General features: G+C 44.1%; 12 protein-coding genes and 1 pseudogene across 16 annotated transcripts in view; 1 reads left to right on the top strand and 12 right to left on the bottom strand.

Annotated features, from left to right (window-relative positions):
• Nucleotides 1-13,277, bottom strand: part of LOC116332591 (TBC1 domain family member 12-like) — a 21,310-nt gene extending 8,033 nt beyond the window's left edge. Inside the window, exons 1-3 of the mRNA XM_031755603.2 lie at nt 11,837-13,277; nt 3,745-3,880; nt 31-164 (exon numbers count right to left, since the gene is read on the bottom strand). Of these exons, the coding sequence (XP_031611463.2) occupies nt 31-164; nt 3,745-3,880; nt 11,837-12,957 (1,391 nt within the window). The 5' untranslated portion in view covers nt 12,958-13,277. The remainder of the gene's footprint in view (nt 1-30; nt 165-3,744; nt 3,881-11,836) is intronic.
• A 6,026-nt stretch (nt 13,278-19,303) lies between these two features.
• On the bottom strand, nt 19,304-20,346 carry LOC116332592 (CD48 antigen-like). Its single transcript, XM_039622026.1, has one exon. It carries the CDS (start codon nt 20,331-20,333, stop codon nt 19,548-19,550), a length of 786 nt encoding a protein of 261 aa, XP_039477960.1. The 5' UTR covers nt 20,334-20,346; the 3' UTR covers nt 19,304-19,547.
• Nucleotides 20,347-21,902: 1,556 nt separating this feature from the next.
• Nucleotides 21,903-23,186, bottom strand: LOC116332590 (annotated as a pseudogene).
• Nucleotides 23,187-31,735: 8,549 nt separating this feature from the next.
• Nucleotides 31,736-33,012, bottom strand: LOC120443358 (CD48 antigen-like). Its single transcript, XM_039621903.1, has one exon. It carries the CDS (start codon nt 32,974-32,976, stop codon nt 32,338-32,340), a length of 639 nt encoding a protein of 212 aa, XP_039477837.1. The 5' UTR covers nt 32,977-33,012; the 3' UTR covers nt 31,736-32,337.
• Nucleotides 33,013-35,055: 2,043 nt separating this feature from the next.
• Nucleotides 35,056-36,472, bottom strand: LOC116321525. The gene has a single exon (XM_031741390.2). The coding sequence runs from the start codon at nt 36,316-36,318 to the stop codon at nt 35,596-35,598; it is 723 nt and encodes a 240-aa protein (XP_031597250.2). The 5' UTR covers nt 36,319-36,472; the 3' UTR covers nt 35,056-35,595.
• A 3,314-nt stretch (nt 36,473-39,786) lies between these two features.
• Nucleotides 39,787-50,245, bottom strand: LOC120443432 (SLAM family member 9-like). Of its 3 annotated transcripts, none has more exons than XM_039622132.1 (2): nt 49,214-50,245; nt 39,787-40,609 (listed from the first exon to the last, which is right to left on the bottom strand). In XM_039622132.1, the coding sequence occupies exons 1-2, from the start codon at nt 49,922-49,924 to the stop codon at nt 40,529-40,531; spliced, it is 792 nt and encodes a 263-aa protein (XP_039478066.1). In that variant the 5' UTR covers nt 49,925-50,245; the 3' UTR covers nt 39,787-40,528. The 3 variants fall into 3 exon arrangements, with proteins under 3 accessions (XP_039478066.1, XP_039478067.1, XP_039478065.1); XM_039622133.1 differs by lacking the exon at nt 49,214-50,245 and adding an exon at nt 44,427-44,620 and having other exon boundaries at nt 39,787-41,005; XM_039622131.1 differs by lacking the exon at nt 39,787-40,609 and having other exon boundaries at nt 48,499-50,240.
• LOC116321520 lies at nt 44,816-45,959 on the bottom strand. The gene has a single exon (XM_039622134.1). The coding sequence runs from the start codon at nt 45,863-45,865 to the stop codon at nt 45,137-45,139; it is 729 nt and encodes a 242-aa protein (XP_039478068.1). The 5' UTR covers nt 45,866-45,959; the 3' UTR covers nt 44,816-45,136.
• Nucleotides 50,246-50,326: 81 nt separating the features above from the next.
• Nucleotides 50,327-67,606, bottom strand: slc22a15 (solute carrier family 22 member 15). Of its 3 annotated transcripts, XM_039622130.1 has the most exons (13): nt 67,453-67,606; nt 66,196-66,339; nt 65,974-66,106; nt 64,600-64,764; nt 64,371-64,500; nt 63,535-63,595; nt 62,716-62,882; nt 58,161-58,301; nt 57,109-57,194; nt 56,322-56,430; nt 55,833-55,905; nt 52,788-52,946; nt 50,327-52,607 (listed from the first exon to the last, which is right to left on the bottom strand). In XM_039622130.1, the coding sequence occupies exons 1-13, from the start codon at nt 67,552-67,554 to the stop codon at nt 52,563-52,565; spliced, it is 1,515 nt and encodes a 504-aa protein (XP_039478064.1). In that variant the 5' UTR covers nt 67,555-67,606; the 3' UTR covers nt 50,327-52,562. The 3 variants fall into 3 exon arrangements, 1 of the variants encoding a protein (XP_039478064.1); XR_005615425.1 differs by lacking the exon at nt 50,327-52,607 and having other exon boundaries at nt 52,808-52,946; nt 55,707-55,905; XR_005615426.1 differs by lacking the exons at nt 50,327-52,607; nt 52,788-52,946 and adding an exon at nt 52,953-55,562 and having other exon boundaries at nt 55,707-55,905.
• A 74-nt stretch (nt 67,607-67,680) lies between these two features.
• LOC116317439 (SLAM family member 9-like) lies at nt 67,681-70,014 on the bottom strand. The gene has a single exon (XM_031736211.2). It carries the CDS (start codon nt 69,826-69,828, stop codon nt 68,887-68,889), a length of 942 nt encoding a protein of 313 aa, XP_031592071.1. The 5' UTR covers nt 69,829-70,014; the 3' UTR covers nt 67,681-68,886.
• A 2,310-nt stretch (nt 70,015-72,324) lies between these two features.
• LOC116321524 lies at nt 72,325-74,098 on the bottom strand. The gene has a single exon (XM_031741389.2). It carries the CDS (start codon nt 73,429-73,431, stop codon nt 72,520-72,522), a length of 912 nt encoding a protein of 303 aa, XP_031597249.2. The 5' UTR covers nt 73,432-74,098; the 3' UTR covers nt 72,325-72,519.
• A 543-nt stretch (nt 74,099-74,641) lies between these two features.
• On the bottom strand, nt 74,642-88,357 carry kif11 (kinesin family member 11). The gene is made up of 27 exons (XM_039622041.1): nt 88,137-88,357; nt 87,882-87,992; nt 85,474-85,603; nt 85,130-85,227; nt 84,951-85,029; nt 81,940-82,125; nt 81,732-81,856; nt 81,555-81,645; nt 81,325-81,470; nt 81,093-81,189; nt 80,718-80,813; nt 80,322-80,410; nt 80,132-80,219; nt 79,707-79,780; nt 79,499-79,613; nt 79,211-79,282; nt 77,853-77,988; nt 77,415-77,587; nt 77,186-77,311; nt 76,933-77,091; nt 76,331-76,470; nt 76,080-76,240; nt 75,879-75,997; nt 75,508-75,730; nt 75,258-75,430; nt 75,047-75,157; nt 74,642-74,905 (listed from the first exon to the last, which is right to left on the bottom strand). Exons 2-27 carry the CDS (start codon nt 87,953-87,955, stop codon nt 74,795-74,797), a joined length of 3,192 nt encoding a protein of 1,063 aa, XP_039477975.1. The 5' UTR covers nt 87,956-87,992; nt 88,137-88,357; the 3' UTR covers nt 74,642-74,794.
• Nucleotides 88,358-99,243: 10,886 nt separating this feature from the next.
• On the top strand, nt 99,244-103,175 carry LOC116335522 (E3 SUMO-protein ligase EGR2-like). Its single transcript, XM_031759239.2, has 2 exons — nt 99,244-99,400; nt 99,511-103,175. Exons 1-2 carry the CDS (start codon nt 99,244-99,246, stop codon nt 100,545-100,547), a joined length of 1,194 nt encoding a protein of 397 aa, XP_031615099.2. The 3' UTR covers nt 100,548-103,175.
• A 1,052-nt stretch (nt 103,176-104,227) lies between these two features.
• LOC116335532 (2-aminoethanethiol dioxygenase-like) lies at nt 104,228-110,651 on the bottom strand. Its single transcript, XM_031759258.2, has 2 exons — nt 109,282-110,651; nt 104,228-107,869 (listed from the first exon to the last, which is right to left on the bottom strand). The coding sequence occupies exon 2, from the start codon at nt 107,710-107,712 to the stop codon at nt 106,954-106,956; it is 759 nt and encodes a 252-aa protein (XP_031615118.1). The 5' UTR covers nt 107,713-107,869; nt 109,282-110,651; the 3' UTR covers nt 104,228-106,953.
• Between the last annotated feature and the right edge of the window lie 8,510 nt (nt 110,652-119,161).

A 119,161-nucleotide genomic window follows, 5' to 3' on the forward strand; every position in this document is an offset into this window, starting at 1 on the left:
AGCCATCACAGCACAAAAGCCTGAACTTACGATGGGCGGTCCTCCAAGATGAGAGCCGTGGTGGAAAGAGGCTCAAACTCCAGGTTCCTTCTCTTCCCTGCAGGCTGGGCGCGCTGAGGACACGAGGGCACGCTGGAGTCCTTCATCGGCTCCTGCTGAGGAGACTAAAGAAAGAAACAGGTGATCATGTAGTACTGCATCACTCTCAGAGTAATTACACCTGAATATCAACTCAACAGGGTGTTTTTGGCAGTTACACAAATTCAGATCTGTCTCACATCATTTTTAGTTTCCACAGTCCTCACTGAGCTGTGGGTGTTTAGCTCTTCACCCAGAGAACATCATAAAAAGCCATTCCACCTTATACACAGATAAACATCTGTCCTCCAGCTCGGTTTCATTCTTCTCTGAGACCGAAAAACTGCGTTTGCAAAGGTCTGATCATTTCAAGTGTCAGTGTCAGAGGGACAGCTCAGGTGAGCTTTGGAGACAAAGGTAGAGAAGCTGAGAGGGTTTGCACATGTGCAGAAGAGGGAGAGTGGATTTACTGGACAAAGGATGATGGAGCCGCCAAGCAGGGGGAAAAGAGGAAGAGCTCAGAGAAGATGGATGTGGTGAAGCAGGACATGCAGAGGGTTGGTAACAGAGGAGGATGCTGGGATAGGGTGAGATGGAGGCAGATGGTGGAGAGATCTCTCCACTTCTTGGATGAGAGGTGAAAGAAACTTAAAGAAGTCCAGATGCATTTCTTTCCAAACGTCTCTCGAGTACAAACGTTAGAAAAAGCATCATTTCAAACCCTGAATTTAGTAAAAATGTTTGTAACAGATTATTTACAGCTTCAGAATAAACAGAGCGTTCATTCATCAGCTTAAGCACAGAGAATCACTGTGTGTGTGTGTGTGTGTGTGTGTGTGTGTGTGTGTGTGTGTGTGTGTGTCGAGCCCGTACAATAAACCGTTTATCCACAGGAGCAGGACAGCTGCGGGGTCAACAGAACAACACGTCTTTTATCAGCTGGTTTCAGGCGTGACTGCCGCCAGCAGAGGGAGACAGAGGTCGCCCTCTGAGGCTGCTCTGTCATCACATTCAACATGAAGTGAGAGTCATAAAAAATACACATCATGTGACCGTCCTGGTGATTTCCAAAGAGCCGAGATATAAAAACACGGAGCTGAGGAAACACTGACGTGGAACATACTGCTCGCCTTTCCCTTACATTACAGCAATGTGCATATTATGGTTTGTTAGACAGACTGTAGATAAAAGATGCATGTAGCCACAGTGACATCACCCACTGGTTTGTGCCTCCACATTTAAAAGCATCTATGTTAGCAAGCTGGCCACTGCCATGTTGTTTGGTAACAGCAGAAGTGATGTATTTGGATGAGGGCGTTTACGATAGCAGCTTTCTGGACTTTACAGAACTACAAATGAAGAACTTGTGTTTTCCATTCAGACAGATAAGATCCTTCGACCTCCGGAAAGGTGATTTCCTAATTCTGCGATACTGACGATCGGGAGATCAGACAGTCGGTCTGCTGCAGGTCGAGTGTCTGTGTCAGCACAGAAAAGCTCCACGTGATCATGGTGTTTATGTCTAAGGAGGGTTTTTATGAGCAGTAAAAATCCAGATGCTGCAGAGCAGAGAGGAGCTGCATCTACACACACGTGTGTTTACCAGCTTGATGCTAACGCTGTTAGCCTGCCTGTGTTTATGTACAACACGATGGCTGTAAAATGATTTAATGTGCTGGGCAACATCCACACGTACACAGCCTGAAGCTGCGGAGGCAGAAGATGATCACACACACACACACACACACACACACACACCACCAGCCTCCTCCTCTGGTTGAGTTTAATTACATACATTTTCACATCAGTTAGCCGGATAAAAAGCTACGTCACACTCGGCGGGATTTTCTTTGCTGCCACAGTGCCTTTGAGCATGACTGTGTGACCTCTGACCTTTGATTGGAGCCATAAAGGTATTTTGCCAACAGCTGCTGGCCTCTACCCTCGCTCTGCTCACATGACGGCAGCAGCAGTCAGATGATTCATCAGGAAAAGAGTTGGCCAGATGTGGCCTGGCTCAGGCTGGCTGACACGTCAGACACAAAGCTGCCGGAGGAGGAGGAGGAGGAGGAAGGCTGACTTCACTTAAACTGTTTCCTTTCAATAGTGCAGAAGGACAGCGTCTGCTCTGAAGCTGTTAACTGATGGTTTAAACAGGGTTTGGCTCCTTAAATAAGACTCCGGTAAATCCAGCCCGGTGCAGCTCTGCAGTTTCAGTCTTTGTTCCAGAAAGCAGGAGGACATTCACATCGCGACCGCCACCGTCTGCTGCGTGCTCCATAGCACAGATGTTGTTGGGACATCTTCCTGCTGCAGCAATATTTCAGACAATAGTGTGTTTGTCCAGCTCGGTGGAAACAGTCCTGGGTTTCAGGTTTGGCCGTTTCCTGTTTCAGTGTCACAATGGCTTCATGCACAAAGCCAGATCCCACAAAGAAACAGCTTTCCCACTTTGGTTTGGAAGAACGTGCATGAAAAAGCTTTGCAACCTGCAGTAAGCAAGCCGGAGCAAAAACCCCATCCAGCATCGTCTGGATGAACTGGACTTCACCGTAGCTGCATGGGAGGAAAAGCCCCAGCAGGTGTTCCAGTTAAAGATCTCTGAATGTGACTGCTGAGAGCTGCGTCAGAGCTTCTTCAATTTAAACAAAAAGTTCAACTCAAGTGCACAAATAAAGCAGAGAGTGCATGAGATGGGACTGCAGACGCAGTGTTCATGGCTCTATTTTCCAACAGCAAACAGACAGCAACCCCCAGGACTGCACCAGAGTGCAGTTCCTCTAACATCCACTAGGGGCCGGCTCCAGAAGTCCTCCAAAGAAACTGTACTGGTCTCTATAGGTAACTTCCCTTCAATAACAACTGTACCGAGGGTACGGTTATAACCCACCTGTTTAAACTGCATTACAGCTAAAAGTTTGCATTATTAGGGGGCGTGGCCTCTTTGACTGACAGGTGGGTATAGCTGTTAGCTGTCTGTTAGACTTCACCTCAGCTAATTCGCAGGTGAGTTGCAGCACTTTGCAGTCTGTTTACGTTTATAAATTGGATGTCAGTTATTTGCAGATGATTAGTTCTTACCTCACAGCGTGAAGCTTATTTCCCCTCTCTGTGCTGAAGGCAACATTTACATTAAGATATTCAGAATTCACTGACGAGGCTTCAAACTCTGACATGAACCTGAACACGGACGGTCTGCGGACTGCCCTGAGGAAATGACGTGCTCGTGATCCCACAACACAAACGGTTCAGAAAAATGTAGAATCTCAATAACTGATGAAGAAAAGGTGCCGACAGAAGGAAAGAGGACAACTGAGTTTGCAGGTGGACACAGCTGGATCTGCTTTAAAATAATCAGCGTTTTTGTGAAGACCTCGAGTGGACACGGAGGACACACAGCGAGTAACGCTGAAAGCAAACAGAGCCTTTATTGTGCCTGCGGAGCTCGTTTAACGCCTCGCCCTCAGTTTCTGAGTCCTAAGGCTTCTTCCTTCCACTGTTTATCTGATTTTCCAACATAGCAGCTCATGTTTCTGACAGATGATTCACCCAGGAGAGTTTCATGCCCTTATAAAGGACCGACTGTGACTGGGAGCAGATTAAACACCCTGGGCGGAGGAGGAGGAGGATGATGATGATATGATTGTGTGTGTTTAGAGAGCCAACCTGCTCCGCGGTCGGCGTGGAGGCGAGGTCTTTGCTCGTATCGCCTTCTCTGACTGCTGTCTTGCCAAACAGTCGCCACCCTGCTGAGCTGTGGGACGTCGCTTTGGGCTCTTTGGGTTTCCTAGAAAACAGGCTCCTGAAAGACGACAGAGAGCAGCTTAGCAAACATGTATCTGAGTCAACAGGAAGGAAATAAACTTCATCTCTCAAAATCATATGGAGGACTGCTAAAGCACAATGTGACAAATAAAACTTCTCTTCATTGTTAATTATACGATTATAATTATAATTAATTATATCATGCATTACTTGATGGATTTTAGTATACTTATAAAATGTTACAAATTTTTCTTATTATTATCGTCAACTTACGTATGAACTCATTTTAATTCACTTCCCCAATTTTATTTTTGACCTTTTATTTTTGTGTATTTTCTTTGCATATCTCTGCTTCATTTTGCAAATTCAAAGGGTGACAAGAGGAAAAGTGTTGCCTCGAGGACGACGACAGAGATGGTGTCTTCTAATCAGGAGGGAAAATAAATAAATGAATAAAATTAACTTTATATTTGATGCCGTTTGATTGACTTTACAGTTTTATTTATTAATTTTAATCATTTTAGGCATTTAGCTCATCTACCTTAAAAACTAATAAAATTAATCATCACTAATATTAAACACAAAAGTAGAATGTATTTAATATAAAATGTGGCATAAATTGCTTCTGTATTTATTTACATTTTTATTAATTGTTTCTTTATCTATTTTAGCTCCACACCAGACTGATGACCTGTTCAGGGTGTGCACTCCTTTGTGGGATAGGCTCCATAAATCATTCCGAAGGAATCCTGGTATCGAACGTAGATAAAAAGGAGACCTTTCATTTGCTCTAACTTGTCCTGAGCAGCACCTGCCCCACATGTTGATATGAGTCTTGAAAGTTGGCACAGTTTGAAATAATCACAAACCAGATCAAACATGCAGACTATCGATGCTGCTTCCTGCTCCGCTACAGCTGACAGATCCCATCATAGCGACGCTCCACGTTAGCCAGACTTTGGCTTTGGATTGTGACAGTTTAGTTTTAAACAGAGCATTAATATTTTTTCAGCAATGAAAACTTAATGTGCTGTAATTATGAAGTCACCCCCTACATATCTGAGGGGCTGTAACTCTGAAGATATTCATAGTATGAAGGTCAGATTCTGCATGGCGTCATTAAATGTACTAAAGTCAGTGTATAAAACTCTGCTCATCCTCACACAGGTTCCATGGTCAGTGTCCCTCTGACCTCCTTGAGTGTGCTGACCTGGCTGATAAAACGTCTTCCCCTTAAAGCGATTCCTGTAAGCGTTCCCTATCACTCAGACATTTCAACACACTGGCAGGTTCCCATTTCATTAGAAGTCCAGCCATCTGTGAAGAATGTAAACTCTGGTCAGAAAAGCTGCAGAGGACGATTTCAGTTCCTCAAAAAAACACGAAGAAAGACGCGCAGCAAAGACGTAATGCGGTAAATGTTGCAGTTGCAGCAGTTTTTTAAGATGATGCCAAAGGAAAAAAGACTTTTCAGAAAAAGCTGCCATATCGACAGTTTTCATTGGAAGAGTCTGCTGGTCAGCCGGGGGGAAGAGAACAAACACAGACACACATATGCATGGGAGCCTGCTCCGGAGAGACGGCAGAGCAAATATTATCCAACCTCGCGCTCTGCAGGTCAAGTTTGTTCACAGCTTCAAAGACCCACACGCTGCATCTGCTCTTTCCTCCACAGCTCAGTTTTGGCTGTGCACCACTGCAGCAGCTGAAAAGAATAAGCGGCGCCACGATCCCCGTGTCCCTCCACTTTAATTTACTTTGATTACAGAAAACTTGGCGCCAGTTTTTTAGTCATTTTGTGCTCTTTCTCCCTCAGCTGAGATAAATGCTATTGCTGAAGTGTCTGTGGCACGGCTCATTCAATATTTTCAGTCATTTAAAAGGTAATAAAAGGTAATTATAGACTGTATATAAAAGATGGATGTAAGCACTCCCAAATCTTTTTGCACTCAGATTCGTCGCCCCCTGCTGGCCATTAAAGTCAGGTTGATCATTTCTAAAGTCTGAGTATTTTCTGGCGTTAAGCTGCCAGCGTCTGACCCACATGAGCCCCCACCCAGGTTAATGATCCAAAGCATGCAAATCATCGACCTGCTAATGTCAGGAATAAATAAATATACTCCTGATTTACATGATGTACCCCTACAAACAAATGTCGGTGCCGTTTTTCCATCAGGCACGTAGAATATTAGGTTATGAGGTGCTCATTTCTGGAAATATCAGCTGTTACTTGAACTGCAAGACTGCATATTTGAACATGCCAGTTCAAAGTGTTTGATGTAAATTATTAAACCCATCAATGAAAGTCAGGAATGTTAGGAAATGAAAGAGCTTTAAGACAGAAATGAGAAAGAGCAAAACAATCTGCATGAACAAGCAGACGTCAGGACAAAGCTGAACATTTCATTTGGGGGTGAACTTCCTGCTTAAGTGTAATTAAAACTCTAGATTATTTTCTTCTCGGTGTAACCGACAATGTTTCAGCAGTTCTGCAAAATAAAATCCTTGTTTTTATTATTTTAATGCCAAAATGACAGATAAATACAGCTTTATAACTGATGGAAAAACTCCACTATCACACTGCTGTCAATGTTAAAACCAAACAAACTCGTAGACGCTGACAGACTTTGGTTAAAAACTGAACTGTGTGTTGATCTTCTTCCTCTCTTGTGGCTGTAGTTGTAACAAGTGAGAGAAACTCCAGAAATAGAAAAGGAGAAGTTGCTTTCTCACTAACAGAGAGCGGAGGCTCTTTATCTGAGCAATAATGTGACTCTGTTTGGTTTCATTACAGAAGAAAGAAGATCACAAACACAAAGAAAGTGAAGTGTTCATTCACAGCGTCCTGTCAGGATTCTCCAAACCACTGAGGAGTGCCCAGATTAATCATGCAGAAGAAGAAATGCAGCAGGTTAGACTGTCACTGCTCCTTCCTCAGAAGAACAGCTGACGCGTAGCTTTGCGTTGGTTACATCAAACTGTCCCTCAGATCAGAAGGAGCCTCGTTTAAAACACACTGTGGCTGCTGTGACGTTCAGCACAGCCTCTGTGGGTGTTTATGTGTGATAAGACCTAACCTCAGTGTTTCACACACAAACTTCACTGGTGGGAGCCATTCAAGTATCAATTTGTGTTTATTTTGACAGAAATAATCCCAGACTCTTGACTTCCTGTTCCACAGGCTGCTCTCCCGAGCTTGTCCTGACTGATGGGGGCTCTTTGGAGCTGTAGAAGAGAATTCAGTAAAATGTGGGGTAAACATTATTCTGAGACAAACCTAACCAAGCAGTTTTTATAGTGTAAACTTTGCTGTTTGTTGATCTGCTGCAAGCTGCAGCCTGAAGATGGCCTGGATGTGCTGTGAGTCTGTCACGGGGCTGAAGCACAGACGGGAGGTGCAGCTGTTTATCATCTATTATCTATTCCTGCAAAAGTGTATGAGGGTCTTTTTATGACTTTGTTTTTAAAAGGCACCGTGCTGCCATCACAAATGGAGCGTAATTCTGTGTGAAACACTGAGGCTGCACTACACACTGCATTAATAATTAACTGCAGAGGTGAGCACATCTAACGAAGACCTTAAATAATTCAAGGCTGGTTCGCTGTTATTCCAACAGCTGATTAGAAGCAGGACGTGAGCACAAAGCTGTGCATGTTCAGAGCTGCAGTTCCACTTGTTTTTTAATCTTGGGCTCTTTCATAGTTTAAATTAATCCTTCATTTGAGCCATCTTTCTTCTGATTGGCTGCCCCTCACAAACAGAAGGTTTGAGTTGCAAAAAACTACCTAAAACTGACCCAGACGCACGTGTACATATGCTTAACTTTAACATCCACCTATGAAAGAGGAGGTGGGTGACAGGAAATAAGGAACAGAACAGGTCCACTTTAAAGTAGCACTCCCGCCTGTATGTGACCCAGGCTGACCTGCCTGAGCTCAGAGGGCCACACAGCCAGAGTGGAGTTTTTCCAGCTGGGCTGTTTTCTCCTTGGCCTTCCTCCTCCGTCTGTCTGGATTTCCTCTGAGACGCCGTGACATTCAAGCCAGCTGCAGGGGCTTGCATCCAAAACCAGCCCAGACCCAGACGCAGATTTAACAAACACAAATTTTCCTGCACCTGCCAGTCAGGCACAATTTTACTACTTCATTAGTCAAACGGAGAAAAATCCAACCCTCAAGTTTCTGAATGTGACCAAACCTTAGGGAAACTCTCTGCTGCTGCATTTCTCTCTTTTTCACTTCCTTGTGTGGCTCAGAGGAGCGTTGGAGCTCTTCCAGTAACTATCAGCGTAATATAACATCTTTATTCTGCTGCTGGAGTCACTGTCCAAGTCACGAGGGATGAAATCATGCAGTCAGTTCAGGATGAAACAAAGCTGTCTTACTAGCTCACAATCCTCCTTTACGGCACAATAAAAACAGGAAACCGAACTTCACCTGCAGCCTTATCTGCTCAAACCAATTATACGTAACTGTAGAAGGCAAATATCTGCAGCGTATTAAATCATCTGAACTGAGTGGAGGCCTCGAGTCCCCAGAGATTCAATTCCACGGTTATCATTCTGATGTTTCAGCCTGCTCTCGTGGAAAAATGCGGAATAGTGATGGAAAATGATCCCATCTGTTCATGCATGCAAAATGTCCTGGTGTTTCTTTCCTAAAATCACAAACAATCCGAGTAGTTTTGGCACCAGAACTTCAACAAATACTGAATTAGTGCATCTTAGTGTTAAAGTCATATGAAGCAGAGGGTACAGATGATGTGTTCTGTGTGGGACTGTGGTCTCTGGTGTGAGGGGCAGAGTGGACGGCTGGTTTTAATGAGTCACACTGGTCGATGAACAACAACAAAAAGCCACGATGATTATTTTTGCCATTTACAGGCGACTTCAAGCAAATATGAACTCAACGTGGAGCAGCAATGGTCATGATTTCAGATCATAGACCTAAAGCACCAGCACTGAAGTGAGGTTAGCTGTTCCAACAGGAGAAACAAATGAAGCCAAAGAGAACGACGGCAGTCACAAAGTTCAGCAAAACAAACTAAAAGTGGGCTGTTAGATAAACCGAGCCATGTCCCGGAGCGCCCGGCGGGTTTCCACCACTGCCGAAGATCGTTTGACTAATGAGGTTATGCTGGATGAGCACATATCCGCCAGCAGATCAATCTCCAACCTTGAGACTTCAAGGTTGCTTTCTGTTTGGGTGCTCTGGGTTAATCATCAGTTACCGACAGACCGTCTCTTCCGTACTCTCAAACAGATACTGCACACACCTGCATCCACCTCATCCACACTTCCTGGCTCTGACTGAGCAGTAATCAATGAGCGCGGCACCAGACCGCACCGAGCATGATTAAAATCAGCAGGGCTCAGCATCGGGACCAAATTAGCGGGGTCTGGATGTCCTAACCACCTGCAGTGTTGTGGTTACAGCAGACAAACAAGAAAACTGACTCCAGACCAAATCTAATCAGTCGAATGACAAAAAACGGACCGCATTTCAGCCGAAGATACAAACTTAGACGTTCTCGGCTCTGAACAAACAGCCCTTCAGTTACCAGCCTGCAGGAGGCCGCTGCTTTATGTCCTCACCCAACCTGCTCTCCTCTGATTTCTGAGAAGGCCCTGTGTGCTTCCTGTTGGGAACTGCAGACAATCTGATAAATGTAATCGTTTCTTGTCTGAAGACCGACTCCAACAACTGAGGAATTCTGTCGAGTATTTGACACGAGTGCGAAACTCGTACCCCTACACGAGTGTGTACTTACAGCTGTTACTAAACAGGAAGAGATGCACTACAATAAAACAGACTGCATATAGCAGGAGTGGGTGATAAGGACCAGAACATACAGTGGGACTTTACAAACAGCTGACTGAAATAAAATGTTGGTGCATAATTAAAGGTGGATGCTGTGTTTTCAGTGCTTTACTCTGACGAGGATGTGAAGCCATCACATTCCACCAGACTCCGCTCACAAAAACAGGAATTTTACCTCCTAAAATGAGGGAGGCGGTCATCTAATTGCCTTTGGTTTTTTAACAACACATTAAAACAAACAAACTTTTGTTTCCTGTGAACTAAAATGACCACTTTTTTGTCAGGAGTCTGGTAGAGCTGAAAAGAACGACTCCTTTCCCAGCACGCCATTTCTGCAAATTAACTCTTTGTTGCTTTATTCAAAATGTTAACATTTAATCAACGTATACCTTCAAACTTTGAGTTATTACTTATCGTAGGACCAGTGCCGTCTCCCTTTGAGAGAAGACGGACAACACTTTACATCGAGCAACATCAAACCGCATTATCTGATTTTATATCTCATTTGAAATGTCGTGTTTAGTCCCGTCAGCTAACATTATCCAGTCCAACAACAGGAGGTTACTCGTATATTTGCTAAGGGGTCTGTGTGGCGTGTATGGGAAATGACGCCATCAATCCGTCATCTCAAAACAAGACAAAGCAGGAGGAGGGCGTTTCCCTCTGTTTCATTGGGAACATGGAGAGCGCCCACTTCCCTCGGCCTGGGGCACATGCAATCATTGAAGATCTATTCTTTCTTGGAACAACAAGAACCAAATTAAAACGACCAAAGAACGGCTATCTTGGTTTGAATAAATAAAAGACCGAAACAAAGCAATCAAATTCAGGATGCACTCAGTAGCAGACTCAAAATGGACCAACAGGTGGTGATAACACAGATTCACACAGGTTATGAACTACTGTTGCTTTTTAGCACCAACACTGTAGGAGTGAAACCTCAAAAGTCACTGAGTCACTGTCCTGTTTATGTGGCAAAGAGTGAGAGGGAGTTAGCTCTGTCCCTGCGTCAGGACGGCAACAAAATCATCACAAAGTCATCAACAATCTGAAAATAATCCCGTAACCCACAGCTCAAATATCTCCAGCTTTGCTCTTATGTGTTTGGAGGTTTTGTACATTAAGAGTTAAAGGTTAGTAATTCAGGCTCTCCTCCATTTATTTACCTTCTCTTTCGCTTCAGTATGACTCATTTCTTTGGTTACAAAGGAAAAACGTGTTCCTGTGTTGCTGCTCTGTTGCTTTAATTCTGCCCCAGAGGCTAAAAAGCTCCATCTAAAGAGCTCAGACTGTGTTTCACAGCCTTTTAGTTCAACCACCTGTGCATGTGGGGTTTATTCAAAGTCGATGTGACACGTCTAAAAATCAGCTTTTCAGGAACTGAGAGCATGTAATCTCATTCGTGCCTGATCGACGCAGTCACAGCATCTGGGCAGCTGCACGGAGGTTGAACGGCGTGATCAATCGCCTCTGATGGCTGAAACCGCTCCGGGAAAAGAGCAGAGGGAGCGGTGAAGCCCCGGGGAAAGAGGCAGCACCCAGTCGATGCTCGCTGATGCCTGCTGTGTCACTGAGATGTGATCGACGTGCAGGATTTTACAGTGTTACAGGCCCCAGACAGCAGCTCTGAGAGGTCGTCTGTTTAATACAATAAGTGAACTTTAATGTGGAAAGGTGGAGCGAGAAGAGGAGGTGGAGACTGCTGGATGCAAGGACGCATCTTCATCACTGAGCATTTAAATCTGTACATCATGAGCTTTATTTCCTAAAATCTGCATTTGGAAGCACAAATTAATAAAAGTGTGTTTTATATTTTTCAGCCGTCTTTATGTTTATTTCCATGAATCTTGAAGACGGATAAGTAAATAAAAGAAGGTATTTCCTATATGTAAAATGTATTTTAATAAAGCTAACTGAAGTCCAATCAGCTTTTAAATCTTTATTTTTTCTATTTTAATCTTTAAATTGTGCGCTTCTTTACTAAAATAACTCAGCCTGGATTGACTGAGAATTAAAACCTAGTATTACATCATTTTCAGTTGTCTTCATGTTGTTTACTTATATTTCAATACAGTAATAAGACTAAAACCTTAAACCATATGAGGAGGGAGGGGGTCCTTGGGAGATAGCACGTGCACTCTTTATTGCCCCGCAGACCACGTGATCATTTTACCTGGTGAAGAAATCTGCGATGCCGAACCTCTTCGGCATCTGCTTGGGGTCCGAGCTGTCCTGGGTCAGGTCCGGCAGCGTGTCCGGGGCGCTCTGCCGGCGACCCGCCTCCAAAACACCCCTCAGGTCTTCGTCGTACCCTTCAAAATAAAAGCCCCCATCCTCCTCATCCTCTGGGGACAGCGGGGTGGCGTCACAGCTGAGGGACACGGCTACGTTGGGATTAGTCCTCAGACTCTGCGGCCTGACGGGAGGTGAGCTGGGGTCGCTGAAACCCTCCTCCTCATCTTCATCCCTGGTGTTTCGCTCAGAGAGCGGGCTGCCACTGGATGAAGGACAGGGAGAGGGGGGTTTGGCACTTAATCCAGGGGACCCCACCCTCTTATCATGCCTAGACTCCGACTTCAACTGACATTCAGGGGTATTTTCAGGTGAGCAGCCCGAGTCCAGGTCCTGGTCACGTGTGTGGAAACCCCCGTTGGCCACTTTCACGTCTTCACAGTCGCAAACGGGAAGCTGCTGGGTGGGAAATAACCCTGCCTCCCCCTCACAGCTGTCAGCAGCCCCGTTGGGCATGTTTACCCCCGCGGTGCAGGCGCAGTTCCGCCGGTGCTCCCTCACCGCGCATGCCAGCTCATGGCCGGGCAAAGAAGTCCTGATACACCCGCCTCCTGTGGCCTCTCCCCCCGGGCTAACACAGTCTGAATCCCGGGCTTCTCCTTTGCTGTCCCCCCGCATCTTCTCCACTGTGAGCACAGCTGGACAGGAAGCAGCTGTGGTGCCCTCAAGGCCAAGCCCTCCTCCTCCTACTTCCAACTCGACCACCGGCAGCTCCTCCTCAGTGAACCCGTTCAGGCCGCTGTGGTCCCCGCAGACCCCGGAAACCGGGCCGGGGAACAGCCTCTCCAGCATTATCTCCCCTTTCAAGGAGGCGTCAGTGTTTACATCCCTGCCGAGGCCGGTGAAAGCCTTCCCAGCGTCGTGCACCGCGCTGACCCCGGCTAGCAGCGCGATGCTGCGGTCTCTGAGTGCACATTTCCCCGCTCCGCCACCTCTTTCTCCCTCTTCGTTCTCGTTCAAGTCGACTCCGAACGACCCTCCGTTCTCCCTCACCGTCTCCATGACTTCTCAGTCCGCCAAGCGAGTCTCTGCCGCGGGAGTAAATTCCTGCAACGAGTCCCCCTGCCCGGTGGGCCGAGCTCCGCAGCAGCAGGTTTGGTTGTTCTTGGAGGAAGGGGCTACCTGCATTTTCAGAGCCGGTTTAAGGCTACCTGACACACACCCAGCGCAACATTTCCGTCTCAGGTGTTTAATGCAGACAAAGGAACGCTTCACGGCCGCTTTCTTGCGTCGCCACCGGGCAGAAGATTAATTAAATCCCCCAACTGTTAGCTAGTCGCAGCAGCAGCGGCATCCCGGCCACAGTCCAGCGCCATCTTGAAAATTCCCCAGCAATGACGTCATTCATCACGACTGTGTTTTGATTCGCTGAAGAGGTTTACAGTGACACCCTGCGGTCAATCTGTGTAACTGCACCTCAAACCTCTGTTGACCCCATTAAAACACACAAAAACTCAAACAAACTCAGAGTTACGACAGTTAACTAATACTAATCTGAAAACTGCACTGGAAAAAAATCAGTTCAGTTTTATTTATATAGCACTAAATCACAACAACAACTGTCTCAAGACACAGTATGCTGTAAGGTAAGACATATTCATACAAAGACAACAGAGAAAACCTGTAATCACATGATCACCATTTTAAAAGCGCCTGGCAGAACTATGCTCTGTGTGTTTTTAACAATCTAGAAAAAAACTAACTGAAATTAAGTCTAAGGAGCTTGGAAAGAAAAGTATCTGGACTTCTTTATGTTGCTTGAAGACGTTTCACCTCTCATCCGAGAAGCTTCTTCAGACTAGAACTGAAGAAGCTTCTCACAGATAAGATGACAGAAAAAAGTAATCAAAAACATAAAAAGCCTGAAAAAGATCAGTGTTTGAAGACTGATATTTGATATTTGGCACATGATTAACACTGAAAAAAACTGCCTGTTTATTCTCTGTGGAAAACATTATTGATGGATTTGCTGTCTTTCTCACTAACTGGGTTCTTCATCCTGCAGGAAAAAGTTTCCACACGCTGTGTTTCCTCATCATCACTCTCCGTCATCCTTCTTCCACAAATACTCATCCCCAAAAACATAGCAGTTTAAAGTTCTTTAAGTCTGAGCTACACACCAGCGGCTGCACTGGCCTGCACTGGCACCACGGCCTGATAAAGCTGACTCTACACCTTGTTGTTGATCTCCACTGAATACATCAATGTGACAGCTGTAGTCATGTTCCTGATCTTCAGCAGTGGATCAGTGTTCAGGTGTGAATGGCCGCTAAATCTGCTAAAATACAAGGTCAGTGGCATCTTCCATCCACTCAGCCAGCAAAAATGCTGTACAGGAAAAAAGTACAGGAAACCAGAGAATGTGCTATCTTTGCCTTCAATCAGGAAACACTGGATGTAAAGACAGACTGGCCCAACCACTCTCCATAACTTCCTGCTCTTTCACTCTTACAGTAACCTGTTAACCTCCGACAGCTCATCAGTGAAACACTCACAGCTAGAACCATAAATGAGGGCTGTTGGTCAAAACCATGTTTGGGGATTCTGGGGGATTGTAAATCAGATGGTTCGTTTTCTTTTAGTGCTTTGGAGTGCTGTGCAAAAGTCTTGAGCCAAAGATAACACACTCCAGTGTGGAGAGTGGACAGCCGATCACCTTCTCTGCAGTTCTGATGACCCTCTGGAGTTTCTTCTTGTCAGCTGTTGTGCAACCAGCGAACCACACAGGGAGGGCGTGCACCAGCACACTCTCAGTAGTGGCACGGTAGAAGGACACTAGGAGGTCAGTCTGCAGCCTGTTCCATCTCAGAACCCTCAGGAAATGGAGGCGCTGCTGGGCTTTCTTCACTAAGGCTGATGTGTTTTTGGACCAAGATAGGTCCTCAGATATGTGGGTGCCGAGGAACTTAAAGGAGGACACCCTCTCCACATAGTCACCTTTTATGGAGAGGGGAGGGGGGTCAGTTCTTGTTCTGCAGAAGTCCATGACCACTTCCTTTGTTTTCTTGGTGTTTAGGGTGAGGTTATTGTAGTTACACCATTCTAACAGCTGCTGGATCTCATCTCTGTAGGAGGCGTCATCATCGTTGGTGATGAGATGATCTGGACCTTCGGCTGATCATCTGCTGTTCACTGAAGCCTCATCAGAAACGTCTCAGTGAAGGACGGCTGTCAACTGGACCAAAGATCAGAGGAACAGGTCTGACGGAGAGATGAATCCACATCTGACGTGTTTGGTTCAGATTATAGTCAGTGTGGCTGTTGTTGGAGATCCATCATATTTAGATCCACCATACAAAACCAGCAGCTTTCTGTTTCAGCAAACACACTGTCAGTGCAGTGAAAGCACACATGGATATAATAACACACCGCAGGACATCATCAGTCATGGATGGGCCTCCCCAGAGCCGACTGAAGCAGTGTGGGATCATCCTGACAGAGACCAGGACAAAGAAGAAGCCTGGAGAAGTCTTCCTGAGGATCCTCACAGAGCTGCTCACAACAAAGATTCACTTTCAAGCCTGTTAGTTGTACAAACTCATTTATTGCCTTGTGTGCTGCACGTCTGTGTTTGTACATTTCACTGAATCATTGAACCATTTTCAAATTTTATAATTTTGACTCAATCATAGTATTTTTTCTACTTTGTATCACAGTTATTTGGTACTTCTCTGTTTTGTTGTTCAGTTTTAATTCAAATAAATTCTGACAAATACAACAGACTGTAACTTGGAGGATGCAGAGCTGTAAATAAGCTGCAGTCTGCAGTCAGAGCAGCACCAGGTTTGCTTCCTTTCTGTTCTTCTTCGTCGTATGTATGTTTATATTTTTCAAACATTTCTGTTTTTTATCTGTTTGAAAATGTTTCTAAATTGTTTTTCATTGTTTTAAATACTGTGTTTTGCCAGTGAAGCTGTTTGAACCTGTATGTGTGATCTGAGGCCACACAGATAAAACTCTAAAGTGGAGCTGTTCTCTCTGTGGACACTGCTGCTGCAGGAGAGGACACTTTCGTATAACAGCAGACTCCTCGATGAAGCCAATCCAAGCTGTTACAACAGAAACCCAAGCTTATAAAAACAACCACAGCAAACAGACTTTATCTGATAATTATTTTGCTTTAAAAAGCAAAATATTCACTTTTATCTACACCAGGAAATTAAGGCGGTGGTTCAGCTTCAGCTGTGTGTGTTTCTGCATTTACAAAGAGTCTTTCGTTTTGTCCACAAACACACAGCCGCCCAACACGGAGCCTAAAAGTGTGACACAGTCACTCATGAAGACAATTCAACATGCAAAAGGAACTAACTGAATTTGTACACTTGAACTCGGGTTTTCACCTCTACATGGCAGTGATTTACCAGAAACAGTCAATGCGGTGGCCTCAGTGAGATATAAGAAGGTGCAGTGTTTGGACTGAGATGCAGAGCTGCTGTTTTTAGCACTGTTACCTTAGAGGAGGAAGGGTCGCCGTTCAGACTTCCTGCTGACCTTTCTGTGGAGCATGCAGGTTCTTCCACTGTTCAAACACACGCGTCAGGCTCACTGCAGAGTCTAGGTGTCCCTCAGTGTGTGTGTGTGTGTGTTAGCTCTGTGATGGACTGATGACAGATCGAGATGCTCCAGCCCACAGCTTGGGTGATGCTGATCAGTCACAGTGGGTCATGGCTGCAGGCTGAGCCGTGCAGAGGCTTCATTATAAAGCTTCTCTTTTCAGACCGAGAAGCAAAGTCCACCTTTAATGCTGTGAGTGACATGACAGCATCATGACTCTTTACCTTCTGGCTGGTATAACTTCTTCATGGTGGATTTGGGAAATAAACTGGCTTTTACATACTGTGGGCGGACAAATAAGTGGCTCCCACTGCTCAGTACCACATAATTAGCTTTAAAACCAGTGGACAGGCTTCAGTAATCAAGTGCATGTTTGCTCCTCTCAACACCTTTTCTGCTGCTATCAGCAGAACATCAGCAGTAACAGGACTTTGAGCCTTCCAGTCTGGACAAACTTCATCATCACTTTTTGTTTTCCAGCAGTGGAAACTTCTCTGAACTTGGTCTCATCTGCGACTTCAGCGCTTTCAGACCGTTTGCTGTCCTCTTCTTACACTGACTCACAGCGCCACCCTGTGGTATAAGATGATATTACACAGAAGTAAATAGTAAGTGGTTGGCTTTGCACAACATACCTCATTTTTTCTCTGTGCTTTCTACCTCACACACATACACAGTATGCAGCATCATAGCTGCTGTGTCTCCACCCTCTGCTGCTAGTATTCTCCTGTAAACTATTTCATTGTGTCTATTCTAATACGTCGTATTTTGGAGGGTCTTCAGTTGGTGTCTTTTTAAGCAGTAAAAGTGATGTGCTACTGAGTACATGTTCTTTTTTCCACATTTTATTGATCACTAAATGTAGTTTATAGTTGAACAATCTAACATTAGCCATCCAAGCTGAAATATAAAGAGTGCACACAGCTGTGCAGGGTGTAAGTGTTGTGTGATGACACGTGTCAGGAGCCTTTGTCTTCTATGTGCTGTAGGTCTGTGAAGTTCTGCAGTAAAGCTGCTTCGAGCCCACGTCCTGCTTATCGGGTCCTAATCCTGCCTGCCTCCCTCACACAGCTACAGCCGCTCTGGCTTTTGCTCTCCCAACATTTTCAAAATTAGAACAGAAACAAAAATAAAGTTAAATGTGCAGCCAGTCTTCCCTGGAATAATCTACGACAGAGCTGAAAGTCTTCGGGGTTACTTTAGGGTTCAGTTTTAAAGGTCTTGGTGAGTATGTTTGGCTTTAAATGGGTTTGAACTCTGAAATATGTTTTCGTTGGTACTGTGCATGGTGGCATTGCTACATCGGTCACTCTTAGCAAAAGAGGTGAATCAAACTTTGTACAACAGGTTTCATGCAGGTTGGTGCAGTTTAAACTGTTTCACAGATAAATGACGAGTTGATAATATAATATAATATAATATAATATAATATAATATAATATAATATAATATAATATAATATAATACATTTAAGTAACCCATCTGTTAAGAGGCATCAGATGCTTGTGCTGCAGCCTGCTGATTCTAAACTGAAGAACAGCAAGATGTTAAGATGCTCGAGATGTTTGCACAGTGCTGAACTTTTAGTTATTTTAATGTTTATAGCCTCAGTTTTGTGGACACAGCGTGTCTGATTGAACAGATTATTGTGCACATAACTGACAACATGAATGTGATCTCTCTTTCCTGAAACAGCAGAGCGAGTTAAAACGGTCGCTGTTAACATGCCCGTCTTTCTGTTTGCGTGAGCCGCTCAGCTGGTTACAGGATTTCCCAGAGAAGCTTCCCAATAACACAAACTTGTGTTTCTGCTGCTGAATCTGCTTTAAAAATGCAAAAAAGCTCACGGGCAGCTCGTCCCCCTGCAAGACACAACCAAAACAGAAAAGCTAAACTGGGAGGAACTGGGACGATGACGGACCCTCCTCATGAACACAGCAGGAACAAATTTTATCAAACAAGAAAACGGAAACTGGACGTAATACAGAAGAGACAAGACACTTTCAAAATAAAACAGGAAACGTGACAAACACTGAGAAGTCTAAACACAACAAACGATTATTTACAAGATACAAAACTCAAAAACAGGACCCAGAACCACAACAGCTTAGAACTGCAAACAAGCCACCAGGAAGCTCATCCCCTGCGTGTATCCATCACTACCCAGAGCTCATGACTACAGGTGAGGGTAGGAAACAGATCAACAGGTATCTTTTTCTCTTCAGTGCTTCCTGTGGTTTCCTTCAGTAAATGTGCAGTGAGCCTCATCATGAACACATCTGTGAAAGGGAAGTCCCAAAAACCTTTTTATAGTCACTCTGAACCAGCATGTTGTCATTTTCTCAGACGTGCCCGCACTCATAACTTCATCCATTGATGTCGGAGCCTTGACTGACCGCCATGCGATAACAGCCCCGCTTTAAAGACCCACATTAGGAAGTTTGAGCAGTGGTGGAGACAGAAGTCGCAGCTTTGTCACCTCGAACACCTCAGGATCGTCCTGAAGAAGTTCAAGAACTTAAGAAGAAAAATGGAGCTTAAAAATCTAATTTTGCACTTTTTTAAATAAATGTAGCAGGTCTCACTGAGCATGTGCAGAGTGAGCGTTATCATTCAATCGTGTTTCTGATTGGAGGAATAAGACTGGTTGCAAATGTTTCCAGGTGTTGCTTTAGTCAAATTTTTAAAAAACCATAATGTTGTTAGAGTTCATCACAAAGCATTTCTCTTTAATGATCTTTTTTTTTTAATCAAACTTGATTCTGTTTGAAGTAAAGACGCTGGAGGCAGGGACGATGAACAAACGCTCAGCTTTTAATACTTACTGGTTTAAAGAGGAGAAACAGACAAATCCAAATACTGTAAAAGGCACAAGAACAGAGAAAACTACAAACATGGCAGACCATGGCCATGACAGCCTGGTGATTATCATTGCTATAGAAAATAAGCAGAAGAGTTTTATGAGCAAATAAATGTGAACTTTCAGGACAGCTGACATGCTTTAGTCTTCACCAGGAAACCAAAGGTGATAGTCAACATTAAACTGCATCATTATGACCTTTTCTGTGTTTACAGACACAGACAGAGAGCAGTTTCTGGCACAAAAAGTAGACGACGGCAACAAAGAGCGCCACGATCGCCAGAGATCTCATCACAGCACCTAAAACTATCATCCAGTGTCCACAGTCTGCAGGTTTTATTTGGAAGAGTGGGTTAAAGAGAGGTTTGCTGTCTCTCTCACTCACTCGATTCTTCATCCTGCAGGAGAAAGTTGGGACACGCTGTGTTTCCTCATCACCGATGATCTCCATGTTTGTTCCTGACTGCTTCCACTCTCCATCTCCGATCCTCCAGAAATACTCGACAGGCCCAGCATTGCTGACGTCTCCGTCACAGCTCAGTGTGCAGCTCTTTGACGTTGAGTTACACAACAGCGGCCTCACACTCACCACAGGCTGGGGCACTGCTTCGACCGCCACGGTCTTATAAACCTGACTCTGGACCTGGTTGTTGATCTCCACTGAATACACTCCACTGTCCTCTGCAGTCATGTCTCTGATCTCCAACACTCCTGTGTCAGTGTTCAGAGTGGTTCGTCCTTTAAACCTGCTGTAATATGTCAGCTCAATCGAGTCTTTCACCCACTCAGCCAGCAGGTTCTTGTCGAATTTCCACACAATGCTGTTGATCGGTCCAGAGACCTGCTGAGGTCTGAGCTGAAGTGTGTCACCAACCTTGAAGTACTTCACAGCCTGATCCTGAGAGAAGCTGGTTACAGCTACGAGCAGCACAGCCAGGAGCCAGAAACCAGCTGACGTCTCCATGTTCACAGATCAGTGCAGAAGTGAGTCTCTGCAGCAGTCTTAAAGCTTCCTTTTCTGTAATCTTTGTGGTTTTCTTTTGAGGGAAGCATGATCATGAAAACAGTTGTGACAAGGAAGTCAGCCCAGTGCATAACACACATGAGGACATGAATATAATGTCTGTGATTATATGAAGAAGTAGGCTGAGTAAGCTGACTGCCCCGCTGTAAATGTTGGGTTCCTGTCTGGTGCCAATCCAGGATACACAAAGCAGATTAAGTTCTACTGGTTGTAAAAGTGGATAGAAAAGGTAATTTGGTGTTTGTTGCATGTTCCTTTACATCAGTATGTTTGTGGTGGGGTGTGACTTTTGGCTCTTTGGTACTACAGTGTTTTCAAACTCCAGGAAATCCCAATCCTGAGGACTGTTCAAACAAACACAGCAGGAGTTATTAGATCTGCTGTGTTAGCTGAGAGTACGCGTGGTTTGTTCTGTTTCAGCGTTTTAGGATCAGCGGTATGTTCAGAGAAGTGGCACAGAGCCGGCTCATCTGTCATAAGATTGACCACGGTGGTGCAGGTGGAGGTGGAGGGAGACGTGGTGGCTGGGCTCCTGGTTGTGACAGGAAGTGTTGGCTGAGGTGGTGTCGGTCACACAATGTTGGTCGAGTTGTGTTCAGATAACAACTTCCAGATTAGATCCAGAGATGTTTGGCACGAAGCAATGTTCACGGTTTCAGAATAAGCTGTCAGTAACCTTGAAGACCTGCTGGAGTTAACCAGGTATTTGAACAAAAGTCTAATAAAATATTTTGTTCCTGTCCTCGGAGCAGGCAGCAGGCCACATACACAGACAGATGCTGGAGGTCAGTCCAGAGACACTGAGAGGTTTGAGGACCACAGTGTCGCAAACCTTTAAGTACTTCTTTACAGTGTGAGAGAAGCCGGAAACCAGCCGATGTCTCCATGTTCACAGATCAGTGCAGAAGTCACAGCAGCTTCAGAGGTCCTGCACCCTTTTCCTGTTATGTAAGCCAGGACGAGAGGACGCTCCTCAATAAAAACCAGTTCATGAGCAAATCTGTTCCCAGGTCTAAAATGTACTTAAGAAACACATTATACGTCCAGCTGCATAGACACAGACAGCCACTAACACACAGTTTCTATTAACTCCATGCATGTCTGGAGTAACCAGAGAGAACCCAAGCAAACATGGGGAGAACATGCAAACTCCACATAGAAAGACCCCGGCCTGATGGAGGAATTGAACTCAGGACCTTCTAGCTGTGAGGCAACAGTGCTAACCACCTATAACTGTATAACCACTGGTTAATTACATTATCACATGGCTGCAGGGACCCCACAGCACAAGCATACTCCCAGTTTATTATATTGTGTTGTACATTGTTATATAAAGTGATTTTCTTATTAGTAAAAAAAAAAAAAAACTGCAAGAAGTCACAAGCAAAGTGAGAACAAACCACGGCGCATGTTTAAAGAAGGAAGGTTTATTCATGAAAATGAGTTATTATTAAAGCACCACATCAGCCCGATCTCACACAGAACTGTCATGATGTTAAACAGAAGCTGTCAGTTCAGCTCTGTGGGAAATCACAATGAAGCAGTTCATTATGTTGTAGATTCAAGCTGCGCTTCATATATTTGGCCACCAGATGTCACCAAAGAGCGCTGAGCTGAAAAACTTCGAGTAATGAACCGTTTTTCAATACAAGCTTCAATGCTTCAGAAAGGAAATAGTTGTAGATAAAAAAATTTTTGCCAGTGATGCTCTTTGAACCTGTATGTGTGATCTGAGCCCACACAGATACAACTCTAAAGTGGAGCTGTTCTCTCTGTGGACACTGCTGCTGCAGGAGAGGACACTGTGCATAACAGCAGACTCCTCGATGAACCAAACCAAGCTGTTACAACAGAAACCCAAGCTTATAAAAACAACCACAGCAAACAGACTGCACACACATGACAGACCAAACTGAGCTTTATCTGATAATTATTACAACAGAATTATTGAACGTCAGCTTTAAAAGGCAAAATATTATCAACACACTTTTATCTACACCAGGAAATTAAGGCGGTGGTTCAGCTTCAGCTGTGTGTGTTTCTGCATTTACAAAGAGTCTTTCGTTTTGTCCACAAACACACAGCCGCCCAACACGGAGCCAGAACTGCCAAGGATCTCATCACAGCACCTAAAAGTGTGACACAGAGTCCACAGTCTGGGGTTTTCTCCTGGTAGAGCGGATTATCGATGGGCTCGCTGTCGCTCTCACTCACCAGGTTCTTCATCCTGCAGGAGAAAGTTTTCACATGCCGTGTTTCTTCATTATTGAGGATCTCAATCTTCTTTCCTGACTGCTCCCACTCTCCATCATCCTTCTTCCAGAAGTACTCAACAGGCCCAGCTTTGTTAACGTCTCCCTCACACACCAGTTTACAGCTCTCTGAGGTTGAGTTACACAACAGCGTCACTTTCACCTCAGGCTGGGGCACTGCTTCGATCTCCACAATCTGATAAACCTGACTCTGGACCTGGTTGTTGATCTCCAGTGAATACACCCCATTGTCCGCTGCAGTCATGTTCCTGATCTCCAACACTCCTGTGTCAGTGTTCAGAGTGGTTCGGCCTTTAAACTTGCTGTAATATGTCAGAAGAATCGAGTCTTTCACCCACTCAGCCAGCAGGTTTTTATCGTATTTCCACACGATGCTGTGGATCTGTGCAGAGACCGGCTGAAGGCTGAGCTGAAGTGTGCCACCAGCCTTGAAGTACCTCTGTACAGTCTGGGCCTAAGAGAAGCTGGTTACAGCTAAGAGCAGCACAGCCAGGAGCCAGGAACCAGCTGACGTCTCCATGTTCACAGATCAGTGCAGAAGTGACACAAACTCTTCGAGGGGTGTTAGACTCTTTTCCTTTTCTCTACTCTTTGTGGTTTACTAAGTGAGTGCAGTGAGTGTCATAGCTGTGAAAAGGAAATCAGCCCAGTGCATAACACACATGAGAGTATGAATGTAGCCTCTGCTTTTTATGAAATATCAAACATTTCCTATTAAACATTAATCATTATGGCTAAAAAATTAGGTATTTATTTGGTTAGCTGCAGGTTTTCCAGTGTTTTAATCTTATAATTGAACACGCATGGATCATAAAGTATTCTCACCTCTTGTACTCCAGTCCTCATCCAGCACGTTTATTAGCTTTATAATTCAGTCTGGGCTGCAGCTCAGACTTCCTCCTTCTAAAGTCGACTACCAGCTCTTTTGTCTTGCTGGTATTGAGGTCTGAGCTGTCGACTGCACATCAATCCAACAGCCTCTGAGCTTTTAAGTCTGATGCAAAAAAAAAAGTAGAGGACCACCAGGGAAACTGGCAGCATCACTGAGGATCTCGTCACAGCAACTGAAACTGAAAGTGGACACTCTGGATTATTCTCCAGGTGTATTTCTCACGTTCTCAGCTCTTCATTCTGCAGGAGACATTTTTAACATGCTGTATTTTCTAAGAATTGAGGATCGCCACATCTCCTCCCACTCTCCATCTCCCGTGTTCCAGAAATCCCTGACGGGTCCAGCTTCAGTGTTTCCAGGACAGTTACATGCTGACAGCATGAGTATTGCCTCAGGCTGGGATGCTTCTTATGAACAGTCATTAAACTTGCTGTAATATTCCTCCATGTTCAGAAAAACCCTTTTCCTCTTTTCTGTACTCCTTCAGTTTCCTTCTGTCGTCGACTTTTGGTGATCCTGCAGGGCTCGAAAAATCGCTAGCCCGACGTCCCGGGGCTAGTGATTTTTCCAGTCGGGCAACCAAAATCTATCTCAGCCCTGCCCGTCGGGCTATCATAGGAAGGGAAAATATATGTCAATGCTTTTGCATTCTTTCGAAAATGTAGCTGAGTAATTATGTCATTGGCGTCGATGAGCCACTGTCATTATGTGACATATTGAAATTGCGTTTGAATTTGCGCTTGTTTTTTGCTTTGCGATCGCGCGAACGGTGTGTAGAGAGCGGCAGCACTGATTGGTGAGTGACGATTAATTGCGCACCAGTTCCTCTGACATCGTCTTATCACTCATTAGCTTACTATTCAAACGTGACAGGTGAAATCTCCCACAGCAAGCTTAAACATGTGAGAGGTTGATTGTGCAGAGAATCGCTGACCGTTATGTGTGCATGTGTAAAAGCAGCAGGATATATATTTTAGTTCTGCTGAGCCAAATAAGACAGGTCAGGGTGAAGAAGGGGCAGCCAAATAAAAGCCTACCACAAAACGGAAAAGTTATGACAAATCAGACTATGAGGGAAAAAGAAAGCTCAGCTTTTTTGGTTTCATGGACAAAAGAATTTATGTGGCTGGAATATGACGAGCTAAATAACATCATGTTCTGCCGGGTGTGTCGTGAGTTTCATTTCATTTGAGTCGCCAAGCGCCTTTGTAACTGGGACCAGTAATTTTAAGAAAGACCCCATCAGAACCCATGAGAAATGCATTATTGCGCAGTCTGCAGCATCTTTCCCAGAACAAACAGCAATTGCAAAAAACATACTAAAAATAAACCAAGCAGAAGCAGAAGTCCTGAAAAATCTTTCAAAAGCGTTACTATGTTGCAAAGAGTGAACTACCATTGTCAAAATGTAGCAGTCTTTGCAAACTTCAAAAAGCAAATGGCCTCGATCTTGGTTCCACTTACCTCTTACCCTTGACTTCAGTGGAAATTTCAGATTCAGGATCTGACACAGACTGATTCATGTTCTACACAGTTCTTACAAATTCACAGAAATTTCTGTTCAATTAGAACCAAGTATTTGAGTTGATGATTGTGATTTTTATACAGTTGTTGTGATTTGTATTTTAACAACTTTCTGATTAATTTTTGTTTCCGTTACAATATTATACTTTAATGTATAATATTGTAAAGGAAACAAAACATTAAAAAATTGCTCTCTTCTTTATTTGGGCTACTTAAATTTATTTTGGGCTACCAAAAACTGAAGAGTGCCTGCCCGAAGGGCTACCAGAGATTTTGAAATTTTGCGAGCCTTGTCCTGTGTGAGATGTAGCCGTTCTGATACCTCCATTCACCGTGGCATCACAATTTATATAAAATATGTTTTCTAATGTCAGCAGTCACCATTTTGTCAACTTGAATTTCCACTAAATTTCTCTGGATTTCAGATTCGATCTCGATGAGTTATAAGTTGCTTTTGTCTTAGACACACATTTTCAACCTGAACCTAAAGCTAGCTTCCTATTATTAAAGGCTCAAAGACATAAGAAGTAATTACCCCAGCAGACTAATTATTATTTGTTTTAGAGGATTAAAAAAAAATCCCAAAACTAAAAAACAAAAAAGAAGAAACAGAGATTAGAGGAAAATGTTCACTGAGGAATCACAGCAGGCCTGATCATCCATTAACTCAGGGACCTGTGATCCAGCTCTCTGACAGGTTTAACTTTTGGATCTGAGTAATAAAATCTGCTCCGTCTCTTCCTCCCCTGCTGTGATTGGACAGAACATGCTTGACTGAAGTGACAGATGAGCAGAGTCTCCTGATTGGTGCAGAGATTGGGCATACTCATCACTGCTCATTAAGCTTAATTCTGTGTATGGAGCTACAGACTTTGATTCTGTGGACGTAAACCTGGAATGAAACTATTGATGGGTGGCTTACCTTTAGAAAATAATCCATCTAACAGCAGGAGGAAAGGACACTGGAGGCAGGGACAGCGAGCAAAGGCGAGTTTTTAATACAGAATAAAAGAAAATCATGGAAATTACAGAATCCACAAGGCTGTTCAAAGAAAATATAAACAGGGACAGAGAGGAAAAAAACGACGAACAGAGGAGAAAGTCAGAGGTATAAAACCAAAAAACTGAGCAAGTGAAAATAACTGAGGGTGTGACCGACACAACAGGGGAAAACTTATAAAGCCAGGAAGTGAAAAACATCATCAAAGGTGCAGAAAAAACAAATTGTAGAAATGAGGAGGAAGTGAAACAGCAAAGATAAATGTAAACTGAGATGATAAGAAGTTTCTAAAAGAAGAAAAGAGAACCAAACAAAAACTACAAACATGGCCGACCATGATGATTATTAGTGTGTAAATAAACAGAAGAGCTTAACAAACTTCAGTAGAGCAGACAGGCTTTAAACGTGATCAGGAAATGAAAGGTCACACTCAACTTCAAAGTGTTTCATCACTACAGACAAAACGCCACCACGGTCGCCAGAGAGCAGGGCTGGACTGGGACAAAAAATCGGCCCGGCCCGAGATTGAAAATGTGACGTCATTGAGGGGTAAAACCGCAAAGGATTCTGGGAACTTGAGGCAAGAGGTACTAGCGCACGCAGGCTTTCAATTGAACTCAGTTACACAGCAATAAAAAGAAACACAAAAAATGGCAAGAAGCTGTTGTATTATTAACTGCAATAGCCGGTCGCATGACAGCCACGGGAAGCCGACGGGTAAAGAGATCGTTTTTGTTTTTTTTATCGGATTACGTCGTTGAAGAGAAATTTTTTAAGCCATGTTTTCGAAGTAAGAGCCGACGGATGGTCTGGATATACCAAATATAACGTCTCAGAACACTCCAGCTCACATATTAGTCTGCTCCAAGCATTCCCACAAAGGTCAGTGTTTTGTAGCAGTTAATAGTCATTTTTCTTAACATAATTGGTGATATAGGTTACAAGCAAGTCTGGCGCTGAACAGAAATTGTCGCACTATGCTCCTTTATTTATTGTGCATAAATAGTGAATTGTCCTGACACAATATTGCGTTTCGCTTCTGTTATTACCACGGTACATTGACAAAAACATATACTTTTATTCACAGGATAAAACAGTTGTTTTGTATCACTAATTGCCCAGTGCGATTACAACATACAATATTATTGTCACTGCTACATTTCTGTAACGCGCACCAGAGATTATTTCCACTACTAATTAATTACCGTTGAGCTCAAAGGTTATATTAATAAACGGTTAACGAATGTGTATTTATGAAGACGATTTGTGAGACTGGTAAACTTACCTTTGTTTGTACGATGGTCTTTCGTTCTACACGGTGCATTTCAAGGTCCTGTACCCATCCCTTGGTAAACTGTACCGGGGCTTGTTGCAGTGACCTGAAGGTACTAAACTTCATGAGTGTATGCACTCACTCCAAGAACCGTATAATTATAAATCTGAGCGTGGTGAAAGTTGGGCAGCACGCTAACGTCTTTTGTCCACTCTGTGTGCTCGTAAGGGTCTGACCCTCTCACTCCTTTGATTTTTTTCCTCCTATCTTTTCTTTGCCTTTTCGTCGAGTCTGTCTTTGTACGGTCCGGCATTGTTCTCCTTAGTTTTGTACATTCCTTTTTTGGTGAGGAAAGAAAAACCAAGAAGGTTTTGGAACCGGAGAATGAACATTTTGCGGTGCTGCAAATGCTTGCATTTGATGCGGTACTTGGATTGTTTTGCCACGAGTTCCCGGCATGCAATGCGCGAAAGTCACGTGATCTGTCAATCGCTATAGGAAAAACCTTAAATTAAGACCAAGAACACTAGAGGTAAGACATGATAATTAATTAATATTAAAATTAATAAATGACAGATTTAGTGATATTTTCATAAACACCTCCTTTCCTTTTTTTGTTCTCCATTTTCTTTAGTATGTCTATAAGATTGCTAAACAAGGGGGAGGGTGCATCCGGCCTCCTCGGCTGTAATTGGTCCAGCCCAGAGTCGATCATGACCAATTGGCCAATCCAACACCTTTCATTATATATACCCTTCCTGAAAAAAAAAAAAAAAATCCATCGGCCCATAAAAACAAAAAATCACCAGCGGCCCACCGGGCAAATGCCCAGTATGCCCGATGGCCAGTCCAGCTATACCAGAGAGCCAATCACAACGCCTAAAGTCACGGGAGCTTCACTCTCTGTATCATCACTGACCGTCGTCGGTGACGATGAAGATGGAAAGAAAGGTATTTGGAAGAGTGGGTTAGGGAGAGGTTTGCTGTCTCTCTCACTGAGTTCTGCATCCTGCAGGTGAAATTCGTAACATGCTGTGTTTCCTCATCACTGATGATCTCCATGTTCGTTCCTGACTGCTTCCACTCTCCATCTCCGATCTTCCAGAAATACTCGACAGGCCCAGCAGCGCTGACGTCTCCGTCACAGCTCAGTGTGCAGCTCTTTGAGGTTGAGTTACACACCAGCGGCCTCACACTCACCACAGGCTGAGGCACGTCTTCCATCGCCACTGTCTTATAAACCCGACTCTGGACCTGTTTCAAATATACATCAGTTGGTTTTGGAAGCAAGAAGAATGAGTTGAGCAAAGTTTGACTTATCTGACTGTTTTGTTTCGCTTAATGCGCCTAATGGTCTGAAAAATACGGTTTGCATTTATATATATATACATACACACAAAAATTCTCCTACTGACCCACGCTTTAAGGATTTAAAGTTGTTTGTAAGAGGAGAGCAAGAAGAGGTTTGGACCAGCCTTGAGGCCCTGCTGCAGGAACAGTGTAAAGATGCCACCACAAAGGAGCCACCAAAGAAAGACCCTCCTCCTCTCTTCATTGTCTTCAGACTCAGATGAGGAAGCTCTGTGTAACGGGGCCCTGAGTTTGTACAGAGCAGAATCCACCATCAGCGAGACAGACTGCCCACTGCAGTGGTGGTCCAGTCGAACAGGGACCACCCTCAGCTGTCTGTCCTGGCCTGTAAGTATTTGATTAGTCCTGCCACTTCTGTCCCATGTGAGAGACTGTTCTCACTTACAGGTCACATAGTAACAAAAAAGAGAGCTGCCCTGAAAATGTGAACAGGCTAGTTTGTCTAAGTGACTGTCTGAACGAGATGGACAGTAAATAAGCATGGAGGTATTGTGAGTCCAGTGGGTTTGTTATTCTTTGCACTAAAATGTTCGATGATCACACTGTGTCATACGGTGGCCCCGAGAGGCCAAACAGACTGCAACTTAAGAAAACACCAGCAATAAGAAAAATGCTGCAAAAGCACACAAAACACAACGGAAATAGGAAAAAACTGATTTCCAAAAGCACAGTGTTTCTGGGGAGACAACAACCCGACGGACCAGTTGCAGGAACTAAAAAGTGTTAAGAATTGTGCTGGGAGGAGTGGAGGATCTATCGGTTTTGTGAGGAAACAAAAGATGAGAGGTAAGTGTGTTAGCCTAATTATTAGCCTAAAAATCAATCCGTCATCGTATTATATGAATCATGATAAAAACACACCCACCATGTTTTGGGTTCCTGCAACTGGTCCGTCAGCTTATTGTCTCCCCGGAGACACTTCCCTTGTGTTTTTGAAAATCTGTTTTTTCTTATTTGTGTTTTCTCTAATGACACATCACACATGACCCAGCATTGTTCTAAGAATGCAAACTTTCCTATTGGAAGTTTCCACAGCTGCCAGAAAGGGACAGATTTCTGGCTGGTCTTAATGAGTGGTCGTTGCTCTCTCGTTTTCTCTGGAATTGCTGCACAGAGGATGTAACACCCATGATAAGCGCTGAGGTGTGTCCTTGTCAGGAATCAGCCATCCTCAGCTTCCAGGTTAGGAAAAGTTGAGCCAGAAGATATTCAAATGCATCTCCTCACAGCTGCTGATGAACTCTACCATAAACAATCTTTGTTAAAAACATTTGCAGGTGAATCACCACCATTTATCAGTGAGATCCATTTACTCAAAAATTACTGACAAGTGGACAACTAGGATATATAGTTTATAATTTCAACAATGTCCTGTACAAAATGGAACAGTATATGACAAATGTGTGGTGCTTGTGGAATTTTTAGTACTCATGCTGCCAAACTTTTGATGGCTAGGTGTGCAGTTCCTGCTTTAAATGCATTAACTTTTTAGATTGAGAAATCTAATTGATAAGAGGCCAGAAATGTTTGCACTGACTTATGACACTAAATCAACAGTGTCTTGGTGCATGCTCAATCATCCAGGTAAGGAAATCTTTAAAAGCTGATTCTGTTTATCTGGACGTACCTTTTTTAGTGGGAGAAACGTTTCACCACTCATCCAAAAAAGGTAAATCCAGATGAACAGAATCATCTTTTGGGGTTAAACAAACAGTGTCACTGCCCTCTGCTAAGACTGGAGATAATATAAGAAATGAGAGAACTGACAGCTGTTATTTTAATCAGCCTGTCTCAGTTGTTTTAACTCTAAGTATCACAAAGTAATGTGGTAACATCTGGACTGACGAGTTTACTGTCAGCATTGTAATCGCTAGTTTAAAGGCTGTAGGTTGCAGCCATTGCTCTAACACTGTATAAATGTAACAGGCCTCAGTGCTGGTTCTAACAGTCTGAGCTGCTTCCAGCTTTATTTGTGAAGAAAACACCTAGCTAGCTCGTACAGCTGCGATGTAACATTTTCATAAGCTAAGATGACCTTAAAGACCAGATACCTAATATAATACCTAATAGCATCTCGTCTGACCTGACATGGTCTGCCCACATTCAGGTCCAGTCCAAAAAGGCTAGGCAGCGCCTGTATCATCTCTGACAACTGAGGAAGTTTGCAGTCTCCAGTGATCCTCAAGACTTTCTATGCAGGCGCTGTGGAAAGCATCCTCACACAGAACATCTCATCCTGGTTTGGGAACAGCTGTGTTAAGGATAAAAAAAAGCTCTTCAGAGAGCAGCCCTGCAGCAGCGTGCTGCAGGGCTGCTCTCCCCTTGCTACAGGACATTTTCACGAGGAGATGCTGGTCCACAGCAGCTCAGATATTGAAGGACCCGTCCCATCCCAGCAATAAACTGTTCCAACTTCTGCAATCAGACACAAGGTTCCACACTATCGGAGCAAGAACTGAGAGGCTCAAGAGGAGCTTCTATCCTCAGACCATCCCTGTCCTAAGTCAGGACATGCCCCTCCCCCCAGCATCCATAAGTGACTGAGACAGGACTTATTCTTACCAGATTCTCATATCATGCCTGATTTTTCTGGCCTCACTACAGCACAAGACACTAACACCCACTCAGACAATGTACATTCTCTGATTTTCAACTTAAATTTCCAGATTGTTTTATTTTATTTTATTAATGTATATAAGCCACTCACTTACTGCACATAATGTCCTCCTTGTATGTTTTCACTTACTGTATTTAATGTTCTCTTTTTGCACCGTCGAGGAGCGTTGTGTTGTACTCGTATAACTGCGCATGTGACAAATAAAGAATCTTGAGTGTTAAATGTAGCTGACTAACATGAGGAAATCTCTCTTCTAACGTGTTTATGGTCAGTGATAAAACTTTAAATTGGAAATGCTCACACAAAGTTTTTCTGCAAATCTAAGTATTTTTATCCAGTAAAGTGGAAATTAAAGAAATCTGTGAAAATCAGAGTGGTACGGCTCATCAGGACATTAAGATTTTACTGAACAATCATTTTAAAAACATGAAATGGTCATGATTACAGATAAATAATTACTTTCTGAACACGATCTGTATAAGAGTCGCAGGAAGAAACGACACTGGAGGCAACAATAATTATTAAAATGTGAGTTTTAAATACAAAGTTCAAAGAAATAAAAAATCATGGAAAATATTGAACCCTGAAGGCACTTCACAGAAAATATAAATAAGGACAGAGATGAAAAAACAGTCTGACACAAGAAAGTCAGACGTATAAAACCACAGACCTGAGGGGGCGAAACTAACTGGGCGCTACGAACACAAAGGACGGAAAACTGACAAAAACAGGAAGTGAAAACATCAAAGCTAACAAACATGAACTTTGGTTTAAGGAGAGCAGACAGACTTTAATCTTCATCAGGAAATCAAAGGAGATACTTGAGTTTAAACTGCATCATCATCATCATCACTTTTACTGCATTTACAGACGTGGAGCATCTCTTGTTTCTGCCTCAGCAGGTGGACGACCACCACAAAGACCCCCGCGACCCCAGAGATCACAGCGCCTAAAGTCATGGGAGCTTCACGTTCTTTATCATTACTGACCGTCGTTAGTGATGGTACTGACGGAAGAATGGGTTAGGGAGAGAACTGCTTTCCTTCTCACTAAACAGATTCTTTATCCTGCAGGAGAACTTTTCCACACGCTGTGTTTCCTTATCATTGATGATGTCCTTGGTGTTCTTTTCAGACTTTACCCACTCTCCATCATCTTTCTTCCAGAAGTACTCGACAGGCCCAGCTTTGTTAACGTCTCCCCAACACACCAGTTTACAGTTAGGTGAGGCTGAGCTACACGACAGCGGCTGCACATCCACCACAGGCTTGGGCACTGCTTCGATCTCCACAGTCTGATAAACCTGACTCTGGACCTGGTAGTTGATCTCCACTGAATACAGTCCACTGTCCTCTGCAGTCATGTCCCTGATCTCCAACACTCCTGTGGTCGTGTTCAGAGTGGTTCGGCCTTTAAACTTGCTGTAATATGTCAGATCAATCAAGCCTTTCTCCCAGTCAGCCAGCAGGTTTTTATCGTATTTCCACAGGATGCTGGTGATCTCTGCAGAGACCGGCTGAGGGCTGAGCTGAAGTGTGCCGCCAACCTTGAAGTACTTCTCTACAGTCTGAGAGAAGCTGGTTGCAGCTACGAGCAGCACAGCCAGGAGCCAGAAACCAGCCGATGTCTTCATGTTCACAGATCAGTGCAGAAGTGACAGCAAACCACGTTTCAGAGGTCCTACACCCTTTTCCTGTTATGTACAGGAGGAAGAGGATTTCCTTATTAACACAATGCCCACTGCACTCACTGTGGGATCTTTCAGTCTGATCATGAAAACACTCGTGCAAAGACGTCAGCCCCGTGCTGTTTCAAATACACACCAGATGTTTGTTTTTTCATTTTTATTTACACTTTAGTTTATAACCTCAGTTTTTAGATATAAAATAAAACAGGAAGTGACATAACAGCGTAACACCAAAGACAGAGACAATGTTAGTGATCTAACAATGAGATGTAAAAAGATAATGGAGAGACGAGACTCTCAAAACAGAATTATTCCTGTAACTGAAAACTCACAGAAACAAATTATGACTGATGCACAATAGAAATAGAAGGAAAGTACTGAGCTGTCCACGTTTTACAAACTGAACTGTGCTGTAGTCCACAGGAATCATCCTTTTTAGTCCATATTTATGTCTTGTATACAGATTTAACACAACTTCTGACACAAAGCGTGCCTGCTACTATCACAGCTAAAGAGACATGAAAAGACTCACAAAACTAATAAAGTGTGAAAAAGAAAGAGAGACTAAAGCAGCCTAATGAATCGCTGCAGGCTGGATCATCCACTAACTCAGGTAACTGTGACCCAGCACAGAAAAACACAACTTCCACTTGCATCACTTTTTTTTTTTTTTTTTTACTTAATTTGAGATTTAACATTACTTAATCTAGCTAGCAGGTATATGGAGTGCAAAGAGTGCCAAAATCAAAGTAAATGCATCATGAAAAAAATGAATTACAGGTCTCAATAAATAATTAAAATAGGAGTCAAATATTTAATCATATATTTAATAATAATAATATTTACTTTCATATATAAGTAATCAATTCCATAAACCTGTAATCAATTAATACAAATAGTATTTGTTATATTTAATTATTTCACTATTATTTCATGGTTCCTGTGCTACAGGTTATTACCATCTGATAGTTTATCCTGCACAGCAAATTAAGACAGATCGATCCCAGGTAATAGACTGATGCGAAGGACTCGGAGCAGCAGGAATGTATTTAGAATGAAATCATAACTGGCAGTGACGGAGCAAAACACCCAAAACTGCAAGGAAAATTTGAAACTGTCCATTTCTGGGTCACCAAATACTCAGTTCAGTTCAATTCATTTTATTTATATATCACCAAATCACAACAACAGTTGCCTGAAGGATCTTTATATCGTAAGGTCAAAACCGTACAATGCTACAAAGGAAACAGAGAAAACACCAAGAATCATGTGTTCAGTCACGCTCAAATACACTTTTAAGGTTTGCTTAGGCGACAGTCTGGTGCTGTAACCATCAAACATCTGGTCAGTTTGTCAAGACAGAGCTCATTTGCAAAAGTGCTCTGATGTTTTCTGAGATGTCAGGTCCCGTCAGCCTAACAACCAGCGATCAGCTGACCGGGCGGTCAGAGCTCATGAGACCCTCTGTGAACAGCCGGCTCCCAGCGCACTCACCCTCACCTCTCAGTGGAGGTAAACACAGCACATGATTCACTGAGGTGAAGCAGGTTTACAGCTGAAATATCTCAAATGTAGCTGACTAACATGAGGAAATCTCTCTTCTAACATGTTTATGGTCACTGATAAAACTTTAAATTGGAAATGCTCACACAAAGCTTCTGTAAATCTCATTAAATATTTTTATCCAGTAAAGTCAGAAATAATTAAATCTTCTATTAAAGAGAATAAAAATTAAAAAAAAATATTTAAAAAATTGCCTTTTATAGCCCGTCAGGACATTAAAGGTTTGCTGAACATTTATTTTAAAAAACATGAAATGATCATTAAATTGCTGGAAAAACATTTTTTTATTTAAAAAAAGATGAGGTTGTTGTTATCTTGGTCACTGATGTCACAGGTACATCTGTAAACTGTGTCTGATCTCTCACCATATTTTTGTCTCCATGACAGGTTACAGATGAATAATTACTTTGCAAACATGATCTGTATAACAGTCACAGGAAGAAACGACACTGGAGGCAACAATAATTATTAAAAGGTGAGTTTTAAATGCAAAGTTCAAAAAAATAAAAAATCATGGAAAATATTGAACCCTGAAGGCACTTCACAGAAAATATAAATAAGGACAGAGATGAAAAAACAGTCTGACACAAGACAGTCAGACGTATAAAACCACAGACCTGACGGGGCGAAACTAACTGGGCGCTACGAACACAAAGGACGGAAAACTGACAAAAACAGGAAGTGAAAACATCAAAGGTGCAGAAAAAAACCAATTACCATAATCAGTAATGATGAAAGAGCAACTAATACATCAATGACAAGTGCAGACAAAGGAGATACAAAAACTCAGAACCATTTTACAAGCTAACAAACATCAACTTTGGTTTAAGGAGAGCAGACAGGCTTTAATCTTCATCAGGAAATCAAAGGAGATACTCGACTTTAAACTGCATCATCATCATCACCTTTACTGCATTTACAGACGTGGAGCGTCTCTCATTTCTGCCTCAACAGGTGGACGACCACCACAAAGAAGACCGCGACCATCAGAGATCACAGCGCCTAAACTCCATTTGTAACCTGGGCCTTTGTGAGCGGTTCACTCTCTGTATCGTCACTGACCGTCGTCGGTGATGATGAAGATGGAAAGGAAGGTATTTGGAAGAGTGGGTTAGGGAGAGGTTTGCTGTCTCTCGCACTCACTGTGTTCTTTATCCTGCAGATGAAATTCGTAACACGCTGTGTTTCCTCATTATTGATGATTTCCATGTTCGTTCCTGACTGCTTCCACTCTCCATCTCCGATCTTCCAGGAATACTCGACAGGCCCAGCATTGCTGACGTCTCCGTCACAGCTCAGTGTGCAGCTCTTTGAGGTTGAGTTACACAACAGCGGCCTCACACTCACCACAGGCTGGGGCACTGCTTCAATCCTCACAGCCTGATGAACCTGACTCTGGACCTGGTTGTTGATCTCCACTGAATACAGTCCAGTGTCCGCCACAGTCATGTCCCTGATCTCCAACACTCCTGTGTCAGTGTTCAGATTTGTTCGTCCTTTAAATGAGATGTGATCTCTCAGCTCAATCAAGTCTTTCACCCACTCAGCCAGCAGGTACTCATCACAATACCACACGATGCTGGTGATCTTTTCAGAGACCGGCTGAGGGCTGAGCTGAAGCGTGTCACCATCCTCAAAGTACTTCTTTACAATCTGAGCCTGAGAGAAGCTGGATGCAGCTAAGAGCTTCACAGCCAGGAGCCAGAAACCCACCGATGTCTTCATGTTCACAGATCAGTGCAGGAGTGACAGCAAACCACGTGTCAGAGGTCTCAAACCCTTTTCCTCTTCCGTACAGCCTGTGGTTTCCTTCAGTGAGCACAGTGCGTCTCATCGTGACATTTTTAAAAGAGAAGGCAAATCTGTGCTGATTCACAGTTTTGCCAAAATGACCCTAAATGCAGCAAGCAGACAAAGTAAGCACAACGAAGTTTTTATTAAAGTGAATCTAAAAGATCGTGAACAAACTCCTGAACAGACGATGACAAAAGACGTAAACAAAGAGCAAAGCACAACAGGAAGTGACTAAACAGCAGAGCACAGAACCAAAGACAACGACTTAAAGATCAGATATAAGAAGACACCAGGAAGGCCAGTGAAAGACATGCAAGAAGTCTAAACAGAATAATCTCTGTTAGAGAACTCCCAATAATCAGTTATGTGTGTATGATAACATATGGATACATATGAATATTACTGTTAATCTAGAATAATCATAGAAACAAATGATAACAAAACTCAGTCTACAGTCATGATGAAAAATAAACTCCAAACTCTCCAGAAGTTTATCAACAAGGTGTTTTAAAAGTAAGTTAGCCAAAAAAAACCCAAAAGACTGGAAGAACTTCAAATAAAGATAGAAAACATTACATATCTATGACGTGTTAGCCAAAGCTCCAGCTGTCAGATTTACACATGTACATTACATATAACTGAGAGTCTGATCACCAGCCAGGCAGCTGCTGCTGCTCGCTGTTCATTATTGTTTCAGAGCCAGAGTTCAGTTAGAGTGATTATTCTGAGCAACACCCGCTCAGCAGCTCTCCTGGAGCTGTCAGGAAAGACGGTCAGCAGAGTGCAGCCGTCAACTTTAACTCGGGTTTGATGTTTCTGGTCGAGACAAAGTTTCATCATCCAGTTCGTCGTCACTTCCTCCTCTCCTTTAGCAGCTGTCTCCATCAGTCAAAGCTTCTCTGAAGTTCACTCGTTTGCTGTCCAGGTGATCAGGATACCTGTCCTCTCCTTACACTGACTCACTGCTTCATCATGTGGTACAACATGCTATTACACAAACGTCCAATCCATGTTGTGAAAATGATTCCAATAATGCAGAGACAGTCAGAGGGAGGGGGGCCTGAGGACAGCGCGCTCTCAGAATCACTCAAGTGAAATCTAACAGGTGATATTTAGTTTATTTCACAGTTTTATTTGTTCCAGTTTGGCTGAAACTAAAGTTGTTTCATTCGTCCAAATATGGAAAGATGAAACAGACTTACGCTGACCAACACGAGGAAATCTCTCTTATAACATGTTTGCTTTTACTGATAAAACTCGCTGAAGTCTTTGAAAGCTGCTGCATTTTCTCACTTCCATGTGAAACACTTACTGTGACTATTAACAGTAACTCATCTATCAGTCAGACGTGGCAAAAGCACAGACATTCTGTATCTAAGTAGAAGTACAGATAATACCGTTAATAAATTCTCCAGCAAAAGTTGAAGATTAAACTTCTTTACTCAAGTAGTTAAAAAGTAAAGGCTCTGAAATGTACTTAAAGTAAAAAGTAGCTCTTTGGACGTTTCTACCATCTATTTTTGTGCAAAGCTAACTGAACCTGCTATATTAATTATAATAATAAAATAATATTAAGAGATAGAGATACAATTTTTATTTCAGTCTAAATTTTAATACTAATAAAGGTGCTCAGCATGAATCGGCTAAGTAGGACATGAGGAGAGAAAAAAAGGATTATAAAACATATCTTGTTTTCCTGTTGCCTATGGTGGAGGCTGACTTTACCTCTAAACAGGAAAGTGGGTACAGCCAGAGAATAAAATGGGCTTCTATCACAGTGCAGCAAACTAACCTGTTCATCCTGCAGAGGATTTACATGTCAGCTTTAAATGAGCAGTCCTTCGCTTTAACTCTAAGCTCTTTTCTTCCTCTCCTGTCCCGTCGTTCTTATCTTTCTCCATCTCTGATTGACGTTAGCTCTCTCTCTTTTCTCTCCCTGTGAACTACAGCAGCTGGACCTTCAGCTGCGACGCGCTGTGAGACAAACGTGTTTTAAAAAACGTTACTCCCTTTATGCTCGCTGCTCATCTGTAGGGCTAGATGTTGAAGTATTGCATTCGAAACTTATGGACACCTGCAGTTGTTAAATTCCAATAATTAAAAACACCGGCCCACTTTAACCCCGACAGAGTTTAGCCTCTGTTTACCTGGTGATTAATACATGAGCAGGAGCAGTGACATGAAATGGGGCTGAAACTCCCTCAAATCATGCAAACCAAAAGTAACGAGCCTGCTTTGAATATCACTGATAGCTTTCACTTCTATCACTGAAGGCTGATGTTAAATCAAATTGGAAATTCTCACACTGGGAACATCAGAGTTTTCCTGTAAATCTCATTAAGTATTTTTACCCAGTAAAGACAGAAACAATAAATGAGGCTCTTACTGCCCATCAGGACATTAAAGGTTTACTGAACAATTATTTTAAAAACAGGAAATGATCATTAAATTGCTGATATAGGATCCATCACAAAGCTGTTCTTGGTCACTGATGTCACAGGTACATCTGTAAACTGTGTCTGATCTCTCACCATATTTTTGTCTCCATGTCAGGTTACAGATAAATAATTGCTTTGTAAACATGATCTGTATAACAGTCGCAGGAAGAAACGACACTGGTTCTACAAGTTACAAGTTCAAATAAATAAAAAACCATGCAAAATATTGAAAATATTGAAGCCTGAAGGCACTTCGCAGAAAATATATATAGGGACAGAGATGAAAAATCAGTCTGACACAAGAAAGTCAGACGTATAAAACCACAGACCTGACGGGGCGAAACTAACTGGGCGCTACGAACACAAATTATGGAAAACTGACAAAAACAGGAAATGAAAACATCAAAGGTGCAGAAAAAACAAATGACCAAACTGAGTAATGATGAAAAACAGATCACAGCAACTAAACTCCATCTGTAATGTAGACCTTTGTGCATCATCATTTTTCACATTCACATTCACAGACCAAAGACCAGCACGACCATCAGAGAGGCTGAGATCTGAATTCTGGAGCTCAGGTCTCACCCAGAGAGGCTGCTCAGTCATAAACGAGCCTCTGCTGTAAACCTGGAGTCTGTGTGATACCTGTGGCAGTATCATCTATCATCAGCAGAATACTGCAGCAGCTTCCTGCTCCTCAACGACTGGCATGAACAGAAGTGACTGTGTGGTGATACTGCAGCAGCATGCAGAGGGACCAGTGCAGAGGGTTTACTGGTGCCTTAAACTTTGTCAGCAGTCATGCTTTCACAGCTGCATAGCCTATTGATGGGACAGCATGCCCTCTAGTGGTGGCAAGCTGTACAGAGCAGAACATAAAAAATGCCTCTTAATATTGGTGCTTCCACCTATGTGAGGATTCAGGAATGAAACTCTTTGTCTGGAAGTTTCACACGCAGTGACAGAGACAAATAAACACATTTATTACAGAACAGCTCACATAACAGAGATAATGTGACGGTGTGATCACCAGCCAAGCAGCAAAGCCTCCACTGTACAATCAACATGTGTCACAACTGCAGGACAAAACATTTCATCATCATCATCATCATCTCAGCTCTGCTGGAATAATATCTACCTCTGTCTGCAGAATGAAAACTGATGCTCGTGCAGGCTGAGCACACAACATCTGAATATTTCCACCTTTTTCTGCCTCGTCACAGTGTTTAAAATGCAGGAGCAGTGAGACGGGGATGATGAACCAAAGCAGAGCTTTTAGTTCTTAAAGCAAAAAACAGGAAAAGCCCAGAATCCTGACGAGATAAATAAGAGGGCAGGAATGACGGGCATATGTGGGAAACACACGAATACCAAGAGAAATACATTAAGAAGTATAAATACACAGAAATAAAGAAGCAAAACTAACTGACAGAAGTAAAAATAGATAAAGACAGGAAGCGAAAAAAAACTGATTACCAAAATAAGACAACAAAAGAAACAAAGACAGAGAACAACCAAAAATTCTAAAAATACAAGAAATGAACCAAAGAAAACTACAAACATGGCTGACCATAACTGTATGCTAAATAATATTTACTGTAGAAATGAAGCAGAGCAGTTTAACAAAGCTAAACATGAACTTCCCTCTCAGTAGAGCTGATGTGCTTTACTCTTCATCAGGAAATCAAAGGTGACAGTTCACTTTAAACTGCAGGATCATCATCATCACTTTTTCTGCATTTACAGCCAGTCTGTAGTTTCTGACACAGAAAGTAGACAACCACCACAAAGAGTGCGAGGATCGCCAGAGATCTCATCACAGCACCTAAAGTTATGACCCAGAGTCCACAGTGCAGATCGTCACCGACCGCCTGCTGGTTGTTTGCTGGTTTTATTCGGAAGAACACATTGGAGAAGGCTTTGCTCTCTTTCTCACTCACTAAGTTCTTCATCCTGCAGGAGAAAGTTTCCACACGCTGCGTTTCCTCATCATTAATGATCTCCATGGTGTTCTTTTCAGACCTTGCCCACTCTCCATCATCCTTCTTCCAGAAGTACTCGACAGGCCCGGCTTTGCTAACGTCTCCCTCACACACCAGTTTACAGCTCTCTGAGGCTGAGCTACACGTCAGCGGCTGCACTTCCACCTCAGGCTGGGGCACTGCTTCGATCTCCACAGTCTTGTAAACGACAGGAAATGAAAACAAGGTGCAGAAAAAAAACAAATTACCAAACTGAGTAAAACTCCTACCTAAACACCTAAACTCCATCTGTAATGTAGACCTTTGTGAGCGGTTCACTTTCTTTAACAAACACTTTGCTTTAAACTGCATCATCATTTTTCACATTCACAGACCAAAGACCAGCACGACCATCACAGAGATGATCACAGCCTCTAAAGTCACGGCGGCTTCACGTCCTTTATCGTTACTGACCGTCGTTAGCAATGGTACCAATGAAAAGACAGACGTTTGGAAGAATGGGTTGTGGAGACGTTTGCTTTCCTTCTCACTAAACAGGTTCTTTATTCTGCAGGAGAAAGTTTCCACACGCTGTGTTTCCTCATCATTGATGATCTCCATGGTGTTCCTTCCAAACTCTTCCCACTCTCCATCATCCTTCTTCCAGAAGTATTCGACAGGCCCGGCTTTGTTAACATCTCCCTCACACACCAGTTTACAGCTCTCTGAGGCTGAGCCCCACACGATGTGATTTCCCCACGATGCTGTAGATCTCTCCAGAGACCTGCTGAGGGCTGAGCTGAAGTGTGCCGCCAACCTTGAAGTACTTCTCCACAGTCTGAGCCTGAGAGAAGCTGGTTGCAGCTAAAAGCAGCACAGCCAGGAGCCAGAAACCAGCAGATGTCTCCATGTTCACAGATCAGTGCAGAAGTGACAGCAAACCACATTTCAGAGGTCTTAAAACTGTTTCCTTTTTGAACATCCTGTGGTTGTGCACAACCACAGGATGCCAGCACATCGCTGGGGCGAGGCCTTGCGGTACAGATCCCTGATCTAATCCCACCCCCACCTTTAAGCCATTCATCACTCCTACCTCACACATGTCCTGCACCACCTTCACATGCTTTTCTGCTGCTTCCTCATGCAGTACCACAGTTCCTCTCTCAGCAGCCAATCATCTGCTTTCTCTGATCCACAAAGACCCGTTGAAGCTCCTTCTGACCTTCTCTGTTCTTCTCCATCAACACTGTCAGAGCAAACATCACACCTGTAGAGCTCTTTCTCAGCATGAAGCCAATCTGCTGCTCATCATCGCCTCTCTTCTTAACCTAGCTTCAACTATTCTTCCCCGTATCTTCATGGTGTGGTTCATCACCTTTATCCTTCTGCAGATCCTACAGCTCTGCTCATCACTGTTCTTGACAGTCAGTACCAGTACACTTCTTCTCCATTGCTCAGGCATCCTCTCATTCTGCAGGATTGTGTTAAACAGTCTAGTCCACCATCCTCTTTTCTAGACATCTCTGCACCTCCACAGGTTTCCATGTTTTTTCATCCTCTTCATAGCTGCCCTCACTTCCTTCTTACTAATCCTTACAGTTAATGATTCCCTCCAGTACTGTCACTGCAAACTGCTGCAGTCTAAAGATTTAAGCCATTGCCTGCCTTGCATGGTGATGAGCAGTGCCTCTGAGTGACAGCGAGGTGTCTGCACCTCTGTAACCTTGCAGCTGGGCGTCATTCATGCTCCTAGTAAGATACGGCTTAGAGAGAAAAGCCGAGTGCAGCTGAGAGCAGCAGTGCCAGGAGCTGAAAGGCAGCCGACGTGTTCACAGATCGTTGCAGAAGTGACAGAAAAATCTCTCTTCAGAGATCTTAAAGCTTTTCTTCTTTTGAACACTTTGTGGTTTCCTTCAGTGAGTGTGGTGAGCTTATGGTGAAAGCAATGAAAAAGGAAGTCGGCCCTGTTCACATCCACAGACATCACATTTTGTGATTTCCTCAGATGCCGTCGGCATCTCATTGTTTGGTCTTTGAAGAACTACAGCTCCCAGATTAAACACCTGATATGTTAGTAGTCGTCTTTACTCGCTTAGCCATGTGCACATGGGTCTGCTGAGATCAGCTGTTCTGTCTCACAGTATAAGACTCTTACTGTAGACTCTACTATTTTTATTCTTTATCATGCTGCTGTAACACAACAACTTTACTTATGGGATCAATAAAAAATCTATTTATCTAGAAAATACACTCTTAGTGAGCAGAATTATATTCATTCCTATTAAAATGAAGCCAACACAGAGAGAACTGGCATATGCCGGGTTTAACACTGTGACATCATAGCAACGAGGTCTGTGGTTCGAATCTTAGCCGGACTAGACAGGTGGACTGGAACAGGTCGCAGCGTCTCCTCAGGTGAACTCCGCTGCTGTACTTCCACAAGTAAAAGTCACAGTTTGATCATGAAACATGTAAACACTCAAGTTCTGATAAATTATTGTTGTAACAATCCTGCTTATGGGAATTATTCAGCTAACAGTAGCTCAGTGCATCTGCAGCAGTCAGCTGTGCAGGTCAGACTTTAAAATCGAACCCTAATGTGATTGATCGTGCAGCTGGTTTGGTTCTGCACTCACAGTCAGCGGCCCCATTTCTCGTAGTTTGCTGTGAGCTGATTAATGCATGTCTCTGCTGCAGTCCTGTTTGAAACAAAATGTAATGCTTTTTTATTCATGTCAGTGTGCAACCTGTTCTGTGGACATGCTGTGGTGTGTGCGTTTGTGTCATTTATTCAGTTGTATTACATTTATATAGCTGCAAATCACAACGAGGCGTTTAATATTGTAAGGTGAAGCATTTAACTCGAGGAAATCAGCGCCCAGTTCAAAATGGTCATTTTGAACCAGCATCCAGTCAGAGCCCGCCTACGTCTCCTTACATGCCCTGTGGTGTGAGGAGCTGGGAGAGGTAAAGGTGTCCCAGTTTGGAAGAAATCATGACACTTTGCATCAAAGATGAGCTGGGAGTGACAGCTGCCTGTCAGAGATGCTGGGAACAGATACGATCATGCGTCGTCTCATTCGGCGCCCCGATGTTGTCAGGCGTGCACACGAACACATGGGTCACGCAAACTGCCGAGTGATGTTTTTAGTTGATCAAACAATGGATCCTTTCATCCCTCGCACATTACCCGTCCAATATCAGCACAGATATCCAGGAAATAACTGCATGCCATCAACCAGCCAAGCAGCTCCTGCTGTTTTAAAGTCGTTTGTGTCGTTAAATCCAAGCAGAAAACCATCCAACATACGATTAACATGTTAAACTGTTTAAATCTCAGCTCTGTGCAGAGAACGTCCACCTCTGTCACAAAAATGGAGCCAGACTGAAACTCTGAAGCTTCAGATGTTCAACATCTTTGTCTGGCTCATACAAAAACCCACAGCAGTGTTTGAATAAACCAGTGCTTGGACTGGAAAGAGCAAACCTGCACACTGACAGCAGGTCTGAGAGCTTTAATTACAGGATATGTAGAAAAGACCAACACAGGTAACTGCACAGGTGAGTGTCTCTTTACAGGAGCTCTGCCAGGCAGGAAACCGGAGTTAGCTTCAACAAGTGGTGAGTGCTTTACGCTGACCTTGGTGAAGAGGTTTGTTTTGACATCTCGCTTGACTGTCTGATCTTCTTCCATTGAACTGTGGACTGGTGCTGAGCAGGAAAGCAGCAGAGAGCCTGCAGGCTTGTGTGGACAGGTAACAACCAGGTGCCGGGTCCTTCAGGCACAAAGAACAACACCAACACACAGTAACAGCATAAAAGAGCCAATTACCACCACAGAGGCTGACTTTAAATACTGCTCACTGACGAGGAGATGAGACTGAAGCTCCGCCCAGCGAGAACAGCCGGCCCACAGCTCGACCTGAGAGAAAACAGACAGCGAGACAAAGAGAAGGAAAGAAAACCCAGACGGCCGGGATCGTGACAGAACAGGAAAGAGTTTAAAATGTAAGACAGTGCAGGCAGAGATGTTGAACAAGACAAGATTTTAATGTTACTTTGAGTTAAACCTTACAAAGAAATCAAAGAAAACAGACACAGATCAAATAAAAATAAGAACAATGACGGGTAGATAAATACAATTAAAGCTATAAATACACCAAAGTAGACAGTGAAGACAGCGATGCAAAGAAATCCCAAAGAAAAAGAACTACAAACATGGACGACCGTACCAGTCTGAAGTGCAGAACAGTTTTACAAAGCAAAGAAATGAGCTGCCCTTTGACGGGCTTCAGTCTTCATCAGGAGACGACTTAAAGTGCATTTTCATCGCTGTCAGCAGTTTTTGTTTTACAGTTTCTGAAACAAAAAGCAGACGAGCACCGCAACCACCGCCAGGACGGCAGCGCCTAAAAGAGTGAGGATCCACCATCGATAGTCCAGATTTCTGTGCTGGTGAAACGGGTTAGTGATGGATTCGCTGCGTCGCTCACTCACTGGGTTCCTCATCCTGCAGGAAAACATCTTCACACACTGTGTTTCCTCAGAATTGATGATCTCCATGTTTTTTCCCGACTGTTCCCACTCTCCATCTCCGATCCTCCAGAAATACTCGACAGGTTCGGCCTCTTTAACGTCTCCGTCACAGCTCAGTGTGCACTTCTCCAAACTCGAGCCACACATCGGCGGCCTCACCGTCACCTCGGGCTGGGGCACTTCTCTGATCCTCACGGCCTGATGAGTCTGACTCTGGACACGGTTGTTGATCTCCACTGAATACACCCCAGTGTCAGCTGCAGTCATGTTCCTGATCTCCAACACTCCTGTGTTCGTGTTCACCTCTGATCGGCCTCCAAACCTGCCGTAACATGTCAGGGGAATCTCGTCTTCCACCCATTCGGCCAACAGTTCTCTGTCCCACTTCCACACGATGCTGGTGATGCGAGCAGAGACCGAGGCAGGTTTGAGGACCAGCGTGCCGCCAAGCTTGAAGTACGAGTGTATAATCCGGGCCTGAGCGAACCTCACTGCGGCTGAGAGCAGCACTCCCAGCAGCAGAAAGCCAGCTGATGGCTTCATGTTCTCAGATCAGTACAGAAGTGAAAGACAAAAATTGGCAGAGATCTTTTTCCTCTTTTCTGCGCTGGCAGTGATTCCCTGCAGGGAGTGCGGTGAATCTTGTCATGAAACCATTTGTGAAAAGGAAGTCAGCTCCCTGTGTGGTCGCACTGAACTGGCATGTTCTCATCCCAGTGCGTCACACGCTGACATTTTGTCAGTAGAAGCCTCATGATGACACTCTGCTCTGCTTACAACCATGTGAATGACTTTGACGGTCAGCTGCTTCGCCCTGATGCAGCACAAATACACCCACAGTTTGTGCTGGTTGGTGACAGGTTGCATCCAGTGAGTCACGAGACTCGTGCAGATGAAGAGATCGGTCCGTTACTGGTGCCGACATGTTTTTCCAGGTGATTCAATACAACTCCACGGCTGGTTACAACAATGGGTGACAGGTAAACTCTGGAAAGAGTTTTCTTCTTCTTCGCCTACAGGATCCACGCGTTGGTGATGCACATTTGTCTTCCTCATAGCTGCTTCTCACACCGATCGGGTGGCTGCAGCGCTTGTTGCCTGCGGGACGCCCTTAAATGACCAAATGAAAGACTAATAGCCTGATTTTATTGGCCAACCACTTTGGGCGACGTGCAGCTGTGGTCTGTTAACCTGCTTGGTCTGAGTGCAGCCTTTGAAACTATATTATATAACATCGTAGAACAGACGAGCTTCAAGTGGAATCATTGACACACCTTTAAATCTTATTTCTCGTACCAAACTCGGGTCATTCGTTTAAAAAAGTCAAATTCCCGTCATTTCCAGTTACTTCCAGCGTTCCCTGAGGATCTGTCTTGGAGTCTCTCCAATGTAAACATCTGTGTATCTACTTCCTCTTGTTCATATTTTCTATAGTAAGTATTTCCACAGACAGAGACACAGAAAACACAAAAACTCCTTAAAAACAAACAAGAAATGATCCAAAGAAAACTACAAACATGGCAGACCATGATGATGTAATAAATTATATTTAAATGGAAATGAAGCAGTTTTTCAAAGCTAAATGGAGTAAAGCTACATGACAGAGACAGAAGAAAACTAACCATCAGAGTAAAACAGGAAGTGAATAAAATGAATAAAGTTATCAGACACAGCAGGTTGAGAAACACTGAGGGCACAAACTGAACTCTGCAACTGTGACTAACACATTTCAGATGGTGATGTGACTTTCAGACGACCACCTTTTAAGGTGGTATGCATCTTCAGAATACACAGCACAGACACACAAGAGAAGTTTGAATGTTTAGCGTAATGTTAATGCAAACTTCACTGAGTCCTCCCCTCACATGTTTAAAGCTGAGCCCTGCATGTTTCTGCTCCTCAGTAATAGACGACAGGTATTTTAACGCAGAGCAGGAACATGCATGTGAGCACAAAGTGACTTTCATGGAGTCTTTCTTTTGGTCTTCTGTAGATCAGAGATCCTACACTCCTCGAAAAAACGAGACGAGAGGAGGAAGTTTCCAAGTGTTTACTGTCTTTAACACAGGTCGTTGCGTCCTTGGGCAAGACACTTCACCCCGTTGCCTACTGGTGGTGGTCAGAGGGCCCGGTGGCGCCAGTGTCCGGCAGCCTCGCCTCTGTCAGTGCGCCCCAGGGTGGCTGTGGCTACAACGTAGCTGCCATCACCAGTGTGTGAATGTGTGTGTGAATGGGTGGATGACTGGATATGTAAAGCGCTTTGGGGTCCTTAGGGACTAGTAAAGCGCTATACAAATACAGGCCATTTACCATTCAATATCAAGTTTTCTTGTTTCTGGTTTTCTAGGTTCACCATCGTCATCATCACATCTAAGCGAGAAGTTTTTTCCAACTCTCCCGGACGCTTTAAAAGCAAAAAATCAGCAGATAAATCAGTAAGTAAATGAAAACAGGGAAAACTGTCCACGAACGTCAAAAACAGCTGGTGACTTTTCCCAGATCGACACCTGAAAACACTCCAAGCCCACAGGCGATCACATGATCACCAGTCTCAGTCCTCAGACCCCACACAGTCCAGGCAACGTCCAACAGAGTTTGTTATTGCATGAAAGACGTTGATTCTCCTGCAGCTCCTGCTCATTAATCTGAACTGCTTCACTGTTTTCAGAGAGAAAATCAAAGTGTTTCTGATATGACGGCGAACTGTTTTGTTAGTAGCTGATGGGGGCTGGTTGGGGTCTCGGAGGCTGAGATCTGAATTCTGGACAAACTTACAGTTCAGGTGGAGCTCAGGTCTCACCCAGAGAGGCTGCTCAGTCATAAATGAGCCTCTGCTGTTAACCTGGAGTCTGTGTGATACCTGTGGCAGTATCATCTATCATCAGCAGAATACTGCAGCAGCTTCCTGCTCTTTAACGACTGGCATGAACAGAAGTGACTGTGTGGTGATGCTGCAGCAGCATGCAGAGGGACCAGTGCAGAGGATGCACTGGTGCTGTAACCTTTGTCAGCAGTCATGCTTTCACAGCTGCATAGCCTATTGATGGGACAGCATGCCCCCTAGTGGTGGCAAGCTTTATAAATCAAAACATAAAAAATGCCTCTTAATATTGGCGCTTCCACCTATGTGAGGATTCAGGAATGAAACTCTTTGTCTGGAAGTTTCACACGCAGTGACAGAGACAAATAAACACATTTATTACAGAACAGCTCACATAACAGAGATAATGTGACGGTGTGATCACCAGCCAAGCAGCAAAGCCTCCACTGTACAATCAACATGTGCCACAACTGCAGGACAAAACATTTCACCATCACCATCAACATCTCAGCTCTGCTGGAATAATATCCACCTCTGTCTGCACGATGAACTGATGCTCGTGCAGGTTGAGCACACAACATCTGAATATTTCCACCTTTTTCTGCCTCGTCACAGTGTTTAAAATGCAGGAGCAGTGAGACGGGGATGATGAACCAAAGCAGAGCTTTTAGTTCTTAAAGCAAAAAACAGGAAAAGCCCAGAATCCTGATGAGATAAATAAGAGGGCAGGAATGACGGGCATATGTGGGAAACACACGAATACCAAGAGAAATACATTAAGAAGTATAAATACACAGAAATAAAGAAGCGAAACTAACTGAACGAAGTAAAAACAGATGCATCAGATGTTTAATGTAACTGTAGGATAAATAATGTTTACTGTAGAAATGCAGCAGAGCAGTTTAACAAAGCTAAACATGAACTTCCCTCTCAGTAGAGCTGATGTGCTTTACTCTTCATCAGGAAATCAAAGGTGACAGTTCATTTTAAACAGCATCATCATCATCATCATCACTTTTTCTGCATTTACAGCCAGTCTGTAGTTTCTGACACAGAAAGTAGACAACCACCACAAAGAGTGCGAGGATCGCCAGAGATCTCATCACAGCACCTAAAGTTATGACCCAGAGTCCACAGTGCAGATCGTCACTGTTTGCTGGTTTTCTTTGGTGGAAGGGATTTTTGAAGGCTTCGCTCTCTTTCTGGCTCACTGGGTTTTTCATCCTGCAGGTGAAAGTTTTCACGCTGTCCTTTTCCAGTTTGCTGAGATCCCTTCTGTCTTGTCCGTCTTCCCACTCTCCGCCGTCCTTCTTCCAGGAGTAGGTGACAGGCCCGGCATTTGTAATGTCTCCGTAACATTTCAGTCCACATGTCGACGATCGATCACACGCCAGCGGCTGCAGAATCACCTCAGGCTGGGGCACTGCTTCGACCTCCACAGTCTGATAAAGCCGACTCTGGACCTGGTTGTTGATCTCCACTGAATACAGTCCAGTGTCCGTCGCAGTCATGTCCCTGATCTCCAACACACCTGTGTCAGTGTTCAGATTTGTTCGGCCTTTAAATTTGCTGTAATATGTCAGATCAATCGAGCCTTTCACCCACTCAGCCAGCAGCATTTTGTCATATTTCCACACGATGCTGGTGATCGCTCCAGAGACCGGCTGAGGGCTGAGCTGAAGTGTGCCACCAACCTTGAAGTACTTCTCCACAGTCTGGGCCTGAGTGAAGCCGACTAACAGCAGCACTGCGAGGAGCCAGAAACCAGCAGATGTCTCCATGTTCACAGATCAACACAGATCTGAAGTGACAGGTCTGTGCAAGTGTCTTTATTTTTGTGCCGTCTGTGGTTTCCTTTGGTAGATGTGGTGAACTTTATCATTAGTCGTTTGAAACAAGGAAGTCTGTCCTAAAACAGCTTTGCAGCCCTTTATGGTCGTTCTGACGCAGCATCCAGGGGCGTCACATGACAGCCTGTCTCCTCAGTCAGCCCCGATGGTCGATATCTGCCAACTGACCTGTAACAGTCCTGTTATTAAAGACCTGCTGCTAAATTGTTGAAAAGCAGCATCAGGACACAAACCAGAACATTTCTGCTGTTAATGAACCTGAAGTTAAACCGCAGAGTGAAACAGATAATCAACGTTTATCTGCCTCACGGTGAAAAAACGAGACGAGAGGAGGAAGTTTCCAAGTGTTTATGGTCTTTATCACAGAGAGAACTCAACAGTTCATGAGCATCATTGATCTCTGTGCATACAGTCTATGTACAGAGTGCACACAGTGCTTACAGCAGAGAGTCAAACATCTGCAGTCAGATGATGTTTAACACTTTCCAAAGTGCTTTTTCACAGTTAAAGGCTGCAGTCGAAGGCACAGGAGGACCGCGACGGCCTCTTTCAGCATGAATACAGACGTGAGTGTGTCACACACACCAACATCAGTAAAACAGGAAGTAATCGCTTACTTTAAGAAACTTTGCAGAACACACAGCTTCTTCCCTTTTTAAAATATGATGTTTATAGATCATCTCTCTGCAAGTTTTCCTCCGATGGCAGCGTCTCTCACGTTACAGAGGAAATGAAGCAGACGGTAAAACGACTGCATCAAACTGGCCTCACAGTCCTGACCTTCAGAGGAAACATCTGAGGGCCGGTTTCAGCTCCTGACCGATCTTCAGGCTGCAGAGCTGCAGGCGAGGAAGTCTGAGCGGGACCTGCCTCAGCTGTACAACCTGTCCTTAATTTATTGTCCCTCACACTGAATGTACAGCTTTGCTTTTTCACTCGTTTAACATTTCATATCATCTAAAACCTGGAAACAAAACAGATTCTCAGAATATCAAGTTTTCTTGTTTCTGGTTTTCTAGGTTCACCATCGTCATCGTCACATCTAAGAGAGAAGTTTTTTCCGACTCTCCCGGACGCTTTAAAAGCAAAAAATCAGCAGATAAATCAGTAAGTAAATGAAAACAGGGAAAACTTCTGTCCACTAATGTGAAAAACAGCTGGTGACTTTTCCCAGATCAACACCTGAAAACAGTCTAAGCCCACAGGCGATCACATGATCACCATCAGCTGCTGTTTGGGAACAATGAATAACGTCTGGGTCGTTCCCGTGTACCAAGCCGACATCCTGGCACAGACTTCCTGCTCCATCCACTCTCCATTTTTATTAATGAATCTATAAATATAAAATATCTGTCCCCACACAGATATGTATGGATGCAGTCGAACACTCAAACACGATTGGTCCAGGACCAAACATCGTCCCCTGGCCTGTTCTACATATTCCACAGCTCTGCAGTTCTAATGGCTTAATAATAAAAACTATAATGATTACTGTGAATTAAAGTGATGGGAATATAATCCATTCATAGTAAACTGAGCTGCCTGAAGATCGTCCACCATCAAACCCACAACCAAACAAACCAAAACCAGTGAAAACATGTTGAAAGCTGCTGTTTTAAAGCATCGGGGGGTTAAAGCCTCTGTTTATGAGGGGCAGCCAATAGGAAAGATGTGAGCTTTAGTTTGGTTTCTGCTCATCACATGTCTGGAAGGAGGCGAGGTGATCCAACAAGGTTTCTCATGAGCTGCTGACTCCAGGAGTTTAAACTTTCTACTTTAACCTTTGAAAGCAAAGTCGCTGCTCGGCTGAGTTGTGGTAGAAAAACAAAGCTGAGCTTCAGCTGCTCAGTTCATATATTTACACTTAGTTCTTTTTCATTATTTAATCCATTAAAATTTTTCTGTAAAACTTTAAATAAAAAGGAGTTTGATTATTTAGTAAATTAAACCAGCCTGGTTTTTATTTGTGTGCAGAGTTTAAATAAATCCAGGTAAGAAAAGCTGATGGATCGTCTGAGCGTGAAACATTTGGACGTTTCTGACCACAGAGAAACTTTTCACGTCTTTCTTAGTGTTTTCTTTTAGACCTTTTTCCTGACGTTAAATCAGAGTAAAATAATAATGATAGTTCCTGTCTGGAAGAAAATCGCAGCCGTCTGAGTGAAACGACATAAATAATCTAAGTATGTGTAAACTGTAGTGACTGTAAGCTGGTGTCCTCTGGTGCGGTGGGTCTTTAACACATTTCCTCCTGAGAAGCAGCAGAAGTCTAAAAATGTCCCTGGAGGAAATGCTGTCGGGCTTCAGGGCCTGTCAAAGGTTTTGGTCGCTCTTGTTAAATTTCCAGGATCTGGAATGTAAAGCGGATCATGACTCTCAGCCCTCGGTCTCTAAATTCGCCGCCGCAGCGTTCAGGAAGTGAAACGAAGGCGGACGATCGACCGTGATGCTGCGTCTTCCTATGAGGTCAGCTGATGGCGTCTTCGCTTCCTGCGGTGAACGACGGCTCAGAAACCGTTAATTAACGGGACAGTTTGCGGTTCTGAGCGATGAAGACGAGGCCGCGGCTTCATTTGTGGGTCGATGCGCAGCTTTCATCTTCATACAACAGAGGCTGCAGACAGAGAGGAAAAGAGGACATGAGCGATAAAACAAAACCTGTCAGACTGAACCGTCTGCTTTTATGTTACTTGATCATCATCATGTGGAGGAAAGTTGGTCCGCTGTGGCTGTAGAAACAGAAACGTTCCACAAACACTTGAACATCTCACGCTGTCCCCCAGCGGTGCCTCACCTTGCTCTCCAGCACTCGGCCGAGCCCCGGGCTGCCCAGCTCCTCCAGCGTCTCGGCTGCTGGTCTGTTCAGGGTCTCCGGCAGCAGGAGGCCCAAACAGCCCGCCGACAGGCCGCTCAGACAGAACACGGTGAAGGGCATGGAGGTATGGAGGGCCCGCTGCGACACACAGAGACACACAACCAGGACTTTTTACTGTCTGAACACTTCAACCTGTGTGTTTGCACAGTGACATCACACAACTCATTTGGAGTTGTGTGATGTTTAGTGGGGACAAAATACAAGTGCAAGTAAGAAAGCAATAACTAAGATGTGATTCAATAACGGGTCTCCAGTTCCTACAAAAACACTCCAAGGAGTCAGACGACCTACAAGATTACTGGGAAAAACGAAATCATATCCAACTGTGAAACTAAATATTTGTTTTTACTTTGTTGAGCCATCTTTAGCAAATCTCTGGATAAGACTGAGTGACACAGATCTCTACTTTCTGCAGAAACCTACCCACAGGTGCGACATGTGACCATGAAAAACGATGGGAGATTTTTAAAAACATGCCGGCCTTTTACACAACAATAGAGTCGCTCGTTTTTCCCCTCGTGCCTATAATTCATGTCTCAGCAGTGCAAAGACATGGAAAAGTAGGCTCCAATCAGCCAATCATCATGCAGATATGATACAGACACCCTGCCCGTCCAATCAATCTCCAGTTCTCCATCAGACTGTGGAGAACCATCTCCCTGAGCCTGGTTCTGCCGGAGGTTTCTTCCTGTTAAAAGGGAGTTTTTCCTTCCCACTGTCGCCAAAGTGCTTGCTCATAGGGGGTCATATGATTGTTGGGTTTTTCTCTGTATGTATTATTGTAGGGTCTACCTTACAGTATAAAGCATCTGAGGTCAGTTTTTCCTGCGTCTGTGAGTGTTGCCTTCACGCTCTGTAAAACACCGTTAACTGCTGAGAATCGCTGAGGATTGTGGGTAAAAAGCCGACCTTCATCAGTTCAGATAAACTCCACAGCCTGGGTGTGCTGTTTGATTAAAGGTCCCGCGCTCAGGCTCCAAATATCTGAGGAATGCCACAAGGACGCGATCAACACTCCGTTTTATCATTCATGCTTTTATGGAAAAAAAGGCTCTTCATTCTTGAAAAGATCGACTTTGCTTTCACAGCTTCGGTATTTTGTTTTTAAATTATTTTTCAAATGCAAATAACATGAAAATTATGTAAAATATCTGCCACAGCAACAGGAAACTGCAGCTATGATAGAAAGAATAAGATTCAGAGGTTTTTAGCTGAGATTTCTGTAAACACGTGTTTGTTGAGCTTCCCTGTTTCACCACTAGAGGTCACTGTTTATTTAGGTTTGGAGTACACGGTAAAACGAGGTCAAAGGTCAGTGTGACACATTAAAAGAAGAAACCGAAACTCATGACCGTCTTTTTCTACTTTCATGTGTCACATGTGACTGTTTAACAGGATTTTATTTCCCTGTGAAACTAATATATTTACACACTTTGATCTGTTAGAAATTTAACTCGTGTGAAAGTGAAACGCAGCAGATACGAAGTACAAAGCACAGCGTGTATTTATAAATCAGACCTGTGGTTAAATAAGACACCAGGACGGTGCACGAGGGGGGACAAATCACTACAGATAAACTTTAGGCAGGCCGAGGGGCAGCTTCACATGGGCAGGAAAACCTGCAACACATTAATCAGGAATGTGTGAATCGGTGAGGTCATTAATAAAACTGCATCAGTCAGTGAATGCAAATGGATTTCCTGGAATGAGGTCGTGTGACCTCATCACTCAGACGAGCTGCATGAACTCCATTTCCTTATAACTGTGCAGAAACAGCCTAACACAGATCAATACAGGACAATATTCTGTTTTCCAGCATTTTTGGCCTCTGACGTCTCGCACCCAGCAGGGTGTAGTCAGGGCGATACTTCAGCAGTCAGTGAGTCATTAAAAACCCCACCAAACAGATTTTCCCCTCAGCGTCTCGATGGTTTCACTTTGGAAATACTTCACTTATTGTCACGTAACAGCCAGCACAGGCCCATGAACACTGAATGTCTCTGCGGCGCTGCGCACACTCCTTCAGAAGTTAAGTAAAAACACCGTTTCCTTCCTATTAACAAAAACGAGCTGCATCCACAGAGATGACAGAGCTGGTGGGAAGCAGATGTTGGCACACTTGAGGTTTCACCGTCTATCACTTTTTAAAATTCCCCCACTTTGTTTCAGAGTACAGAAAGCATGAATGTTTGACCACAGGCTACAATCAGAGGAACTCATCTCTCAGGCTGACATCACACCAACACTTACAGACTAACAGTAACCGTCCTCCCAGCTCACCACGCCCTCCAGTATAAATAACTCAAGACTTTAGCAAGAAGCCGATGAGCTGTCAAATGCAAAGATTCACACTTTAAGAAACCTGAGCCGGAAACCCCCACAGGCCTCACTCTTACTTTTATTATCTATGAGGCATAAAGGCAACCGCACGAAGCAAACGGGACACGGCAACTGAACCCAAACTCAACGATCCCTCCAAAGCTCAACGCCTCGTCCTCTCGTCCCTGCACACACCAGCTAAAATATTTATACCAATATGCACAAAATACATTTCAAAATAAAATCTCTTAAAAGAATAACATTTAAAAACTACCAGACCTCCTTCTTCATCATCACTTTTCCTCCTTTTTTATTATTAAACCATGTTTTTAATGGTCTGATCTCCATGCCAACAACAGCTCCAAACAGGAAATGCTGAAAGAGGAAGTGATACTGTTAAGACTGCAAACGGGGAGCTGGTTTCTGCCTTTTCAGGCTCACAGCTTCATGTGAAAACACCAGCCTCCCACAGTCACAGGTCACACTCACATATTTCACTGTTTTGCATTTGAAACTCACATTTAAACGTCTGCTGGTTCATGAGAGCTGCTGAGTGGCTCAAGATCAGATCGAGTGCTTCCTGTTGCTGGCTCAGGCTTTTTCCAGAGCATTTACTCCTAACCTCTCTCACACTCACAGCCTTACCATGGAAGGAACGAACGGTGCCAGGATTCCTCCAACTCTGCAGGACATGGAACAAACTCCCAGCCCGGCGTTCCTGAAACACAAACATCCGTGCACGTTAAAATCAGTCCGAGCGCAGAGCTTTAGGACACGCTGACTTTGAAAACACAGGGATTATCACTTAATTAAAGGTCCCGTCTGTGCCAGTGTGACGCTTTTGATCTGGCTTCAGTCAAAATGAGACATTTACAAACTCTGGAGGCATCTTAGCAGCTTTAATCCCGTCGGTTTCAGATTAAAAGAGAAGACATTTCCACAAAGTTTCTGACTTTGTGTTGATGCTACAGTTAGCTTTGACCCAACATACAAAAAAGGAGACGGTGCAGAAAAGGCTCGATATTTTGTTTCTGGACGCCGACTGAACGCCCACCCAGGTCTCATTAACAACAACGTTTTTATGAATGTCACAAACAGAAACTAAGTAAATATGCAGACATGCACGTGGCTCACCTGATGACGGTGGGGTAGAGCTCGGAGGTGTAGACGTAGGCGATGTTGAACGCTGCGCTGACCATCAGTTTTCCCACAAGTGCCAATGACGTCACACTCAGCAAAGCTCCTGCCAACACAAACTCAAACTGAGAGTTTGTTCTGATCATTCACCTCACAGCAGCCATAAAAACTCTGCTCTGAGCCCTTAAACTGACGGCTACAAATCTGCAGCACCAAAAACATTTTCATGCAACCTGTGGTTTATTATTTACACGAGACAATTTATTAAATATTACAATAAAATCTGCTTCATGTTTAAGAATGCAAGCAGCTTATTATCTGATGAAATGTGCATCAATTCGCCCGCTATTTCACAGCATGTGTAACAGGCAGCAGAAAGGTGCAAAGATGTGCTGGTGTAACCTGTTTCATGTCATGCACTATGTGAGGCATAACTATCATTCTGTTCTGCTTACACAATAATCACAGACTGTGAAATTTCTATCCATGCATATGGCAATCAGTATTTTATGCCAAGTGTTTAACACCTAAACAAGCCTTTTGCAGTTTTTTTTCCCACTGGACTGAAATGTGTTACAGATGCAGGTTTCACCTCCACTTCCTTTTTACTTCAGAGTGAAGTCACTGACTTGTCAGGCTGACAAAGGCTCTTTCATACATGCACGGGCAGAGCTGCACCTTGATAGGTGTTACCCAACGTGAGCAGTGCAAACATGTCTGAAGACGACTACTTCCTGCAGCTGCACATATTCCTCTGCAGTGCCGTCAAGTATCAGAGCCTCACCTGCATTTTCGGGAATGAAGGTGGTGCAGAGGCAGGCGGAGCCAGCCAGACACAGGAAGCTTGCCATGCTTTTCCTCCTCCCAGCCCTGCAGGACGAGACAGACATTCATGCAGGAGTTAGTGAGTAAGCAGCAGGAAGACCAACATAAAACAGGAAGCAAAGTGAGGTTTTTCACACAGGTTCCACAGAAGTTCGAGCACAGCTTAATAAAGTTTGACTGACTAACAATTTAAAATCCAAACAGGCTGTTTTTGGACGAATTGCTCAGAGCTCATCCCTGTATTGTTGTGGCTGAGTCAGACACCCTGTGGAGGAAGCTCTTATGCTTGCATCCTCAGTCTTATTCTGTCGGTCACTACCCACAGCTCACAGCCACGGCTGAGGGCAGGATCGTAGATCAGGCAGTAAATCCACAGCTCCACCTTCACTCTCTGACCAGGCACGCTGGTGTATGAACCCTAGAGAGCTGTGAGGGGTTTGGCAACCTGACTGACCCCAGACCTGTGTCATTGGAAGCTCCTGATAAAGTCTCCTAAGCCAAACTGGTCGTTGTGAAAGGCCAGGCTGAACATGATCTAAAAGACCTCTATGAACCGAGGGCTCATGTTACCACACCAAGCACAGGACCTGGAGGATGAGCCATCACCCACCTCCAGGAGGGGCTGCAAGGAGGAGGGTGCAGAGGCACCGGTGCTCCGATCCCCGGTTTCCTTAGTCAAAGAAATAAATAAATAAAATCAATGAACCCTGTTTGATGTAGGATCTATTTTCTTACTGCTGTCTACATCCATCAAGTAAAAGCAGCAGCTCACATTACAGCTGAGTGAGGACGCCGGCTCACAGCTACAGTTACACCGAAGGTAGGAGTGTGGCGGGAACTGTCCTCTTCACTCATTTCAGAGGTCACAGTTAAAATCACACAGTGTGTGTGTGTGTGTGTGTGTGTGTGTGTGTGTGTGTGTGTGTGTGTGTGTGTGTGTGTGTGTGTGTGTGTGTGTGTGTGTGTGTGTGTGTGTGTGTGTGTGTGTGTGTGTGTGTGTGTGTGTCTCACCAGTGTTTGTTGATGAAGTATATGCAAAGTGGGTATGCCGGCAGCTCCACGAGGCCGTACATCGCCACATTAACATAACGGCTACCAGACGTCTCACCGGCCCCCAGAGTCAGCCCGTAGTACACCAGACTGCAGGCGTACCTGACACACACACACACACACACACACACACACACACACACACACAGTTTGTTGATAATCTTTTAAAAAGTTAAGACAGAAGAAACAAACGAGTTCATGAACCTGAAACTGTTCAAACTGCAGAAGACGACTCGTTAACAGCAAAGAAACACAAACACGCAGCATCAGTTCTGCTGACTGTGCAGCATACGCCCATTTTTTTGGAGGATTTCTTTATTTAGCTACTTCTGCTTGTTACTTCTCTTTAAACTTCTTTTTCTATGATGAATTTTATATTTTTGGAAATACTGGAAAACTCCCAGTATAAGATCTTCAGATCATATTTGTTTCATATACATGTGGTTGTTTAAGTGTATTAGAAGAAAAAACAGATTATTGCTGTTAATGCTTCTCAAAACATGATCATTGGTGTTGATTTCAATGGTGCCGTCCTGCATCATTTCTAGTTAATTTATGGTTAAATTCAGATTTTGCTTGTTTTTATTAAAGAGTTATTTTGTCTTTTTATTCCTTATAATCCTTCAGAAATGTTTTCACATCACTGGGATCTTCTGGAGAACATCAGCAGGTCGACTGCGTGTGATTCATTAAAAGATGTGTTCACAGGACGAGCAGAGCAAACGTGTTTAAATCCTGTTTGTTGTGCTAACTCTGTACGTTCAGCAGCTTCGACCTTTTGCTGTTTGCTATAAACATGTCAGAAGTCTGAAGTGTGAGAACATCAGTCAGCCCGAGCTGCCCCACTTCTCTAAAAGAATGAATCAGCTGGTGAGGTTAGAGGCCTGCAGCACTGCAGCTGTAATTCAAACTGAGCACAAAAGCAAAAGAGATGAAGTCTGTGAGCGATACAGAAAGTGTAAAAGCTGATCAAAGATCACCGTCAGAGCCTTTTCTCAGGGACGAAGGCAGCAGGTGTGACGCACGGATCCAAACATGGCAACAAACCCCAAACTGCAGCAGCTCAGTTATGAACGTGTCTGTTTAAAGGTTACGCCGAGCAGCAGCTGAGACAACAGGTTCAACTGTTACTGCAGAGAAAAGAGGAAATGCAGGAGCGTACAGAGACTGACACATGAGAGCACAACAACACGGCTCAGCTTCCATCATGAAGCGTTACCTGCACCGCCCGACCGAGGCTGTGTGCATCAATAAGTCAAAGGAGAGGAACCGAAGAGAAGTGAGGAAGAGGAGCAAACCTAAAGCAAGAGAGGAGCGAGCTGGATGTTTGGAGGTGTGGACTACATGACCTACATGCCTCTGCTTCCATGAGATAACATATGATGGTATGACTGAGCTCTTTGTGTTTTGGCCTTGAAGACGTGCTCCTATCAAAGCGCTCACTCTCTGTGGAATGTGCAGAAGTGCCGGGAAAACACAGACTTCCTGTTCCTATTGTTTTCCACAGTGACACAGTCTACGTGTGGATGCTTATTCAACCCACTAATTTTCTCTCTGCCTCCGACACAAGCAGCTTCTTCTTCTTCTTCGTGCTCTTTATTCCTTCACAGGAGGTGAAAGCAGCCCGACAGCCGGGAATCCACCACAGAGACGTTTTCTCTAAAGATGAGCTAAAAAACCGCAACAGACGTTGCAACAAAGAGCTGTGGTAATAATCTGCTAAGCCCAAAAAAAAAAAAATCACACCAGTTCCTTTCTAGGCATTTCCACAGGACACATGTAACAGACTCCGCCTTAGCTTGCACCCTGCAATCATGGCCACATACAGGACTCACCCTAGGCTGGACCATAACGCTCAGCACCATCCAAACTAGATCCAGCCAACACACACGAGATGACCTTTAACCTCTGACGTGTCCCTCATAAACATTCCCTTTGCCCCACATTTGGCTTGTTCGGGTCACCCTGCAGGAACGCAGTCGCTGCATCCAGACGAATCTCTGGGATCCAGATTAGTTTTAAATATTTCTCCCATTTCTTCATTTCATATATCTTTTATTAGAAGCAAGTATCACAGTTGTTACAGGTTAATAGGACTTATGCCCCCTTTTTCTCTAAATGAATAATAAATAAACAGACTAACAAAAAACAAAAAACCCACCAATCTATGATTTAGATGGTATCTAAAGTAGACTTCAAGTCCGTTGAAGTGAAGAAAAAAAACAAAACCCAAACCCACCCTGGACCCCAATTCCCTGACTGCCAGAAAGTAAAATTTTCCCAAGATATACAACATTTCTCCCGTTTCTTTCTGACGTGCATTTAAAATGACACATCAGAGAATAATCCTAAAAACAGACTGAGCTGCACCTCAGGGGACAATTTCATCAAATCTGACCAAATGTTTCAATAACCCTGCTACTGTCAGTGTAATAAAATGTGCTGATCAGCTGATCCTTAGGTCGGTGACCTGTAAACGGGGTCTGTACCAGCTTTAATGCCCTGACATCTGAGTTCATCTCTAAAGCAGATGGAATAACGAATCTCTGAATGGATTACACAGGCTGACGATGAAGCTTCTGCAAACTAAGGGTGAACATGACACGAGGAAGAAAACCTCCTAAACTTGGACAAAAGATCACAAATGAAATGGTAAATGGCCTGTATTTATATAGCGCCTTTCTGGTCCCTAAGGACCCCAAAGCGCTTTACATATCCAGTCATTCACCCATTCACACACACATTCACACACAAATGAACAACGTTCTTTGTGGAGCAGCAGATTATCCAGGAGAAAGCACTCTGGGTTTGAATGACATAAACAAAGATAGGAGGACTTCCAGGCCTGTGCTGACAGCAGAGAGCATGAGAGAAGAAGTCGTGTATTTAAAACAGAATATTCAGTCACTGCAGTGGAAACAGAAGCACTTTCAGTATCAGCAGCATGATGATGATAGAAGTGATAAAAATATGAGCGTCACTGACGTTATTGAACCTGAAATACAGACCGACACCAGAGCTCACACACAAACTAAAAGAATAAAAAAACGCCTGTGCAGGAAACATTTACTCAACTTATCAACTATCACCCAAACACTCACTGTATTTGTTCATAGTAGCAGGATTTAAACCAGCAACCCTGTGCTCATGAGTCATAATCTCTGACACCTGCAGGATGTCATCAAGCAGCGACTTCCAGGAAACGCTGAGTGTGACCCTGAGATGAGGACGAGGTCAGACGTATTTATAGAGCAACAATAAAACAACAAGAAATAAAACGGGACAAAACGTGTTTAAAAGTCAAAGCAGAGAATAAACGATGTCACGCTGGAGCTAAACGCCAAGGAGAGGAAATGTTTTAATAAGGAGGCACCGTCACAGCTGTGTGGGTGTGGACATTATTCCACAGATGTTCGAGCACCCAGCAGACTCATTATTATAAACCAATCACTGATCAATAATTTGCTGCTAATCAGTCACACTGATGGAAAAATGAGGCACTGTTGGATCTTTCATGGGAACATTTGAGTGAAAATGAGGCTGAAATGACTTTAAATAGATTTAGTTCTTTCTTAAAATGTATCCTGCAGATGGTCTGATTGTAATCTGATTACATTTCACTCATTAAATCATGTCAAACATTTAAAAGCACAGTCTGAGTCTGAAAATGACCTGAATCTTCCTCAGAGGCTCCACCCGGAGTCAGATCCACCCCAAAGTGTCACAGCCTCCATGACGGGTCAGTAAACACTTGTTATTAATCTCTGTCTCTCTTCCACAGCATGTCTTTATCCTGTTTTCCTTCTCTCACCCCAACCAATCACAGCAGATGGCCCCGCCCCTCCCTGAGCCTGGTTCTGCCGGAGGTTTCTTCCTGTTAAAAGGGAGTTTTTCCTTCCCACTGTCGCCAAAGTGCTTGCTCATAGGAGGTCATATTTTCAGATTGTTGGGTTATTTCTCTGTATTATTGTAGGGTCTATCTTACAATATAAAGCACCTTGAGGCAACTGTTGTTGTGATTTGGTGCTGTATAAATAACCTGAATTGAATTAAACCATGTCCGGGTCAGATCCGGGTGGTGCTTAACTCGGGGGAATAAACTTGGAGTTAATTGAACTAACTCTGATCAGCTGATGTGGAGCAGAAACAGTTTCTGAGAGTTTACTTTTAAACTCAGTCCTGCAACGTTAAAATGACCAAATTTACAGCAGAACTACAAAAGTTCATTTCAGGACGGCCGTCACAAACACTCGTACACAGTCGCAGCGCCTGTTTAGAAAACAGGAAGTGCAGGGTTTAAATCCCAGAAGTTAAATAGAAACAAAAGAGCCAACATGTGCGCTTCCCTCCTGACACTCAACTTATAAAAACACATCTAAACACTAAAATTAAATAGAACATGAAAGCAGGAGAAACCTACGCGGTATTAAAAGTGCTCCGAGCTGCAGTTCCTGTAAAGTCAGTCGAGGGTTAAACCCTCCAACATCTCTCCTTCCTCTTCTCTCCTTATACTCACCACACATACATGAGCACCATCGTCCGCAGGCGGAGCACCGGGTGGATGATCAGCTGCAGGACGCCGGCGCCTCGGCTTTTGTGGTTACCGGCTTTAGAGACGCCGACGCGCTGCAGCATCAGGTGCTTCACGGCGTTGCCGTTCCTGCTCGCCATAAAACGCAGGACCTACAAACCAGAACACAGGATGAGCCACGTGATGCTCAGTGTTCCTGAGAGCAAAGGAAACGGGACACGCAGACCCAACGAGTCGATAAATCTGACTTTACTTTAGCTCACGCTTCTCTCCAGTCTTTAGAGGGAAAGTGTCAGGAATCGAACCGTGGAGTCTGCAGTTCTGTCAAATGCAGCTTTGCAGGTTTTTCTGCATTAAATGCATTCATACTTAAAGTTAACTTTTGTCCCTCGACAGAACAGCGCTCCTCTGTTTGCTGTTTCTAACACTGTGCAGGCCTTTGTCAAACCTCTTGTTTCTCACTCCTTTTGCTTCCTGCTGGTTTTCCCCACTGAGGTCAGACGAGATCAGCGTCCTCGCCCAAACCTCCTCTGAGTGTAGGAGGAGAAAACATCTGATCACGAGCGCTTCAGACTCCAACCTTTGGAGACCTCACTGAGGCTAAAGCCATAATCTGAAGCTGGTTTCTCGGCTCACTGAAACATTTAAAAGCACCAGATGAACAGAGTAAAGGAGGGTCTGTTCACACTTTGTTCAGCTTCTCAGTTTTAAATATCAGTGATTCACACAAACATGCAGAGGTGCATTTTTCTAATTCCCGGGAGATTCTCACAGAGCGGCTCAGGAATGCTTCATCGTGTTTACCTCCTCAGCTCGCTCCGCCCGGCCCTGGGAGTACAGCCAACGAGGAGACTCTGGAAGAGAGCTGCAACCACAGAGGAAGACAGGAAGACATCACAGGGTGTGTTTGGTTCATTTTACAGACACAGCAAGTGCAGAAACATTTGAATGTCACAATCATAACACAGAAACAGCCAAAACATTTATTACACACAGATTCATTAACCAAATGTAAACACATTTACATTTCCATGGTGACGAGGAAAAAAGACTGAAAGGGCAAAAACATCTGGTGCTGATCAAAAACTCAAGATCCACACTTTGTGCATGATTCCCAGTGTATCTTATAACGCGGAGCCTCCCTCCCTCCTCTGTATGAAACCAGCTTCTTTAAGCCTTTAGATCCACAGTCCTTACATTCATCCTAAATCACACTTCCAGCTCCTGCAGGAGGGTCCGGAGCTCATTTCAGGCCAAACAAGATCCATGTAATCTCTCCCAGGCTAACCCAGGGTCTCCTCCCATTGGCTGCAGCTGGAAAACCTCCAAAGGGAGGCGCCCTGACAGTGTGCCTGAACCCGTTTGGACCGTCAGTCTCCACGATCAGAGCTGTAGCCTTTCACAGCCTTTCTGTGCAGAGCCTGGATGTCTGTTCTCTCTGTGGTGATTACAGATTAACACTATAAAGCTGAACGTGTCATTAAACTGTTAACCTTCCTGGTTTAAATCCCAGGAGAACACGAGCTCTGTGTGTTTAGGACGTCGCCCTGATGGGAAATGCTTCCAAACATCCAACAGTTTACTTTATTGGTTTTTCGTGGCTGCGTGGGGCGACTCGTCTCTCTGGTGTGTGTACTCACACAGACAGCAGGAAGAAGAGCACGCCGGACGAGTTGGCCGCCGTCGCCAAGTTCCTCCACGGCTGGATTAAGTAGCCCAGAGCACCGAACAGGGCGATGCCGACAGCGAACGTCATGCTGGTCAGCGTCCCTGAAAGAAGGAAGACGAGGGATCAGGGTTATTAATCTTTAACACCTAAAATTAAAGCCCTGCCAAGTAAATAGTGTGACCAGGCTGGTGGTTTCCTACCCGTCATGGCCCAGTAGGACTTGCCCACGTACTCCTGCGTGAGGACGAAGCAAACGAGTCCGATGCCGCCGTTCATCAGCCCCACCAGGAAACGAGAGGCAGCAAAGACCTCATAGCTGGGAGCAAACGCGGTCACGTAGCCGAAGACGACCTCAAAGAACAGGCCTGAGGAGGAGGAGAGGGACAACATTTAGTTAGGGAGAAGGAGAAACACACGAGAGATGAGGATTTTAATATTTGATCATGTCCAACAAGCCTCCGAAGAAACAGAAGAACTCGTTTGACTCGAGGCAGCAGAGCCTCTGGCAAACATTCAGATTTAACGCTTCTATATCTTATTTTTAAAAACAGAACCGTATGAACAGCAGCACTGACACAATCAGACAGACAGATACACAATGAGCAGGAGACCACAGTAGTTTAATGAAGGACTTATGGCCTGTTGTGGCACCGAGGACTGAGTCTGCAGCCAAAATCATGCAGATAAAGATCAATGACTAATGATCTCATGATTTTCAGATGAAACTGTGGTCGATTGATTGCACATCTGTTAACGACTAAAGATTACATTTAAATTTCTGACAGATTTCTGGAAAATCACTGGATAAACAAACAAAGAAAGAAAGAAAAACAAGAAAATAACTCAAACTCTCTTCAAAATGTGCCAGTTTATAACAACAGATAGTTACAAAAACTTCTGGCAGCTGCAGCTCTCTGTTTTTCCAATTCAATGTAATTTACAAAGCAACACAACAACAGTTGGCTCAAAGTGCTTTAAGGTGAAAACAGAGAAATCCAACAAACCGTCTCTCACACTGTAGACACTAACAACACAACACAGCTGAAAAAAAATTGTCGCTGTAAACTGGAGCTATATAAATAAAGTTTAACGTCCTGTGAGCTGCCTGTTAGTTTACAGCCATGCGAGAAAAGAAGCGCGCCTGTGTAAACTGATAACCTTCTTTTTTACTACATGATTATTTATCTTTGAAGTGCGTCTGAAGATCTTGAAGATCAACATCTTCAAGCAGATGCTTCAGAGTCTGGCAGGCGATTAAAGAAACCCTCAGAAATCTAGAAGTGGTGCAGGGCCCGGCCTCCAACAGGAAGCAGAGTGATACAAAAACTGAAGCCTAAGAAACGCCAAAAATCATTGCGGGGTCATTTTACACAGCCACGCTCATATTTCACTTTATTATCAGTGATAAAACTGTGGCCAACTTGACAGGGAAAACAAGAGGAAAAACAAGAGCAACAAACAAAGAGTTTCAAGCTTTAGGGACTAATACAGCAAACCTATAAACAGCAAAACATTAACACTCATTAACATCACAGACGTATTAATGAACAATGCAAACTGTCATCAGCCTCAACCTGTCAGGTAGACGGGTCTCCGGCCAATCTTATCCGAGAGAGGCCCAAAGACGACGTTCCCGATTAGAAGCCCGGCGAAGAAAAGCGACCCGGCGAGGCTGACCTTGTAGGCCTGCTGCTTGATGAGGAACCACTGAGGAAACACAGAGACAGGAGGCAGGTTTCACCTGTGGGCTCACAGGTTAGCCGGATGAGCATCCTGCAGGAGTCTGCCACTCTCACCTCAGTCACGATGGAGTCGACGTTCTCTGTAAAGGTGACGTGCTGGCTTACAGGGACGCCGTCCTGCTGCTGATGCTGCTCGATGCGGTACTCCGGTGTAAAACCAACCAGGACGATGAGCATGGACTGACAGGCCATGTACACCTGAAACGCACAGTCCGGGGTCATCGCATGCAGACTTTTCATAAAAACTACAGGCTGTGATAATGTGGGGTTAAAACTGTTTATACAGACAAGGACTGAAACCTGACTGCAGACATCTTAGACACCTGAGTCACACCTGACCTGCTTACACAGGTGAAAATAACGGGACCTCCCATTTGTAACACACACTTGTGAACACAGGGATGGCTTTTAAAAGGAATGTGATTTTATGGCTAACTGGAAAATCTGTAAAGCACAATAAACAAACTATCAATGTAAAAAAAACATCTATATATATCCTATACAAGCATCATACCAGGTATGTCAGCTTAATCAGTGCAAATCATTAACAGCGTCGGTCTTCAAATAAATCCTGTCAAAATAATGGAAACTGTGTTTTCTTCAAGCCTGAGTAAACTGAGCTACATCTAGCTAGCTAGACGAAGGGTTAGGTTAACGCTTAAACCAAACTCCACTTTAAAAAAAATCAAGTCCGTCGTTAAACAAGTTTTACGTAACTATATATGAAAGTGTGAAGATACCTTTTACTATACTGGGATATTTGAGTGCTAAGAAAATAGTCGGCTTTTGTTTGAGGTGTGTCTGCGCTACTTTGGTTGAATAATCGTGTAAAACAAATAACAGGTGCCCGCCAGCGTAGCCAAATCACAGCGGGCATAAAAAGGGTAGCTACGATTATTACAAGTTCAAATACGTTGCCGAATTAAAGGGTGCCTTGAATAGATATCTGAAGAAAATTAAAATGTGGCTGGGAGTAAAGTGTAACTTGACATGAGACAAGAAAACTTTATTTTTGAAGTTTCTTGCAGGCAATCTGGAGAGGAGTTCACTGACTGGAAAAGCAGACCTTCTGCACTCGTACATGGCTAAAATGTGAGCTTGTAGTTACAGCTCAGATGTTGCAGTGCTATATTAATGAAACCGTAATAAGAAATGTGTTAAATTAAGTCATAAATGTGTCGTCTTGTTGGGGGTCCAGTTAAAGCCCCGAAAGCCACGTATGCGCTACTCAAGCTAGCTGCTACTACGTTACTGCGCGCACACTTGCCACCATTTCCCGCGAACTAAATGCTAATTTTCACATCCGCTCACCTGAGTCAGGACGAGGACAGCCACGGCTCGTTTCTGGTAGGGCCCAAACTCTCCGACGAACTTCAAAGCTTCATCTAAATCCATCACAGGTGAGTCAGGCATGCAGCTGTGCGCGTTCCTGAAAGGATCTGCGCAAGCTAATAATCCCTCGCGCACTTCCGGCTTCGCTTGAGCCGGGCGTCCATTTTGTCGCGCTTGGATTTTAGGAGGTAAATAAGACACCATGAGTCTGTGTAGCACTGCCAGGTTTATTAAAAGCACTACAGTTTCTAATAAATAATCAAACTGCCAATGTGTAAAGAAGCTGATATGAAAGATGGAAGAAACAAGAAAATTCGCCCTGCAGTGCTTTAAAAAAAAACCTTTTAAAAAAGTAAAAAGGACAGCAGACTGAAGAGGCATGTGTCACTCATTAAGCTTTACAGGAGTACATGATGCACATTTGAGTAATGCTTCATAAAACGTCCTCCATCCTCTCAGGTGCAGAGAAGCAGGGCAGGGCTCCGGAGTGGATTTAAACATGTGTGATCCAACAGTGTGAGTCCAGTGTGCCCTTCAGCCTCCACGGCTGTGACGGGACATTAAAAAGCACTATTGTCTCACTTAGTCTCCATAACATGTGATGCTGCACGTTCACACACATCACAAACGTCCTTTTCCACTTTCTGAAACAGTTCTGTACATGTTTGTCCTCAACGATGAAGCCAATAAAATATGCTAAAACAAAGCTGACAACAGCACACATTTACACAAAAACAAAACAAAAATACCTTACACCTCATTCCATGTAAGTTATATCATTCAGAGGGCTTTAACACAGTGATGTACATGTTCATGATTAAATGATTGCCTCACAACATGATTTAATGTAGCGAACAGCACTCATTCCACTTTGCACTGAACTCAAACATCACATTTTTTTTGGCATCGTCATAATTTTATGTTTTAAAGTGGAGCTATTCTGCTTTTTATCATACGTGTAAAAAAGGTGGATCGTGGACAGGAGCTAAGTCTGCTTGTTTCAGAGAGAGGATGAAGTGAAGGGCTGTTAGTACATAAAGGATTATTATTGACCTGTGAATCATGCAAAGCCACCCTAAAAGATTCAGAAAATAGAATGAACAGGTAGAAATGAGCAGGACAGATCCACCTTAAGAACACTTTTATATACACATATCTTGTAACTGTACTTCCCAGCTGTGGTACTGATGGTATTACTTCATTATGAAGATATTACGTCTTCAGAAACTTCTAATGTGAATTTAAAAAGGGAATTTTCCTGCTCAGTGTGATGAGGACACACATTCATGTTACAACATCCTCTGTCTAAATACAGGCAGCTCCTAACATCAAAGAAAACATTCATTTTCTCTGACTGACCAACATTTTCGGCCACATGTTCTGTAGCAGACACACAACAACAGTTGGCGTTTTCTAAGAACTGCTCCCACCATCTTCACCATTGGGTAGCCCTGTCTCTTCTGGCTTGGGATCACTGTTGACACCTCCTGAGTTCGCTTTGGAGCCCGACTCCACATCAGACATCAGCACCGTATTCTCCTCCGTAGGAGTCTTACCATTAATAGGAGAATTAGGCTGTTCAGTGTTAGGTGTGTTAGGCTTGAGAAACTTCTTCTTAAGGTCCTCCCTCTTCCAAAAACCCAGACCTGCAGCAACTAAAACTAGTAGAACAATAATGCCCCCCACAATCGGCCCAACCGGAGATGATGATGATTCTGTTCCTGCCGTTTTCTCCTGGTAGAAGGGATTTTTGAAGGCTTTGCTCTCGTTCTGGCTCACTGGGTTTTTCATCCTGCAGGTGAAAGTTTTCACGCTGTCCATTTCCAGACTAGTGAGATTCCTTCTGTCTTGTCCGTCTTCCCACTCTCCATCGTCCTTCTTCCAGGAGTAGGTGACAGGCCCGGCATTTGTAATGTCTCCGTGACATTTCAGTCCACATGTCGACGGTCGATTACAAGCCAGCGGCTGCAGAATCACTTCAGGTATGGGCACACCTTTGATCACCACAATCTGATAAACCTGACTCTGGACCTGGTTGTTGATCTCCACTGAATACAGTCCAGTCTCCGCTGTAGTCATGTTGCTGATCTCCAACACTCCTGTGTCAGTCTTCAGAGTGGTTCGGCCTCTAAACTTGCTGTAATATGTCAGATCAATCGAGCCTCGCACCCACTCAGCCAGCAGGTTTTTATCGTATTTCCACACGATGCTGGAGATCGCTCCAGAGACCGGCTGAGGGCTGAGCTGGGGTGTGCTGCCAACCTTGAAGTACTTCTCCACAGTCTGGGCCTGAGTGAAGCTAACGTTAGCCACCAGCAGCAGCAGCAGCGCTCCGAGAACCACAGACCGACCCATGTCCACTGATCAATACAGGACTGACAGAGTATCGATTATCACATCAATAAAAACTCAATCGTCGAAATCTTTTCAGGCAGGTCAGTAAAAACCGACGAACATGAGGAGGTTTGAGTCGCTGATAACGAAAAGACCTCCGCCCTTCCTTTTGCTGCGGAGCAAAATGTCTCTGAAAAAAACCTTTAGCGACACTCCCGAGGAGGACCGGAAACTCTTTCACAATAAAAGAACAATAAAATACCTCAGAAGTATTTTAACCAATTTCTACAGTCATTGATTTAAAGCCTAAGTCTAAGTCTAAGCGAGTTCAGTGTTGAATTAAACATTTGTTATTTTTGTAATATTTGTGAATCAGATGATTTATTTCTCAATAAATTAATCATGTTTCTTTTCTTTGTTGGCAATGTCAACGTTAATTTGGAGATCTGTGAGGCAAAAGTCAGTAACAAAAACTCGCATCAACTGCATAAAGTTGGGATTTATGGTTTTCCTTCCTAATCCTTAAAGGCTCACAGGTGAATACAGCACTCAATCTAACGCCTCAGCACCACGAGGAGAAGAAATCAACCTGAATGGAAAGATGAAAGAAGAAGAAAGAGGCAAACGGCTTATATTTACAGCTATATAACACTGTTGTTAGTGTGAGCGTAACATCAGATACAAATTTAATAACGTCATAATCAAGAAAATCCTCAGGAACATGTCAAAAGAAAGAAGAGTTTATCAGAGGCGCTGTTTGAGGTTCTGCTGCTTTATTGCTGCAGTCAAAACAATCCTAGCTGATATCGTATTTATATTATTAACATGACAATGCATGTTTTATATGTGCAATAAACCAGAACAGCGACGCAACACGGCTTTATTTTGAAAGGCACGGGATCGAGTTTCCTTAGAAAGTGAAAGTAACTCTAAAACAGGACATATTATTGTCTGCGCGCACTTTTTATAAAATACGTATGTCTGTAGACACATAACGTCTGTATTAAGGACTAAATTAGTCTTAAAGAATAAAACTGAAAATTTGAAAGCAGCTCCGACAACCACACACATACACGCACACACACACACGGTGGCTCCACGGGGAGGTGTCTGACCTCGCGGGTGCCCGAAGTGTTGCAGCCACGATCAGGGCGGTTTGAATTCCCACATGGGAAAGAATAAATACATATATGTATGCATTTATATGTAAATTAATGTTTATGTTTACATATAAATGTAAATATGTCTGTATTTCAGTTCATCCACACACTGACTGCAAGGAGTGTTCAGGGTGAATTTGATATTTACAATAAGAAAAAAATAGATGGTTCGCTGGTTTTCTATTTGGAGATTAAAGAACAAAGCCTCCTCTCCCGCTTCCTTTCCTCTGGTGAGCTCTCTCAGTGTGTTCTTGTAAATCTTTACACACAGGGCCTGTTCTGTTTCTGTGTTTGCTTTGGCTTTATTTTATCTTATTTTTATTTTGCCATCAGCATAATAATAATAAGAAGAAGAAGGCTAGTGCCCTGTATTTGGGTCCTCTCCTCTCTCGTATCCATGACAGAAACATCTTTACAAAATGTGTGAAGCTGTCCCTGATGTAGTGGGATTATAGATTATTATTAAAATTAATTTAAACTCATTCAGAATGGATACGTGGCATAATGACTTCATGCACTTGTTATTAATGAAACAGACAGCGAAAGACAGCTATGATGCTGTCAGACCTTCTAAAATCCTCATTTTTGTGGATGCTGAACTGTTGAACCAACACATACTGTATCATATATCATGTTCGCCTGTTACGATCTCTGGTTTAGGTTCCAGGGTTTTTGATTTGTCTTAGATTTCTTTTTTTATTCTGAGTAAATTTCCAGTGTTTTTGAGATGGAGAAAAGAAACCTTCCAACAATAATCAGTCAGTCAGTCAGTCAGTCAATCTAAGAAACAGCTACAAGGAGGCTGGCTCAGTAGTGTGGACTTGAATGGGTGTGATCTGTTGTCCATGATGGAGAGCAATCTGTTCAGTGATCTCTGACCTTTGCGGACTCAAACACCTGCTGATTCTGGCCAGTGGTGGAAAATATGGCTGTGGACCAGCTGTTTGGTCCTGGACAGCCATTAGAGCTGCCTCAGCTCTACAGTGATGCATCTACAAGTTCTCCAAGAAATGGATGGACTGCCCTTAAGCAGGCTCCCAGAAGCTGGCCAATCAGAAAATATGAGCTTTATAATGGTAAACAGCCTGATTCCTATATAGCACTTTCCTCCTCTCCCAGAGAGCTGCGTGCTCTCCCAGAGCACTCAAAACACTTTATACAACATGCTTCATTCACAGCCTCTTTCTATGTTCAAGTGTTTTTTTTATCTAACATTCACAAACATTCAAACTGTGATGGGGAGCAACCTCAGAGCTGAGGCGCTGGTGTACAATAAAAGTTGAAACTCTGAGTCATGCAAAGCTGCTCTAGAAGAATCAGAGGACAGAAAACAAGGAGATTTTTTATTATTCCTTTATTTATCCAGGTAAAAATCTCACTGAGATTAAAAATCTTATTTCCAAGAGAGACGTGGCACGATGAAGAAATAAAGAGAAAACAACTCAATTGCATTCACAGGACCTTTACTAGTTCAGCAGTTTCTCTTCACTAGAACACTGAACAGTTCAGAGTTCCTGCTCAGACAGAGGTAGCTGTTAAATAACACAAACATTCATGATGCCATGAGTTTATCTGCAGGTGTTTCTTTCCTGCAGCAGGTCACAGTTTCTAACGCACAAACAACAAACCCACGCTGATGAATCTTTACACAGTTACATGTCACTGAGTCCTGTGGGACAGAAATCCTCCCTTCGAGCTTCTTAATGCTTTTCTGGATAAATTCTCTCTGACAAAATGCAAACAGAGCCACAGAAACCAGGGCAGCAGCTCCAAAAGCTCCGCCCACAGTGACCGCCACACCTGTCCCTCCTGCAGAGTCAGGTGGGCTGCTCTGTCGGTAAAAAGGATTATTGATGGGCTCGCTCTCTTTCTCACTCACTGGGTTCTTCATCCTGCAGGAGAAAGTTCTCACATGGTGCAGCTCATTAACATTGAGGATCTCTATCTTCTTTTCTGACTCCTCCCACTCTCCATCGCCCATCTTCCAGTAGTAGGTGATGTCCTCAGTGTCTGCAGTGTGTCCATAGCAGTGCAGTAAGCACCGAGAGGAGGCCTGACTGCAGGCCAGAGGTGTCACAAAGGCCTCCGGCGGGGGGACCTCATCCACGGCTGCAGCTCTGTAGAGCTCGCTCTGAGGCTCGTTGTTGATCTCCACTGAAAACACTCCAGCGTCCTCTGCAGACGCGCCGCTGACGCGCAGGCGTCCGGTCCCGGTGCTGAGCACTGACCGGCCTCTGAACCGTCCGTAGTATCCCACCTCACTCACTCCCTCCGCCCACTCGGCCAGCAGGTCGTTGTTGCGTTTCCACACCACGCTGGTGATGCGTTCAGGGACCGGCAGCACAGGCTGCAGAACCAGAGCGCCTCCAGGCCGAAAGTATGCCTGAATAAGCCCGGGCTGGGAGCAGCAGGGCACGGCCAGGAGCAGCAAGGAGAGGAGGCAGAGAGCAGCTGATCGCTCCATGTTCACAGATCAGAGCACAGAAAGAGAAGGAAACTCTCCTCATATCCAGAAAAATACGGACATCAGCTCCCAACCCACCTCCACACCTGACACTGAGAGAATGAGCTCATCCAGAATCCACAACAACAAATAAAGGAACAAACCGAAAGTAACGCTGGGTGCTTTCCGTCCGACCTCAGAGCTACAAACTAACGTAACCCTCCGACACAGCAGCTCTGAGCCAGCATTAACAACGGTTTAAATTATAATCACGGTCACATGACCTCATTTATTCAGAATTATGTTATTTCAGATTTCAAACTCCATCATTTAACTCTCGGTTGTTTTTCTTAGGTTTAATGTCCGCACGCGCACACCATATACTAATACAAATATATTTGTATATAGTGTTTATAAGCAGTACAAATATTACTGTAAACAGTAAAAGGTCATAAGAAAAAATGATGTCCGCGACACCTCGCTGTCAACAAGCACGCGCACTTCAGAGATAAACAGTGGGGGAATTCCGCAATGACGTCATCAGAGGAAAACCGCAGTAAACTTTGGTGCTTTCCTCTCAAAACACACACAAACCAGGCAGACTTCTTTTTCACTCGTGGAATTCTCGGGGTTTTTTTTAAGTTTCTCTAAGCATGCGCAGTCTGACGTCACGGTATATTTGCTGGGACGTCGCTTATGAATGAGGACTACAAACTGCCCGGAAATCACGTGATTCCCCCCTCCCAAAAGAAAACAACACACTGGGAGATCACAGCTGCTGTCTCCACCTGTAAACTCCCACAACTTCTGCTTTTATACAGACGCTCACATCAGCTGGACTCCATGAACCAGCATTAGGCTCCCGTTTACTCAGAGTCCCTGTGGAAAGGTGGATAGTTTTCCACGTTCTGGCCGTGTGTGTTAAAGACACTGTGTGTAACATGGCGAGCTGCTGTGAGCTTCTCTGTTGAGGAAACAAACACTGAAACTTCATGAAGCAGCACAGAAACCAAAGAAACCTCACAGGCTGCCGTGTCCTCCAGCCCACCCCGACACAAAAACATTTGAACTCTTCGTGGTTTTGCTGAACCCACTGTACCCTCCATCACTCCACGCCACATTTCATAACGTCTAACCAGGAGATTCACACGCGTCCTGTGCTGGCGGTCATAACGGAGGACAAAGCCGATGAGCTGACTGAGTGTGGCAGATTGAATAATTAAGAGCAGAATAAAACAAGTATAAATCTTTAATTTTATAAACAATTTGCAGATGTTGAGACACAAACCACAATAAAACAGTTCATGAGGACACATTTAAGATTAAAGAGGTCAGAAAAAAGAAGAAACGGTAATAAAGTTATTAAAAATAAAGAAATAAGTTTTCAGTTCTGACAGCGGAGCGGCAGTCTGGATCTCTGAGGCGTCGACTCTGCTTCATTTTCCGACACTTTAGACCGGGACGGGATCTTTGTCTCCTTCTTGCCTTTCTTCTTCTGGAAAACAGAGGAATGATGCATTCATGTGTATTTGTATCAAATACTTGACCTCTGACCTGGAGGGTTCGTAAAGACCCCCCGTCGCTGCCTCAGCAGCTTTTACAGTAACAGCTACACGGCTTCAAACTTCACCCTCACCTTGAAGAAAGGGACCCGCTTGCTCTCGTTGAAGACGAGGTTCTCGTCGATGAAGGACGGCTCTGTGGCCAGACTTTCGTTGCACGTGCTCAGATCGTCCTCCAGCGAGTCCTGATGATGCAGCAGAGAAGAACGAGGTCACAAATAACAAGTTTCTTTACATTTGATTGAAAATGAATCACAGATCTAAGATAAATGTGCTGAAACTCACCGGGTCAGTCTGGCTCTGCTTGTCCTCGTCCTCCAGCTCCTCCTCTTCCTCCGCCTCCATGGCGGCCTGCAGCTCCTCCTGCTGCCTCCTCAGGCTCTCCAGCAGCTCGCTGCGGCGGCGAGACTTCACCAGCTGACGGGGATACACAAACTCCCGACGCTGAGGGGTCGCACCTGAAGGCAACAGCAGGTTAATGTCCTGCTGAGAACTTTAACTTTTATTTTAGGGCAAAATAAAATAAATCTGTCACCAGTGGGAACGTCTTCCTGCAGCTGGTCCCGCAGGAAGCTGTGGACCAGCTGCTCGCTCGCCTCCACGTGCTGCAGGAGCTCAGCCCGCTGCTCCTCCAGGGCGCTCCAGTCGATGGAGGTCTGGTCCTTGACAGCCGTCAGAGCTCGCGTCACCTCCTGCTGCTGGTCGGACATCTCGGCCTTGGCTGCTCGGAGCTGCTCGGAGCAGCGATCCTCCACGCTCTGTGGGACAGGAAGCACTTTTACTGAGTTCAGAGTCGTCGGGTTTGGTAATAAGAGTTTAATACTGTAGAGACGGTCGTGTCTCTACAGTATTAAACTGAGGGTCTGCTCTGTGTTGGGGTTAGGACAGAAAACCTTGAATTCTCACCTGAAGCAGGTCCTGAGCTTCAGAGCTAACCTTCCTCATCAGCGTGAGCTGCTCCTCGGCTCGTTTCTCAGCGTGCTCCTTTACTCTGGAGCTCCACTCAAGGTCACGCTCCAACAGACCTGCAGGGACACAAACACACTGAGCGTGCTGTGGATGAGGGATTACAGCGAGCAGTAACAGAGGAGAGGAGGAGTTTGGTACCGGTGACGGAGCTGTGGATGTGGGAGCAGCAGCCTGACATCTCCTCCAGAGACTGCAGGCTCTCGTCTGCGGTCAGACGCAGGGAGGAGACGAGGGAGGAGGCGGAGGAGGACAGGAGGTCCGCCTGGGCCGAGACCTGATGCTCGACTGTGCTGCAGCCTCTGCCACAAAGACACGGTTTCAATGCAGGACCCGAACTTTGAGGTTCAGTAGAAGAAAAAGTTGGCGTGATCATTTAGTGCTCAACTCACCTGCTGATGTCCTCCTGGAGGCTCTGCAGGGGCTTCTGCAGGCCTCTGGAGGCCGAGTGCAGACCAGTGAACTTCTTCTTGACCTTCACAGTCAGCAGGTTGAGCTGGTCCTGGAGGCACTGGATGGTCTCCTTCATATCCTGACCGAAGCAAACGGGAAGCAGTGTTAGAAACATCCGACCCACAGAACCAGCCAGTGCGGGAACACTCAGGTGTAATAGGCAGAGAAACCCGTTAATGCATGAAGCTGTGCCACACGAGGGCAGAACAAATGAGGTACAATGCAAATCACATCCATCAACTTCATAATCTGTCATCTTCATCCTTGTCATGTATTATGTGCGCCAGACTGTTTTTGAGGCTGCAGACAGGCTGAATGTGCTCCGACTGCATTTCATGCTCAAGTGGATTTAAAAATGGAACATGCATCCCAAAACTTCACGCCCAAAACTGAAAACCACTACAGATCAGTCCTCCTGGGCTTGAAAGCATCACAGGTCCAAAGTTAACTGTCTGCTTCAGGCCCCAGGACATCTGGCAGCGTCCTCCTCCAGCAGACGGAGGTTCGCTGCCCTCTCTGGTCCACACCGATCAGCTCTCACCTTCTGCTCGATCTCCTCCTCCGCCTGCCTGATCTTGTCCTCCAGCTCGTTGCGTTCGGCCTTCAGGGCGCTCAGACTCTGCACGGCGGCCTCCCGCAGCGCCGCCAGCTCCCGGACCAAGCCGTCGAACACCACGCCCATCTCCTTCATCGCCTCTGCCTGAGGAGAACGAGAAGAAGATCAGTGCTTTGCCTCTGATATCGAGCGTACGCCATGTTTACTCCGTGCGTGGATGTTATTGTCGTGGACGTACTTTGTCGGCCAGCGCTCGCTGCTTCTCCACCGAAGCTCTCAGGCTGTCGTTGAGCTCTTTGGCTGCTGATAAACCCATCAGAGTTTGGACCACCAGCACCTCCTCCATGTCCCGTCGGTGCTCCTCCTGCGCGCACACACACACACACACACACACACACACACACTCTTTAGTCACACAGCGCTGACCTGAGCGGACAACGTGGCCGTGAGCGTGCTCAGACACTCACCAGCAGCTGCAGCACGCTCTCCTTGTCCTGCAGACATAGCGCCTCGTTCTGCTGCACCTTCTCTTCGCAGCGGGCCACGCTCTCAGCCACCAGTGGCCTGACTCCGCCCACAAAGGACTCCACAGTGGTAAGAGCGCCCTTCAGCGCCGCCGTGTTCATCACGAGCAAACCATCTGCACAGGAAACGGGGCGGAGATGCAGGTAAGGACTTTTATGAAGCCAAATAATTTTCTTCAGTTCAGTATTTCACTTCAGAAAATACTACAAAATACACTGAGTACTACTACTAACAGTACAAACACCAAAGAGTCTCGTGGTTTCGTGTAGTTTTCCCAACATGAAACCTCGTCACCATCAGGCGGGTAAATTTAAAGCAGGTGCAGTAAACTGTCCCAGCCCAACCACGCCTCTGTGACGGGGAAACCTCTGCGCTCTTACCGACGGCCTGCGAGTAGCTGCTCAGCATGTGGCGCTGTTTGTCTCCGTGCTGCTGGATGCAGCGCTGCACGTCTCTGAAGGAGCCGTCCATCCGCTGGGCGAAGCTCTGCTGGATCTCCCTGTTGTGCTCCTCCACCTGCAGGTTCGGTCAGAGGCAGGTTTGTGCTTCAGAACATTTGTGTTTTCAGGAAGCTCCAAGTTTCAGTATCAAGTCACAAAAACCTGGCTTTCACCGCCCTCTGCTCTGTCTGGATTCCTGCTTTTAACATCCAAAGCACCTGAAACCCTCTCAAGTCCTTTACAGGGATTAAAAATGTTCATTTTCAGGTTTTAGTCACAGTGGAAATGATTCGAATCAGCCCACAGATGTAAAAACAGCGGATTAAACACGCTTCATTTTTACCCTTCTGTTTATTTCCAGCTCATCGTCAGGACGTAACCAGCAGTGATAACAAGCCGACCGACTTCCCTTTCACTTCTTTCCCAACTGTTGTGTGAAGCGGTCGATGCCTAAAGGTGGATTTTCAGTCACTCGGGGGTGCTTACTCCACAGTGAGTGTTTATTTCTCTGCAGTCTGCAGAGGGAGCTCCCCACAGTGGTCACAGATAAGAGCGTGTTCCACCCAAAACCCGCTGAGAGCTCCTGCAGTTTTGTGCCCCTGCAGGTTCCCCAGGTGTTCCCTACTCTTTTAATCTGTGACTCGAACCTCTGATTTATGACACCTGCTGTGTCACGAGTGCGTGGCAGACATAATAAGCAGCCGTGTTATGTTCACTGGAATCCGTTACTCAGAGTCAGGAAACACGAGTCCGGCTCAAACCGGATTCAACTCGACCGTCAGTCAGATCGAAGCGAGGACAGGATTAAACATTTAAAATTAAGAAATGTGCTTTTACGGGTTAAACAGTGAGGCTGTATTAGTGTTCACCTCAGCTGCAAGTAAATAAGACACATCTGCTTTGATTTAACATCCGTTCTAATCTGTGTCTGTTCACATCAAACATGGACCGAGTTTATAATGAGCTGTGTGTCTCAGAAAGCTCAGCTTTTTCTACCAGTGGACCTGCAGTCATGAGAGGAGAGATGCCTGATGTGGTAAAGCAGCCTCATCCACTCACTATTCAAATTGTGACAGCCAATCAGAAGGATGCCAGCTCAAAGGGGGAGGGGCTAAATGACCTGTTTCAGACTGCAGGAAGGCCCAGAGTGAGACCAACAACCATCTACAGGCTCTCTGCTCGAGTCGGCCAGAGTAATGATACTTCACACTGCAGTGACCAACACGAGTCGAAGCGAGCGCGTCTGTGGACGCCGTGTAATCACAGCTTTAACAAAAACAAACAAACACACATGTGACCTTTTTCTTCCTGTCCAGCTTGTCGTGGAGGCCCGACACGTCGCTGGTGCTGGCGTCCGCCGTGCTCAGCAGCTGAAGGACGAAAGCACAAAGTTTCAGACTTGAATCATAAACCGAGGTCAAATAAACATCTCACATCTGGAAAAGGGAAGTTTGGTGAAACGGGGCGAGAGAGGAAGCTGAAGAGTCATTTTAAGAGATTATTCAAATAACAGAGCCAGAAAAGGAAGCGATGATGAAGCAGGACAGAGTCTAAATATATCCCACGGCGTGGAGCGTCGCCTGTACCTGCCCGGCCGTGTCGTACAGCGTCTCCTGGACGGAGGAGAGCTCGGAGCAGATGAACTCCTCCTCGCTCAGCTTCACCTTCGTCTCCTGCAGGTCTCTGCTCGTCTCCTCCAGCCTGAGAGGCGCACAGGAGAAAACCACAACCTTAAGTCAAACTGCGCCCCCTGGTGGTGGTTTTTAATCCCACACGTTAACAACAACCCTGCACCTCTGCTGCTTTTCGTCCAGGTCCGCGGTGCACTGCTCCAGTCGGGCTTTGCTGTCCACAAACAGCTCCGTGACCTGCAGAGAGAACACGACCACACGTTCACGCCGCTTCAGAACTCTAAGAAGTCAGCAAATAAAACGATGGATCGATGGCGAAGACGCCACAACAGACACCTCGTAATCCCTCTACAGCCAGACAGTTAGTGGAGTCTTTTCTTTGGCCACGGCAACAAACGGAGTCTCTGTAATGTTTGTGTGAAACGAGTAACAGTAAACTCCTGAAATCCAGATTAATGCAAGACTGCAGTATCTGCAACCGCTGCATTTAATCTCCACAACTTCTAAAGTTCAAGTCAACTTTTAAGACCTCAGTAAGTTGAATCAGGCTCTGATTTGCAGCCGTCCGACAGCGGATGAGGATCATACCTTCTTAAGCTCCTCCTCCATGATGGCGATCTTGTCGTTGTACTCTGTAACCTGCTCCTCGTGGGAGGTGATCTGAGCCACCATGCTCCTGCGGGAATTAAAAACATAGTCGTGGTTAGGAGCACCTGAGTTTCCCACTCAGAGACGGTCTGTCAGGTCAGCTATTTGGGTAAAAACAGCGTTGACCTACTCGTAGTTCTCCGAGGACAGGTAGACTCCGTGCTTGTCCCGGGTGGCGGCCAGGTCGCGTTTCAGACGCTCGATCTCCTCGGTGTATTCCTGAAGGACAGAGAAGGTCCTGAAATCTGGCGTTTCAGCCTCTGTGTCACATTTTCATTCAGGCTCTTCTGGGTCACAAATTTAAAACCTTCCGATATGACCGTCACAGATTTTCCCGACTGAATCCCGGAACAAACACACGCTTCCCTGCTGTCAGTTTTCTCTGGAGAAGCCTGAAAGGATTCTGCTGAGACACCTAAAGACAGCCGGGACCTGAATGTTGTTCAGAGTTCTGCTTTTCCAGGCAAACCTGTGACGGCACCGTTTGAAATAAACCCGAACACAAGCTCGTGTCGACCTCGGATACCTTAATGAGTGTCCGCTTGGTGAGCTTCTGGTTGACCTCCGGCTTGTTCATGATGTTTTTGGCCCTGCTGGCGTACTCGAGGGTGCTCAGCGTCTCCTGCACGCACAACCGAGACTCGTCAGCACAATTACAAGCAGTGAAAACAATACGGGGTAAATAAATGTGCTCGATCAAGAGAAACTAAAATATAAACGTGGTTACGTCCATCTTTTATATACAGTCTGTGTCTGAGTGGAAACATTTGCACCAACAATAACAGACGTGGGTGACGTGACATTAAAATCAAGCCCGTGGTGCAGAGACACCTCAGGATAAATATGATGATGAATCTTTGAAAACATTCATTTTGTTTTTATTTATGTTTTTGAAACGTACTTCCAGGTTGCTGGACGACGGCGACACGGTGGCGATGATGGAGGTTTTGGTCCGCCCTCCCAGCGAGTCCTGAAGGATTCTGGTGAGTTTGGACTCCCTGTGGGAGAAAATAAACCCGATCAATACAGCTCCCCAGCTCCGCCCCCACAATGACTGTATGAGGTCGGGGGAGGCGGACCAGCACAGACACGCCCCCAGAAGACTCGTGAGACCGAGGAGGGTCGTTTCTCACCTGTACGGGACGTGAGGCCTCTTCTCCACCAGAGCGGTGATCACTCGGCCCAGCGTCAGCAGCGATTGGTTGATGTTTCCCGCCTCGCGAGCGCGCTTGTCCACGGCGCCAGAACGGCCGATGTTCTCGCTGCCGGCGAGATCGACCTGGACAGGAAGCGTTTGGATCATTTTAGACGCTGTAGGCTGCGCCCCCTCCTCTCCCCCTCCCCCTTATCGCCAGATTATTACCAGATTGAGTTTTCCGATCTTCACCAGCTCCTCTCCTTCCAGAGTGATCTCCTTCATGTGGATGGTGACGGAGAACACCGAGTGGGAGCGACTGTGGAGAAACGGGAAGCAGGTGAGCAAACAAAACCGACATGGCGGTTGGCGACGGGCTGAGAGCGGTTTCCTGCGAGCAGGTACCTGGAATAGGCGTTCATGAGCGTGGAGGCGGTCCTCCTCTTTGCTGCTCCGCGTTCCAGGATCTGGTAGACTTCGTCTTTGTTGTGCACCGTCACCTCCTCCAGACCCTTCACCACCACGCCGCGCTGTGGAGACAAACACAGAGACGTCAGATTCCCGGAGCTTTCCACAGCGGGCGTTCGTTTCATCCGAGCTGTGTGACGCTCACCTTGTTGCGAGGGTCGTCGAAGAGCTGCAGCCGCTCGCTGACGTCCTCGGTGGGGCTGAGGAGGTCAAACAGCTCCTCGTTGTAGATCTCCAGCAGCGAGACTTTGACGGAGAACTCGGTGCCGTTCTCGGAAAGCTTTTCAAAGATCTGATGCAGCGTGCGAGGGATGATGCCGGCCAGCGGGTCCTAGAGACGCAAAAACACGGGAATCTATTTCAGCGCTGACCACAGAGCTGTTTGCACCATTTCAACAATAATTAACATTTATTTACGCGCACGCACACACACACGTGCACGCACAAACAGAGCTGTGGTGACGTTTGTCACCCTCCTTCGTTACTAATTGTGAAACTTGTAAATAAAACATGTTTTATTTTGGTTATTTGACACATTAATGCATCTGAACTGATGATAAAAAGCCAGCTGCATGTATGCAGCATCCAATAACATCCCCCCCTCAAAAGTACAGCTGACAGGTACTGCATACTACCCCTCTGCAGGCTTCCAGAAACTGGCCAATAAGATGAACGAGGGCTTTTAAAGGATGAGCTGAAGGCCTGTACGGAGACCCAGCACAAGACAAAGGAGGATTATTATTAACTATGAATTGAGCAAAGCTGCTCTAGTACAGCCCGAGGCTAAAATGAGCAGCAGGTCTGAGCAGCTACTGATGATCTGAAAACAAGACGTCCAACATCCACGTAGAGTTGGATGTCTCGAGACCGTACAAATAATGTAAATATGACGGTGTATCACAAAAGATTGATATCAAACTGATCACTTGGTTGCGTTACTTGCTCTTCGAGTGAATCAACAAATGGATAAATGAAAAGCCGAACGACAATGCTGATTTTTTTAGAGTCTTAGCTTACATTTCATATTTTCAGTTCTTACCCTCCACGGCTAAACAAACTCTCTAAATCGGTTTCAGTAATGTACTGATGAACACAACAATGGACATAAGGGGCTTCTTTTAAAGAAAAAACTCTGGTAGATGTTATTTTATGTATTATGCTTTGTATGTTATTCAATATATTTCTATGCAAAACAAGAGAAATTTCAATACACAGCAGTATATTCACAGCTGAAACCAGATATTTACACTTTAGGGAGAAAACATAAAAACTTTTATTTTTACTGTACAACATCAATTTAGAGTAAACTTTTGTTTTAGATAAATAAATATTGAAATATCTTTTGAATTAGTTAAATGTCAGAATAAAGAGAGACAGAGCTGTCTATTTTAATCACTTTCATCAAATTTAGGAGTACATATACACTAAGTTTATTGTTAATTAATAAGAAAACTCCAGACGATTCCATTCTGAGCTGAAGAAGCTTCTGATAGGTTAGTAGAGTCCATGTGAGTAAATTGGTGGCACACCTGTGGATGCATATAAGGCAAAACACAGAGCCTGTTTCTTTGACATGGGAAAATCAAGAGATGTCAACCAAAACACCAGGAAAAGAATTGTGGAGCTCCATAAGTGTGGCTCAATTTTAATACAATTTGGTGCCATTTGCAATTAAGAAATACAGATAGTTTTTGTCTTTACTCTTGAATTTAACAAACATGTTTTTTTATATTTATCAATCTAAAAAAATAAACATTTAGTCTGATTTGATGTTACAATTAAAAAGTGTTTGTGTTTTTATCTGAAGAGTATGTAAATATCTGGTTTCCACTGTATATTTGATGATGTTGGTGTTTGGCTTGATTGTCAGCACAAAGAGGGAGAGAGAGGAACAGAGAGGGAGAGAGAGGAGCAGAGAGGGAGAGAGAGGAACAGAGAGGGAGAGAGAGGAACAGAGAGGGAGAGAGAGGAACAGAGAGGGAGAGAGAGGGAGAGAGAGGAACAGAGATGGAACAAGAGCAGGTGAGACACACATGTTAGTCAAATGGTTGTTTGCCAAAACTCATCAGAACATGTATCTAGTACCTAGTGTTTCTTTTTAGGTTTGTTATTTTTCAAATTCTATATTTATTAAGTTATGCAGGCTTGTTTGCACAACAAGGCTAAATAATTATATAAACTTTTCAGAATCTAAATAGCGTACTTTGGTAGAATTAAAAAAATAAGTGTAGTGCAGGTCTACGATGATTTTAGTGCTACTATCATCTAGTTCTGATTCTGGTTCTGTTTTGGTTAAGTCCTAACTAGTCCTGATTTTGAACTGTTGTAGTCCTGTTTTAATTCCGGATCAGTTCTGGGTCTGGTTGAATTGGGGTTTAGTCCCTGTGTCTTGATACAGCCCTGATTTTGTTCTGCCTTGCTGCTTAATTAAAAAACTAGTTTAAGGTGTCCTGCATATGTGATATATATTTTATTCCTATATGAAGTCATTCTTTTTTTTAACAAAACTCAAAACAGAGCCTATTAATCTTTCAGTCATTTCTACCCTCAATTTCCTTTGGCTGCTCAGCTCTCACACAGTGGCTCAGTTATGCTCCAATCCCTCCATATTGTGGCCAATCACATGCGAGGATATAGGATAATATCATTGTGTGAAAAACCGAGAGGGTGAGAGACGCGACAGTCAAGTGGAGCGTGCGTCTGTCCTCTCAGTAAGTGAGTGAGACAGTAGACAGCGGTGAGGAGGGCTGTGCGAAAGCAAAAACACATAAATATGCCTGAGACCTGTAAACGAAGCAGCATCTGGCTGCAGTTTAAAGAGTTTTTTTTGTCTCGGTCTTGGTCTCGGTCTCGGATTAGGCGGTCTTGACTACAAGTCTACATCCACGTGCATAAAAACGGACACGGGAAATTATTTAAAGCAGATTCATGCACATTCAGGATGGATGCAGTCAGACTGTGATCACAAAACTCTGAATTTTAAAACCTGAAAATGTTCATTAATGTTAGATAGTCAAGATGTTTCCCCTTCCTATACTTCGTGCACGCTGCTGCCGGATCAGTTCATTCACATTCTGTGGTTCGGCTGAATTAGACCCACATGCAGGGTTTGGGTCATACAGTAAACCAGTGAGCCCATTTCAAAGCAGAGCTCACCTCCTCCCAGGTGAACTGCTCGTCCGGGCTCCTCTCTCCCTCCATGGTGAACGTCTTTCCCGTTCCCGTCTGACCGTAGCTGTCATCAATAAAAAAAAAAAGATGGAAACAAAAGAGATTACAAACAGGTTCATCCGGGACGGCTCACGCCGACGCTCGCATATCTGCGGAGCACTCACGCAAACACGGTGCAGTTGTATCCCATGATGACCTCGTCCAGGATGGGACAGACGACGCTCCGGTACACTTCGATCTGCTTCGCAGACGGACCGAACACCTGAGGGAGAGAAACGCTTCGGTCAGAACAAATAAATAGAAATGACCGTGAGCTCATCGCTGGACCAACAGCAGCACACACAGCTGCAGCAATGAGCCAATCCTCATCGAGAGACACTAAGAGCTGCTTCTGATTCAAACGCAAGTTTTGTTACTTCACCTTAAGAACTTAAGACATAACACAACAGGGGAAACGGTCAGCCAGATGTGCGAGCACAGGATGTGCCGTGTCCGTTTCTCCGCTCACCATGTCGAACGTGTAGGTCTTCCGTGACGCCTTGTCGTTCATGCCTCCCGTCCTCACCATCACCTCTTTCCGGTTTTGATCGCAGTCGATGACGCCGTAGGACGACTTGCGCTCCATCGTGTTGAAAGGCCTGAAAACGCAGCAGAGGAAAACCTCGGTGACAAAGACTCGACGCCTGAGACATCTGCAGCTCTGCAGACATAATAATGAAGCTTTAACATCAGCTCGGGCGCACACCGTCCTGTTTTTAAAGATCTAAAAACACTCACAGCACGCCGACACAAAGCTGATGCTGCTTTTCACTTTGGATCAGATTAAAATCACAGCTTGAGTTTCTGCTTCTTTCTGTCAGAGCAACGTTTTTTTTTTTTTGGAAAGGTCCCATAATAAAGATTTACTGCTTATTATAATTAAAATACACACAGGGTTTGTGCACATACTCTGAGCTACATATGAGGACTTTTAAAAACACATTAATGCTCGTTTAGGTTCAGATAACTAAAGAACACAGATGTAAGTACACACAGATCAATGACGCTCATCCTCTGAGGCCTCAGAAAACCAGACTACATAAAAGGAAATCCATATAACATTGTGAGCTTATCATTAACCACGAACCAGACGGTGGACAGCAGAAGGAACAGATGAATTAACCGATTTAGGACAAATATGGGATTTAAATTAGATCAGTGTCAACGTCTGCAGGCCTCAAAACATCTTTAAGACGATTCTAAATATCATCTTAGACACTTCTATGAAAAATAAATCAATCGTTTTTCAAATCCAGCAGACACTGATGCACTGAGTGGGTGAAAGACTGTAAACTTAATATTTCTGACCAAAAGTTTTAGTGCAGAGTTCCTGTGGCTGAGCCGTGTTCTGAGCCTCCGCCACAGACTCGCCTGCACGGGTACAGGAAGATCAAACCGCGATATGACCTTACGGACGCTTATCTCACTCCGTGTCGGTTTCAGAGCTGGTACACCGCCAACCAAAAATCCAGAGATAATCAGTTTATGTTCACACGTGACAGAAAAGCAGAAACTAAAAACATCGAAGCTTCTTTAAAGCTCCTCTATCTGAGCCATCAGTTTATTATCTACCTGAGCCATTTCAAGCCAACTTTCTTCTGACTGGCTGCCCCTCAACTTGGTGGGCGGGGCTTCTGTACTCTGTGACATCATAGTTTTTTGTACTATTAGCTCTCTATGTGAAACAGTGTTTAGTGCCAACAGAGGGGCTGATGGATTACTAATTTTCTTTTCACACTAATAATTGTTAAATGGAACCACACGGAAGACGACTCCAGTAATTGGATCGGGATTACAAACCCATGTTTGTGTCCAACGACACAGACAATCAAACAAATCTGAAACTTTCAGGGATCAATTAACAGCCAATAAAACCTAGAGAGCTAGAAAATAGCGAACAGCATCCAAAACACCCAAAACCTATTTAGTCCGATGTTAGTGCTCAGTGTTTGACGTGTGCTTGAAATATTTCCATCTAGACGAGTGGGGCGCGTCTTTGCTCCACCTGCTGGGTTTAAAAAGCTTATTACGCCTTTATTCTGCCAAACCGCTGTGTAAGTGAGCTACGAGACCTCAGAAAAGAAAAGGATGGTTTTATACTCGATTTTTTCACCTTGGGTTTTAAACGTGTTGAAGTACAATTAAACTGGAATGACCAGTCTTTCACTCAGTCGTGGAAATTCATCCCCTGAATGTTAAAAATGATTAATTACCAAGAAGTAAAAGACGCACTTTAAGGTCTCTTCTAGGAAAATGATGAATAAAATAAAAATCAAATACATGAGCACCAGGATACTGAGAGACTCAAACATGTGAGGCTAGTATGATGGTTATCATTGGACGTCCCGTTTCCATCCTTTTTGTGTATTTTTATAATCATTTTGCATTTCTCTGTGGTTGTGCAGGTATTTTTGCATCATTTGCGTGCATATTTCTGGATTGACTAACATTTTAAACACACCCATAAACATATAGAAGAAAGTAAAACAGAAAGACTCAACTTTTATTGACAAATTAGGCGCCACATAGGTTAGGGTTCCCTCAGAGGGTCAAACAGTAACTTTAAGACTGCACGAAATGCTGATTTTTCCACAAGTAAGCTCAGGCTAGTGTTCTCATTTAGTTTCTGAGACTGTAAAATGTCAGTGACCTCTTTTTTGAGACATCTGCAAGTAAAATTTTAGCCTTTTTAAGGTCTCTTCCAGGTAAATACACCCACTGAGCGCAGTTGAACCAATGAACATACAGCTTTAAGGTGGATTTGGTGATGTTTCTGCATTTTTTGCGATGTTTTGGGGATATTTACGACATCTGGAGTATGTTTGTGACTAACAGCAGCAAACACAGACACAGCTGAAACTCTGTTTAACTCCTTACCTGCATCTGACCACCACCTGGATGTTCCTGCCCTTCTCCTCCCGTTTCCCTCCGCTCTGGACGTTTGAAGACATGGCTCCGAGCTGCTCCCGGACACCGTTATATCACGCACTTCAGATTAAACGACACATTAATGAAGCAGCACAGTCATCAATACAGAAATAAACAGCAGGGAGGCGGTTTGTCCGCTTTAAATGTGACGAGCCGAAAGAAAAGCGACAATTAGCATCATAATGTTAGCTAACGAAAATTTACCAAATATCGGTTTGCGCGTCACTTCCTCCCCCTCTGCGGGTTATCCGATAATAAATCCAAAGTCTTCGATATCGTAATAAATCGTATAATTCAGCGTTTACGGGCTGCTCTGAAAGCACAGGCCGTTTTCCTACAACTTCTCTGGCGGACTAAAACCTCCGACAGGACACTTTTCAAACTGTACTTTTAAATTTTCATTGGCCAATAGCAGGAGAGTAACGGTCACTACGTGACTGTCATTGGGTACCACGATCATGTGACACTGCCATCGCAGAGCATCACGGGAGCAGATGTGATATAAATAGCGATGTAAGTCCAGCAGGTGGCGACATTGTTCTGAGAAATATTTAATAAAACGAACATAATTTTTATTTATAATTATAAACAACTATTAGAGATAGTAACTTATTTTTATGTTCTTAAATAAATAATTAGACTTTTACATAAAGGTTTCGATACTTGATTCAGGTTTCTTTCAATTAATTAAAAAGGCTGAGTTTCATATGGGGTTAGGGTCTGGATCAAGCCTGGATCAAGTGACCCGAATGATGCTGGCGGCTGCACTGAGTGTTTCTTCATGCCGTCATTTTTGAACGTCTTTAAGGTTGTTTGTCTCTTTTATGCTCTTTGACTATTTTCTTCTGTTTATTTTTCACTTTTTTCGTTGGAATTAAGCATCTCTTGATGATTGTTGTGTTCCTTTCCTTTCATGTCGCTTGGTTTCTGTGAATAGTTTTTGTACATATTGTGCAGATTTTTTGGCACTTTTTGTTGACTTAACATCATCTTTTTATGACTCTGTGTCATTTTTATGTTGTTTTTATGTGTTTGATTTGAATCTTTTTGTTCACCTATGTCATTCTCATCTCTTTGTGTTCTGTGACTCTTTTTTGCTAATTTTGCATCTTTTTGTGTGTTTATATTCATTTTGTTCCCTCAGTTTTGCTTCTTTGTGGATATCGTGTGTTCACTGTACAAAGGTGTTGGTCTCTATGGTTATTTAACCTAACATCACGTCTTTGGACTGTGGGAGGAAAACCGACCACGTGAATGACTCGATCGTTTCATTGAATATTTTGATGTGTTTCATTATTTAAGTACCATTATGAATTTCAGCCTAAATAAAAGTCTAAAGACACCATAAATCACTTTGCGAAACAAAATGATCCTATAACTTATTATTAGTATCATTATTCATGTGTTTGTGTCTTTTGTGGGGACTGTGCATTATTTTTTGACTGTTTCAGGTGATTTTATGACTCTTTGAATGCTTTTTGTCATTTCTCTTCATCTTTAACGTTTCCTTCTGAGGAACCTTTTGATTATCTCATGCTCAAATGTGAATAAAAATCATAATAAGTGCTTCATAACATATGATAACACACACAAATGGTTTTAACTCAGACTAGAATGCGTAGAAAAGAGAAAGAAAGACAAGAAATAATCCAAAAACCTGATGTCACTGGTAGACTTCAGGCTCCGCCTCCGTTCCAGGTTCATGAAGTGACGGCAGGCGAGCAGCAATCCATCTGCTGAGGACCGTCCGCCCACTCGGCCTCCTGAGGACAGCGAGGGGGTTGCCCTTTTCGCTCTGGAAACCTCTTCATTGCACACACAGACACACACAGCTTCCTTTTGTCTTACAGTACATCCAACTCACAGCGCTGTTGGAGGTCCTCGTTGCTGCTCTGGTCGGACTCTGCAGCACCTCTCACTTTATTTTTCACTTCAGCAGCTGCAGAGTGTAACCAGAGACTCGTTTATTTGGACTAATAGTCACAATCCTGCTACTTTAGAGAAGCTTTATTGATCCCTCTAGGCATGGACGACTATCGTGACAATGAGTCTGCCTACCTCCTCATGCAAAGCACGAAGAGTTTGGTCATTTCAGCTCCTTTAAATCTCTGCTTCTCTGTTCTCAGCCTGCCTCAGCCAGCACAACTTAAACATCTCTAAGACTCAAACAGGCTTTGAAGAAAGTAGAAATCGTCTGATCTAAAGAGCTTTGTCCCTGCTTTTGTTGAAGAGAACAGTCCAACTCAGATTGGAGTTCATTGTCCTGGAGACTATCTCCAGGACAATGAACTTTTGGAAAAATGATTTTTTCTGCTCATCCGATCAGACAGTCTTAGCTGTACGTATTAGAAACATGTTGGCTGTAATCCATAACCAGAAACCTTTTTTCCTGCACAGGAGAAGTTAAATGGTGCAGGTCTGGTGGTGCTGAAGAGCTACAGAGGACACAGGCACCAGCACAAGGTGACTAAAAACTTTTTTAGGTGGACAAGTGAGCCAAGAGCTAAGGAACACAGCACTAGATCTACAACAACAGCACAGAGGAGGAAGCAGCGAACAGCAGGCAAGAACCATCAGGCCAAGTCAGAGAAACGAAGCCAAACTCATGCAGGACACAAAAGAAAACTGACCTTCAAAGTAAAACAGGAAACAACCAAAAGAGACCAAACACAAGCATGAAAACTAAGACAGTAACACAGAAACGACACAGAGGGGGAGGCACAAACTCGAGACACTGATCATCATCCGGACGGGAAAGTCCACCAGAGCCTGAAATTCCACAATATGACCAAAAACCTCAAACAGTGAGATCAGAACCAGGATCGAAACTCCACAGCAAAACACTGAAAACCAAAACGACCAGAAGATTTACAGTTTTACACATTTCCTGTACTCTGGGATTTTAAAAGCAGCAACACTGCACATGATAGCAAACATTTCAGGGACCTGAGATTGTGCCAGTGGTACTCTGTGTGCTCTTTGCAGTTTCTCTGTAGGACAGACTTACATTTATAAGTGTTATGATGGTCTGTCTCTCTTCCATTGTTAGTTGCCTTTTTGCTCACAGCACTCTACTTTCTGCAGTACAATACTGTTCAACTGATGCTCACGAGGGCGCCACAGTGTGTTCCAGCACTGCTTTATGCAGACAGAGTCGGTTGGAAGTAATCCAGAAAGTTGGAACACCTGTAGGAATTAGTAGCACCAGCTTTCAAGGCTTCATCAAACTCATAACTCAGTATAATTATTCGTTATTTAATAAATCTTGGCAAATTCCACGTGCTGCATCAATAATAGTAGATAATGTGACACGGCATGCGTCTCAGGCCTCGCTAACATGTCTGTGCATGTGGTGTGGGTTTTGTTACCACAGCAGATCCCCAAACATCGGGACATCTGTGACTCTGAGAGTTTCTAAGTGCTGGACCTGCATCACAGAGGGTCCCGGGCTGAGTGGGTGAGCTCAGATGAGGACGCTGGATGTTCCTCTGACATTTAGAAATACGAGTTTCTAAACTTCTTATGCCACAAGAAAAAGATCACAAGCTGAATCTGCTGAGGCGGAGAGCCTGCTGGGACTTTGAAAAAACCTCTTCACCTAAATTTGTTTGATTCATTTGTAAAAACCAAGCCAGGAGCTCCACTCAGGAAAGTTATTCTGACCTGGAAGGAATCACAGCGGGAAGATGGTCCTGGTGTCTGATGGAGGTAAAAAGGAGACGTTTTATGTGCTCTAACTTGTCCTGAGCAGCCACCCATCCCGCGTCGTAATACGAACGTGCTAATTCAGCTGTCACGGAACAGAAAATCAGGCAAATGTTGCATAATTTCAGCTGTTTTTAAGCCAAATTAACAAAAAGTTTAATTTTTGCTTCTTTTATGCAATAAACTGATGGATTTGTGTTCAAACATCCATGGTGCTGAGGCTGGTTTCTGACGCTGTAGCCATCACTTTGTGTTTAGACTGGAGCGGATGTGACAGCTCAAAGGTGTTTTCAGCCCTTTGGGTTTGACGTGGATACGTCCCATATTTATGAAATTATGATGGAAAAATTATCATGAAGCACCAATTTTTAACCCCCCAATGAAAAGTTGTTGCATTAAAACCCATCTGACGCGTCAGGAGGAGCCACTGCTCGGGTTCCTGACCGTCCTCGTGCGCTTTGCTGCGACGATGTTAAACCTTCACCACCTCCATCATCCTCATCCTCACGTCCTGAGCTGCTGCATCTTCCTCCACTCCCCATTAAATCTGCTGTCCAGCAAAACTAAATAACCCCTCTTCATTACCATGACAATTTTAACTGCGAGGGTGGAAGCAGAGTGAGGTGGAAACAATCGTATTGTCTCTCCCCCCTCCACGCTCTCCCGCTCCCTCTCTCTCTTTTTGTCATTGGCAGCCCACTCAGACCCCGGGTGACGATGACCCTTTCCGGGGGCGAGCCACGAAGCCGGAGGAGCGGCTAAACTTTCCGATCCGGCGTCCAAACGTCGGGCTGCGTTCAGCTCAGGAAGCATCTCCGTGTCTCCTGTCGTCGATCCGACTCTTGTCTTTCTCTCTCTGGGTCTCCAGCCACCTCAGGAGGACGAGGAGGAGGCCCGGCGTCGACCCGGACAGAGCTGAAGTGAGTCTGATTCTTGATCTTTTGTCCACTTTAGTGGGGAGGAGGAACCACTGCACCGACTGGATTTCCTCCTCTTACTGGTGGTTCTGAGTTTCTGAAGCTCAGCTTTAAAATCTCTCAGCTGGTCTGAGAGGATTTCTGTGGTCAGAGAGGAGCTCTTAGAACGATCGGATCAGGTTTAAATTGGTCAGTGTGGGAAACTTTAGCATTTTTAGGAGCAGACCTTCAACTCGCTCCTTTTCTGAGAAGCTTTTTCTGTGAAATCTAACATTTCTAATGTTTCTGTCCTGAAGTCTGACCTGAGCTCTATGATCAGTAAAGGTTTTACCAAATGTGATTCATTTGAGCCTGGAGCTGATTTTCTTAGTAAATTGTAGATATCAGAGATTATTAAGTTGATCAAATTCAGCTGCTTTTACACCAAATGAACAGAAGTTTGTGATTTTTGATTCATTTATTTGCCTCAAAGTAAAAAAATCACAGTCAAGAACTAAATGAAAATAAAGAGCTTCCAGTTCGACTGTTTCAGATAATCAGACAGCAAAAGCTCAGCACTGAGTTTATACTTTGATATATGTTTATAAAGTGTGTGAGAGAGATAACCGCTGTAACCAAAGGCAACGTTGGGATAAGTGATTATAATTTTCAGTTATTTCCAAAACCAAAAGAACAAAAATGAAATAAAAATTTGCATTTCCTGTTTTTTTATGTGAGAATTTCTGTGTTAAATTCAAAAACTGAACATTTAATGAAAAAAATGAAGCAAACACTTTTATTTCTGTCCTTTTCGGAGCAGCTGCACGCTGGGAGCTTCTGTTTACACTTAGTTGTGTCTTGAGCTTAATTTGACCTCTGAAATCAGCAAAAGGGCAAAAATGACTCAGGTGTGTTGGAATGTAGAGCAGATGTTACTTTTCTTGGTATATTGTAGCTTTCGTAGATTATAAGGCAAATATTTGATCATTTGGAAATAATTTAAACCATTTTTTAACCACAGTGGCAGAAAACATTGAAATCTTTGACTTTTATATGTGAAAATTTCATCAATTTCTTCATTTTAAGCTAAATAATTTAACATTTGAAGAAGTTTTGAAAACTTTGTGCCACAGTGTTTACAGAAGATGCAACCTTCTGTAACAAACTGCTGCTCCTGTCTGTGGCGCTTCAAACCAGATTTAAGGTCTCAAGTTTTGTTGCTTTTGTACCTTTTTGGTGAAATTTTGAATAATTTGACTGTAAAAAATACCAAATATGTGAATTTTCCTTCATCGATCAGTTAGTAGATAGAAAACTTCCAAAGCAGCTCCACTTCCTGGAAGATGACTTTTTATTTGACTGAGGAGCGTTAAAGGTCACGAGTCCATCTGTGCTCAATGTGGTTTGAGAAACGCTGTAAAAATGATGTGAAACATGTTCGCGTTACAGAGCTAATTATCCTCAGCGCTCATTCGTGCGCCTGTCTATTATCCGACACTCAGCAGTCAATACATTTCCCATGAATATGCAATCGCCTGTGTGGATGTGTTAGGTGGAGGGTGCGTCGCCTCAAGCGTCCAGACCTGGCCTCATCTGCAGGATTTCAGCCCAAAATTAAAATCTGACCAGTTTAACATGAAGGATGAGGCCAAATGTGCCGATTTACTCAATCACAACACTGAGAGTTCGCCTTCATTTAGTCGTTTCATCACCCAGCTCCTCGTCTTCCAGCACGATGAGCGCTACAGGGTAAACTGGGACGGGGGTTTCCTTCCACAAATGAGTCATCCGCTGTTTGAGAAACACCTACAGCTCTGACGCTAAAGGTAGCGGAGAAAATTCAGATGATTTATGGTGTTTATTTAAAGTCTGAACATCCAGATTCACCCGGGCTGATTCACGACTTTCAGAGGACGAACACACCTGCAAATAATCTGCTGTGTGCTCCGGTCAAGCCAGAAATAAAGGAAGGGAAGAGTGAAGTGTGAGTGGAGGGGCGTTTTTAGGATAGAATAATGTAGCATAGTGAAAGAGAGGGTTCATGGAGGAAAATGAGTTTTCATTGATTTCCAGGGAATTAGATGAAACTTTCTATTGTAGAAATGAGACAAAGTGAAAAAACTAGCATGCAAATGCTAAAGTGTACCTATGTAGAGGTTTTGAAAGTCAATAAGAGGTCTCGGAGGTGACAAAGGTTGCTGGGGCAGCAGCTGATGGCTTCAAAAACCTTCCTAAGGTGCAGAAAAGGCCCGTTTGGTGGTTTCTTGGTTTGGTGAAATGGAAAAGAAGGCGGCAGGCGGTGAGCAGGCCGGACCTGAGCGTCGTTTGAGGACCGAGACAAAGATCCATATTAACAAAAACCGCAGATGACAGATGATTAATCGGCGTGGTGGGGTTTGCCGAGCTGCCGGACCCCCGGCTGACACCCCGAGCCACCAAACACAAAACCAAAAACCCCCCAGAGCCTCGGCGGCCTGGAGGAGCGTGGGCGAAGGGTGGAAGCAGGGCACCGTCCCCACGGAGCTGTGTGAGCTCACATGTGTGTGTGTGTAAAGAGTCAGAGCGACAGATTTGAACTGAAAACGAGAGAATCTGTGTGTGTGTCTGTGTGTGGGAGTGTTTAAGCATCAGAAAGTGTGTGTGCATGTGTTTCCTGTGAATGTGTGTGTGGACAGAGCAAACCCCCCATCTGCCACAGGGTGGGCGGCTCGCCACACAACGACAATACACACCAACATTTTTGTAACTGTGGGCGTTCAAAAGGCTCGGAGAGCTGCAGCTCAGCAGAAGGCTTCGGCTCCATCAGCTCTCCAGTCAGCACAGCAAACACACGCTTCCAAAGCTCCTGTTTACCCTCCAAACACCAAAAACCATTCGCTTTCTCTTCTCTGGGTGATTCCCGCTGAACGGAAACACAACGTAAGTCACAGATTTGGTCAAACAGGTTCAGGCCTGAAGAGCTGCAAACACATATGTTAAAATGTCGTTGATTAGATTTCTAATTCTTCCTCTGGGAGCTCGAGCGACTCCACGGGGTTTCATAAGACATCTTCCCAGAAACTGCTGAGATCCCCAAAAGAAATGCGTGTGCTAACCAGTCCATATTAAAGTGCAGCGTCTGTGTGTATGCAAGGTCCACTCAGGCCTCAGGAACATAAGCTTCATCGTCAGAAGATCATTTAATCCAAATACCACACAAACAGAGTCTAACACAGAGTTTTGGGCCATCAAAAGATTAGAGTGTGCTTATTTAATGGTGGTGTCGTTTCCACAGTCATTTTTCTGGTAACTTGAAGGACCCGTCAGAAAGTGCTTCTATGTTTTCACACGACACTCAGTATGACTGAGCTGTAGGGAAGACCAACACGACGACCGTGGGTTTGGTAGCCAGGAGGGTTAAAGAGGACTTTGTCACCGGGATGCTTATAGACTGAATTTGTCGACACAGCGAAGGTGCAGACGGTATCTGTGTCTTTGTTTTTTTGTGGATGATGAGGTCGAGCGAGGAGGTTGTGAAGAGAATTGGCACTTCCAAAGCTGAGGTCATAAAAGGCTGGAAGCCGTGCTCCAGGTTGAGGAGGAGTTGTTGGACAAGTTCGAGCATCAGGTTCTTGTTCATGAGTGGGTGGAGAGAGAGCAGAGCTGAGCGTGAGGGTGAAGCTATTAATTTATCAGTTGATCTACATTCTTCCCCTCACCTATGACCACAATCTGTGGGTAGTGACCTAATGAGAGCAAAGGTATCAGAAATGAGCTTCCTCCGATGTAAAGATGAGGAGATCGTTCACTGAGGAGGAGCTCCGAGTAGACCTGCTACTTCTCCACATGGAAAGGAGCCAGCTGAGGCGGGTCAGAGCCTGACCAGGATGCCTCCTCGGGAGAAGTTTCAGGCATGTCCAACCAAAAGTGACCCAGAACACGCTGGAGACATCACAGTCAGACCTGGAGGAGGTTTAAATTGGGTTCTGAGCTATTTAAGAGACAGGAAGCAATTTGTGAAATTAAATGGTTGTTGCTCCTTATTTATGGACATTGCTTGTGGTGTACCCCAGGGGTCAGTGTTGGGCCCAAAAATCTTCAACTTACACATCAATGACATCTGTAAAGTGTCCAAAGTATTAAAAATGTAACTCTTTGCTGATGATACAAACATTTTCTGCTCTGGTGATGATCTGCAGCATTTATTAGATGAGATGACTAATGAAATAAATAAAGTGAAGTTCTGACTTGATAAAAAATAAACTATCATTAAATTTGAATAAAAGTAAAATTATGTTATTTGGAAATAGTACTTTAAATGCAAATGCTAAGATTCAAATAAATGGTGCTGATATTGAAAGAGTCAGTGAAAATACATTTCTGGGGATAATAACAGATGAATAACTTAACTGGAGAGCTCACGTAAGATATGTTCACTGCAAAATATCAAGAAGCATTGCAACAAGGCAAAGCAGGTATTAGACATCACTTCATAAGCTATTGTGCAGAGTGTCTGGGGCAATTATAAAACTACATTACATTCACTTTTTACTCTTCAAAAAATCCACATCCACAGTGCAGGTTATAAGGATCACACAAACTCACTCTTCTTGCAATCTTCAAACCGCACAAATTCTGTTCAAAGCAAAAAATAACGAACTACCAGGTAATGTTCAGAGTATGTTTTTTGTTTTGTTTTTTTTTTGTCTTTTGAAGGAAGTTATCATTTAAGGGGTTTTTGTAACCTCAAATTTGTGAAGGTCAGAAAAAGCTTTTGTATTTCTGTGCGTGGAGTGAAACTGTGGAACAGTTTGAATGTGGAGTTAAAGCAATGTCCAAACCAAGCCGTTCAAACAGAGTTATAAAATATGATCTTCATGAATTATAAAGAAAGGGAAAATGTTGAGTTTCAGTGAATGTCTCTGTTTAGAAGATTTCATGATGTGATGTCAGAAATCTGTTCGCTATTTTTACTGCAGATTATATCAGTGAGAAACTGACTAAATATTGACTGATAGCTTATGGCAAAGGGGCGGGGTTAAATAAGTGCTTCTTCCAACTGCTTTCGAAATGTAACTGAATCAGAACAGTTGAAGCAATACTGAAATGTAGTAGTTTTGTTTTGTGTAGCATCTTTTTCTTCTTTTCTTTCCTAAATGTACTTGTTTGTTTACACGATCGAAATAAATTAGCAAACAAACAAACAAACAGATTCCAGCTGATAGATAAACATTTGTGCCGCTATTTCAACATCAGAAAGATGCAAAGTGAGCGGCTTCTGTGTTCCTGCACATGCCAGTGTTCATAAATGTTCGCCCGATCCTTCCTTCTTGCAGGTCAGCAGTCGTTATAAACCCAAACTCAGCCTCTGAAGCGTCGAAGCTTCAGATAAAATTCAGAAATGATCATCAGAAAACTCTGAAACATGACATGAAGCGTGTTTTCAAATCCACATCAGTCCAGTTTGAGCAGCAATAGAAGAGAAAACGAGCTGATTCATATTCATAAATGTCAAACTGTTCCGTCTGAGTTTGAATTCATTTATCTGAAACCGCGTACAACCCCGAGTTAGAAAATGCTCCAATAAAGCTGCAAATAAGGGCCGTGACCGAGAGGGCTGCTGCGTGGACGGACTCACTCCTGAAATCGCTCCCAAATCTTTAAATCTCAACACAAGCTGTGTTAAACTCTCTACTCTGTGGATGCTAGTTTAAGTTTCAGGTTAACTCAAATTTTCCAGTTAAGTGTGAGTCAGTAGGACTGTCTGGCAATGTCTACTTTCCCCCCCAGTGGCATAAACAAGCTTCTATACCTGCTAAACCAGTAAATACCTTTAATATGTTCATGTATGCTCAGCAGACCGAGAGCTCCGAGTTCACCTGCAAATAATTTCTTTGGATGAGAAACTCAGAGAAGGTTTAAATGCTGAAACAGAGCCTGAGAGAGAATCTGTTTGGTCATTTTTACACGTTTTAACACTTCCTGATCCTCAGCTTTTACTAACAGGACACTCGGCTGATGCTCTGATGTTTGTCAGGCACAGTTGCACTTGGACGTGTCATTTATTGTCCCATCCATGTTTGTACAAGAGCAGCGAGGAGATGATTCCAATGATTATTCTCCCCCATCCATCTCACCCCGGGCCAACAATAGCGGGACTCAGTCAGAGCAGTAATCTGTTCCTGACAAGACAAGAGCGAAAACAAATGGGTGTGCGCAGTCAGTGTGTGGGCTCAGCTGGCACGAAGACAACACAATGCAACCCAATTTAACCGGATACCAGCCATATACGCGGGCGGAGCTCCTCTCACCTCACCGGAGAGTCCTTTTATGGAGACAGGGGGACCGGAATTCCGAATGATTGCGCCTCTTTTCTTCCCCCTTTATATGAAACCAAAACAACGCAAAGCACGTGCGCATGATAGTGATAACATGCTGAAATTGAGCAGTAAAATTTAAATCCACTCGTGAAGTTTTGTGAATAAACTGAACATCATTTATTTGGTCCGTGTTTCGTCACGGGAAGCTCCTATTTCTGGAGTTCCCTCTCCTTCTTTTTTATTATTATTCTTATTTTTAAACCCAACTCCATATCTGGTGAATGACGCAACGGGACACCGGGAGATTCCCTTTATAACCCCGCCGCGCCTCCGCGGAGTGGTTAACGAAGGATGAGAGGCGGACCGGAGAAAATGAGGGAAGACACCGAACACGTCTGAGAGTCAGTGAACATGAGCGCTAAGACGGCAGCTGAAGTCTCGGCGTCTCTCGGCAGCATCCCAGACGGTGCTCCCAAAGATGTGTGCGCAGAAACGGGGATGGTGTTCAAGGAGGAGGCCGTGGGGCCGGAGGGAGCTGAAGGGCGGGACGGTGGTGGGGATGGAGGCGGTAAGCGTTCGTGTGTTTCAAACACTCGAGGATGTGGACGGACAAGTTAGATGGAGATACGGAGCTTGCTCCTGTGAATGTGTCTGATTGCGCTCTTCTCTGTGTTTCAGGTGATCTCGGCGCACCTGAGCTCTCTCTCCAGGGCCACCTGGCGCAGTACGTGGCCACTTTACGCACGCAGCCGGTGGCGTTTAGTGGCAGGTTCTCCCTGGACTCCGGGAGCGCGGGGCCAGCCTGGGCACAGGGGGACGTGATCAACGTGGTCAGTGCGGACATCGCCCCCCCGGGACCGGCACCGGGGTCCGGATCAGCATCACCCAACATTTACGCGGGAGAAGCAGGAGGAGGAGGAGGAGGAGGAGCGGGGGACGGGAACATGGCGCACGGCCAGCCGGATATCAGCCACATGTACGCGCCCCCCCACCCACACTCACACCCCCACCCGCCCCCGTCCTACTCCTGCAGCGGGGAGGTGTACCAGGACCAGGCAGCCGGGGGTTACTTGTCCACCTCCACCTGCGCGGTGTCCTACCACCCGCCTCCCGCCTACAGCTCTGCCCCCAAACCGGCCGCTGACGGCGCGCTGCTCTCCATCGTGCCGGAGTACGGAGGCTTCTACCCGCAGAGCTGCCAGAGGGACATGCACGCCGGCTTCCCGGAGAGGAAGGCCCTCCCGTTCCCGCTGGACTCGTTACGGGTGCCTCCGCCGCTCACTCCTCTCAACACCATCAGGAACTTTACGCTCAGCGCGCCCGAAGGCCCGGCGGCCGCCCCCTTCCCCGGCCACCAGAACCTCCCCCTCAGGCCCATCTTAAGACCCCGGAAGTACCCGAATCGCCCGAGCAAGACCCCCGTGCACCAGAGGCCGTACCCGTGCCCGGCGGAGAGCTGCGACCGCCGGTTCTCCCGGTCGGACGAGCTGAGCCGGCACCTGCGCATCCACACCGGCCACAAGCCGTTCCAGTGCCGCATCTGCATGCGCAACTTCAGCCGCAGCGACCACCTGACCACGCACATCCGCACGCACACCGGGGAGAAGCCGTTCACCTGCGACCAGTGCGGGAGGAAGTTCGCCCGCAGCGATGAGAGGAGGCGGCACATGAAGATTCACCTGCGGCAGAAGGAGAAGAAGACCCCCGCTTCCTAATCCGAGCCCAAACGGTGCCCCGTAGTCTAAGTTAACCTCAGAAATAGCCGCAAGTCTCTTTAGAAGCCATATCATGAAGAAAAAATCAGGGAGAGCCAGAACCCCGGTCCCCAGATGTGTTACTATGACTACAAAATCCACACAAGCCAAGCTGGCCGTGCTGGGATTAAATTAGATGGAATTTTAAATGGAGTTTGGCGTGAGCGCTCCAAACCTCCAAGAACAACATCTCACAACCTGCTTTTAGTGAACACTTTGTCTGCTGTCTATGCTTCAAGCTCTCAGGGATTCAGTCACGTGCCGGGCAGCACAGGTGCGACAGGTGAGTCAGGTGAGAGGGTTACTGCTGCTCCGGCTGCTTTCATTTGGAGTTAAATGCACAAAAAACTCCGTATAAACGCAGAGAGACACGGAGGCATCACAGGTGACTTCCGGAGGAGGACTGTGAGGAATCGTTAGTGAAAAGCGACACCAGCCTTTTCTATATTTGTAAGATCACAGAAAAATCCTTTAAAAACCTTCAGTCCAAGTTCAAGGCTGAGTGTCTTCAGACTGTTGGCACTCAAACGTTCCTCTGCACCATATTTGAAAAGAATAAAAGTCCAACACTTTACAGTTTTTAGGAGAAACCAATGAACACAGGCGCTGTCGTCCGAGTGCACGCAGATGCCGTGGCTCAGGGGGTCTGCGTTTGGCTTCTGACGTTTCTGTATGAAATAAACTCATTTTGCGCTGCTTTGTTGGCTCTAATGGAAGAAGGATGCCAAAACTGAGCGACAGGAAACAACAGGCCACAGATAAAAGGTTGTTTTATGACATTTTACAGTCGTAAATGAGTAAAATGACTGGCGTGAAATTAGGATAAACAAAAATAACATTTTATTCAAATACATCAGAGAGAAGCCGATCATGTTATTGTGTTAAACAGCCTGAAACTACTTAAATTATTTCAATATTTTCAAAGTAAAAATCCTTTTTGGGGGGGTGGGAATCAGGCCTAAAATGATTTTTTTTAAATGATATTTTCAAGATAAAAGCCTTTAATTAGTTGCTTAGACGTTATCAAGATAATTTATTTCTGTGAGATTGTCAAAATAAAAGGCCTTTGTTTGGTTGTGTGAAACAAATTACTGGGATGCTCAGACAGATGGTGAGCTCTGTTTTCTCTATTAAAAGCGTTCGCTTATTTCAAAATAAAAGCCTCCATTAGTTATTGGAAGTTACCACATTTTCTACATTTAATCCTCTAGTTAGTTGGGAATTCATCGAGATTATTTAAGATGACGGTTGTTTTTGTTTTTGTTGTAGTTTTTTTTTTTGTTTGTTTGTTTGTTTTTTTAAATAAAAATCATCTATTTAGTTACTGGAACTTGTCTATTTTGCTAGATTTTCAAAATAAAACCATATAATTTGTAAGAAAGCTTTCAGGACGCTCAGAAAGACCTCAGATTGTGTGAAGTTAGTCATATGTATTTAACATAGCAGGTTTCCAAAATAAAAGCTCTTGTTTTTTCGGGCTTTTTCACATAAACCTCTAAAATTTGCTGCTTTTGCTCACTTGAGTCAGCCATCTTTATTTTATATTTTTAACCTGCTGAGATACAAGACAAATATTTTGGTTAAAAAAATATTTAACCAACCTAAATAAGTGTCCCATAGCACACATATAGCACACCAAACTTCGCGAACATCGGCTGAAAGGTCAGCGAGAGTTCAGGCCTGTGTTTCCACACACGCGCATGCATTTGGAGCAGCATGGCAGCCACGGCGTCACGTGAACTAATGCAGTATGTAGGTGTATATGTGGGATGCAGCATCAGAGCACACTGAGGGGATACGGTGATGTCACAGCTTGAGGCTGGGGTACGCTGTGAAAGGGATTTATTGATTGTAGCCTGATAATCTGTTATTTCCTGTTTTTGTTTTTGGATTTCTTGCCAGTCAATGTGAGACAAAGAGAGACAGAGTAAGTGGGCAAAAAGTAAAAGTTTGTTTTTGTGTGTTTTACTATTTTATGCAAATGAGAGAAAGCACTAAAGCTTTTATTCTGAAGAATTGATGCTTCTTGTCAATGCAAATAAACGTGGAACTGTTCAGTCGCTGCTGCCTCTTTTTTTCTTTTTAATGAAAGTACACACAGGGTAGCTTTGCATGATTCTGACTTCAGACTAATCCAACTTTATCTCACATTCAGGCCTCAGAAAAGAAGGAAAAGGATAAAACGGTCGCCTTCAGGTGTATATGACAGACTCTGCCCCAGCTTCCTTATATATAGAGAACTGACAGTCAAAATCAAAAATATATGGACAAAAACGTGAATCAGTAAATGGTCTGTCACTAAATTGCTATGTGGGCAGAAAAGGTACTTACTCCAAAATTTACTAAAGCTAGGCGCGGACTGTGAGGATACACCCACTGCAACTTTATGTTTAAATCAAGTGTTTATTGTGTCCAAACGATATCAACTAAAGCTGAAATATGGCCAGGCTGCACATCCATGTAATACCAGTTTCTGCCACTAGATGGTGCAGCGACCCAGGGTTACCTTTATTTAACCCATAGAGATAGTAAGAGCACATTTCCTCTGTGAGGACAAAGTTGCTATAACCAGGGGTGCACATAAGTGGTCTGCAGGTGCGCATTCGCTGTCAAAATAAAAGACGTGCACCAGATAAGAAGCTGCAACGCGCGTTTGCGTTCATAAGATTTTCTGGAGGAGGAAGATGTCAAAGAAGCAAGCTCCTTTAAGCAATTACTTTGGTGTTTCTCCACCACCAAAGAAATGTCAGAAGGAGTCCGAACCGCAAAAGGAGCGCGTATTCTCGGAAAAGTGGTTGCAGGAGGTGAGCTGGTGCGTGTTGCAACTATTTTGACAGCGAATGTGCACCTGCGGACCATTTATGTGCACCCCTGTTTATAAAACAGCCGTCAACGAACACAGTGGGGGAACACTGCCCCCTGGTGGTTCATTTAACTTTAAAACAGACAGAAATCTCTGCTTTTATTTGCTCTCGTGTTTCTTGCATTTGTGTGTGAATCAAATCCAAATTTTTAAAATGTTCTCATTTGATCTTTCAAGTTATTTACTCATTTATGCATAAATGTATTAGGTACTGTATTTACATGATATTAACAGTGGTATGGAGGACTCTAAGTGCAAAAAATCATAACACAATAAAGAAATTATATGAATAACAATTAAATAAAAATTAATTGCAAATAAATTCAGGCGCTAATCAACAGCCGAAAAAAAAAAAACCTTCTGTAATTATTAAAAAGTTACACTGAGTTTGTTTAATTTAAGCATTTCTTACATTCTTTTTTTCTTTTGCTTTCGTCACTTGTCTCCCGGCTGTGAGACAAACTCTGTGCAAATTATTAGGTAGACACCAGGAACTGACGGTCTGTTGTGTTGCTACAGAATCATCTAATCTAGCTCCAAATATTGTTGTTGTTTTTAAATTAGACAAGAAACACACATTTAAAAATAATAATAATGAAATAGGACAAATAGTTGTGAACATATATGAATAAGAGGAATTGGTGGCTTAATTATATAATTAATTAATGACATATTCTGTTTATAAATGCATGTTGGCAGCTCTTAAAGTGAATTTTCTAAGGATTTTCAAAATAAAAGTTGCATTTTAAAACTCCCTAAACTTCTAAAACAACACAGAAGCATCTGATTAAATTAATGCCAACTCTATTTTTATTTTACACTTTTTGCTCGACTTTTTAAGTGAAACCTGAGTTTTAATGTCACATTTCAGATTCAGCAGATCACTCGGACTCAAACTTTAGTCTGAACAGATTTCTTTTCTCTTTATTTTGTAATCACATGGACATTTTCTGACATTTCTCTTAAAGACACTTTGTGCTGATAAACTCGATTTAGTGCACATCTTTCAATCGGAGATACAAACATGAACACAGTCCTGAGAAGTCTCTCAGAAAGAAGAAGAAGAAGAAAAGGCGGCGGCGGCATAAAGAGTCCTAACACGAGAAAATCTGCAGTTTTACGAGATTTCAGTCTTCAAAAGAGACCCGAAGGTCTGACGTCACAAAGCCTGAAGCAGGAAGACGAGTAAAGAGACATCAGCAGGGTCCTGCAGTGGTCCTTCGGTGCTGCTTTCAAGGAGCAGCCAGGAGCCTGGGACGTTTTTGTTTCCCCTCATGCGGCGAGTAATACGTGGTAGCGGCTGGGTATACGTGTACGGAGAACCAGAGAAGCCAAAAATCTAAATTACATTGCGGAATTATATATTTGCTAATAAAGCCATCAAAGTGAATATTAATGCTACGTGGACATAAATGAACCGATTGTGTTGCTATTTATTACTGTATTTATTTCTATTTGCAGTAATTATTTATTTTAAGGTACATTACCCCCCCAATTCATTCTTCATTTTATTTCTGCGTTGGGCAAAAGTATAAATGTTTACCACTCATATATTCATTTGTGATTTAGGCAGTTTTATAGTTTTATTATTTGTATGTTTCAGACGGTTTAGCTGAAGCAGAACTGTAGAAAAAATAAAGTAAAAATAAAAAATATTTGGGGAAATAAGTCAGGTGACAAGAGGAAAGGAAAATATTTAAAGTTGGTTAAAAAAGAAAACCAAAGTGAACATAATTAAGTTCATTTTAAAAATGTGATTAATGCTTGCATTTATTTCCAAAATGGTTTTGTTCCTAATAAGTAATTATTTTGACAGTTACAGTCCTCTGTAGTTGTTCGTGTACCTGAAACCTTCTTTTGTATAAATACCACAAGTTATTCATTACCAGTGAGGTCCTCAGACTGAAGGACATGAAGTACTGACGTGTATTAAAAACTTCCCAATTATTATTGTTTTCAGTGAACCTTGAAAAATTCAGTCAAAATGAAAGCAGAAAATTCCAGACTTTTCTCAAACGCAGCATTATTAACTTTCAGGTGTCAAATAAACACACTTGGTCTGACTTTAGCTTTGAAACTCAGTCCAGATGTGACTGTAACGAAACAGCTGTCGGTCAGATTCAGATTCAACACTTTATGGAAGACTGAAGCTGCCAAAAATGAAAATAAACCAAAAACACAAACTTGTGCAGTTAACTTCTTTCTGTCCTTTTTAAATTCATTTTCAATTTTGGCATCTATCCACCAAAAATCAAAAAGTTAACATCACAAACATTTTGATTTTACAAAAACAAAATGTGGAAACAAAGAAAAGAAAATGATCAACAAAAGAATAAGAAAACAAAAACTGTCACTTTATAGAATAAATATTTAAAATTTAAATATTTACCCACCACCTGATCATTTATAAATTAATACATAATTAAAATACTAACATGTATTTTTGGGTCATTTAATACTTTCACAGCAAAGTTGCTTCTGCATTATTTTACTTTATTTTTTATATTTCTTTTTATGTTTTCCTTCACAGTTAAACCTTTGGCCTAGAATCTCTTGCAATTACATTTAATCCCTTATTTATTAATTTACCTATATATTCTTTGAAGAGTTAGTAATGCATACAAACAACATGGAGTTTTTTGATGGTTACAGTCCTACGTATTTAATGGCAAATCACAAAAAAAACATATTATTTAGTCCTCTATATCAATTTTAAATCATTTTAAACACTTTATAAGTGAATAACTGGGAAGGTAATGAAATGGGAGAATTAATTTATTATATAGCAATAGATCAAAATTTATGAATCCAATATTCATCTATGCCCATGGACGATTAATAATCTTATTGATGCATTAAGGCTTATCGGCTGTATTTCACTGTGGTCGTTTCAGTCTGCACAGTTTATCAGTCACACTTATTTCCATTTTATTTATTTTGCCATCTATTTTTTCCCCTATTTTGACAGCCTGAATCCAAGAAAACTTATTCAACAAGGGATTTATGTGTGATTTGGGCAGCTGGGGTCCTCCATATACAGTTAGTGTCACTGAGCAGAGTAAATATAAATACCGAGAGCAGTTTATTAGCATTCAGTCAGGTTTTCAGGACAGACTCTGGCTTAACTGGAGTCTCTGTAGAGCAAAGAGCATCAGTTTTTAAAAATAAAACTACTTCCTGAAAGTGAGCACATCAACAGAATGATTCAGATGTGGCTTCCTGACCGTCACATCCACGGGGATCACAGCACGGGCAGGAAGTCGTTTACTGTTGCCTGAGGCTCCGATGTTTGTCCAAGTGAAGCAGAAGCTGGAGTGAATAAAATTCACGCTCGCAGAGTGTGTGCTGCAGGGCTGATGCATCATTTCTACCCTTTGCCACAACTTAATCCCACATTTGGCCCTTTAATCTGCGCCTGCAGCTGCTGGCGGCTCTGATGATGACCGTGGAGATCCCTCGTGGATCCAGCCAGGCTGCAGGGCTCCGGGAGGGTGGAGGGGGGGATCAGAGGCACACCTCCGGGCCCGGGTACGGCTCCCCTCCGCACCAGAACTCCGGAGGCTGCGAGATCTCCATGAGCCAGACCTCCTTCTCCGTCTGCTCCGAGTCTTTGACCCCCTCCCCGGGCAGCACCTTGTAGTAGTGACAGTCCCTGCCGTCGTCCGGGTCGTACGGCGGGGCTAAGATGTCCATGAAAGCTGTGGGCCCGTCCACGGCGTCGATCTGGTGGAGGTTGTCCCGGTCGGGGGAGAGGACGCAGGGTCCGCTCTCCTCCGTGTACTCCCCGGTGGAGCGGAGCACGCAGCGCCGCAGAGCGCCCATCTCCGCCCGGGGCAGCGCGCCCCCGCCCCCGGCCGGTCGCTCCAGCCGGTCGAAGCAGCTGATCCGGACCTTCCCGTACATGACTTTGAGCACGCCGTGCATGCCCGGGTGGTCGTGCAGCGGGATGGAGGCCCCGCTCTTCAGCAGGAACACCCCCATGCTGAACTGGTCTGTCTCGCAGATGTGCATGTAGGTGACCGGGGGCGCGCCGCGGTGATACGGGTGCTGAGCAGGGGGCGCGCCGCCGTCCTCGGCTCTCCGCGGGACGAGCTTCAGGTCGGCCGCCCGCACTTCCGACATCAGGCTCCGGAGCTTGCCGTGGTTCTCCAGGAAGGACTTGGAAGCCTCGTCGCCCACCGCGGGTGGGTTCCTGAAGGTGACGAGAGCCTGCCGAGCTATTCTCTGAACTAGGGAGGCCATACTGCTGTCACCGGGCATCATACCGAAGCGAGGAGCCGCCGCTCGGTCCGCTGGTCCCCGTTAGCTGTAGCCGTGTGTAGCTAGCGCCAAAGATCGTGTGACGGCGAGAGGACTCACTTCTCAGGGGCTCGGCTCACTGGTTTCTGCCCTCACGAAGATCAAAGCCTAAAAAAAGAAACTGCAGAAACAAAAACGACGAAATTAAATATCATAAACCGAATAATGAGAAACAGCAGGGCTGGTATTCATCCTTCGGGTGTCCTCCCACAGAGTCTGCGACGGTTTTACACAACTCCCGCTGTGTGAAGCTACGGAGGACCGAAGCGGCCAAAATGGCAAACTTCACAAATAAACAAACTCATTTGTAATTAAATTAAGTTTTTGATAATTTCTCTGCTCCTTTCATTTTCTAAGATTACTTTCAATTTTCAAGTCTATCCACCAAAAACGTAAAAATGTGACCTCGCGAAAACACTTTGAATTTGCAAAAAGAAAATTTGGAAACAAATACATAGATGACAGCAAAGTTAAAAAAAAAAAAAGAAACTTAAAAAAATGATTATTTTAACAAAAAAACCGAAATAAAAGTAAGTAGGTAAATCAATTCAGAAACAATTTGTCACATATTTTTAGGATAATTATTTTAATTAGTTAAATTTATCTGTTGCATGTTTCCACAACCCTCTATCCATATCACATACTGTGTATGCTACCGCTGTATATAGTATATTATCTTATTTATCTTGTATTTGTATTTTTGTATTTTTCTTCTGCTATCTGTACCTGAGCCGAGATAATGCACAAATTTCCCCGCCGTGGGATCAATAAAGTCTTATCTTATCTTAACTGTAATTAATCCATACAAGGTGGCGGTCTGTGGCTTTTCGTCACACTCGGGAAACATGGTGTTGTTTTTGTAGCCGTTTCACTTGTTACTGGGTTTCAAAAAGGGCAGTTTTGATTTTCGGGAATGAGACGCTCATCGAGTGACAGCACTGAGCAGCCAATCGGTGGCATGTGGTCTGACGACATCACATTTCAGTACCTGCTCAGATGGCTTTGTAACCCTGCCAGAGCAGGTACTATTTTAGCACCTGTTCAGGAAAAACCCTGAAAACAATGATGTTTTGGGTCCCATTGAAAAAAAGCATCAAGTCTATTCGATGAATCTCGTGGTGTGTTTTAGAAATTATGATGCCGGTCCCGGACTGGAACCCAGTGGCAGGCTGGGGCCTCTCTGTGGTTTCTGTGAGGTCTCTCTAAACTGGTGACCTGTCCAGGTGTGCTGCAAGCGTGTCTGGAGCTTCAGTGGAAAAGGTGTTGCACTGCTGAATTCACCCAAACATGACGTCATGGATCATAATCATTAACCCGGTGCAGACATGAACTGAAAGAAATCCCACCAAACAGCTGATTTTAAAGCTAAAACCAAAAACACAACACATACGTCACCGGTGCGATCACCACAACAACACATGTGGCACGTTCACTCCCGCTAGTCTAATTTTGTGCGTTTTTCTTTGGACGGAATGATTTCCGGTGTCCGGAAACGGCAGCAGAGTGAGACCTCACCTGCTCCCCTGCGCTCACCTTTTTCACAGTCTGCTGTCCTCATTCATTCCCGTTTTTGTCGATCAGCGCGTGAGGCTCCGCGAGCAGGACACAAACAACCAAAAGAGGCAAACGGACACAAAGCAGGAGGAGTCGGAGAGGCTCGGAGAGCTTCGGGGTGTCTGGAGGCCTTCGTCACACTCCGCCGCGGTCACTCTTATCTGCTCCGCTGCCCCATTTTTGAATTACTGTCAAACACGTCCGCACCGCGGAGCGTTTCACGGGTTCACACCTGGTGCATTGTGGGAAACGAAGTCTGTCGGGCCTCTCGCGTGGACGTCCACGACACCAAATCAGATTGAAGTCAAACGGGGACAAAATGAGCTTCGTATTTAGGTCCCTCTCCTGCAGTGTCAGCGCACTGCGAACACTGTCGCTTAATCCGCGAGCTTAAAGTCAATCGAACATCTCAGAAAGAAGCACTACATTACCCAGCATGCCTCTGAATATTTACTTCTTAATGCTCTTTGCCCCCCAGTCATTACTGAGTTACAGTCAACAGGAGTAACCCAGCAGCGGCCGTTTGAGTCACATCGGGATAAATATAGAGTGCATCAACTGTCTGAAACGGATTAGTCTGAAAGATGAAGCTCGTTTCCTGGAACGCTTTATTCCAAAGAAAACACTCCACGGTTCACAGTGGGAGCAGTAATGTGGCACTTTACACTCGGGCAGCCTCAAGTTTCACATTTGTCACATGAATATGATCCCGCTGTTTATTAAAGATGTCAAAAGCAGCGTTCTGGTGATTAATGTGGACATAAGTGTCATATATGCTTTTACTTAGAATAATTCACTGCTCCAGCTGGATTTGAACCCTCAGCCTTCAGGTTATTATCGACAGAGACGCCATTTACAACCACATTGGCCTCATTTCAGCCTCTCTTTATCAGGGAGCGAGCACAAAAACATTGATCTCATGACCCGATTAAGCTATCAGCTATTTTCCATCAGTCCTTGGCAGGCAGACACAGCATAAAGTAAACATAAAACACAAAAACATGTCAAAAACACTAAACATCGTGAGATAAGTCAATACATGCAGAGCTTAAAAACTACAAAATGCTCAGAGTCCGGCGTCATCCTTTCTCCAAGCCATCTGTGAGGCTGACGCACTTCTTCATGAACTTAACAAACTGCCAATAAATAAAAATATTGAAATGGCAAAAGTGGCCACATATCCTGAAAAAAGAGAAAAAGAAACATGATAAACAATCCGGCTCATCATACTCAGAACAACAGGGAAAAGCGTCTAAGAAGGAGAGCTGGAAATTCAAACCAGCTGGGAAGATCTCCGTTCTTCCAAACAGCTGCAGATTCCAGAGATCATCAGGTCATCAGGTCACCCAGTCGTACCCAAGTCTAAGTTCTTTAGATGTGTCACCACTGCGCCGAGCTCTGGAAGAAGGCCCGAACCGTCACCCTCAGATGGAAGGAAATGGGTTAGTGAAGCCCGCCACAGTGAAGCCCGCCACAGTGAAGCCCGCCACAGTGAAGCCCGCCACAGTGAAGCCCGCCACAGTGAAGCCCGTCACAGTGAAGCCCGCCACAGTGAAGCCCGCCACAGTGAAGCCCGTCACAGTGAAGCCCGTCACAGTGAAGCCTGTCACAGTGAAGCCCGTCACAGTGAAGCCCGCCACAGTGAAGCCCACCACAGTGAAGCCCACCACAGTGAAGCCCGTTTTACAACATCATGGACAGGAAGGAAGCCCCAGCACCAAAATCGACACCTTCAAGCTCAGCTGAAATTCACAGCTGCCCAAATGGATGAGCCAAAAAGATGAAGACTGAGCTGATCGGCCACAAGGACAGAGCTATGTTTGAGAGAGTAAAGGTGAGAACACAGCACCGAGCACGGTGGTGGTAGTGTCATGGTCTGGGGCTGTGTTGCTGCCTGTGGAACTGTTACACTGCACCGAGTGGATGGACTAACAGATAAGGACTAACGTCCAGTTCTTCAACTTGACCTCAGATCAGCAAATAGACGGTTGACACTTGGAGACAGTTGGGTGTCCAACAGTAAGCCTCTGGAATGACCTCACCAAAGCCCCGCCCCCATCCCTACTGAAACCGTGTGGACTGTGGAAATCAGCCACTTTAAATAAACTCGATCAGTTCTGTCAAGAAGAGCGGGCCAACATCAGCTGGAATTTAAGCAGAAGCTTGTTGAAGGCTTCTGCACACGGTCGAGGTTTGTGCCTGTGTCTCTGAGCCTGTGTGGGTTAAAGAAAATCCATTCTGATTTTTCACTGTCATTAAAGATGTTTTCTGTCCAATCATTCCACCTAGAAGAAATTTGTTGTGTCTGTGGTGTTTTTGTGGGATTTTGTGCCTGTTTTCAGCTTTTATGGAATAAACTGAAGTTGAAATCTGGTTGTTTTGTGTCTATATTGAGTGTTTGGTACATTTTTCTAAAGGTTTGTAGTTAATTTGTGCCTCTTTTCACTCATTTTGTAACATTTTGTGTTTGTTGGGACTGTTCTGGTCATTTTTGCGCAATTTTGGGTTATTTTGGAGTGATATGTGATGTGTCGGAGGTTTTTGTGCTTCTCTAATTGTTTTGCATCTTTTCTGTCATTTGAAGTTGTGTTCTGCTTGTTTTGTGTTCTTTTCTTGTCATTTTGCATCTGTTTTAGGTGCTTTTGGGTGTCTTTGGGGTCCCTTTATGCCTTTTTTGTGACAATTGTTTTTGTTCCCTTTTGTGATCATTTTTGCATTTTTCTGAGTTGTTTAGTGTTTCCCTGCAGGCATTTTGCATGATTTGTGACATTTTTGCCTTTCTGTAGACATTTGAAGTATTTTTGTGTTAATAGTAGTCACACTGCACCATGTCTGGTCATTTTTAATCATTGTATGTCTTTTTTGTGATTTTAAAGGTGTTTCCTGTCTGTTTTGTGTCTCTTTGTGGTCATTTCCCTCCACCTTTGGCCATTTGAAGTTTGTGGCTGTCTCATCCCATTTATACGCTCGTGTCTTGTAGGCTCGCTGGACCTCTATAATAACCCCACTCATGAGAGGGTGTCAGCTGTATTCATCATATTTTGGGATAAACCTCTTCAGCTGTTTGGGGTCACGAGGATGCGTCTCCGTCACTCTGCTCCAAACGGAAGAGGACACTTTAATGAAATTATAACATCTTCGTGGGTAAAAAACACACTTTAGTCCTGCAACTCTAACAGTGACTCATCTGTAAGCATGACTCACTTGTTGAGTTTGGCATTTCATGATAAAGACGTAGGCAGCCCTTTTGGACATCTTTCTGCTGGGAAACACCCACCCACACACACACAGCCTACTTTATGGAAATTCACCCTGATAAAGACATTCGTTTGGCCTATTAAAAGACTTATTTGTGTTCACTGCTGACATCAAACCAGAGAGAAACAGGATGTGGGCGATCCTCTTCAGGATGTGTTATCCTGTTAGGGTGTTCACTGTCCACATCCAACTGATTTTTACCTGTTGTAAATATGTCAGGTACATATTTATAGATTTAGGGTTGAAACGGAGTTTATGGAGCTCCCCGTTCATCCACCATAGTTAATCTTAGCTTAGCACTAAGATGACGTGAAAAACAAACAGACACAAACCAAACTGCATGTTTTAAGCTCTAAAAGCATTCGTAAAGTTCACAATGTTTGCTGTGTTCATTTAAATGCCCTACATACAGTTTGTGCCAAGCTAAACAAACACTGCTACTTTGTGTTTGTTGGAGTTTTGTTTTTAGGTCATTTTGTATATTTTAGTCTCTCTGTGGTTGTCTTATTATTTTACTGCCACTGTGTTTTGTTATGTGGCAGTTTTGAGGCATTTGTTATCTTTTCTCACAATTTTGAGATTGTTTTGAATTATTTTATGTTCATTTTCAGTTTTTTTATTGGTGTGTTCGTGTTTCAATGCTGTTTGCACGGAATTTGCAACATTTTGTAGTTTTTTGTGGGAGTTTTGCTTTACACCTTTTTGTGAGCATTTGATCTTCTTTGGTGTCTCTTTGCACTTTACTGCATTACTGTAGAAATATTTCTGAGAATCTTTTGTGGATTTTTTCATTTTGATGTTGTTGTGGGGTTTTGGATGAGATGCTGGGTCTTTGGGAGAAATTATTTCTGTTACTTTCCATCTTTTTTGTTGTAATTTTGCACATTTCTATCTTATTTTGAGGTTCTATTGTGCTCATTCTGAGTTGATGTGGGCCCTTTTGTGGTAATTTTGTACCATATTCTAATTTTGCGCGCATTATTTTGTGTCGTTTTAGGGCCATTTTTCATTACTTTGTGAACCTCTTTGTAGTCATTGTGGCTTTTTTAGTTTCTTGGGGTTTTTTGAGTTGTTATGTTTTTCCTGTTTGCATTAAACCTTTGCAGAGTGCATCAGTCGAGTTTTGCAGTGACTTTTGTATTCAGAGTTCTCCAGTTGTAATCAGATCATTGATGACATAATGTGGACAGGATCTGGAGCCACCGTCATGCTGACTGTTTAACACCTCAGTAATACTGTAGTGTGCACTCAGGCTGTGAGCGAACTAGTCACAAAGATCTCCCTCCACCCGTCCGTGGAGATGTCACCCGCTCCCACGCAGATCCCCTCCTCACTTCCCTTCAGTCCGTACGTACTCCTGACACCCACCCACTCACAATGTGACACGGAGGCCTCGCTTCCATACCAGAAATACTGCCAAGCATGTGTGCGGTCAGCGTGTGACGCCACAGTTCTCCTGAAGCGACGTGCCATTTTTATTAGCAGGAAGCGAAGGCCTGCTGAAAATAGACGGCGTGATGCAGAGCTCGGACGCTTTTAGCCCTGATGGAGAGCCAGATTGTGGAAGCCCCGAGTAGGCCGTCCTCCAAATCAAATAAACAGTTTAAATTATTCTGCAACAGGCGGCTGCTGTGCAGCCAGCACACACACACACACACACACACACGGCCAGCCTTGTATATTTATAACAGGACAGTAAACAGCAGAGGCTGTGCATGTTGTGTGTAGACTGCAGACTCTTTTGAGGTTTGCTGTCCACTTACAGCACCAGTTCACAGCTTCATTCTGCTCCTGGACACTGAAGATCCTCCCATGATGCACTGCATTAGCTGGATATCTTCCAAGATCACATTTATTTTAGTCTGCAATCCAAGACTTTCTTATTTTTGGCTACTATATCTGCACATTCAATCACAAATTGTCAACTCAAGTCAAGTGGCTTTTATTGTCATTTCAACCATGTACAGTACAGAGTGAAACGAGACAGCGTTCCTCTGACACCCTGGTGCTACATATGACATAACAGACAATCAACACAGAAATACATTAAGTGCAATGTGCAAAAATTGCAAAAAAACAAGACAAGACACAAGACAGTGCAATGGAGATGTGAGTATTGTATGCAAAAGTAACTTGGTGTATGTGTGTGTTTGTGTGATACTGCAGATAAGTGCTTGGTAGTGACGTGTATGCAGCTGTGTGTGTGTCACTGAGTGTTCAGGAGTCTGACGGCTTGGGGGAAGAAACTGTTCCTCAGTCGGGCAGTGAGGGCCTGGATGCTCTGGTACCTCTTGCCAGAAGGCAGCAGGGTGAAGAGTGTGTGAGGGGTGTGTGGGGTCCTCCACAATGCTGGTGGCTTTGCGGATGCAGAGGGTGCGATAGGTGTCTGTGATGGAGGGAAGAGAGGCTCCAATGATCTTCTCAGCTGCTCTCACTATCCGTTGTAGGCTCTTGCAGTCCGATACAGTGCAGTTACCGTACCAGACAGTGATGCAGCTGCTCAGGACGCTCTCGATAGTCCGACTGTAGAACGCAGCAACACATCATTCTGAGCATCAAACCGTGCATAGAAGTTGTTCAGCGCATCTGGTAGGGAGGCGTGGTCACAAATGATGTGTACTAAGTTGGTGCGCTCATGTCCCAGTCAGTGTGCTCAAAACAGTCCTGAAGGGCACTGAGAGCTCCTGCAGGCCAAGTTCTCACCTGTCTCAGAACCGGTTTGCAGCGTCTGACCAGCGGTCTGTACGCCGGAATTAGCATAACAGACAAGTGGTGTGAGTGTCCGAGGTGGGGGCGGGGCTCCGCTCCGTACGCGCAGACCTTGTCCTTCAAATGTATAAATTTGTGATAAAACTTTAGTCTCAAACTAGTTTGTGAACTATTTTCATGATGTCAGTGAGCTCAAAGTTTGGGGCAAATTTTTAAAATACAGTATTTTGGATTGTGCAGGACGCGGGTGGCTGAGTTCATCCTCGAAATCTCACAAAGTCCAACAAAAACCAAAAACATGAGGTGGATGAGAAATCATTAGAAACACACACACATGCTAAACAGGCGATATGAAAGGGAAGACTGAAACTGAGAGTGATCAGGAACCAGAGACAGCTGAATAAAAGGAAACTATCAGAATAAAATGGAGATAAAGCTGAAGAGACGAAGATGAGTTTGGACCTGTGCAGAGGAGGGAGGGCGGATATACTAGAGCTCTCAGGCAGGAGGGAAGAAAGGAAGACCTCGGAGAAGATTCATGGATGGAATGAAGGAGGACATGCAGAGGGTTGGTGTGACAGAGGATGCTGAGGTAGAGGGAACTGGAAGCAGATGATCTGCTGTGGAGACCCTGAAAGGGAGCAGCCTAAAGAATAATGATCAGAAAGTCAAAGAAGACAGAAACATGAAACTAAATACTAACCAGAGGGAGGGAGGGAGCAGCAGCCAGGAGGATAACAACAACAACAACAACAACAATAATAAGCAGGAATCAAAGAATAACAGCACAAGAAGTTAATCTCACTGTTGGAAGAAATAAGTGAGGACAGGAAACCAAAACTAAATAAATACTTAACGCTGTAAACAAAAACTACAGTTACGTTTTTGCTCTTAGCTTTAGTTACTGTCAGACGCAGGAAGTAACAAAGTACAGATACTGTGTTACTGTATTTCTGCCACCTGTGCTTCACGCTGACTTTCAGGTTGTGTTTCTGAGCCTTTGTGTTTCCATCCTGCTCGTCCTTCTGTCTCGTCTGTGTGTCTTTGTCTTTCTGGGTTTCCTCATCTCGGTCTCCATGTCTCATTTTCACTCTGTCTGCTTCCTTTAGTCACTTCCTGTTTTAATTTGAAAGGCCCAGATTTGTTACAGAGACCCTGATTGTCTTCAGCTGTGTTTTGGACCCCACCTGTTTGTGTCTCTATCGTCTCAGTCTTCTGTTGTTATTTGTTATTAAGTTGCGCTCCTACTCTGTTCCGGATACTTGGATTCCCCGGATCACCGGTCAGTTTTGGACGTGACTTTAGACTTTAGTCTGGACTAAGAATCATTAAAGCTCGTTTAATGTTTATTTCAGTCTCGAGAGTCCTGCATTCGTATCTGCAAAACTTTATTTTCCACACAGCGGTTGATGACAGCTTCAGACACTAAGACAATAAAATCCCAGTCTGTGAGAAACTCAGAAGAATATACGTGAAGACGATTCAGGAGAATCCCCCAAACCATCTAAACAAATAAACAAAAACAAATAAACACGACTTGTGACAAAAACATGGTTTGTGTTTTTGTTTCCTGCCTCTTTGTGGTCATTTTTTAAACTTATTAAATTGTTTGTTTGTTTTTTCCATTGAAGTTATTTTTGTGCCTTTTATTGTTTGGAGTCATTTTTTATTTGTTTGTGATTTTTTAGTTTCTGTGTGTTTATTTTGCATCTATTCCTGACACTGCAACTGACAACATAAAGCACTTTGAAGGGTCTGTTGTGAGTCGATGCTTTAAAAATAAAACTGAAATCAAAGTTATTTGTGCTTTTAGTGTGTGTGTGTGTGTGTGTGTGTGTGTGTGTGTGTGTGGTAATTTCACAGGTGAATATCTTATGAAAATGTTTCCTGAGACAGATTTCACATAAGAAAAAAAAAATCCAAGATGTTCCCATTTTTTGTCTCTGCAGTTTCCTTCTCTCACCCCAACCAATCACAGCAGATGGCCCCGCCCCTCCCTGAGCCTGGTTCTGCCGGAGGTTTCTTCCTGTTAAAAGGGAGTTTTTCCTTCCCACTGTCGCCAAAGTGCTTGCTCATAGGGGGTCATATGATTGTTGGGTTTTTCTCTGTATGTATTATTGTAGGATCTACCTTACACTTGGTGCTGTCAGCCTTAATCTCGTTAAAATGAAGTTAATGTTATAACTGCATTAACGCGTTAGCAAGGTAACGCCAATCGCCGACATTAACGCTGACAGCTCTATTTACAATATAAAGCACCTTGAGCTGAGTGTTGTGATGATTTGAAGCTGTATGAATAAAACTGAATTTAACTGATGTGTCTCTGACATTTACAAAGTTTTTGTGCTACGACGTCACTTTATGAACACGTTGGTCAGTTTACGGCATGTTTGTAATCAGCATAACTGACCAGTAGATGAATGTCACACGTTGCGTATTGACTGTAATTTACTGTCTTTTTTAGTTACATTCAGCTCAGCTGTGCAGTCGTTATACAGTACTTTTTATTATTTGTATCATTATAGTGATAATCTGTGCGATGCTAGCTCGCACACAGAGCAGCTCTGCAATTCCCTTCATGCTTTTTCGAGGTTACACGGAGCTCCTTGAAATTGGAATTTGAGCTTTGCGCAACAATTTCTCTTTTTAACTTTTGCCAGCATTGGCAGCAGAGCTCTGTGTGACATTTCCAAGATTAACTGGCTGAGGCAGTTGTCGTCCCTGGGGTATCGTATAAATGTCGCTCTCGGGATGACAACTACTTTGCAGTTTCAGGATGTGTGCTGCGCTCTGATCGGGAATCTGCATTTCTAAAGGAGCCCGAACGAAGCTAAGTTTAGGTTTGCGTGCCGTTGTTCCTCAGACACTTCAGCTTGAGTGGATCCAAATGTGTTTTCTGACAGACTTTGGTCCACAGGGTATAGACAGGAAGCTGGATCTGAAGGCAAAAGAATCCCACAGAGAACCTTCACATGCACATGACTCTGGGCTTTACTCTGTAAAAGTAAATGATGGTGGTATTTAGCCCAGAAACAAACTATCTTGATGGACCTTTCTATTTTGGGGGTGATATATGTAATAATACTAACATTACTGTCCTTTTAGGTTCATATCAGTTTTTCATGACTTCTCCTTGGACTCTCGGGATCTGGACCTGATGAAATTTCATGTTATTTCCGTCTGGAGGATTCGCATGGACTCGTTTCTGCCGTATTTTGTGCTTCGGCCCATTTTTGGATGGTCGTTGTCTTTATGGTGGGTCAGCTTATGTTGTTAAAAAGTTCCTGCAGAGTGTATACACACACAAAATCATTTTTCTTTTAACGGTGTTGACTATATAATGAACATCAATGATGTTTGTCCACTTCACAACCATTAGCTACAGTAGCAAGTGCTAAAAAAAGCTACACTCAGAGGGAATGTTGGCTGGAAGCCTGGCACCAAATGTTGGTGAAAAGGAGACCTTTCACATGCTCTAAGTTGTTCTGAGCAGCCACCTAGCCCACATGGTAATAAAAGTCTTTAAGGTTTACCCAGAATGTAATTTTTGAAGTTTTATCTGCCAATTTCTCAGAAAACAGATCAAAGATCTGCGACACCAAAGCCTGTTTCTGTTCATCTACATCACACATGTTAACCTGGTGCACTTTATTCAGACTAATAGATCATCGTGCTGAAGCTCAGACTTAGTGAGATTCTGGATTTAAGTTGGGTTATTTCTGTTTTTTTAGCACTGAAAAACATCAAGAGCACCTCGCGTGAAAGACTACATGGTCTGGAACGATGCTCAGGTTGGTGGTACACGTTAGAAAACATCCATTTGGATGGCAGGACCCAAGGTTTCCCAGCAGGACATGCCCCAAAGTATCACACTACTTCTGGGGTCCAGTTT

This window comes from Oreochromis aureus, linkage group 13 (genome assembly GCF_013358895.1).
Source record: "Oreochromis aureus strain Israel breed Guangdong linkage group 13, ZZ_aureus, whole genome shotgun sequence".
Classification (NCBI taxonomy): domain Eukaryota; kingdom Metazoa; phylum Chordata; class Actinopteri; order Cichliformes; family Cichlidae; genus Oreochromis; species Oreochromis aureus.

Coding starts and splice junctions, on each gene's coding strand:
- kif11 (XM_039622041.1), bottom strand. CDS start 87,955: ATGTCTTCAAACGTCCAGAGCGGAGGGAAACGGGAGGAGAAGGGCAGG. Junction 79,614..79,706: donor CTGGACGAAAAGCAGCAGAG/GTGCAGGGTTGT, acceptor TGCGCCTCTCAG/GCTGGAGGAGACGAGCAGAG. Junction 75,998..76,079: donor CATCCACAGCTCCGTCACCG/GTACCAAACTCC, acceptor GTGTCCCTGCAG/GTCTGTTGGAGCGTGACCTT.
- LOC116321524 (XM_031741389.2), bottom strand. CDS start 73,431: ATGGAGCGATCAGCTGCTCTCTGCCTCCTCTCCTTGCTGCTCCTGGCC.
- LOC116335522 (XM_031759239.2), top strand. CDS start 99,244: ATGAGCGCTAAGACGGCAGCTGAAGTCTCGGCGTCTCTCGGCAGCATC. Junction 99,401..99,510: donor CGGTGGTGGGGATGGAGGCG/GTAAGCGTTCGT, acceptor TCTGTGTTTCAG/GTGATCTCGGCGCACCTGAG.
- LOC120443432 (XM_039622131.1), bottom strand. CDS start 49,924: ATGGAGACATCTGCTGGTTTCTGGCTCCTCGCAGTGCTGCTGTTAGTC.
- LOC116335532 (XM_031759258.2), bottom strand. CDS start 107,712: ATGATGCCCGGTGACAGCAGTATGGCCTCCCTAGTTCAGAGAATAGCT.
- LOC116321520 (XM_039622134.1), bottom strand. CDS start 45,865: ATGAAGCCATCAGCTGGCTTTCTGCTGCTGGGAGTGCTGCTCTCAGCC.
- LOC116321525 (XM_031741390.2), bottom strand. CDS start 36,318: ATGAAGACATCGGTGGGTTTCTGGCTCCTGGCTGTGAAGCTCTTAGCT.
- LOC120443358 (XM_039621903.1), bottom strand. CDS start 32,976: ATGAAGACATCGGCTGGTTTCTGGCTCCTGGCTGTGCTGCTCGTAGCT.
- slc22a15 (XM_039622130.1), bottom strand. CDS start 67,554: ATGCCTGACTCACCTGTGATGGATTTAGATGAAGCTTTGAAGTTCGTC. Junction 66,340..67,452: donor CTGTCCTCGTCCTGACTCAG/GTGAGCGGATGT, acceptor TGTGCGTTTCAG/GTGTACATGGCCTGTCAGTC. Junction 58,302..62,715: donor ATGGTGCTCATGTATGTGTG/GTGAGTATAAGG, acceptor TGTGTGTGTCAG/GTACGCCTGCAGTCTGGTGT.
- LOC116317439 (XM_031736211.2), bottom strand. CDS start 69,828: ATGGGTCGGTCTGTGGTTCTCGGAGCGCTGCTGCTGCTGCTGGTGGCT.
- LOC116332592 (XM_039622026.1), bottom strand. CDS start 20,333: ATGGAGACGTCAGCTGGTTTCTGGCTCCTGGCTGTGCTGCTCGTAGCT.